General features: G+C 45.2%; 2 protein-coding genes across 2 annotated transcripts; one reads left to right on the top strand and one right to left on the bottom strand.

Moving 5' to 3' along the window:
• Positions 1-51,635: 51,635 nt before the first annotated feature.
• On the top strand, positions 51,636-124,086 carry LOC8032064 (potassium voltage-gated channel subfamily KQT member 1). The gene is made up of 17 exons (XM_040206722.1): positions 51,636-51,805; positions 69,034-69,159; positions 72,378-72,468; positions 73,376-73,502; positions 78,622-78,700; positions 85,176-85,272; positions 91,516-91,656; positions 107,637-107,747; positions 110,548-110,643; positions 111,916-112,029; positions 116,995-117,124; positions 117,535-117,597; positions 118,690-118,762; positions 119,843-119,918; positions 120,293-120,387; positions 121,029-121,125; positions 123,988-124,086. The coding sequence occupies exons 1-17, from the start codon at positions 51,636-51,638 to the stop codon at positions 124,084-124,086; spliced, it is 1,785 nt and encodes a 594-aa protein (XP_040062656.1).
• Positions 124,087-130,805: 6,719 nt separating this feature from the next.
• On the bottom strand, positions 130,806-136,289 carry LOC121046010. The gene is made up of 5 exons (XM_042293746.1): positions 136,233-136,289; positions 136,042-136,116; positions 134,472-134,576; positions 133,272-133,339; positions 130,806-130,929 (listed from the first exon to the last, which is right to left on the bottom strand). Exons 1-5 carry the CDS (start codon positions 136,287-136,289, stop codon positions 130,806-130,808), a joined length of 429 nt encoding a protein of 142 aa, XP_042149680.1.
• Positions 136,290-144,179: the final 7,890 nt, after the last annotated feature.

Here is a 144,179-nt window from a genome sequence, read left to right as displayed (position 1 = left end):
GGTAACGTGTTCTTTGGTCGCGGTTTGGCAGTGTGAAACACAGGGTGGCGGGTTTGCGAAGAAGGACATAATGCTCACATGATAGATCTAAAAGCAAACACACGAAATGTGCAGAAAGGGAGAGATAATTATTGGGGTGTTCTTAAAAAAAATCCGATACACGATGCCTTACCGCAAAAGCCAATATATGGTGATGTTCTGATATTTCTAATTACCCATAAACAGCGAGAAGGACAGACGAAGATTTGCAAATTCCTAATATAAATCAGATTTGAGCATACACTTGCATGAACTAGAAACTTCGCGAAATACTGCCTCGGCATGCTATTGTTATATCCGGTTTTGCGTACACTTGTTTCGGACGCTCATTTTGCAACTCTGTGCTTTGCCAGTCATGCGCTCTAACATTGATTAGGCTGCCGTATATCCTCGCGAGACTGTTATATATAGTGCACAACTTAAACACTTGGACGCCTACATTTGCAAGTGTTGCAAACATCGCATTTTATCGCCTCAGTGCCTCCGAGGCAGAGCGCCGGCCTACGGATCCCCAGGTAACGGGTTCGAATCACGGGCAAAATGCCCGCAATCTGACGGAGGCTTGTTGCGGAAAAGGCGCCGTGTACCAGCTTTCGGTTGCACGTCAAAAGATCCCCAGGTGGTCCAAATTAATCCCCCGTTTTCTGCTGGGGTGTGCCAGATGCCTGTTGTTGTTTTGGCACGTAAAACCGCCAAATTTGACTTTGATCGCATTTTATCAGAACACTGAAGTGTTTAACCTGGTTTTCATGTGACGTCATCACACTGTAGGCTGGTGGTCATTGCGATTTCTTCTTTTCGAGAAAATCAAATCTGGTGGCACAAAATACACGCAGCAGAATGTTCGCGATCATTGCAAGTCGTCTATTTCAGATTCACAAATTATTTTGCTTGGTGCAGCGTCGAGAGCAACGGCGCGAGCGTCTGGCACCACCGAAACGCGTTTCCTAACAAGACTAATTTTGAAAAAAAAAAAAAAAATCAAGTGGTTTCTAGGTTTAAGTTTTTTGGCCGGTTCCAGAGATGTGGAACAAAAAAACCTTTACAAATGAAAAAGAAAAATCGAGAGAGAGTTTTCTGGGTGTGACGTCGTTAAATGGTGGACCACTGACCGAGCGATAGGTCCACGCTCTGGTAGAGAGTCTGATCAAGGAAGAGAGACGGAGACGTATCTCGGGAACACAAAGAAACTTTAATTTAGTGGTAGGCAGAAAGCTAATTACGATACGAACGCTCTGCACGAATAGCTTCTGTAATATTGGGTAGAACGCTTACGACAATAGGGTTCACAAATCATGGTTTACGAAGGCTTATACAGTCACTAATGAAGATGTTACTATTAACCCAATCAAAAGATGCTAATTAAAGGAGTAACAGCGAGTGCGGAAAGTCTCATCTGACGAGTCGATGGTTCACGTCTCCCTGCGCGGTCCGTCCAAGCTGGAGCTGTTCCGGGGGTCGGCTGGCTCACTACGGGCGGGGCCCCCTGGCCTCGCAGCCACTTCTTCAGCTGACACGCTCACACACAGCGGCCCTCCGTCCTGTACTTGGCGAGAGGTCGTCGACAGTGGTCTCGGTGCTCCGCTCGACGACGCCATGCGTCCGTTCGCCTCAGAGTCTGTTCTCGCACTGCCCTTTGATCCCCGCACTCAAACCGAGGTTCGCGCACCAAGCGTGGAAACTCCCCTCTTCCAGGCGGTCACTGCCCTGCGGATCTGACCTTTGGCCCTGAAAGCAGCGTTCCCTCTAAACCCAAGCATTCACTGCCGTTTAAAGTGACACAACTCCGCTAAGTTCAAAGACCACATGTTATATTTTTGTGCTTGGTTTGTTTTGGGGCAGAGTTACGAGACAGCGTGTTTCGCAATATTTATGGTTGTGGCCACCACAGACGCGGCCGTCTGCGGCTCATGGCTTCGGGAGTAACCCGAGCCTCCCGCAAGGCAGTCAAGGACCGGGGGCTACAGGCGTTTTCCCACTGAGCCCGGCAGGGGAAGGTGAGGGGAAGGGAACCACCGAGCTCCCGAGGTGCCGATAAACACTTCCCGCACACGTCGGAGTATTCGAAGATGGGGTAAGACTCCGGGAAGCTAGGCGACCGCTCACATCGACAGAGTCTCCCTCTCCGACCTCCGTATACTATCCTTGCCGTTTTATGTTACAACAACACAAAACCACTCCACTTCTTTTGATGCTTGTCCTTTAGATATATTTTTTTCCCTGAAGAACTTCCTCCTTCGTTAGGAGTGTTAATTAGACAATTATATTTGTGTCACTTGTTAGGAGTGATCCTCCATTTGCTTTTAGTTTGTGCACAAAAAAAAGTTAAGTTTGTGCGCAAAATACGGAGGTGGTCAAAGCTTTGGGGAGAACTTGAGAACGATACTCCTGTGAGACAGAGCGGCTATTCACGTTCGGCTGTCCCTCTGAGGCTACTAGGATCCTTTTTTTCAGATGTCCCGTCCGTACACACCTGTAGTTCTATGTAACGCCGGATTCATGAGACACATCTAGTCCGTTCAATGTTTCTATTCTCCGGGACAACAGTTCAGCAACAATAAAAACAGGTTTGAATGCGTCAATTATGAGTACAGTTAAAATGAGTCATTCAAAAACTTTTGTACGTTCAGTAAATACCATTTAGAAGTAATCCCTGAGGTTTATACCTTGCAAAACACCTATTAGATTTCCTCTCCACTCAATGGCAGACGCAGCAAAAATAAAAGATATAAACAACTTTCCCTTCATCAATTCGCAATTAAAACAAGCAGCCACCTGATCTGACGCTAATTCTATACTGTTAGTGTTCATCGTAGTCATGCTCTGGGAGTAGCAAAGTATAGAGCGCGGGCTGAGCTTCAGACATTGTTAGAGTTCGGCTATTCTCATCTTTAAGTGAACACGAGCCATTACCCGAATGTTTGGCCATGCTGATTGTCATGAACCCCAGCACTTCACTTGGTCTCACGACAAGTGAGTACGTCACAGCGTCACGTGATACGCGGTGCGAAGTCGTGCTGTCATGTGACGTTACACTGTCAACAACGCTAATAAATCTAAGGATGTCTTCAATTTTAATTTACTTGATGCAGTCAGTCACGTTACGACGTCATGTGATGTCACTGGGCCACGTGACGTGACATTACTTGATAGCATCTCTTGACACCATGACGTCATGTGAGCACGGGACACATGATTAATTTTAGGGCCAATACAAAAGTTCCACGAAAACCCACATTTTCTCGCGCATTGCGATTCTGTACATGATGATTGGATCAATACATACAAACACGGCCGCAATTTGTTATTCTCGATAATTTTTTTTTTTTTGAGATACAAAAAGAAAATTATTGTGAACCGTTTTGAGCTTGTTACCGTTATATATTTTTCCGGTTCAGTTCCAATTCAGTTCCAAGATGGCGTTGAAGATTTTGGCTGTGTTCAGTTCAGGTTCTGCTAAAAATAACGGTTTGGCTCCGGCTTTCGGTTCGGTTCGGTTCCGGTTCGACACTCTGGTTTGGGGACACATTAAATTGTAAGCTGAAAAGAAGATGGATTGAAATCTTCCGTAAAGACGAATTCAATCTCCTCGAAAAAGCTCGCGCCAGTGCGGTTTGAAATCTTTTTTAAATCTGGACCACTCCATCATGCGCCTGGCACGAAAGGGTCTCACGCGTTGCTCAAATGTGGGCGGAAAAGAAGGCTCGAAGTAGGAAGTGCTTGCGGTCGGAAGAGATTTCAATAGACCATCATTCAGGAAGTTCTGGAGCAACAACCGACTGCACAAGTTCTGGAGAACGGAAAGTATAGTACTCGAGTTGTCCGCGTGTCAGCCACGAAAGCAAATTTTTTGGGTTGTGTGAGTGATGCCCTTTCTTTTATTTTCCTCGTTTTGCTTGGTGTTGAGCGCCTTCATTTATTTTTTTCTTACAGAAAGTTGTTTCGCTTCTCGGAAAGCCGAACGTTCTGTCTGTTTTCTGGACGACCATTGGGGGGGGGGGGGGGGGGGGGGGGGAGTGATTTCATTGGCCCCTTTCAATCACGATAGTTTCATTACTCTTATGTTTTACTCGGTATTAGAGGGATATACGATAGAGTTTAGTTCTCATAACCCAATATGTAAACTTGTAAATTAAATTCTGTGATGCACGAAAGTAATGTCATCTTTGATGTTTATAGTTCCAAAACATAAGACCCCTTAGAACACTCGAAAGCTAAAAATAGAATGCAAATTTATTTCAAGCGGCTAAGATATAAGTATTACTAACTGCACTCTCACCTACATAAGACTTAGGCCTTCAGCGGGAACTCTGCCTTCGATAACACTTCGGCACACGCAAAGCAAAAATCCCTGAAGGAAACGAGCGCGTGTTGAAGGCTAAGCATCTACTGCTGATCTTTCGCTACGACAGACCACCGTTTTCAACGTATATCCTTAAGTGCTTCGTTTGCACGCTCTCTTTAAGATTTCCTCGAAACTAGCACCAATACTGATTAAAACTGCTCGTAGAGAAACCTCCAAAAAATAAAAGTCGTTTACAACTCCCTGTAACGCCGAATTAGAGCGCAGCTCAGGAGGAGGAGGGGAAGGGTACCGAGGGGAAGGTATATCCTTCCTCCCTCCTCCTCACCTCCTCAACCTGCCTGCTACTTCTCCCTCCGAGCGGCGTCGCCATCGGCGTAGCCGTGAGGTCAAGTGACTCTCGTGATGTCACGTGAAACTCGTGACCTCACGGGGGTCACGTGACCTCACGGTTACGCCGACGGTAACGGCGACGGCAACGCCGCTCAAGCCGGAAACGGGCGCCTAAGAGCTGGGCTCTAAAACATTGTGGAAGACTGGTCACCTGACCCGTCTGGAGCCGACTAGAACAAATGTTTGTGGTGCTGGTTTAAGTTGGGAAGACGTGTTACTTTCCGGGACGTACGATAAGAGTGCCACCCTTTAGCGACGAGTTAAGACATGAAAGTTGCCTTATATGGCTACTGCAAGAGTCACTGAATGTTCCCAAAGTGACGAAACTTCAGGCTCGAGGTGCCAAGATGGCGGCTCAATCTTTTTTTCTTTACTGTAGTCACCTTGAGCTTTTAGAAGCATGCTTTTTGCGTAAAAACAAACGAAAAAAAACTATTTTTATACGCACTTTTATTGTAGTCTAGCACAAAATGACAGGCGCGTGATGTTTTCTAAAATCTTTAGTTTGCAAGGTTTTGCGGCAAAATTAATATTGTTTTGTACAACCATGTCTCACCGGTGATTTCAGGTAGAGCGTTTTGACCTGGGTGTGTCCCACAGATCCCTACGACAATTGCTGAGTCGCGCTTCCCGCTCCCGTGAGTGAAGCCACCGGACGGCCATCTTGCTTGTTGAGGATTTGCGGTTTTGCTAGCGTTACAGAGGCTGGTGGAAGCGTACTGAAGACACGTTTTTGCTCGTTCGTTGTCATTCTTCGAAGAAGACTTTTAAGACCCTGTGTAGGGCGCTGAGACTTGCTCTTGAGAATACGTGGAAAGTTTTACGAAAGCGCAGTGCAACAGGAAAAAACTACAACTCGTCGAAAACAAGTTTCGCCGGCCTCGCGGCATGATCAAAGCTTCCTTGGCACGCCGAAATGCTGCGTCTCTTTGCCTTTTGGACTACTTCATGATTTGATTGCTATAAGCGTGTAGTAAACAAAACATAACAAAAAAAAAACGCGCTGCCTAGCGCCGCCCCCTTCCCCCCTCTCTCCCCCCCTTCCCCCCCCCCTTCCCCCCCCCCCCCCTCTCTTCCGTCGCCATTGGACGCTAGGTCAAGCTCGTTTCTGGACCGCGAGTGCCGCAAGTTACAAATACAGTAGGCAGAGTAAAAGTAAAACGCTGCCCAGAGGTACATACGGCGTCTCCCCCCCCTTCTTGGATACGTGCCTGCTTTTGGCCCATGAGCTACAAGAAGCGCCAGCGCGACGATTCCATTGCGGCATCGGTTCAAGGAGGTGTGTGTCTGGCAACAACTGCAAGGACAACAGCAAGGATAGGGGAAACAACAGCAGACAGTGACCGTCTGCAAAGGTGGAGGCTGTTACAGCAGGCCTACCAAATTAGGGTGGAATACGAATATGGACGCTTGGATTTGTATGCGAATGCCATGTGTCGGATTTAAGGCAAAGATGTTGGTGCTTTTACACACCGGAAAGAAAGGGTTGCGGAGAGTATTTTTGTTAAATATGAACTATTTAGTGTGTGGAGTGCTCCTCCGCGTGTGTTTCCTGTCTTCGTGGTCCTAATATTGCATTTCATGAAAGGAGTTCGTAGGGTATAACAAAAACCACAAGTGTTTTGTGAGAAGCGAAAAGCCAACCTCATCCGTTATTGTTGTGATTGTGTCAATTTTGGCGGGTAGTCCTTTTTGTCAGCATTGCATCGATGTGTGATGACGGGTTCTACCATCTAGAAGCGTCGGGTTAATATTTAAAGTCCGAGATTGAGATTTAAGTTAAAGTAATAGTGTGAAACTAAAAAAAGAAACAAAAAGAAACCCCAGTAGTTATCAGCGTATAACGACAACAAACAGAGTTTGGCGGACGGAGGCCCGTTAACCTCTTTGGCAGCACTGTTTCCGTTTTGATTGGCTGGGGCGTGTCATAAAACAGTGGGAATGGAACTGCACATAACGGCCGAGCGGGGTACCGAGACGAGTTCGGGAGTATTCAAGTCACAGTCGTCACGTTAACGACCAAGAAGAGGACACCCAAACATGAGAACAGCAATGCCAGCAGCGTGCCAAGAAATAACGTGGAACTCTTAGGAGCCCAAAACTCTTTTCGGCTCGCGGCTTAGAGTATAACGCCTAACAGAAAAAAAAAAGAAGAAACGGCGCGCACATGCACTGGTGTCATTGACGTTGAGAATAAAAAAAATGCCTAAATAAGAAAAAAAGAGAAATAAAACGCTAGGAATTGTTGCCAAGTACAGGACGAAGCACGACTGCGTGCTTTCAATAGAGAGTTTTAGCCTCCCTTCCCAGATCGTTTTTTCACCCCAATAACGACACCCGATAACAATAGGATGCATGCCGCAGGCCGCCGGAGCGGAGAGGAGGTATCGTTATCGGGGCGAGAAAACGATCTGCTAAAACTAGCGAGTTTTAGTAGACCGTGTTTCTCGCTCCGCTAAGCCCCTCCGCTACCCGGAACTCTACAGCCAAGGCCATCGGCGCGCAGGCGCAGTGGCGGTTTCTTCGTAGCGGAGGGCTAGCGGAGCGGGAAACACGGTCTACTAAAACTCCCTACTCTCTAATAATGTGCGATCGCTTCCAAGGCATGTGATTGCAGTACGCGTAATAAGACGCCTCGGATGTCGGTTGTCTTTGCATATCGTACAGACATAAATGTACAGTCTTAATTATTTAGGATTCTTTTCAAAATTTCGGTGCTTCTGTGTCCGAAAAACTGCGCGTGAATGTTTCGGCTGCTTATTAGGGAACAGCGAAAAACCAGCAGTGATTTTATTAAAAGATTTCTTTTTGATTAAAGGATATATATATATAAAGAGAGAGAGAGAGAGAGATATTCAAATATATAGATACATTAGAGAGTTTTAGTAGATCGTTCCCATGACTCCGATAACGATACCCGATACTCCGCCACAACCTCCCTTGTGCATGCATAGTATCGTTATCGGGGCTATCGGAGGTATCGGAACGATCTACTAAAACTCTCTATTGGCATGATTCCAACGTGCTCCACCCGTATCCCCCGATAGTTCGGTCATAAATATCTGCGGTAAAGTCCGCGGGTCTTTTTGTACACGATGTATATAGGGAGTGCGACCCCGGCTTTTAGGAACCACAAAGAAAAATTGGATATGAGCTCTGGTATCGCGACTGCCGGCCTATACGTGCATACTTACCGAGGTCTTTTAGACTCGGAGAAACTCGCTCGGTGATTTTGTTCTTTTTTGTTTTTGTCCTTTTATAGAGAGCGCCTCATTTTACAGAACTAAACGATCGATCCGGTACATCTTGGTTCCCATATCGTTCTCTTTGGTAATCAGTGTTGACCGGGTTGTATAGGTCACGTTGAATTGCGAAGAGAAGAATTGAGAGCGTATGGAAAAACCACCGAGCATAATGAAGCGTATCTTAGCTTTCCGGGTTCGTCTAGGCCCTCCGCTATCTTCAGTGAAATGATTGCAATGCTTCAGGATTTAGCGAAGTACGCTTTTTGAATCTGTAAATAAAATAAAAGGGAAAAAAGAGGGCTAAGACGTTTCATTATTTGAGCGATATTTTTTTTTTATATTATACGGATAATGAGAAATGGGATCGGAAAAAGGAAGGAAGTATGTGGCGGACTCAATACCATAATTTAGCGGCACGACGAACTGTGTGTTGTACTTAAAGGGGATATGCCTTCGGGCAAAAAGCTTAGCGATAGTACCCTCTTTTTTTGTGGAGCACGCAAGGCCCTAAAGACCAGTTCGCATACTTGCGACTGCTTGCGACCAAGGTGGCTAAAGACCGGTTTCGAAGTCTCTTGCACTGGTCGTAAATAGTCACAAGAGACTTCGAAACCGGTGTTTAGCCACTCAGGCCGTCAGCAGTCGTAAGTGTGTGAACCGGCCTTGAGAACGCGAATAATAACTTCTACTTCCTCGAATCAAAACGAAATATCATACGATTTGTGTGTTTTTCGTGTCCAAAGTTTAGTTTGCGTAAGTTTATTTTATTTTTGTAGTTTATAAGGAGATATACTAAGCGGGAGGGAGATGAAAGCGCAGCAGGAAGTCAGAGTGCCGAGCTCTGATTGGAAGGCTAGTGGCTAGAAGCAAAGGCTACCTGCCTTTATATTTAGCCTGCTCCTTCCAATCAGAGCCCGGCGCTCTGACCATGACAGAACTCTCTAATCTCTCTCTCTTTCTCAATCTATTTACGTTCCAGCGCGCTGATTCAAACCAAAGTATTAAATCGTTAAAACAAACACCTCGGTTTTTACTTTTTTGTTTGTATTGATCGTGTTTTTTTTATTTTTTTCCATGTAATCTTTGTTTGCATGTAGACCTCTTGGAAACCACTATCAGTTTGCATGTAATCCCCTTGCATATAGTCTTCTTGGATAGCCCACAAAAATAAAGATTCGTATTATTATTACTTTTCCTAATATTATTAATATTGTAACTTCGACACCTTCTCTCCTTTCCCTCTTATTCAGGTAAGTTCCTGAAATAAGCTAAAAGCAAACATCAAAAGTGAAACGAAAATCCTGGTATATCGAACGCGTCCCATTAATTAGAGCAACATATACGCGAGAAATAATTTGTTGGCCGAAGAGACCCTTTAATTAAAACACGGCTGGTTTTTCGCTCTTCCTTAATGAGCAGCCGAAACATGTACGCGTAGTTTCTCGAACACGGAAGGCCCCGAAGTTCTCGAAAGAATCCTCAATAATTAAGACTGTACATTTATGTATAGGCGATATGAAACGACTACCGCCGTCGCTGATTATGGACATTGCAATCACACGCCTCGGAAGCGGTCGTACATTATTTAAAGCAGGTAGTCGTGCTTCGAAGTTGATCTGGCCTCGGCTCCCAGCGTTTTATGTTTTAAGTTTTTTTTAGGCCGTTTTTTTTTATTTTCAACGTTGAAGACACTAGGGCCGTGTGTGCGTCGTTTCTTCCCTTTTTTAAAGAATGTTATTCGTTATATTTTACGTCGCGCGCCGAAAAGCGTTTCGGGTTCTTAAGTCTAATACGCCATTTCTTGGCACGCTGCTGCTATTGCTATTTTCATGTTTGGGCGTCCTTTTCTTGGTCGTTAACGTGACAACTGCGATGCTTGGGAGAAAAATGAAAGACGTTTACAAATCCCTGTAACGCCGAGTTAGAGCGCAGCTCTTGAGGAGGAGGAGAGGAAGGTACGGAGGAGAGGCTATGCCCCTCCTCCTCTCCTGCTCGCCTCCCATTTAGGGGAAAATTTCCCCGCTAAATTTAGCGGAAAAAATGTTCCGCTAAATTTAGGGGGGAAATTTCTGCTAAATTTAGCGGAAACATTTCCTCGCCAAATCCAGCGGAAAATTTTCCCCGCTACATTTAGCGGGGAAATTTACCCACAATGCACCGCGCAGTTACGCCGACGTCGACGGCGACGGCGACACCGACGCCGCTCAAGACGAAAACGGGCGCCTAAGAGCTGCGCTCTAAAAAACTCAGTCGATTACCGCCTCCTCAGTCGGAGAGTGTCGTTCGCTTGTCACTCTCTTCTGCTCTGATGAATGTGGCTCAGACCACCGCCGTGCAATCAGCCCTGTTGAACTTCTCTTGACAACACATGCTCACATCTCTGGCCAATCATCCCGCTCTCGCGCAGAACTCGCACGCCTCGTCTTCTTCATTAATCCCGAACGCCCCTCGGCTTCCCGCTCGGCCGCTATGTTCAGTCCCATGCTCACTATTCTATGACAATCACCCCTAAAAAAAAAAAAAAAATTTGCATTTACGTTTTTTTTTTATAGATAACACCATCTGGTTATATTGCTTTGCTTTACAAACATCCACGATGCACGCGGGAGAATGATCAAAACCAAAGTATAAATCCGAATTTGTGAGGTAAATTACTTTTATATCGTACCACGTGATTTTGGCGAAATGCTTTAACTGGGTTCGATTCATTAGATTAACGCTGAACGACGTCGTGAGAAAAATGTAGGTTTTTTACACTAAATTTCCTGCACATATAAAAAAAACAAAAAAAACTCCTTTATCGACGTTGAGCGTTAACCGGACAGCGCTGCTACACTCCAATCATGCTCTTTTTTTTTCTTTTTTGTGATCTTTACCATTACACGGCGTCACCAGTTTTATGATGCTTTTAGAGTGCCTAGATTTAAGAGTGGTTCCAACCTCTTGATCCGTGTTACATAATTTTATGAATACGACCTAGCAGACAAGGCCTGCTCATAACCTAATCGCTAGCGGATCTTCGATCCGCCTCAAGAGGCAAACACGGCGAAGCTCGACGCGTACCGTCTTGGCAACGCCGTGCCCTAGCGCACGTGCTTGTTGTGAGATGCTGCAAGACACGCTGGCGGTGACGCTGACGCAATCTAGGTGGCACTGCGTGGATGCACTAGTGATGACGCGGGCTTTGTCTTCTTCTGGTATGATGCCTGAATCGTGTCTCCGACTGGTGTGTTTACCGCGTCCCAAAACATGGTCCCTCGATTTCCGCCTGGTGACGTCATACAGGTGTCATCCTGTCGCCGGTCGCGATCCTGGCGGTGTCTCACCAGCGGTGGTTTAAGTGGCACACGCCTGTTCCGCTGCAGATTGCTCTCCAATTTGACAGTCCACGGAAGGGCAGCCAGAAGTTGGGACGCCGCGACGACAGCGACACTGGCGTTCACTCGTGCTTTTCGCCAGCCTTTCTACGACTAACTGCGAGGACTGCGACATGCAACAGCGTGACACTTCGGTTTTCGTGACGTCAGTTGTCGTCACTTCGGGACAGCTTTTGATGATGGCAGCATGGGACGCTAAACAGACGAGTCGGAGACGCGATCGAGGCACCATACTATGGGTGCAGACGCGGAAGCATCCTAGGAGATGTTGTCTGCCATTAGATTGCTCTCCTCCACGGTTCGAGTTGTCAGTCGCCTCTCTGAAGTCTATTCGGAGAGAAAATCGTCTGCTTCTTGCGCAGGAGTTGTGATGACGTCAGAACGACGCCGAGCTCTGATTGCCTTTGACTGAATTGAAACGGGCAGCGGGAATCGAAGTCAGGAGGTTCCGAGCACAAGCTTTCGCTCCACGTTCCGAGCTGAGACGCGTGTTAAGTGTGTGGAAACGGAATGGGAGGGGGCCCCTTGTTCGGGAATGCCATTTCATCTGCCGGCATCTTATTTATTTCTGCACTCAAACTTTTGGGATGAGCAAAGTTAGCACTAGATTTCTAAATTAGTTAGTAGTTGGAGTAGGAGTTACTTAAAAAACGTAGTTAAATTAAACTACTAATTACGCAAATAAAGTTGTAGTTGAAAGTTACCAAGTTACTCGGAAAATTAGTTAAACTACAGTACAAACTTGTTGCAAAAGCCAGGGGTAGTCATAATGAAATAAGTTTACACTGGTTTACAACAACATAATGAAATAAGTTTACACTAGTTTTTACAACAAGAAAAAAACTATAACAACAACACAGACGTTTCGCCCCTATCCGGGTGGCATCATCACTATGAACTGGCCCAGTGCTGGGGAGAGTCAAACCAGTCGACTCTAATCTAACAAGTCCCCGTAAACGTCCGGTAGGGGGCCCCGGTTTGTGTTGCACGCCTTGGGGTCACGGCGGATAAACCACGATTTCACGAACTTCCTCGGGCCCTTACGCAGCTCACGAGCCAAGGTTGCCGCATTGTCCGAGTCAAACGTATGCCCAGTCGTCCAGCTGCGGTCGACGAGCTCAGACTTACTTCTCGTGGCATGCGTGGCCTTCACCACATCCCTTTTGTGCTCCTTAAAGGGGCACTGCAACGATTTTAATGTTGAAAGAATTGTCAGTTTGCATTTTTTATATTGTTTATGCAAGCCCAAGTGACGAAAAACGCGCCACCTTTCCCGGAAAAACTTTTATTCTGCTGCGTAATCGCAAAGCAAAGAACGAATTATTTGCCAATCTGCAGCCTCCTGTGTCCGTTACGGGAATCAAAAAGACAGCGTCTCTTGGGGATACGCGGAAGTCCACAAAACCTGTGGACTTCCGCTGCTACACTCGCCGTCAGTCCCGTGGCGTACCGTTTTTTGTGTCGATCGCTCGCCGCGACCTTCGACGAGGCTAATTACAATCGCGGAGGAAGCGGCAGGGCTCTCTGAAGAGAGGACCCAAGGGAAAACCACGTGAACCCCCAGAGTACGTCACTCGAACGTCGGCGTGGAGAGTTGAGAGGCACTTCGATTTGTTTCATTATTTTTTTTTTAATAAGAACTAGCGCTCGCAAGAAACTACGGTTTTCTGTTTTTCGTTCCATAAGTGACGGAGATTAATTTCCGCAGTTAATTGGGCAAAGTCTGAAAATCGTTGCACCGCTCCTTCAAGCCGAGTGCTCCTCCGTGTGTCGGTTTCTCCAATGTACGTGGCGTCGCAGTCGACACAGTTCACCTTGTACACCACACGTGTCTGGGCGTTGGCGGGGGTAATGTCTTTCGACTTAGAAAACGCGTTCGCCAAAGTGTACGCAGGCTTGAACACAGTCCGGATGTCCAAAGGGTTCAAAGCTCCTCTAATCAAGTCCGAGGTTTCCCGGACATAGGGAATACACTATTGGCTCCCTTTTGTCTCCAGTGTCTACTCTGCACTGTTGCATGCGCTTACGCGCGTCACTTATAAAGCATCCTGGATAATTGCGCTTGCCCAAGGAAGTGAAGATCCTTGTCAGTTTTTGGGACCGGAAATCACCGTTCCAAGACAACACATCGCAACGCGACAAAAGTGTCCGTACCACGGCGTGCTTGTGTTCCGCCGGGTGATGGAAATCAAAACACAAAACATTTCCGCTGTCACACGGTTTACGGTACACTTCAGTCTCTGTGGCACCGCCACCCACCCGGCGCACCAATACGTCCAAAAACGGCAGCACACCGTCCATGTCAGTTCCACACGTGAATTGGATAGCCGTATGAATACTATTCAGCGCCAAGTGAAAAGCATGCAAGTTCACCTTTTTCAGGATTGCGAAAGTGTCATTAACATACCGGCAGTACATTTTCAAGAAGAAAGACAATGAGTTCATGACCAACTTTTCCACATACTCCATTACCAAATCGGCCACCGTAACGGACATCGGGCTTCCCATCGGACAACCTTCAATCTGATGGTACACCAGGTTGTCAAAAGTAAAGTAAGTCTGGCTTAAACAAAACCGAAACAAAATCACAACATCCTCTACCAGTAAGGGCGTGCGAGATCTCAACGTGCAATCATCTAGCAAACGTTTTTCCACGACATCAACAACCAACCCAATTGGCACATTCCTGAACAGGGAGACGACGTCAAAGGAAGCCATCACGTCGTCATCCTCAAGCTCTTGCTTACGGACAGCTGTTACAAAAGCCCGACAGTTCGCAACAGACAGCGTGTTTTCCTCAGTCAACGGCCTCAGCAACTGCACCAGAAATTTCGAGAGGTCGTAGGTAGGCGATTTAATGAACGAAACAATCGGACGTAGGGGACAGCCATCCTTGTGCACCTTTGGTAGCCCGTAGATCTTGGGGGTGGACCCATCGGACGAAAAAAGGCGGCGATAAAGAACCTCATCGATCCTTCCGTTCATCTTCAATGTTCAATTTTACAAAGTGCAAAGGGTCAATTAGAATCTTATACATTTTCTCTTTATAATCGCTTCGGTCTAACAGAACAGTGCCCTTTCCCTTGTCTGCCTCAAGGATTACGACGGAAGCATCTGACTTTAATTCAGCCAAAGCCGCGCGTTCCCCTCCACTCAGGTTAGCGCGGACGTTCTTAGCGTCTGACCAAGTGCTTACGATCCGGCTCCGGGCCAAGTTGACGCCGGATACGTCACGAATATGCCGCAATCGTTCTTCGACATCAATAATATGCCGTTTTGAAAACCTTCGTGGCTCCACAGCGAAATTCAGACCTTTTGAAAAAAGACTCACGTGGTCTTCAGAAATCATTTAGAGTACAGATTATGCACGTTCCGGAAGCAAACGGGACAGTTTTTGACGGTGGACCTCAGTCCACATTTTCCATTCCAAGTCCTCCGCTTGAATCCGTGCCCTGATGACGTCATGAAAGGCGTTGGGCTGGTGCTTCGTACGGAGGCACGCCTCCGCGGCTCATACCCGGCGTCTTGCCTGATGGATATGTTGCTTGTTGTCCAGAATCCGTGCTTTCAAGCAGTTGCGGCTGGAATCACGTGCGAGTTTACGGCCATCAGGGGTGTGGACGAGCGCCCTACAGTTAGATTAGAGTTGACTGGTTTGACTCTCTTCACCACAGGGCCAATTCATACTGATGATGCCACCCGGAGAGGTGGCAAAACGTCTGTGTTGTTATATATTTTTTTGTAGTTGTGTTAAGCCAGCGTAAACATATTTTAATAAACTAGAGTAGTTTGAGGAGAGTAGTTGAACTACGTCCAAGCCCACACCAACAGCAAGATGGCGGCGCCCAGAGGCAGTACTTGCGAACATCTATAGGCTATATACAGTCACTGCCAGCTTAAGCGCAGGGTTTTGCTCAATATGCCAATTGAAGCTTCTCGCTCTGTGATTGGCTGTTCGCGGCACTCTTACCGGCCGAGGCCGTAATCTAATTGGCTGAAGAGTGATAATGATATGTGCGGTATTCGCCACGTCCTGCGTTCCTTGAAGCCGTCATTTAGCAGAATAGCCTTTCACACAAGGTAATTAATGTGATTTCCGGCGAACGAGAATCGCCGCGAATGTGATTTGTTCGCTGCCACACGGAAACATTTTGATGACCTTCAACGAAAATTACATTCGATGCTAAATGAGTCCAGGACGAATTCATTCGCAGTTGCTGTCAGGACTGATTGAGTATGAAGGCACAAGCACTGAAGAACACCGACAATAAATTATAATATCATCAAAAAGGTAACTACGAAATGTTCTTATTTTATGTTCTATGCATTCGTAGGTAGTTCATAATAAAATATCAGAGAGTTACTTCTTCGCCTTAAAACAATGACAAGAAAGAGACATTCTGGTTCATATCAGGTTACCAACCAAATTCGGTGTTTGATGCCCGACGTTCTGACGAGAACCCTTATGCCACCATTTCGCATCGAATTTTATTCCAATCGTACGAGGAAAGCGCTAATAAAAGCAATTAATACTACCCACAAAAAGAACCCTTCACTATATTACATTTGAATATATAATATCGATGTCATACCAATTAACCTTTTAAAAAACTTTTTTTCTTTTTTATCCTTTCAGCCAAATAGATTACTATGGTTAATTAGCCTATTTATCATTATGTCTTTTAATAATGTTTAAAGACCGCCTACGGCATGGTCTGAGAATAATCTCATTCGTAATAGCAACGACATTAGCTAGAAATGAGATCCATCTTCCTGCGTGGCAGAAGTATTGTCACTAATGAAAGTGCGAGAGGATTAATAGTGAACTGAAAATAAAGGTTTAATTGGCGAACTTTGCCAAACAAAATAAAGAACGAGCATCGAGGCAGCAGAAAAGCGGGTAGCGATTTGGCGGCGTAACCGCAGGCGAGAGCAAGACTGACTCGACAAAGTCGCGGGTGGCTCCTTATCTTGAGTACGTCACTACTTTGAAGACTCGGGAAAGAAGGCTCGAGCGACGCGCGCTCGGAACGAGAGTGAACAGGCACTTTCGAGAACCAAAAAGCAGGAACAAATGATAGAAGTTAAACCCGGAGCAAGAATGAACGCGAACCTTCAAGAAGTCCGTGACCAAGCGTTGCTTTCTCGGCCCTGCGCGCGGCAATATACAGGGAGTTTCTGAGAATACAAAACCGTGTTATTGGGCCAGCTAAATAAGCTGTGCATCGCTGAAAGCTCGAACTTCGTAAGAATGTGACACTAGCGGTCGGGATAGCACGCGAAACTTTAAAAACATAACTCTACATGGATCAAAAGATAAATGAGAAAAAGCAAAAGTTCTTTATAAGCCGACGTCCACTTAAACTTAATGTCGCAAAATATAATAGTAAAAAGCCTTGTGGGCGTTTGTAGCATCTATTTCAATGAAACAAACTTATCAGCAAGAAAGAATACAAAATTCCCTTTCTTGCTGACGGGTACTTTTTGCCGATACAAATCCCACGAGCGTTCACAATATCATTTCTTGTTTTGACGACGTTAGGCTTAGGTGCACGTCGGCTCATAGAGACGTTTCGTTTTTCGCAATAACAATTTAACCGAGGCAACGTCATTTTCTCAAACTTTCGCGTTTCGTACAAACCGCTAGCTTGACATTCTCAAGGAGTTAGAGCTTTCTGCGATGCATAGTTTATTTCTACGGGTCGAAAAACACGGTTCGCTTTTCCCAGGAACTCCCTGTACATATCCACTTACAAACTCATTTTGGATATGGATGCATACACGTAAAAACAAGCAACTCCCTAAGCATTACCCGCATTGAAGATCGCTCAATGCATCGCCAAGTACCGTCTCAATGTTCCCCGGCCGAAGATGTTATATGACTCTACCAAATTCCATTCCGGAGTAATGGACCGGATAGACAAATATTTGAGGAGCGGCGCTCGAGTGGCAGGTTCGATATCGTCCTCGTCAGCGGCAGGCACGGGGAGACGTTGTTTGCTAGATGCAGTGCCACTGCCGCAACATCAGTTATAGTGTGCCTATATAGGTCTGGGAGTGTCTCCAACTGCCCGATAGAGGTCACGTGGTACGGGGGGCCGGATTTTGCGATACAATCTGCGAAGAGGAGCGGAAAGTGTCGATCGTTATTCAAGCGTCTCTAGACTTGGCTCAGCGTCTCTATGCGTAGAGCAAGTCGTCTGCTTCGCGCGCAGGAGTTCCGGTGACGTCACTACGACGCCGAGCTCTGATTGGCTCTGACTGAAGGATATATCCTTCAATCAGAACCAATCGCAGCTCGGCGTTCCGACGTCATCACAACACCCTGTACAAGAAGCAGACGAACTTGCGTTCCGCATAGTCTTTGCTCACTCCCCCCCAACCCGCGGCAATTCGCGCATGCGCGTGAGCCCTGAAGCTACGTAGGAGGTGTGCGCCATTAAACTACAAACACTCTCTGTGGTTTGAGTTGTTCCTTCTTTTAAAAAAAATGTCGGGATCCTTTTAATGCACTAAAATTTCAGAGTGTATGTTTGATGTATGAACAGCGCAACCTTGACTTCATGGTCCGCTGTTGCCATAGAAACCGTCCTCTTCTCCAGGCGGCCACTAACGCGTGCGCACGAGCAGCAACCGATCTGAGCGGGAGGAATTTGTCCGCCATTAGGTGGCAAACACTCTTCGTGGTTCGAGTTGTTCGCGTCTCTGAAATCAAGGCTCTCCGTATCGCTTGGGGATTCGACGCGCCCGTATACGTTGAGTGGGACGCACGATGATGGATGGCCCGTCGTTCCAGGCCTTTCGCGTAGATTGGGTTGACAGATCGAAAACATGGGTCCTCCGGAAGTTCGTTGCGTTTCGTACACGGGTATGTTGTTTTCTTCGGGGAGAAATGAGGATTGTCGAAGTTAAACTACTGCTGTGTGCCGCTTGAAGGTTTTACCGTAAACACCGCAGAGAGAAATATGCGTTACATGCTTTAAAATATCTAGAACGCGTGAAACGCTCAGGAGCGAGATAACTTATGTTTATATTATGTTAGAAAGGGCACAATGACACAGAAAGATGGAATCGACGGCCGCAAGTAAGCGAGCCTTAAAACACAGAAATAGATATAAAAAAATATAACACCTGGGGGGAATTAGTTACACTGTTAAAGGAACACTGCCATGAAAAAAAAAAAGTTTTTTTGGTAAAGAGCTAGGATAGGACGCTTTTTTTTTCGCAATTTTTCCGCGTCAAGGAAAACATTTTCGCGCAATATTTACGCCGCTAGAGGCAATTTAAATGGAGGTCATGGCCCGCTCGAAAGGCCGAACCAGATAAGGCGTATTTTCGGCGAATTTACGCGCGTTTCAGTGGGCGTAATGACGGCTTTTGGCGGGCGCTTTTTTCACAGAAGGGAAGAGGGGAGGGTCGCCAAACTACACTAAGCACTTTTCGACGACGTCTCCTCGGCGTTTGGTGCAGAAAAGGCGGGACTAGGGCCGACTCGCGCTTTTCGTGAAACGAGCCAAAATCCGAATCGGCTGCTATATTATCGCCTTCCGCGAGGGGACAGGAATAACCGAATGTTATTCAGCAACGAAAGCCTAATTTGCTAGCGCTCGTCTAAAGAAAAAAATTATCCGGGCTTCCGGATCACACCAGTGACGTCATTGGACTATATTTCAGACACTCTTATGTAAATTTACCAAACGAACTGGCTACAGGTATATTTATAGTAGCTACGGTCAATTACGTTCCTCCAAACCTCTGTAAGCCTTCCGTTTTTAGCATCCGGAAAACTATTCCTACCTCCGAGGCCCACACACACGGGAGGCATGGGCGCAATTTCTTTCAATCTCACGCGTATTCTAAACGATCTCATACGTAACAACCAATGTAATATCGAGGCGGAAATAAGAACTTCCTTCGCTCCTAAGCTTAGGGTGCAGTGGAAGCTAAAGCGCTCGCACAACCAATCAGCCGCCTTCCTTTCATCAGGTGACCCTACCCTCTGCGCGTAAGTATACATTGCGTAGGGGTTCTTGCGACTACGGCCGAAATAATATGCGGCGAAGGAATATTTAAGGCTTGCGTAACTCGCTAAGGCACGCGTGAGGTGGTCGATGAAAGAGTCGGCGTATTTTCTTCCATAAAGCGTTGGCAAGCTGTCAGAGGATGTATGTGTACCCTTTCGATTACTTTGCAAGGAAGGTGTGGGAACTCTGTTACAAAAGCATTGGTGGTTACAAAACATGCTTGCGTAAATATATTTACACTTGCCTTTTTTGCAGCGGATGTAGCCTGGAAGCTATTTGTTGCCGAAAGCCGCTTCATGACGTCACCAGCCTTGTTTGTGAGAATCCTGACGTATCTCCTGCGAAGAAAGGTGGCGGTTAACGAATGACGTCACGAAAATAGAATAATATGAGGTCATATGGAAATTGGAATTTCTGACAGAGCTGTAAAATTTACTCATGGAAACCAATGAAGTTACTGTTGGAGTTAGCCGACTTGAAATGCGATTCATGAAGTTACGAATACAGTTGTCCCTTTTTTTCTCAATCCTATTAAGTTACAATAACTCCCAAAAGTGTAACCAGGTTTCTTTGGTGTTATATTGAGGTCACGGTGCCGACCATGCTATGGCGATCCGCTGGGATTTCGATCCACGAGGTCAGCAGAGATTGACTCCGCTTTCCCTCTGCGGGGATTTTTGTTTTGTTACTTTGTGATCTACTTAATTATCTACGCAGCGCGAGCAAATAGAGTGACTCGGTGTGCCTGACCCAGCCTTGGCGCTGGGCTGCCAGCATCGTGAAACAAATATATAAAAGCAACGTTGCTTTTTTAGCTACACTTCCCACCGCACAAACCTTCGCGGTCGATAGAAAGAAAACGGGACAACGAGGGACTTGGGGTAGGAGTTTATTAGGAGAAAGCCTGATATGCAGCAGCTAGATCCGAGCATTGTTCGAGCGCAAAAAAATATATTCGCATAAATAGCAATTACACGGAGTGCATTCAAACTTTTCAGGAGGGTGTTTTTTGGAGGTTCATTCATCATGCTCCGATTTTATGAGTGTAGCCTTGAAGAAACAAAATTTTAAGCCTACTTTGTTTTTTCATGCACAGGAAGGAAAACGGTAAAAAATGTTTTGGTTGAGGCTGAAACTCAAATATCGTACTACAAACGCTCGGCTCCGCCGGATCCAAATGTTTTCGGGTTGTCATCTCAAAGAAGCTTTCAAGTATTTTGGCTTTACGTTGCGCTATCTGTGAGTGGCAATGTCAACCAGACGATTTTTACCGTTTTCCTCCCTTGTGCATAGGAAAAACCAGGCATTTTTAGCCTAAAATGTTGTTTTTTTCCTTAAACCTGCACTCATGTAATTTCAATATGATAATTGCACCACCTAAAGGCGCCGTTCCGAAAAGTGTCAATGCACTTTGTTAATTGGTTTATTATTGCGAAATTTGTTCACGTCCGAAGAGCGCTTGGAAGCACCGTGTATATAAACCTTTTCCGCAAGGGCGCCGCCATCTTGAATTTTCGTCACTTCCAGTATGGGCGAAAACATTGTTTTGCCGTCGCCTCGCCAGTAGAAGGCATTTAGAATATAAACGTAACCGTCACATATTGACGTTTTGACCCCCCCCCCCCCCCCTCTATTTTTTTTTTTTTTTGTTGCTATTTTCAGGTTGAAACGTTCTGATATTTTTTCGTCGCCCATACCAGATACGCCTTCTTGGCAGTAGGGGGCGAGAGTAAGCGGAAAAGGTCTATAGAGCCCTTAACGCTTCAGAGTAGCGACACTCCCGCCATCCTGTTGCTCGAAATCATCGTTGCCCGTTTTCTGAAGCCTTATCTGAAATTGCAGAAAACGCCTGTCCGTCTTCCAGAAAACGTTAAAACAGTCCGGGACAGAGCCAAACGATGTCACCTAAGTTTTTCTTGATGCCCTAAAAAAATCACGAAGTCGCATTCCCGAATCGATTAACTATCGCCAATTCCGCAATGGCCTCGCACTGAGCGCCAAAATGGCGGTGCCCACAATGTATTCATTGAATGGGGGGCCGAAGCAGCTCTAGAGTAGTGCTCCATCTCGATCCTCGCGAATGACTTGATGTAAAATTTGCAGAAGTAAGAGAGGTACATACCAAAAACTTTTCCCAATTTATTACAAACAACAATAAAAAAAAAAAAAAAACTAAAAACATGGTGTGTCTGGAGAAGAGAACAAATTACTGCGACCTATGTCTCTAATCTGCTATTGTGCATGAAATGCAGTATTTAAGGAGCGATCGTTTAAATTCGTTTCGAAGTCATTAAAGAATCACTTTTGGGAAATGAAGAAGAAGTTACACGTTTTTGAATCAATTTCCTCGCTAAATTTAGCGGAGAAACTAAATCCAGCAGAGACAGTGGTCACGCGACGTGAAGTTTTCCGCTAATTTTAGCGGGACAAGAAGTTGGTGCATAGGTCCGTGCCGTCGGGTCACGCGACATCGATTTTCCAGCTAAATTTAGAGGAGAAACCGAAATGATGTCTAGGTCTGGCGACGTCAGGTAACGTGATATCTATTTCCCCGCCAACGTTAGCGGGGAAACTGGATTGGTATATAGCACACGTGACGTCAATTTCTCGCTAAATTTAGCGGGGAAACTGAATTGGTCTGTAGGTCTGGCGACGTCACATATCGTCACATCAATTTTCCGGCTAAATTTAGCGGGTGAAATTGAATGAGTGTCAAGGCAACGTGACGTTCATTGCCCCGCTAAATTCAGCAGGAAATGCACAGACGGACGGACGGACGGACAACATTTTGGGATTGTGGGGGGGGGGGGGGGGATTTATATTGAAAAGCCTCTTATGATTTAAGAGGCACCTACATATCTTAGTTTTAACTTTAGCCACATATAACGGGTTTCTGTACCATCAGTATTCTGTGAAAGCGTGCGTCATCTATTCTGTGTCAAATTTTGTTTTCCGCGTGCACGTGAAACCCTCCTAAGGTATACCAGATGTTCGGGGGCACAATGAACACGCGATTGATTGATTTCTTGATTGACGCAGAAAGGTCCTCCCCGGGCCACAAACTGTGCTTCGGAGTGATTATCAACCACACGATTCAGTCTGGCTCACGCACGTTCGCGGACCGCGACTTCCATTTTATTCACCAATATACGGAGGACAACTTGCGCCAAGGACGTGTAACTGAAACTTCTACTCTGAAAGAAAAAAAAAAACAAAAAAAAAACTACTTTTAGTACAACATGCATGCCAAGTCCGAAATATTCATTTATAAAATCGAAATGAAATGGGCACTGCGTGCTGTGAAAAGAGATGCTCTTACGACATATAAATCCAGCGTTATGCACTAACGTAGGACCGCTTCTGTTAGAGTGACTCTAATTTTTAACTTGCTTGTTTTGGCTTTTTTACCTGGATTTTGGGTCTATGACAACCGCAGTAAGTCATAATAAAGTCAGTTTACAGACACTGCCTGAGGCGTGCTTCCGCCTCTTACGACATCTCAGTCGGCTTGGTCACGCAAGAACTGTCTTATGACATGCTAGGGACATACATGTGTACGGAGCATGCTAGGGACATATATGTGTGCGGACCACACATGCTTCAAACCGGAGGCATGCGGTTTAGAGAAGCTCGTTTTAGCGAACGCCCTTTTACGGACCCTTGCTTATCAAATCCCTTTTGTAGAGAAACCCAGTTTAGAGGAAAAGGCGTAAGCCTCTCTCGAGCGATTTCGGCAGCCGCGAAGCCTCGTGTACGGGTGGGCCAGGTGGGTTAACAGTTTTGGAATGAGCCGCCGCAGACTGTCGCCGCGAAGCGGCGTGACGAAGGAGATTTCAGGAAGCGAATGGCGGCGCAAAACAGACACCTTCGCGGACGGTGGCATCCATTGTATTCAACTGAATGGCGCCATTTTGTCCTCACGGAATGTGCTTCGTCATTCGTATAAATTGTCTTTACTTTTAAAAAGAAGCGTCAAAAGGATGGTTAACAAGGCACCCGATACACGTGATACACGCTCTAAGTAGGGAGCCTTCTCTCAAACAGCGTTTCTCTCCACATCGAGGCTTTGCTTTCTCTAAACCAAGGTATGATATAAAACGTGCCCGTTCCCTAAAACGCGTTTCGGTGAAATGGCGTTCGATCAACCGTAGTAGACCCGCTTCAAACTCTCTTGAGCCGTGACCTCAGACAATTTCGTCATATCTGCAGGGAACAGAATCTTTTTTTTTTTTTTTTGTATGGCGTATAGCAGTGCGACAGTTTCTTAATAGCCTTTAGTGATCTGTCATTATGTTTCACACACGAGTTTTTTTTTTGTATTATTAATACTAGGTATTGTACCTGCTATAATGCGTCGGTGCTGCAGGTTATATTTTTTGTAAATAATTCATAATACACAGTGAGACTAAAAAAAAATAGCGCGCTACCATACAATTCGCGGTTTATTTGTCACTTAAACAACAACTGTGTTACCTGTACTTCTTAGGACTAAAGCTAAATCAGGAAGTGAACAAACATCTGCAACAATGCATCGAATCAGTTCTTTGTAAAAAAGAGCAGTTTCGCTTTAACTACACCTCAAAATGCGAGGGTTTTTTCTTTTTTCTTTTTTGCTGTGTTGCGATTTTTTTTTTTTTATAAAGGGACTGCAATGGCTATGGAGAAACATATTGTAATATATAGGAATTACCACAATTCGGCAGCCCAGAATCATAACTGGAGCAAAATTCGGTTGTTTGCGCTCAGGACGACGAGGGAGCTGGGGTCGCTAGAATTCTGATTTTGGTAGAAACTTTTGAACAACACGTAACTTCTATCAGATCGCCGTTTGCTGCCACGTTTGGCAAAAATAGGGCTTTGTGTATTTGCGGCGTCATAAAAAAGAGAAAATGTCTTATCAGATATAACACTAATTAAAAAAAATATCATTATTTTTTTGTTGTTGTTGTTGTCACATATCAAAAGTTGCGAAATTAGAACTGGTAAGTATTCAAGTTTTTCCCTTTTTTTATCACTGGAATGAGGCTAAGTTACAATACCAGTCCGAACGCTTTTCGTTCGCTTGAAAAGTCGCAGAGTGCAAAAGTGAAATCAAGACGACGAATTTATGGCGCTAGAGGCGTAATATATATAAAAACAAAAAGGTGAAAGGAAGAAAAAAAAAAGGGGGGGGGGGGGTGCAGCGTGACAGCGCTGTCTGGCGTTCTGCCCTTTGATTTTTATTTTTGCTTTGTTGTTCTTTGGCTTTATTTTTTTTTTTTTTCATCTTTACTCGTCAGCTTAGTACCTCTCAAGAAAGGAAAAGGGGGTCTGCTCCCAGAATACTTTTAAAATAAAATCTCATTCGATGGCATTTGTTTTTGTATATACGTCTGATTAGTGGCGCTTTCGACGGAACCTTTTATTCTTATTTATTGGCCCGGGTCAGACGGCCTTCCATAGGGCGGTCCAAAATGCTTCTGCTGCCGGTCGAACGCTATTTCGAGAATCTAAAATCTGAAAGGTTCTTTTTTGGTTTCTTGTTTTTACATTTTATTTTTAAAAATTAGATATATAGGAAGACATTTCTTTTTTTTTTTTTTTGTCTTCCATCTTTTCATTTCATTCTTTCACGAAGCGTGTGTGTATCTATTTTTATATTTCTCAACTCAATTTCACGTTTCGCTAGACCACCAGGAATGCTCCGGATTGCTTTAATCAATTCAACTTCGAAATTCGCGTGCCGAATATTGGAAGGTTGGAGCCACTGCACAATGGCGGAACAACGGACATCGTGGAACGTGCAAGTCATTCCATAAGATGGCGAACGTCGCAGCGCGGCCAACGCTAGAAGCCGATGAGCCAATCAAACAGTGTTGAAAGTGCAACGTCACTGTCATCACCTTTTTCTATGGGTGTTATTTTTTCTCTTCTGCTCCATAAAGTGTGCTGTGGCTTTGCCGTTTTAGACCGCCGTTGCGCAGGGATTCGACAGCTGCCAACAGAGGGCAGTATTTCGAAAGGGGTCTATAGAGCAACTCAACTCTTCGAGGTCACGCCACTGCGGTGGCGCTGCTGTCGGCACTGCGCATGCGCAGATGCTTTGCCTGACGCGAATAAGGTTTCGGCGCACGCTCAATGCCCACATCTGGAGTGGGCAAACTCGAGCTTGTTTCTAAACGCCGTGTTGGTCTATAGGCCAGCGAGCTGTTTCCAAACAAGCCGGCATTTGCCCACACCACGGTGGCCGGAACACGACTCCGACCGGTGTGCTTAGCGTCTATCCCCAGACAGTGTTGGAAAGAGTGCTCGAGAAAAGTACTTAAGTTACTAAATACCTGCTTCATAAAATATTTCAAATACTACTTTCACTGTAAAGTATCTTGATTAGAATACAAATACTTAGAAAATTAATTCAATTACTTTTGAAGATACTTACCCATTGCGTAATTTGTATCGACGTCAGTGGCAAACGCTATTATACAGTTGCGCAAATCTGGATTACTAAAATGGTTTATTAGTACGGAACAGCACAAAACGGGAAATAAACAAACAAGCCAAATAAAAACGTCGTACGGCTACTTTATGCAGTCCAACAATAAGAAGAAGAATATCACTAATACATGTTACAAAAACCTTTTTAGACAAAAAAAAAGTGGTAGCTTTAGCTATTTGCAACTTCAACGACCTATAGGGGGCGCACTGGTGCCTATCAAAATGGCTGTCATCTGGATGATCGTCGTAGAACAGCAGTAAGAGGCGGGTTCTGCAACGCATAATTAATTCTAGTTTTCCTTTATACGAGCAGTATCAGAGCCTTCTTTTGTTTTTACCCGTCAGGAAGGTGCAGGCAAGCGCCTTTCTCGTAAAGCGGATCATCCAGGAGCTAGGAAACGCGATCCTCACACCGCGGTACCGCCATCGCTGAAATTTGCGAATAGTGACATCGTTGAATATTGTCACACATGAAGAGGTAATGAAACAAAGAATAACGGAGGAAACTAAACGTTTGATGGGGCAAACTTGTGCCCCCCCCCCTCCCCACCCCCCCCCCCCCCCCCAAAAAAAAAAAAAAGAAAAGGAAAAAGAAAACAACAGAGCGTCGCGGGCGTCGAAGGCGGCGGAACAGCTGGATCGAAGCTGATGCGAAACTGACTTCGGCTCGCCACGTGAAGCCCTTGTACATGCGTGGGCTTCTGGAATGATCGGCGTAGAAGGTTCGACGTGTAGAACATTCGGACCTCGAACGAGCAACAGGATTCTCGAATTTACCAGAACAATGAATTGCAGGAATAAACAAAAGATGCGTCGCTCTCAGAAATCGAGCCCTGGCTTTTCGCGTGGGAGGCAGGCGCAATAACCATTAAGCCGCGCTGGGAACTGTCGACTTGGCCAGCTGCGCGCGCGGCAATATCAAGTCCTGCGGCGCACCCTAGGCGCATCGTTTAAATGCAACCTATATTCCCCACATGGGGAGTTCCCTATAAACGAACTTGGGATATGAAAATGAGTGAATGGATGACAAAGAGAAACCCAGAGAATAGCAACGGCACTGGTCGCACCTTCTTCAAGTAGGTGTGGGCAATCTTTACATTCGTAAAACCACCCCTTTAAGTTTGAGGACTTTTGGGGGGAAACTTTAGGAAACAAAAGGCGCCTTTGGGAAGGCGAGGAGAAAACCTTCATTGTACCAACTTTAGGGTGAAATATGAGTCACAATCGGCAAAGCATAAGATGTTTTTAGTGCTACTTATCAATCCCAACATTTTGTTCGTCCGTCTGTTCATGCATTTTCTGCTTAATTTATCGGGGAAATTGGTATCACGAGACCTATAGACGAATTCAGTGTCTTAGCTAAAGTTAGCAGGAAAATTGGCGCTCTAATTTTCCTGCAGACGTCACCGGACATACACACCAATTCAGTTCCACAGCTAAATTTGGCGGGAAAGTGGCGTCACGTGACCTATACGTCAACTCTGTTTCCCCGCTAAATTGAACAGGAAAATACACGTCTTGTGGCCAAAACATCAGTTTCCTCGCTAAATTTAGCGGGAAAAGTCACGTCTTGTCACGTCGACAGTGACACGAATCCAGTTTCCCTGCTCAATTTAGCGGGAAAAATCGACCTCACGTTACCCCAGGTCACGTGATCTATGGAATAAATTAGTTTTCCCGCTAAATTTAGCGGGAAAATATACGTCATATGACGCACCAACTCCCTCAACAATTCCTTATAATGCATTTTATGCATTACAGAACTTTGAAGGTGAACGTCGCTGCCAATTTTTTCGTTACTCTATTTCGGTAAGGTACACGTGTCTAAAACCGACCTCTTACTACAAACATTTAACGCTCCTTAATTTCTCCACACGAGGGTTTCTCTTCGCCAAATATAGCTTCGCAACAAAACGTCCCTTCGCTTTAAGCACCAGTTAATTGGGATGGTGACAGTAGGGCCGTGTTCCAAAATTTACTCGATCCTACTCCAGGGTAAGGGTTTTGTACCTTGGCGTCCAAAAACCTAACCGCGTTCAGAGTTTTTCAGTTTGTGTTGTCACGTGACATAACCCGCCGTAGTAACTCGGCTCCATTTGGGTAAGATTTGAAACACAGCCTAGGATACAGGCGGACCGACGCAAAGTCGCTGCGTCGCATGCAAGCGTTAGATCAGGCCGCCATTAGCGAGTTTGCTCGCTTGGCTCGAAACGATTCTGCCGAAACTACTGGAAGGCCCTTTGGTCGACGAGGGATTAGAACTTAGGCAACCTTCGAGTTTTGCGACCAGCCAAATGTCACAGAGTCGTAAAACAATCCCTTTCAAGAAATTAGTCTGGCCACCTCAATAACTATCGTCAGCTATGTTTATTTCATCTCTCCATGCTATACTGTCGAGGCCTGTTATAACGAAGTCGGTTATAACGAAATAGCGGCTACAGCGAAGCGATCACCATTTCCTCTTTCTTTTTGCACTTCGTTATAACCGAAGTCTATAGCGACGAAATAGCGGATATAGCGAAGTGATTTGCGATTTTCGTTGACTTCGTTATAAGCGGTCTCGACAGTGGCCCGTTCACCCCTCAGCTGGGAGTGCAGTGGAAGCTACGTCCTCGCTGGACTCGTCATACGCCTCTCTTTCTTGACGTCATCACGCCCCCGCCCATTCCCAGGCGCAGAGAGCCGGGTCAGGTGCTAAGAAGGAGGCAGCTTATCGGTCCGGCGGGCACGTTGCTCCCAGAGCAGTCTCAGCTTAGGGGTGAACGGACTAGAATGGCTGCTCTTTGAAGGCTAACGAAGGAAGAGTTTGAAAGTTTGCACTGACGCAGAGTCAAAGCATTCCAGACCTTAGTCCGCTCTATGCACATGAGGATGTCATGTGAATAATTCGAACGCTTGGCTTTGGCCGTTTGGGCCCGCCACAGACTGCTCATGACAAAAAAAAAAAAAAAAAAAAAAAGAAGATATATATCCTGCATATTATCGACAGATTTACATAACTAAGCGCCTCGTACAGAGAGGTAGCTCCTTGACACCAATAAAATTCGAACGAAGAAATTACTGCACAGCGAAGAGCATCGTAACTTTAGTGCGCCGTTGACGAATACATACTATGGATTTGAACCACCCTTACCAAAGAAGAACTTAGAGTGATATTTGAGTCACTAGGTGGCACCGAATTTATCCAAAAGTAGTAGACCCTCTCAGAAATCCATTTTCATCTGGTAACTTTAATAGCAGTTTAAACTAATGCAAGCTAATGTCGGTAAAAAAAATCTGGTATCTTTTCGGGCGCAGACACTTCGTACGTCAACGTTAGACATATCAAAGTGACGGTGTTCTTCGCCGTGCCGTTTATTTATTCCTTTAATATCAGACGGTGACAAAAAACAAATTGGTGCCTGGAACGCGTGTCTGACCCTCTGTAACGGGCGGTAGCTTGCGCCACCTAGCCAAAGTCTAAGTATATTCTTAGACCTCTAGGCTGATATAGTTATCGAAGTGGCCAGACTGAACTTCGGAAAGGGGTCTATGTTGTAAACGTGCCTGGAAGAACACCGAAGGAGATTTGTCCGCATATGTATACCGCGCCCTAAAAGGTGGTTTCTCGATTTCCGTCTTGTGACGTCATAGAAGTGTCACGCTGTTGCCTGTCACGATCCTGGCGGAGTTACAGCAGCGTGGATAGATGTAGCAGACAGCTGTACAGTCGCAGGTCGCTCTCTAGATTGGATAGCCCACGGAAGCTTTTGTAGCAAGGAGTTGGGACGCCGCGACGACTCAAACCATACGAGAACGTTTGCAATTTTTGTGGCGAACGCCTCTTGGGCAGATTATAGTCGCAAGTGCGCATGCGCTGCCTCGTAACGTAAAGAGGAGAAAAGCAGGTGGAGAGACGGAGAAACGATCGCAGGCGATGAACGCTTTCGTTGGCTTTTGTCACCTCCTCGCCGCTCGGAAGGCAAACGCTGTCCATACACCATGGGACCCCGATGGAACAATTTTTTAACACTCTGTAATCTGCATGCTATATATATTTCGTGTCAGCTTAAGTTCAGACGCAACCGACGCTACGAGGTTATAATCCCTGGAGAAGGGGAACGGGAGGAAATAGGATCAATCAAGCAGTGTGAAAAGCGCAAGTCGCTAGGCCTTTTTTTCTGTTTACGATCGGTTCAGCGATGATAGAACAGGTACAGACACACCAGGAACACCACGATTGTGCGCTGTCGCCCCTGTCTGACCGGGCCCATGAGCTCGTCGGTTAGCAGCGTCTGGATTTAAGGTACCCTTATTTGTTGCTACTTCGGAACCACTTTCCATGCAATGGCGGGGTGGGATTGCAAACGCGTTGCAGGCACTCCAGTCGCCAAGATGGGGATCGCCAAGAACAGACGGATAACGCCGATGTCGACGCTGGGGTTTCCATTCCGAGGCCGGCAATTAGCGTGCAGTCCCCCTCCCGAAGCCCTGTCTCGACGACGTATCTTTAAGCTCCTTCTCCGAAGCCTCTTATCTTCGCAGTCTCAAGCTCGGGGAACGAAAATTACTTGCATAGGAGTTTAGGGGTTCAGCATTGAACGATGGACGGCGCGGATCCGTTCGCTGCGACGAAGCCGAGCCTGAAGTTCACCGTGTAATCAGGGCAAGCTCTTCTTAAGTCTTTTTTTTCCTCCGAGGGATTACGAGAGTTTTTAACGGAGTCGTGTTCTGCGTGAAAGACTGCGCCAAGAAGAAAAAAAAAAAGCACCGTAAAACGTTCCCGCTGTCTCGTGACTTCACGTGACGTGACAATTTTCCCGGTATATTTAGCGGAGAGAGATGCTGCTAGCTAAATTTAGTGGGGGAACACTACGTGACGTCAAAGTATCGGGTGACGTCACAATTTTTCTGCCAAATTTAAAGGGTACATTTTCTTTCTAACTTTAACGAAGAAAAAACGGGAAAACGTTTTTTTTCTGCTAGATTTCGGAAAGAAACGCATCGCCTAACGTCCCAGTGTCACGTTACACCGCTATTTTCCGCTAAATTTATCGGGAAACCTTTTCCGCTATTTCCGCCGGGCAATAAAGTCTGGTTTGGCAGGTGGCGCCATCTTATAAATCGTTTTCGCAACATTGAAACGACCCCTTGGCCGCAATCATTGGCCCCGATCTCTAGTTCGAATCTCCGAGCGCCCTGCCGAACTCCGACGTAGCGATCGTGTCCAATCGCTTGGTGGTTAGGCCGTCCCAAAGTTTCCCATTTTGGCCACCCGTCGCGCTGACTAGCAGCTGCCCGAGACGCCGCCTCTTGGCTGACCCGCGGCGGTAGACAGAGTGTTTCACCCTACACCGTACACACACCGAACCCGCCCTAAAACATTGCAAAAAAAAAAAAAAATGGCTGTCAACCTAAAAAAAAAAAAAAGAAAGAAAGAAGACACGTGTGGTGAATTTTTTTTTTGTAAGAAATAATACAACATAACTAATTTAAAACTGCGCTTTTATAAAAAAGAAAAGAGAAGGAGAGAGAGAGAGAGAGAGAAAAAGAACAAATGATGGTTTCGGAGAACAAAAATGTATTGCAGATGGCTTGGCAATTCTGTTGCATACGTGAAACGTTCTAGCATCACGTGACATCAGGCGAAGTGACGTCGATTTGCCGCGCTAAATTTAGCGGGGAAACTAAACTGTTGTGTGGTTAACGTGACGTTACCTTTCCCGCTAAATTCAGAGGAGAACCTAAATTGCCGTATTTGTCACGTGACGTCAGGTCACGTGGCGTCAATTTCCCCGCTAAATATTGTGGGGAAACTGAATCGGTGTGTAGTTAATGGGACGTTACTTTTCCCGCTAAATTTAGCGGGAAATTTGGCGTCACGCATTTTGTTGTCACGTGACCTATACGCCGATTCAACTTCGCCGCTAAATGTGGCGGAGAAACTGAATTGGCGCGTAGGCCTGCGACGTCCCATAATGCAACAGTGCACGCGTTGCATTATGGGACACCACAAGCCGCGGCTTCGCGAAATCCGGCTTCCCAGAATCCGGAGCAGCTCGCCAAAGAACGTTTCACGTTAAAAGCCGGTTCTCAGATTCAGCGAAGCGCTGATGTTGCGCTGCTCACGTGTCGTCAGCTGCTTATCGTCTGCCATGAGCAACAGTTTTCACGGTGCGATACAAAACTGGTGAACGTTCCCGTCAGCACGCGCTTAGCACGAGGTAAGCGCTATGCCTGTAGCGCTCCGCTGCATATGTGAACAGGCCTTAAAGGTCACACCAAAGAGCTGTTCACACCTGCGTCTCAGCGCTGAGTTAACGCCTCATTGTGTGCGTAAGCGAGAAAAGGTTGGGCCACACGCAGCGGGACGCTGGTACAGCGCACACGAAGGAGCCAAGTCACGCTTCTTGTCCATTGGCGACGTGAGCGATCAAAAGCGTCGTTGTAATCGAACTTTCAGGATTGGCCGAACACTGCTTGTGAAATCTTGAGTACTATTACTTCTACCTTCATTAACGAAGGTAAGAGGAATCTCAGACTGCAAACTTTGAGGGTGTTAGTCCATCACCGTGCTTGTTACGCGCAACGTCGACATCGTCGCTGGCAATCGATAATCCAGGTCGTGACGTCACGGGTAGGGGTCATAATGCCTCGTGCACACTGGCGGTTGAACCGCACTCGGGTAGCGGTTGCAAACGTGGTTGCTTCAAGATCCAGTGCAGTTGCATGTGCATTTGATAATGAAAACGAGCGAATCCGCTTCACCTTTGCAATATAAACGCCAGTGTGATGGCGCATTAAAAAGTGAGCCACCGAAACATCTCGTCTCCAATACGTGTTTCTGTGTGTCCCTCCTCTTTTTTTGCGTTCGCATACCAAGATGTTTAACCAATACGTTCTCCTTATTCTATCTGTGTTAAAGATTTTGCTTTAAGACAAATGAATTACTCGATAAAGTTAAATTATTTGCGACACGCGGCGACCTTTGATTCGCAATATCATGTTCATTCCACGCGTGGCGTCAGGTTTCAAGTGAGCGTTGTGGGTTGTTTGAAACTCCCGCGCGATGCCATGTGCTGTGACGTCATGACCCTCTCCACCAATCAGAAGTTCCCGTCGCATCGACGCCTCGCCGGCTCTTCTGCGACACAAGGTCCTTAACGCGGTGGCATTAAAAGAAGACAGATCCTCGGCAAGAAAAGATCACTGTATCAATCCAGATAAGAATTGAAACCGAAGTGTCGGTAACACAGTCATTTCCCTTCTTCCTTACAAAAAAACGCTTCCATGAGCTCTCTTGCTGTAGAATCTTTACTCCTGCCCTTACAGTGATGCAGTGACTTTGCTACAGCTATTTTGGCACGCCGGGGATCTCCCTTGTTTTGCACGTTATCTTTTTTCCTTCCCTAGTAGCATGCTGCGCATATGCTTCCTATGAACCTTTCGTAGTCTCCTGGCCGCGAATGAAACTAGTTGAAAGTTGCGCTTGTCCAGTACCACTCCTTCGTGTTTGTCCTCTGTGTTTGCGCATCCAAGTTTACTCCGTACTATGAGCCAAGTAGCTCAACAACAAGTCTCGTCAAAATGTTTTAGCCGTTTCCTCCGTTGAGTGCCCTTCCTCAAAAACACCGGTGTGAGGCGGGGAAGCGACATTCGCAGAGCGAGCGTTTCACGTGAAGAGCTTTAATGCGGAGAGGACCCGCCGTTGGCGATGGGGATATGAGAGGGAGCGGCGATGCCAGGGCGCCGAGCTGTTATTGGAAGGGCGGTGGATGGGCGCAGAGGCTGCCTGCCTTCCTCTCTAAGCACCGTCTCCCCCCAATCAGAGCGAACAATAGCGTCGCCTGCACCTCGGGCAGTGCCTCTACGTACGGACTTGTGCGGTCTGTGCACCCCCGGAATGCTCCGAACAAGGGGAGGGCTTCCCCTTCTCTGTCTCTTTGTCCCTCTCTCTCGGCGCAGCCGCGTGTGCGGTCAAAGCGATTCGATAGGAGTGGACTTCTGGGCGCGTCTGAGATTTAATCCCTTAATCGTTTTTGGACAAACCATCGCTCGTAGCTTGACTGGTTTGGACGACCCGGGCACGTTCAGAGATTAGTTTGCGGCGCTGCCAAAACAATACGTACACTGGAATGTTCTTTTTTTCTGGAGACGCTTTTAAAAATGGCGACCGGTAGTGAATACGATACACATGTAATGAAAGAAAAAAAAAAAGGGGGGGGGGGGGTTGAGGCCAAGAACTGTGCAAAAAACAACAACAAAACCGCTAAGGGTTTAAGAAAATGAAAAATGCTTGAGCTGCCGTCAAAGCGTCGTGAAATGAAAATCGTGCAGATCAACACCTATTTTGAAAGTGCTAATTACTTTGGAAACTAGTGTTTGTTTAGGCGTACACTTACCGGCGTTAAGCTTTTTTTGTTTAGAAAGATGTCTGCAAAGCGAACTTGAGTATGACGTGTACGAGTGAAACATGCTCTCCAGGTCGCACTGTAGACTTTTTCTTTTCTTTTTTGCCACGAATGTGCGAACACTGGTTCAAATCAAATAGTGCCATGTTCTTCATAACCTTCACAGGACATGCGTAAACCACGACTTGTCAGCTTCATTCGAAGTGTTTAAACTAGGGGATAACACTGCGCTATCGAATAGGTGGGCTTATTCGCGCATCCTTACTTGTACTGATAAAATATTTGGCCCTACAAGGCTTCCTCAGTGATATGCGAGAGTGTAGACGTGCAGTTAAGTTTTTTTTTGTTTTTCTTTTACAGTGATGCGGAGACTGGATGTACGCACTTAATGAAAGTGTAGAACGCAACGAATTCAGACATATCTTTTAATTTTTTCAAAATATGTTTATATGTGTACGACAGTAGACGCGAGTCAATGTGTATTGGGACACTCCAGACACTTTCCAGCCAACCTAAGTCGTATCTGAAAGAAAGAGAGAAAGAATGATGGAGAGAAAGAGAAGGCGGTCCAATAAACTGTATTCGCGCAGGCCGGTCGCTGTCTGGGCAATAGGCGGGATGAGTGGATTTCTCTGCATTCGATAGCGGCGAGGATTTACGAGCTCGTAAAAGGTCTTTACGAGTCGCATTAGCCCGCATAGGCTTTCCTATGCGGACGCCGCCTGAGCCGGGCCTCGTTGCGTTAGTGATCAAGTCGGACGACCTCGGCCAGAGATTCGACTTTTAAGCTAAGGTCGTTAGAACTGTCTGACAAACATACGATGACCTGGGCACTCTACAGGATCTGGAGCGTCAACGTTCCAACAAGGAACTTTGGGAGATTGCTGTAGTCTACTATGCGAACATGGCGAATGGCGAGGTTAAAAATATGGTTAGACCCAATAACTAGCAGTCTGCGCTGGGACAGTCAGCATAACGTTTCACAATGCTCAGTGTCACAGCGCAAACTATTTTTTTAACTGTTTTTTTAAGCTGCAGCAACTGGGTTTTCCAAAGTGCATTGTTTGAAAAGTCTATCTTCCAGACGGCGTCGAGTGTACAAAATTTTTTAGTTTACCCCGTCGGCTCCGGCTTTGTAGACGTATAGTCTGAGTCGAGATCGATTGCGTTAGTGATACAGTTGAATGTCCTCGGCCAGAGATTTAACTCTTATGCCTGCGTCACACTGCTCATACACAGACATGTGCGTTACGCGTTGCCAGTAACGAGTTACTTCTACCTACTTACTTTTTTTGGTAACGAGTAACGTATTTATTTATTTTTTTTTTTAGAAAAGGGAAGAGTAACGTATTTAGTTACTTTTAAGGCCAAGTAACGAGCAACGGTATCTCTTACTTTTGCGGAGTTTATTGGGACAAAGGCAGACGGGCAACCCCAAACACAACTAAACCGCAAGGCAGCATAGCAACGTTCATCGCTGAACATGTCAGTCGAACTTTTACAGCTGGGAATGTCCTTCACCTACCGGACACAATACGCCTCGCACGTGTGCTCATTTTTGTCTTCTGAGCATGAGAGAGAAAGTAGCGGTGACGTCAGAACGCCGAGCCCTGATTGGCTGATCGCGACCCCCTATCTCAGCGTCGTCTGCTCCTTTGCAACGTCGTCTGCGTCTGTCTTGCCTTTCCTGTGACTTTCGGAAGTCGAGCGTCTTCGCCTTTCAGAGAGGGAAGACGAAGTAATTCGAGCGGTACGTTGTTTTTGTCGAGCAACTAGCAGACGCGCATCAAGGAGGGAAGTCGAAGGACTCACTGGCGAGGTGTCCCGAGGCGCCAAGGTTTGTTTGCTAAGAACCGAGAGTGAGCGTGTTAGTGTCCGCAAGTTCCCTCCCAAATACTTTTTCCCTCCTTTCGTGTGCGGCGAGACCCCTCAAGCGCGAGACACATGCGCGAGCGACAGTTTGAGACACACGCTTCCGACCTTGCATGCGACACGACGATCCGTTCGGCTCCGCCCAGGACCCAGGAGATCCAAGCGTTTCAGCGATCTCCGGAGGTCATCTCTGGTCCCAGCTTGACGGTTCAACTCGCACGAACGAAATTACGAGCTCGTTCTCAATAGCGCGTGCATTCTTTGCTGGGGCCATCTTTCTCGAATGGGTCAGCGGGATTCACGCGTCCGGCTTCCCCTCGCCTGCCCCGTTATCGCGTTCGCTTCGTCCCGCCAGACTCAGTGCGTCATCATGACGTTCGCGCTATATAGCTGTGCTGTCATTGGCTGGACGCATCCGACAATCCGTCCGCCGTGCGAAACTATCTGGCGCGTTGGACGCACGTCGGATCGCCGATCCGACGCCTGAAGCGACCAAATTTTTCGGATCAGGCAGTCGCACTGCCGGATCGGACGTCGGATCGGATGGATTTTTCGCGCATGTGTCTCGCGCTTCACTCTTTAACGGCGTCGGCGGGTTGGCGCAGCTAACATAGTCTGCTAACGTCAGCTAGTCAAAGCGATGGCTACTTTACCGTACCTGCGTCTGTCGGAGATTCACCGCTTTTTCACCGGCGAGTGTCACCGTTGCCTCGGGAAACAAGGAGATGGCAAGAGGAAGAGATTGACCTCTTAATCAAAAATTGAGCTCAGCGATCAAAGTATAAGACGGGAAGCGTTCACAAGGGTCGCGCGGACATATTCCATTCAGCACGCCAGCCGGTCGTGGGCATACGGTCGCCGCGTCGGAGTGGCTGCTAGGCCTATCTGCCGTGCTCGCTTGGTCGTTGTCGGTGGAATCGTGGCCGTTGGAGCTTTTCCCGGGTGTTTGTGGATCCAGCGTTCTTGTTCGTCGTGGTCTGTCTCAAGTACTTTTTACTTTTTTCTAAATAAACGTCCGTTAGTCGTCGCGACCACGACGCTGTCGGCCATGCTGATTTGATCGTAAGAAGTGCGTAAGACAGCTTCGGAGCTGTCGTAGGATTTCGTCGTAACCTACGCAAAGCTTAACGAAAATATCGTTTCGTGAATACGAATTTGTTCTCAATTTTTGTCTTAGCATATGTGTTGCGCAAGATCGTTTCGTGAATCTGGCCTCTGCACTTCCGAAAGCCGCAGGAAAGGTAAGACAGACGCAGACGACGTTGCGAGCAGACGGCGTTGCAAAGGAGCAGACGACGCTCAGATAGGGGGTCGCTATCAGCCAATCAGGGCTCGGCGTTCTGACATCACCGCTACCCCTTGCGTAAGGGGCAGACGAACTTGCTCTCCGCAAAATGGCGAATTCGCGTGGTTACTTTATGCACTCTTGAGCGCTCTTTCCAGAGCGCTCGAGATCGGGTGATGGAAAAGGAGTGCCGTGACCTGATCGGCTGGTTCTTTCCGAGCGCGCCCCTCCCTCTCAGAGCGCTCCCTAGCACTCCGCCTCTAGCCGTCGGAGCGCGGAGCGGCGCAGGCGTCAAGTGGTACTTGGACGGGGATCACGTGGCTTTGTTGACGATGGCCGGCAGTGGTCTGCGGTGGTGTGCGGGGTACGGCATGACTGCGATGGACATTTGGTTCTACAAACTGCTTGTGTGTTCGACGATGCGAGGATTACAACGGACGGGACGACATTCGCTTTTACCTTGACAGGGAAACTCGACCTTGGAAGTATCCCAGTGTTTTACGAGATCGTTCATTTCGCGGTGGTAAACCCGCTCAGCCTAACCGATGAGAAACGACTCGTAGAGCTCGCCGCTCTTTTACCGGGTTTCGTGCACACTTCAAGAAATTTTCAGGTTTGGTAAAACGCGTTCAAAGATTTGTGCTGTGAAATAAAGGGCAGACCTACATTAATGTAGTGTGATTTGTGTCACAAGGCGACACGTGCTACGTCCTGTGGCCGATTCTTGCACTATATTCCGCTGTGAGAAAAATGCGGTTTATTAGCCATTTGATATTTACCTGTTCTGCTGTAGGCATGACCGCTGTCGCGGCGCGTTCGCTGTCGAAAACGCGATGAGTTTGCAGCTATTTGCAAACGTTGTCGTTTGTTCTGTTCTGCTAAGATTGATGCGCACGCTTCTGACGTTCTTTTTAACTATTTTATTGCGTTTCCAGCACGAATTTTACTCAATCGTTCATCGTAGGCTGTGTTATCTTTTTTATCCATTACCAATGTCAAGAAATTTTACTTCCGTGACTGGTCCGAGAATGTCAGAGCGCTCTTAGCCCAGCAGTTCTGATCGGCTGAAAAGGATCCAGAGTAGCCCTGGCGGCGAGGAGAGGGCGATCTGTTGAATCGAGGTTAAAGAAGAGAAGTGACCTCCCGAATTCACTATTAGGTTCATTGGTTGAACCTTCTAGAATTGTGTACAGACCGAACGTCAACCCAGATGTTGCCAACACGAGAAAGCACAGCACGCATTGACAACTTCAAACTCTAGAAGCAGAGAGAACAAAAAAAGGAAAAGGTAACCTATATCCACCAGCTTTTCCTGAAGGACGACACTGCCATTCCTTCGAGCGCCGTCATTAGAAATACTCTTCAGCGGAGTCGGAGATGTTTTTTCAAGAAAGCGGGGTGACATAACTGATAAAAACTTCGAGAGGCAGCTAGTGCTTAAGTGCAACGACTGCTGAAATGAATACAATAAAGCTTGAAACAAAAGCAGTTGTACACTTGGTTGTCAAAGTAACGAGAAAAATAACTCGCTACTTTTGAGGTACCGCACCGTGTTCCTTTTGAAAATCAATAACGAGTAACGTATTTGGTTACTTTGTTATGTAACGTGTATATGTTTGCTTGTACATCCTACAAAAAATAGTCTGAATACAGAATCGAACGCGGGTCCCAGCGAGATCCGGGCTTCGAATGCCGCGTGGCAATGAGTTCAAGGAGGAAACTTGGGCAGGCGGCATTCGAACCACGGATATTCCGGTGACTGGTGCTTGCAGACTTGCAAGATGTAGGAGCGGTGTGGCACGGCTTTAAAGGGATACTGAATCGAAAATTTAAATATACCTTTCATGTCAAGAAATGAGTTATACGTGATCAGCGAAATCTGCTAATGACGATCGCATGTTTGTATTTTGAACGGATGGCTATGCTTTTGTTCCAAACGGCCGATTCCAGCGAGAGCTCGAAGGGCAGCCATGGAGAGAGCCATGTGTCGCGGGAGATCCGGCGCTCCCCCCCCCCCCCCCCCCCCTTCCCCCCAGCGCGTTTGTGACGTCAGGTGTTCCTTCACGGAGTAAGCTACAGGAAAGCTGGCGAGGTTGTGAGCTTCTCCATTTGGTGGCGTCAACGCGTTACAACCTGGGCCCTCACGAGTTGAAGAGACGAAGGAAAAAAGGGGAAATCTGGTTCGGCCCAGTTAGGACGGGGCTCGTGCGCGTGCAGCTTGCAGCCGTATACTTGTGCGGAGCGGCGCTGTTTTAAGGGTAAAGACATTCTGTTTATTTGTTTTAATTTACGTTTTGTTGTCCTTCAGAGCAAAACAAAAAGTGGTGTTTCTGCTATGTGTCCACAACGTGGCTGACATTAAAACAATAAAAATAGGCGCTGGAATTTCATTGCATACCGCTTAAAGCTGGCATTGTCAACTGTCTTGACAAATATGGAATGATCGTTACGTATAATCAGTGACATCCTAAAAAGGTATTATTATGGCCTCGAAGCCAATAATATTGCAGCAGTGGCAGTTGAGAAAAGGCCGAAGAGCGAATCACGAAGCAAGAAGCGTGAATGAACCATGCCCGTGTTGCTTAAAGTGTCGCTGACTATAAATGCGCGTGATATTTCTGAACGTTAAAAAGAATTTGTTTCCGAGCATTATTTGAAAAATAAAGATGACAAAAAAAGAAGAAAAACGTAGTCCGCATTTTCAGAAAAGACACTCCTTGTCCTATTTACGACACCCCTTGTCCTATTTTAGGACACCCCAAAACCAAATTTACGACACCCCAAAACCAAATTTACGACACCCCAAAACCAAATTTACGACACCCCAAAACTCCAGTCCGACGTACAGTGCGATGACATCGAACAAACGGCCTCAACTTTCGCGAGGTGCTTGAGAACGGTGAGATATACCATATTAAACAACTAAAGTACGTATCAAAGACTACAGAAAAAAAAAACACTGAGGTTTTGCAGTAATGCCAAGAAATCCCCTATTACTTTTTTCTTGTAGCCAATACCATGTACTACAATAGCTATATTATTAAGTTGTACCACTGGGCTGTCAAGCTGCCTGTGAAAGTTGGGAACGTCGTTTCGTCCTTTCTGAATTGAACGTTGAATTGTTGTTTTGGGGTGTTACATTTGGGACTATAAACACCATATTTCTTAGAGTGTATGAGTTGAAATAATTCATCGTGTAAAAAGCAAAAAAAATAAAAGCGAGCTAGCGCGCAAGGAACGAAGACATAATAAGAAAACAATAGAAATAGGACGAGCCCAGAGAGAAAAATATGTGGTAACGCACCGCAGCTGAAAGCAGGTCGGACGGAAGCTAGCGCTGCCCACAACCCAAGGATTGCCGGGCTTCATTCACACTTGTTCTCGTTTCGACCTGGGTAAGCATCGTACCGGCACGCAGTACCACGTGATGGAGGTTCAAAACCCCAGGCTATAGAGCTGCGGTACCGCGCTGGCTAAATGTCCCTTGTACTGCGTCAACCAGTGTCGCAGTGCCTCAGCGAACAGACCGAGCTTACGCCGTCTAAACAGGACCGCCATATAACATGCTGAGGATTTTATGCCAGTTAGAACGATCAAACCTGTCATAGTCAATCACCGTATGTTATATATATATATATATATATATATATATATATATATATATATATATATATATATTGTAACAGCGCAACTTCATCACCATCCACAACAGCGTACCGCTTGCGGTGCGTGGCTCATGCTAGAGCTCGCGGGGCAGAATTGCTCCAGGGTTCGACCAGTAAAGCCGGTGCTTTTTTATATCTCTCCTTTGTCTTTCTTACAAATATATATATATATATATATATATATATATATATATATATATATATATATATATATATATATATATATATATATATATATATATGGGTGATTTCATTTCAAATTGTGCAGGCAAAAAGGGTCGAATTTTTGTTTTCGCTGAAAAAAATATATGCAATTATGGCGTCGTCTCTAAAAACGCAGTCGCCACAAGCTGCAACTTCGTCGGATTTTTTGTTCTCGACTTACAAATTTTAGAAGAGGCCGGGGCGGAAAGCAGTGTTTTTCACATCCGTCGTGAGTCGGATGTTTCACCCAATCTCCCGTCGTAGATTTTCAATTCGCATTATAGTAACCTTTTTTCAAGCACTCTATGAGCACAGTTTAAAGGCTCTGATGCCATGAAATATTTTTAGGCACTTTGAACTTTTTCTGTAAAAATGTCAAAAACGCCCCCTCGGTTAATTGTTGATGAACTTTGACAATTAAATACAAGCGATCTACTTGGGTTACATTGATACTTTTATGTCTATGGCGAGCCCAAAACACGCTCTGTATATATATTATAAAATAATTGAAGTGCATAAAATGTGTTTTGCGGCACGTTTACGTTAATGTTATGCTAAAACCAAAAAGTATCAATTTTGAGATCGATTTTCTCAAAAAACCCATTTTTTTAATTTTTTGTTAAAATGTAGATATGATAGTTGTCTACTCGAAAAGCAAGCCGGGAAAGTGTGTATTTTGTTTGTATGTTTTATATTTAAGCCTCAATATCGGAAAAAAGACGTCTTCGTTTTGCAAGACGAAAGTCAGACATAGCGACCTGTGCGTTTCTACGAATTGTGAAAAAGTTTTCCTGCAATTTTCTCTGCGTTTTGTAATCAATTATAAACGCAATTTGTGGTATTGAATAGTTATTTATGTTTTGATAAGCGTGGAGAACCACGAGCAACATATCTAACCAAATCAGCAGGCCTAGTAGACTTTCAATATCGAAGAGGCACAGACGCTGTATTGTTTCGATTAGTAAAACTTTCATTGTAAACTAGCATGACTATGTATTCTGCCATAATACTAAGACATAGAAAGTCACCACATAATTGATATATTATGTACAATTCTTTCCGAAACCAAACGCTAGGGTTTGTTCACCATCGCACAGATCACCAGGGAATGGCCCTTTCACTTCCGCAATACACAAAAGTGGTGACACAGAAACGGTCCGAAACACACAGAGAGGTTGTCACGGAGAAGGATAGGGAATAAAAATCAATGAATAAGAATAAAATTATCCAACTCCCATCTTAACGAAAATTGCGTTAAAAGAATAAAATATTTAGGTTCGCCCGGTGGCAAGGCAGTAGGTCCACGCCTGGTGGAGAGTCAAAAAGGACGACAACACTTGAAGACTGAAAAAAAAAAAAAAAAAAAAAAATTAATCAAGACGGAAAATTTCAGCCGCACACGGCGAGAACAAAAACGAACTCCTCCGGGCATTCCCTAAACGGGACGCAACCAAATGCGCGCGAGCACGCTCTCAACAGCACCGTCAGGCCGCTACGCCATGATCAAATAAACCCAACAAGTAAACAATGCTAGCAAGCAGTTCGTAAGAAAACATTCCAAAAAAACCTTCAGCGGAAGCTCATCCGATAAATAAAGTTCAGCGGGGCGGATAAACGCACCAAAAATAAAAACAACCGCATCTCCACGTGGTGAATGATGTTGACTGGGGCGAAGCTCTGGTGGCGCTTGTCTGCGTAGACGCTGAGCCGCAGCACGCCGAGCCTTTCGTTCGTTTTTATCCATGTCACGCTGCGGTCAAATGCTCAAATGCGTATATAACCACGTTCCATACCACACATTCTCTTTCTGACATGGATGAAAACGAACGAAAAGCTCGGCATGCTGCGGCTCACCGTCTACGCAGACAAGCACTATGGTGCTTGTCTGCGTAGACGGATTGGGATTTGGGGCGGAGCTCGGGTATACCAGAGCTTCGCCCCAAATCCCAATCAACACCATTCATAACGTGGAGATGCGTTTTTTTTTTCCTACACGAGCACGGGAGCACGTGCTCACGTGCTCGTCAGCACGTGAGCGCGTGAGCTCACGAGCACGAGAACGAGCACCCGACGCCGGACATCGAACGGACATACGGACAAGGCTAGCCCCTAAGGAGCTTTGCCCTTAAAAAGAAAGTCTTAACTGACTGACGCCGAGTCCAGTCCCACGACACTGAAGCCTGGCTGGTTACGGTGTCCAGATGATGCTCGAATCTAATCTTCACTCTGTTCCGTACAGCCACGACGGCTGTGCGGAACGAAGTGAAGAATAGAATCGAGCAGCGATGCGCGACAAGGTAACCGAGACGTAACATTCCTCAAGATCCATATCGGGAGAGGAGCTTTCGAGGTAGTTACTGTCGTAACTCAAACTTCCTCTTTGCCCTCGCCTTTCCCAGAAGGACACGTAAGCCGGCGCTAAATTTTCATCTCAGGAGAAGACAACTGACTTTGACCCAAGTAGTCTCCGGACTTCGCTGTTTCCAAAAGAGATGACCCTTCGGTGCTATCGGATCGCCGCGGAGATAGATAGAGCACGACCGTTTCAAGGGACAGGGCGCTCGAAGCTTGGCCAAATACGCGGAATCGTTTCATGCGTGCACGGATGGCTGGTTTCAAGATTTGCCCACATCTCTATAAATATATGGAACCGGCGCATCTTTGTGTCTGCGTCTGCGGGATTATCGTTCCGCGCCGCCGGCTTAAGCGCGCACACGGCGTTGTTTTAGCCGGCAGAACTGTTGTTGACCGCCGATATTGTGAGGCCGTGGTGTCCTCATTTTCCCAGGCAACGATTCCTTTGCTTTCCCTTCTGCAATACTCTGACTGACTGACTCCTCCTGGGTGGCCGTCACTGTTCGCCTCGTCAACACTACATTCGTACTATTTCACTCCTCGTGACACGGGGTTCGATGTTCATTTTACTGCCACGGGCCGTCCTATCTAACACAACGAGCGCGAAAGATCGTGGTCATCTGCTGGTTCCGGAAGGGCGGGACGTTCGTATAGGCCAATCAGGGCCCCGAATCAATACGACATCTGATGATTTCTACATATTAAAAATTTACGACGCCTGCTGGTTTGTTAAGAAGTGTTGCTTTCTATATTGAACTCCTCCCAATGTAGCTTGCCGCCTATAATAAAATTTGAATGAGCAATAAATAGAACAGGGTAGAGCTACTTAATTTTATGTGAGAACGTTGAAAAAAGGCAAAAATATTGCCAAGTTTGTGAAGACGCGCAATTCGCAAGCCCATTTCGTGCCTGAAAAACACGTTTTTTTACGATATTGATGGTTAAATATAAAACATGCAAACAAAATACAAACTTTCTCGATTTGCTTTTCGAGTAAACAGCTATCATATCTACATTGTAACAAAACAAAATGGATTTTTAGAGAAAATCGATCTGAAAATTGATACTTTTTTCTTTCTTTTTGCATAACATAAACGTAAACGTACCGCAAAGAACATTTTATAGAGCTCAGTGATTTTATAATATATATGCAAGACCGTGTTTTTGACTCTCCATAGACATAAAAATATCGACGAACCCCAAGTAGATCGCCAGTATTTAATTGTCAAAGTTCATCAACAATTAACCGAGTTTTTGACATTTTTACAGAAAAAAAGCAAAGCACCTAAAAATATTTCATAGCATTCGAGACTTTTAAATGTGCTCACAGAGTGCCTGAAAGAAATTACTATAATGTGAACTGAAAATCCACGACGGGAGATTAAGCGAAACATCCGAACCACAACGGATGTGAAAAACACTGCTTTCCGCCTCGGCCTCTTTTAAAATTCGTAAGTCGAGAACAAAAAATCCGACGAACTTGCGGTTTGTGGCGACAGCGTTTTTAAAGACGGCGCCATGACATATATTTTTTTTTCAGCGAAATTAAAAATTCGACACTTTTTGCCTACACGATTGGAGATGAAATCACCCATATATATATAATGGGAATGATTGAAGATTGAGGAATGCAGATGAGTAATATTGTGAACGAAGAGAGGAGAAGGTGATTATTGAATTTATATCATTAAAGTTAGGGAAAGGGAAAGAGAGCTGGCGAAAAATTGGGCCAGGAGCGGGGATTGAACCCGCAACCTTCGCGAAGGTTGCGGATTCAATCCCCGCTCCTGGCCCAATTTTTCGCCAGCTCTCTTTCCCTTTCCCTAACTTTAATGCAGTAAATTCAATAATCACCTTCTCCCCTCTTCGTTCACAATATATATATATATATATATATATATCTTTGCCCTGCAGAGCGACCGAAAGGTCAGCCAACATCCGTTTATCCAGAAACAAATTATCATGTTGATTGCTCTTCCTCGCCGAAGAATTCAATATCCGCGCACGCCATCGACGTCAGAACGCGAACGTCGAACGCCTCAAAGTCCTTGCGATAACATGCGTCGACTCTCTCAACTAATAGAAAAATATTCATCCACCGGACGTAAAAAAAAAGTAAAAAAGAAAATCAATGTTTAGGCAAGTCTAAAAAAAAAAAAAAAGCTTGCTCTTGCGAAAAAAAAAGTTTACAATATTTGTTTTGTTTTTGTGTGTATATGGTACATCAGGCATAAACACCTGTCAATCACGTAGTCACAATGTCAGCGGAGCGATAAATGCTTTTCTTTTCTGTTATAATGTGTCTTTTGACGATGGCTTCAGGAAGAATTCAGGCTGAGGCGCCCTTTTACATTCTCGCTATATGTTCCATCTTTCCCTCGAAATGAAATAGACGGCTCCCTTCTCGGAAATGTTTGCGGAAAGTCGTTAACGGACCAAGTGTATTGCTTCCGGTCCTCCGTCTGTGACTACTTTATTTATTCATTTATTTATTTATTTACTGTGTATTAATTTGTACACTTACATCGCCCAGAGAACATTATTCGTAGAAGATGCAAAAAAAAATCTTATTTCGTGATGCGCATAAAAAAAGAAAAAAAAAAACTTGGTGACACGAATTGTACACAAAGGTAAAATGCTGTCACAAATAGAAACGTAGAAGTATAAAACTGAAAGCCCAAAAGTGTGAAAAATGTTGGTTGGTGCATAGCTATACTATGCTTAATAAATTTCCATAGAACTGAAATTTAGCGAAGAAACTAAATTGTGTTTATTTTACGTGACAACAGTTTCCTCGCCAAATTTAGTGGGGAAAGTGAATTGGTGTATATATCACGTGACGTCACGTTACGTGACATCAATTGACGTCACGTGACCTAACGTCACCTAAATAATACAAGAGATAAGATAAACGTCACTTCCGGGACCACGTTTTCGTGATATCGACTCAAAACTTTGCAACCCGCCCTTCCAAGCGCGGAGAAACACGTTGTTCTACGTAAAAAAAATAAATGAATAAGAAACGTGATTTTTAAAAATAAACGTTTAATGAGGCGCACGTGTGCCGAAAACTAGGAACAAAAACGGTACCAAGCACTAATATTTCGCAGTAAGGTGGTCATTTGGGTGGGTCGGTAGCACTTAAATATAGTTCAAGTTGCCCACAAAAAGACAAGAGCAGAGGAGAGAAACACGTAGACGACAAACAAGCGTCCACTCACATAGATTGTGAAACTAAACTAGAAAAATATAACAACAAAACAAAAAAAAATTGAAAAAGTGAAGACAGAGAAATGTGCAAACTAGAGATACATGTTTCATGAGGCAAAATGATGCCTGAAACTACAAGCACGAAGGGTACACCGTGCATCCCGCGTCGTTGGCGGCGGTCTGTTTTGGAGCAGCACGCTAATATCTTTTAAGCACGCGCTACGTTCCTTAATGATTCAACCCAGAACACGCGAAAATTGCCGAAGATAAAACTGTAACTTTCCAAGAGAGCAACGTTTGGTGAAACAAAGAACCTGCACCGTGGGCGTTCAAAACTCCCGACGGTACTTCGTCATTCGCTTGGATGCCTCTATACTGTTCGCCGTAATTATAATAGTCTCGCGTTCTGCGGGAAAGTTAATACAACATTTTTATTACATGTGTACAACAGCCTAAAAAAACTTCAGCGTCTACTTTCTCGGGAGGCGCTTGAGCGAGCCATTCACCGATGTTTACGGGGGAAACTCAGATAATGATGAAAATAAAGATGTTTACCCTAAAAAAAGAAAACAAAAACAGTCCGCTTTGTACAGCAGCGTAGGCTGCTTTTTTTAGGCCTAAACATAATTGCAGCCACGTGACTCGCCGTAGACTGCATGTATACTGGCCCTCCAATAGTGCTTTTGAGGAAAGTATGCGCTCCAGACTTTTTAGAGTCAAGCGTACGGAAGACGAATGGCATCCTCTCGTGGTCGCCCGTCGATAGGAACGAGTCATCCCAAAAGCAGCAGAGAAATAGAGACAATGAGGAAAGGGACGCTCGGTTGTTGTTTACACACGCAGACGGTCTCTCATGCTCGGAAGAGTTTCGCAATCAAGGAGTGAAGCCTGATGTGTGATGTCGATCTGAATTAAGGGTCGACAGAAAACCCTGTGAGAATTAATTAAAGTCGTCGGTGAAAGGAATGGAGAGAGTGAGGGGTAAGGGAGGGGGGGGGGGGGAGGGGGCGGCAGCCAATAGGAGCTCGCGTCATTATATTTTGCTCCGGCGGATACGGCCAAGACGCCACGGGTTGTTGATTTGCGAGGCAGACTTGGGGGGGGGGGGGGGGGGGGGGGAACCAAGTGTCGTTCCCTGAATTGTATAGTAACCTAAAGTCCGTCACCGACTGCTGCAAAAACGCAGGACGTGATTCAATTTGTTTACGCTTATTTAGTCACGACTGGAATTCGAATTCCAAAAGCAGTACAGAGCTGAAATCGGGCACGCAAAAGTCGTTTCGCAAAAAGAAGTTTTATGTCTGTCTTTTTTTAATAGGCTCAACTTAGAGGCGATAAAATAGGGCAAAATCGGCGGCTGCAGGGCACGTTCTGTGTCATGTAACGGGTTGTTTGCTGTCTGCACTCTGCTGTGCCAGCAGACTTCGAGGTGACGCGAAAAAGGCAAAAACACTAAGAACGCCGCCGGAGATATAAGACCGTAGATGCTGTTTTAAATTTGCATTTAGAAACAAGTCGACTTCTCCTGGGGGCGAGGACACAAAGCAATGCGCAGACGAGAAATGAGTCGGTAGAGGATATAGGAAATGCACGACTGCCATTGTTGCTTTATTTTTAAGATTCCGCCACTTCTGAGCTGAGTTTAAAAAAAACACACACACACACACACACATAAAAGGTTTTACGAAACAACGTCCCACTGTTGAAATTTTAGATATCGGTCTTCGCAAGACGTATCATGTGTGCTGGTTTTTTAGGGTCGCACCCGAGCACCTCGCGAAATGGCAACCACCAAAACGAGGTGCTGTCCTCGGTGAAAAGAAATACCTACAATTACCGCACTCTAAAAATTGCATACAACACCACAAAGCGTGCTGCGGTTGACGACGGCAGCCGTTAGTTGTTCAAACCTGGGCTGGAGGAGTTTCGGTTTGGCCGATGTGCTGTACGATATTCACGCGACACGTGCTTTGTCTCGTCAGGGGAAGAAGAGGGGTGGTCTAGAATTCTATGAAGCCGAAAATTGAAGTCGTCGATTAACTCGATGCTGACTGAGATAAGTGAAGACGTCACGCCCCCTAGCTCGATGCTGACTGACTGGATCAGGTTCTAAAAGAGCGCCTGACTTTTCAAACCCGGGTTGTCGTCAGTATCTCCATTCGAGCATCGAGTGTGCTACATTCCACACGCTAAGCCATTCCCTAAACTAACTGATAAACAGCGCTGAGTGCGTCTAAACGTGAATCCCACAGAAATCGAACTGAATCCACACATTCCACGTGCGACGCAATTGCCCGGCAATTTGCTACATTCGCTTTAGCAGCTTTTCTTTAGTAGAAGATATTTGTAAAAGCTGAAACTCCATGGAGCGGTACAAAGAATAGACGAACTTGGCCCAACGGTGTGGTCGCTTTGCGCGGCGCAACAGCCACTCGCCTGACGACGCGCCCAGAGGGAACTCCGCCGGAAGAAGCATCGTCGCTTTTTTCGCTCCGAGGAGTCCTGGCTTCGGAGACGTGCCTTAATAAATATGTGAAAGGCGGTTGCGCGCTGCCTCTCGTGCGTAATGGTCGGGGTCTTGCGTCCTTTGCTGTTCTTGAGACGCCGTAGCCCTGCGTCTACTCGGCTCAGCGAGGCCCCATTCCCGCTTCTCGGGTGGAAAGCGAACAGGGGGAGAAATGGAAAGAGAGGACGAGACGAGATCGGGCGGACAAGTCAAAACAGCGAGCTCGGGCTGCAATGGTTGCTGGGTAGATACGAAGCTAGCTGTCTTTGGCTCTACTTAATCTTTAAACGCTTTCGAACGCCGAACGCCGGCGTCCTGCGATCGCCGTTCGCGTTCGTGCTCGGTCGAAGGGTGAGTAGAGGCATAGCCTCCTCTATACTCACAAAGCCTGGCACTTCGACGGAGCCATAGAGTGCCCGGTAGCAGATTTAGAGCGCAAGGACCTGGTAGCACAGAACAATCAAAGAGCTATTTTTCGGGGAACCTGGACGCCAGCGCACAGCTTTTGCAGCGGCGAGGACCCGAAACACACTTGTTCGCTCGGAAGAAGTGTGTTTCGGCGTCTCGCCGCACCGGGGTGCCAGTCACGTGGCTTTCCCCTCATCCCTTGTCCGTCGCTCCACCTTTTCCATTCCGACGGCCGCTTCTCGTGGTGATCTGCCAGGCGTTGTCAGTGTAAGGAGGCTGTGGCAGTGGAGGCAAAGGCAGGTATAGCTTTAGGTCTGTAGCCATATAATATATTCGAACCGGAGGTCAGCGTTCTCGTCTCTGAGCGCTCTTCTCCCCTGTCCCTCAATTTCTCGCCGTACTGTACACGCGCCGGACAATTTCTCAGAATTCCCAGGGGTGAGTGAGCAGGAGGGGGAGGGGAAGGGGGCGACGGAAAGAGAAATCGGTTGCGGGTGTCGCGATAAATGACATGATTGTGAGATAGTTGACGGGGATAGGGAGATAATGATAGCGTGGTAGAGCTATCTCTGTCCCCGCAATTCCGTGGGTTTTTGCGTATGAACGCCGCCGGACTTGGGCAGAAAGGAACAATAACAGCTACCGCTGGTAAAAAAAAAAAAGAAGAAAGGCTAGATGTTTATATTCCTGCACATTACGGCTCAAAATAAAAGGATTTAAAAAAAAATGACTAACCTTAATTTAATTATACGAATAGACCGGAAAGATGCAACCTGAGCAGAAACAGTGCCCGAGTGAAGCGTCGTGCACGTAGAATTTGTTGCTCTAACGTAGGAGTCTCAAACACGCGTTCCGCGGGCCGCATGCGGGCCGCGACTTTCTGAGCGCTGTACGTGCGGCATAAATAATGACCTCTTGCCGTCCATCCAGTTTTCACTGGAAACGTAGCTTTGCGCTTACGACGTTTGCAGATATTTGGCTCTAATCTGTTTTCTTTCAGAACCAGGATTGTTTTGTCTTACATACTGTGAAGACAGGAGTATTTTCTGGTATTTCTGCTATAACAATCGTCAGGAAAGCAAGAAAAAAAATCTACATTGCGAAAATATTTTTTTTTACGAGACGTAATGGACTCTAATAATTCCCGGATGAATTGAGCGACAGCGTAACAATTCCGTGCTTGGTCTCTAGTTCTATTGAAAAATTCCAGCGCTGAAAGACTCCGCTACATTTGCATCGCGGATCACCGTCGCTGTTTTCGCTGTTTTTTTTTTCTTTTTTCTAAAATATATTACTTTCTTCCCCCTTCCCCGACTCTATGTTGGCCCTCGACATTTCGGATATGGGTTATCTGGCCCCCCACAGTCAAATGAGTTTGCGACACCTGCTCAAATGGTACTTGGCGACCTTCATCATCCTCAGTCATCCTGGTATTGTTTTGCGTGAATTGTTGTCTCGCGTTATGGTCGAAAGCAAACTCGAATACTTTTCCTGCGTGTGATATATAGTCAAACACACCTTAAGAAATGCAGGGCGTGGTTGACTGTGTTCCGGCCTATTGCCTCGTGATTCGTTGTTCCGCTTTTTTAAATTTTTATCTGCTATTGCCACAACTTCACTGGCCACGTCCTGCGTTTCTTAAGTTATCAGCGGCTAACCGCTCTAAAAATAAATAAAAGAAGAAAAGATCCCCCTTGTCCTCGATGCAGACAAAGAAGTCTTCGAAGCCGATCCAGCGTCTTGGACTTCCCTGACGGCTTCGGAGCCAGCAGGACAATGGTCCCAAGGAGGCGTTCCTTCTGGCTGACCCCAGGACAGGCGGTCACCTAAGGGACACCACGGTCCTTCGGGGAACCTGATCCTCCTTCGCCGGGACCAGCGGGGAATGGACTGCACCCCCGACAAGCTAAGCTCGAACGCGCTTCTTCCGGCGGTCGTGGACACGGGTCTCCGTCCGGGCTCCCAGCACCAGGTCGAGATGGAGGGCAAGACGTCGCTGCTGGGCTACTCCCCCTTCGCCAGTCCCATGGTCGACGAGAAGAACGCCTTCGCCAGGTATGCAGACCCGAACATTTCTTTCCGTTCATTTATGTTACAACTCTTTACTCGTTCGTTTCTATAGACCTTTGCAGAAATACCGTCCTGCGCGCTGCCATCTTTGTCTGCTGGGCTGTGGAACGCCTTTCAAGCATGCGCTGTTGATCTGCTATGCGGTATATCGGACGATGCGCATGCGTCCACAGCTCAGTGACTCAGCATTTTTTGCCCGCTCGCTTCGTTCGAGACTGCCGCTGGAAAGGTCTATATGCAGGACGGGACGCGTCTGTTAAGACGTCAAACAAAAGACAGTCCGCAGACAGTAGGGAGTTTGAGGGAACCGTTTTTGCCCATCCCATACGGTACGACGGGTCCTCCGGTACGATCTGCGCATGCGCTACCGCAGAAGACTCGCACACGAGCAGTTCGTACCGTAGGGGATGTGCGAAAACGGTTCCCTAAAACTCCCTAGTGTCTGAATAGCGTTTCTTTCCTGTACGATGGTCAGCTCTCAGATTGGTAGTGCAAAAACTGCTTGCAGACGTGTGTGAAGCGTGCGTATGCATTACTCAAGCATGCTTCGAACATACACCTCTGCAGAGAACTCTGTGTTTTTGGTTTGGCGTATTAGCGGTGTGGCTGGGGCTGTAGTGTATTTGTTACTTTTTTCGTTCTTAATCGCATCTATGTATTCTGTTTCTTTGTTTCTTTTTTTTTTTCTACCGCAATTGTTTAGCAGCTCTTTTCTCGTGTAATGCCCTATGGTAGGCCTTTGAGGCATTAATTACTAAATGAATAAATTAATACTTCAAGCGCACGTACACCGCTAACGAAGGCAAGGGAAGCACTGTTTCACTAATAGTATAATCTCTGTGACACACTGGTAGCGTGAACAAGCAATCCCCGGTGTGTGTGTGTGTGTGTGTGTGTTTGTGTTGTTTTTTGTGTTAAAGGACTGTTTTTTAAACTACTATAGTGATGGAAAGTGACCAGGCGGGGTATAACCCTAGCGGGAAATTCGGATGAAGTAAAAGGCGAAAATGCACCGAAGTCGTGTTTCCGTTAACATTGTCGAGTAGTGTACAGGTACGCGAGACAGTGGTGAATTTGTAACTAAATAACAACAATCAATAGCGATCGAACTACCAAAATGCAACGGGTTCATCTATCTAAATCCTTTTACTGAATGAAATACAACGGGCAAAAAATAACACGGTATGCGATTGGTTTACGCCGATATAAAAGCAAAGTAAACAAACAACAGTAGAGTAGCAAGGGACTACGTAAACGATACTGTATAGAGGTTTTCTTGCGCGACACAGGGGACAATTACAAGCGAGTAGACACGGACAAGCGCTTGCGCTTGTCCGTGTCTACTCGCTTGTAATTGTCCCCTGTGTCGCGCAAGAAAACCTCTATACTGCATCATGAACCAACTAGGCCAACAACAAGTTTTAATTTAGTAAACGATACTCTTCCCTCTAAGAAACTTGGAACGTCGGTGGAACGCCATGCTCCAAACGAAGACTGCTGCTGCTGTGAAACTGCTAAGCGTGCAAAGCGGGCGAACGAGACAAAGGAGCGGGAACAGTACGTTGCCCGGCTAGCCGAAATGCGGAGCAAGCGGCATGCCGACGCGGGTCTTCGTACGCTAACCCGCTTCGCCGGGAAAAAATTAGAGGAAGATCTCTCGGTGGATCTTTAGGGAATGTGTTAGCATGACCCTTCGAAAAACGCCACACACGTCCCCTTTTTGGGAAACGCTAACAATGACCCCGTAACGATGCCAAAAAGAGGCAGCAAAAAATAGGGGAAGCAAAACAGAAAGCCAAAACAGGAAAGTGAAGGGGTCAGCGTTAGTGTTTCTGAAAGGGTTGCGTGTGTGGCGTTTCCCGAAAGTCATGCTAACGCATTCCCTAAGGATGCACCGAGGGATCGTCCTGTAATTGTTTTTTATGATCGTATAGCTTAGACTGCAGCAAATGCCAGAAGCACGACGAGAGCTCGAAGTCGCTGCTTCCAAGTGTTCTTCCGGAGAACGAGCGTTCGCGCTAGAAAGGCAGGTCTCAAAGCAAGAAGCGGTGGACTATAGCTCGCCCTTGTATAGCTTCGGCTGTAGTCTCTGTATAAGTGTGACCGAAGTATAGACGAGCCTCTTACTGGAAACTTTTTGACCCGTGTCCTCTGCACAAATTTATGGCATTAAAGTTCAAAGCTCATAATTAAGTACATCTATAGTCACTTTAAGAAACTCAGAGTCAGACTTATCCTGTTCACGCGTCCACCTTGGTCCTTCGGTCTTCGGCAGCATTATCACCTAATGCCAACGTTACTTTAACCAATGCAGCGATGCAGGCGAGTTGATTCATGATTACAAGCTGGTAGCAGCGCGCAAAAAATACACAGACAAAAGGAGGAATGGACAGGATGAGGGCGAACTTCAACTGAACGTTTAACGAAAACACCGAGGCAAAGAACCACACCGTCATCGCGTCAAAACGTGCTCAAATAAGTTATCAGTTTCTTGTTTAAATAAACCTATGTTTGGCAGACACAATTATTACCCTCCTTTCCTCTTTTGTAGAATTCCAGCAAGTCTATCACAGTTCTGTCAGCCCCTCCGCCCAAAATCGGGATACTGTCCAATTTCGGCCGATACATGCACCTGACACAGTGCAAAGGAAGGTGCCCCAGGGTGGTAGACTGTAGCGAAAGTGCATAGTCGCGTGCTCGATCATCGACACATCGGCCAGTCTGGCCGATGTAACTGTGCCACAGCTCAGTGGAATACGATAGACTACTCGGACTACGCACTCAACGTACTTATTCCTGATTTACCGCCACATTGGTTAGCTCTCCCACTTTTGTCAGAAACTCTGTGGCCTAGTTGCGACATCTCACACGGGCGCCGAAAAGACAACCGCTGAAGTTCGGCGCTCGCCGTGCCCATTCCTTCTTTTGTCGTGTGTATTTTTCGTGCTCCGCTACCAGTTTGTTACTACAACACTCAGTTGGGAAACTCACCCTCGAAACCCGGACCGCTTGCGTCCACCGAGACCGAACTAGAAACTATTACAGCGCCACCCTTTAGCGGCGACTCAAGACATAAAAGTTGCTTTATATAGCTACTGCGGGACGGCGGCACATAGTTTTTCGCTTACTCTCATTCCCAGCCACCTGGTGAGCATATCCGGCATGGGCGACGAAAAAAATAATAAAACATTTTAAGTTGAAATTAATAAAAGAATAGAGGGGAGACAAAACCAGAATCGGTCATGTTTACGCTTATATCCTAAGGGCATTATTTTGGCGTGGCGACGGCAAAGCAATGTTTTCGCCCATACTGGAAGTGACGATATTTTAAGATGGTGGCGCCCTTGGGAAAAAGCCAGATTTGCGCGTTCAGCCATCACGAAATGCTAATTATGCGGGAAAGCCCCCCTCATGCGTGCAGGAGCCGTGCTGCGTCGATTGCGGCCGGTCAGGTGACTAAACTCAACGAGTAGCGGCGCCGCGCGCGCCGTCGCGCATGGAAAACGGGACAGGAGGAGAAGCTGTCAAAAAAGGGGGAGCATACTCCGGGGCGCGTGCAACGTCTACTTTCCTGCGTGACGCAGGATTCTTCGCTCCTCATGTGATCGATATCGCCGAATAGCGGCGCGGCGGCACATGGAAAACAGTCGCGTTACTCTGGCTCCCGTAGGGAGCCTACACAGGAACTATTAGCGATGTGCGCGGCCAAAAGCGTCGCTCTGGTCAGCTTTCCACGATTGGCCAAACCATGGGCATATGAGCAGTGTCAGATTGTCAACTTTGTTGGTTTCGGATTGCGATGGCTCCTAGCTTCTACTGTGCTTTTTAAACACACCATCAAACTCGTCGTCGCACCCGATAATAAGTAGCCGGAATAACAAGTGGTGACGTCACGGCGAGGCAAATCATAGTCTTGACGTCACTGTGGGAAACCATAAGAGGGCGCCACCGAAGCATCTCGGCGCTAATACAGGAACGTGCAACCGTGCAGTTCGCGGAGTGACCGCTGCGGGAGAAATGGCGTCGCTGCGATCGCATCCAGTTCGGTTCTCCAGTATGGATCGGAGCCACTTCTTCAAAGCAGGCTCCCATGGCAGTTTCCCAACTGAGTTGGGTCTACTAACGTTGCCTAACGCCTTAATCTCAGTTGCTCCGAAGCAATAATGGGAGCCCCGGGGCTCACCACGCCGTGCGTTTCTTAACGTGTCCTAGTCTATACGAATACATAACTGAATTTTTCATACAAACCAGCACTAACGTCTCCAGCTATTTGCCATTACGGTAGTGGTGTATATAAAAAATAGCGTTGCTAAAATACTAAACAGCGTAGAAAAACTCCGTTCCCTAGAACGCAATAGAGTAAAGTAGTAAGCAGCAAGCACCCGTCAATTGATACAAAGCAATCTAATGTTCGATGACCAATGTTCAATTTCGGAGAAGCACTATGACTTTAGCCTGCGTTGCAAGGGTATGTATGTATGTATGTATGTATGTATATATATATATATATATATATATAAAGACATTTGTATGTCTTTTAAGTCTTAAAAAGACAAAGACAGCTGTATTAATAAGGTCACGTGAACTAGATTCTTTCGCGAAATATGCCGTGAAACTGAATTGGTTATGGGTCCCGTGATGTCAGGTCAGGGGATCCGCCTATGCTTTATCGCTAAATTGAGTGGGAAAACTGAATGGGTGTGTTATAGGCCTCGTGGCTTCAAATCATGCGACGTAAATTTTCCCCCTAAATTAGACGGGAAACCTGGGTTGCTGTACAGGACACGTGACGTGAGGTTTCCCCGCTAAATTTAGCGTGGAGACTGAATTGATACATATCTAAGTCACGTGACGTAACGTCACGTAAAGTCAATTTACCCCTCTAAATTTAGCGAGAAATGCACGGACAAAATTTCGGTGAAAGAAAAAAAAGGGGGGGGGGGGAGGTGTCCCGTTAAAAAGCATTTTATGCTTTAATATAGTCGTCCGTGTCGTGTACAGTCAACTCGTTGCCTTCTCGGGTCACTACGAGAGTCTTTGCCAGTGCCATCCGTTCCGTAACATTACAACCGAATGTCCCGTAGCGGCACACGGTACCACGGAGAGTATACAGCTATCACGGCTTGGGCGGAGTCATTACGGAAAGATTTTTCGGTCGACGACGAAAGGGCCCACCGGGCCAAACGACATTGGTTTATCGCGCGGAACTCTTCCAAAACATCACTCGGGGTACGGGTATATACTTAAGCGCTGGTTTCCCTTAGTTCCTTCGCTCTAATGCATTTCACTCCACCGTGGACCGCCGGGGAAGCTACCAGCCATCCCAGCCAATCCAAAGCCACCTGAGTGTCACGTGTGACCTTCGAAAGAGGGAAGAGCGACACGCGCGCGGGGCGCGGACGCTTGATATAGTCAAGAAGACCTTAAGAAACGTGGGGTGTGGTTTATTACGTTGACGCTTCTCGCTTTCCGATTGGTCCTTCGACGTCCCTATCGATTGACGTCGCAAATCGCATTTGTCCCGGAGTGATAATGAAACACCCCGGACTCGACACGCCCTGCGTTTCTTCGGCGGCTCTAGAAGGGAATATAAAGCTGCTATACTTTCTTGCAAAACCACTTGGGAGAACAAATCGCTGCAAACTGCGGAGGGAGCTCGGCGAATGACGAGGCTCAAACATATTTAGCCCTAAAACACATCTAGCCATACAAACACGGTTAGCCCTAGGGTACGTTTAGCCCTAATGCACGTTTAGCCATAAAGCACGTTTGGCCCTAACACACGCTTAGCCCTAAACATGTTTAGCCCTAATACACGTTAAGCCCTAAAACACGTTTAGCCCTAAAAAATTCAGCCAGTTTCGCCATGCTCAATGCCTCTGTGCAGAATGTTGTTCTAGGTCTAAACATATCAGCCTTGAGGTTCGCCGATCTTTGCACCTCCATAGTCTGCACCGACTAGCTTTCGTAAGTGCGTTGCGGGAAAGTAGACGCTCCAGACTTTTTAGAGTGTAGCCGCGCGATGCGTTCCCAGCGTTAGATTGGCTGACTAGAGAATGGAGCCTAGCGTCTGCTCCAGTCCGCCGTGAGGTGCATGGAAGACTGAAATTCTGGGGTCGGCGTCGCTGGAAGTCGAGTGGGTGCCCTTCACCGCACGCAATTTGGGCACCGACTACTCGGAAAACCAGAAAGCTGTTTGAGGCGAAAGCACTGGACGCCTTTGCGTGGGTCGCCGAGGTAAAGGTCGGAACGCTTTCTATACCAAACTCGTTAGCGGTGATCGCCTTCTCCGCGACAGCACGGCCGAGGAAATGCGTTCACGCAGGTTGCTGTCACCGCGGAACCAAAGCTGCCGCTTGAGTTTCGGAGCCTTCGGTAAGGGGTATGCCGCAGAATGTTGACAACTTCCTCGATGGTGCAGGATTCGCGTAAGGAGGAATTGGGGTGGACTTAAAACGGCGGTGCGACATTATGCGGCGAGGAATTGAGAGAGGAGGAAACGAGAGTTCGCGGGTGCACGCAAGAAAACCGAGCTCCGGTTGGAATGATTAGTGGGGAAACGCAAGGCTAGCCGCCTTTGTCTCCACTCATTCCTCGACCGCGTTGGAACGCCGAATACCGGCGTCCTGCGTTCGGCGTTCGCGTTTCAACGAGTTAGTAGAATGAGTACAGACAAAGGCAGCTAGCCTCGCGTTTCCCCACTAATCATTCCAACCAGAGCTCAATCTTCTGACGTCACCGCGAGCTCTCGTTTCCTCCTCTCTCTCAGTTTCTCGCCGTCTTCAGTTAGAATTTTTTTTTTTTCACTTTAAACGAGCTTACCGTTTTATTCAGACAAAGACTAAACAAACGCGATATATTTCCGCCACTTGCATAACGCCGGCACCACTGACAGCGGCACTAGAAAAATACACCTACACGCACATGCACAAACATACAAAACAAACGCCTCACTTTGTTCTAGCGTTTTACGGCGGGCCCCAATTCTTTTTAAAGGAGGTTCTTTATGGGGCTGTAAAGCGAGACATAGCATCCATAATAAAAGAACACACACAGATACACACACAATAAGTAAAGTATATATAGCGAAAGCATATACAACGAAAGCCAATATAACGAAAGCCTATATAACGAAAGAGCAGTAAATAAACAAACGCCATGACACCTTGCTCTTTGCTCAAGCTTGGGGCCGGGGAGAACTTATGGTCTTCGCCATGCTGCAACTTTTGTGTCTTTGCTGCACGCACGATACCTTGTGAAACCCAATTCGTTTCTCAAGGAGAGGGCTCAACGCTAAGACGGCCAGAGCTTACACGAAAAGGCCTTTGTTTAGTCGGTGTGTAATTAGACTAGCTCACCGAAATTGGTTGGCGAGCTAGAAAGGGTAAGGAAAAGGGCAGTTTAACGAACGTCTGATGAGCCCGATTTTCTTTTTTGGTATAAGACGCTTAATTGATTAAACCTGAAAAACGGGAGAACCCCTTTTTTTTTTTTTACTTTCGCGACTAGTTTGGTTTGTCCTTAGAGGTTCCTTCTTTAAGATAGTTGTTCGCCCTCTAACGACGTGCGCCTAGGGTCGCCGAATGACGCTGCATTAACAAACTAAAAACACAGACACAGATACACACACAAATTACTGAGCCACTATTTGTTCAGATGAGCGGAATTCAGTTATCTGGCAAATTACGTTTGTTTCGCTAACGTTTGCTTCGAGATATGGTAAAGGGATCTTGTATAAAACGTTCATCTAGTTAACCCCCCCCCCCCCCCCCCCCCCCCCCCCCCCCCCCCCCAATACGCTCTCGTTATTTTCTTTAACTCGGGACACGGATGGTCTCTTAACGCCGGTATAATTTATCCTGGGTTACTTTCACTTTTCACTTTCTCTTTTTTTTTTATCTGTGTGTATGTTCCCCGTCTGCAAAACATTCGCTTACCTTCTCATTTGGTAAGTAATCTTATTCAGGTAGCCGAGCTCTGATTGGAACGATTAGGGGGTACACGCAAAGCTATCCGCCTCTGTCTCGACACACTGTTCAAAGGCGTTCGAGCGCGAACGCCAAAAGCCGGACGCCGTCGTTTGAACATAAGTCCCTAGCGGGTTGTGTTCCTAGCGTGGGCGAATCCCTAGTGAGTACCTAGCGGGGTGGAGTCTCTAGCGTGGATGAGTTCCTTCCTAGTGAGTCCTTAGCGGGGTGAAAAAAAAAAACATTTTTTTTTAACAAATCAAGTTTATCACATTTATTTCATTTAAATCAGATTTATTTTATTTAAATCAGATTTAATTTATTTAACTCGGATCTACACGATCTAAATCAAATTATTTTGATATAAATTAGTGTAACAAAACATTATTTTTTTATCACCATATATACTTTTAAATACCGTATTTACTCGAGTAATAGCCGCACTGTTTGTGAAGAAAACCTGAAGGTTCGCTTTCCCGTGGAGCACGCAGATTGGCAATCACCGCGATCGATAGCATGGTTCCAGCTGTTTACAGGACACAGATAACTTCTTCGGTGCAAAGATACCAGCTGTGAAGATTGCATTGGTATGGAAACTCGTGTTCTCGATCTGGTTATTCGCTGTGTTATTTATGCGCGACGCAATGATTGGCTGGTTATGTGTTCTGTGGGAAAGTAGACGCAAGGGGCTTGTTCATAAATAGTGCGGCTATTACTCGAGTAAATACGCTATACACTCACTCTAAAAAATGCCTGCGCCTCTACTTACCCGCAAAACACTCAAAGAGCCAATCACTGCGATCTATGAAATCAGCTCAGCGAATGATGAGGCGCAACATCCTTTTAGAGCTAAAAATGAAGTCTGCGCTGTGGCATTACGCAATGCAAAGCGTCATTCTTGCATTGCGCCATGCCACAGCGCAGACTTCATTTAAAGTTTTAAACATACGTTCCGCCTCATCATTCGCTGAGCTGATTTCCTAGATCGCAATGATTGACTCTTTGAATGTTCTGCGGGTAAGTAGACTTGCAGGAATTTTTACAGTGCTCTAAGAAAAAGCCCGTGCGTCTACTTTCTCGCACAACACTCGGAGATCCAATCACCACAACTTGCAAAGTCAGCTTAGCGAATGACAATGCCGAAACATCTGTTTAGACCAAAAAACGCAGTCTGAGTTGTGACATTAAGCAATGCAAAACGTCATGCTTGCATTGCCTAATGTAACAACTCAACCTGCGTTTTTTGGTCTAAACATATGTTTCGGCATTGTCATTCGCTGAGCTGACTTTGCAAGTTGTGGTGATTAGCTCTCCGAGTGTTGTGCGGGAAAGTAGACGCACGGGCCTTTTTTACAGTGATAGCAGATTAGTTTATCAATCGGTCAGATCACTGAAAATAATACGAAAGGACTACTGTACGTACATTAAAAACATTGTTTTAAGTACAGTTTAAATTACAGTCATTTTTATAGATATAAACCTGCCCGACTAGAACAAAAGCAGATAATTTTTTTAGTTAGCCAAAAATTATTAATTTAATTTACCTTTCACGTTCTGATTTGCTTGCGACAGAACATTATTACTTTTTTTTTCGCATTTTGACTCGATTGTAGTGGGGCATTAGGTAACTGACAACAAAGTAGAACGTAGAAAAGAAGCTCAATGCTTTGATTTGCTCAGAAGAGCAATTGTTCGTGTTCAACCTGGTGTTCATCTTTTTTTCTTCTTTTACTTTTTTGCCTGATTTTGCACACAGACGCGCGCACAGAAGGCATCAAATGATATACAGACAATCGGTAAAGCGTTTTTTGGGAGTTATTTCTGGAGAAAAAGGCTCGATTTAAATCATCATAGTAAAACCAGTGTGATTTAAATCACGATTTAAATTATCTGAATTTATCTTCTTTATTCTCGTCCCTAGCATGCCATTGCCGCTTCGCAGTCAACCAGTTTGCGGCATCAATTGGTAAGAACTATAGAAGGCCGAAGAGCAGATTACGAACGAACACGTGTAATCATAATAATAGGCTCTGCCTAGCTGAGCTTCCTAAGCTGTGTCCCTAAGTTCTAGATATCTATACACCCAACGATACTGGATATTGTAAATCTAAGCAAAACACCAAGGCGTTTGGTAAATTGGTAGGAAGACCTCGGAAAGAACATTTCCCGTAGTCTCAGAGGCTCGGTCGGATTTTCCCTGAGATGCCACACGCCTCCGAGGAACCGACGTGTTCTCACAATCCCCGACAGTTGGGGAAACGCGGGGAATTCTCGAAGACAATGCCTCGGGCGTTGTCTCTGACGTGCAGGTATTGTCGAGGACGAAGACAATGCAAACGCATTGTCTTGGTTAGAGTGTATTATAAGGTAGGAATGGGACGAGCTATAGGCTCCGCTCATGCTTTCAGTTGCACCTCAAAATGTGGAAAGCGCCGAGCCACTTTGATCGCAGTGCCACCTTCGCTGCGGTCAAGCAAGGACACAGGTCAAGGTCATATGGGCAATATAGCCTGTTAGGGGCTATATTGTAGTTTTTATGATTTTGTCGTCAGAGGTAACGTCAAAGCACCACGAAACAACGACGCCACGACGTCATCGTCGACGACGTTACGCAACGCCAAGATGCTGTCGTAAGGCCGTCGTGACATCGCGTCGCGTTAAGGACGGCGCCGTTCGGCGACATCAAGTCGCCGTTGTAACGCGGTCGTGACGTCGCGTTGAGGACGACGCCGTTACGCGACATCAAGTCGCCGTTGTAACGCGGTCATGACGTCGCGCGCCACATCGAGAACGACGTGGACGTGGTCGTCGATGCCGACGTTGACGTCGACGCCCCACGCAACGTCAAACATAGCTATGACGTCACGTTAACGTCGTCCTGACGTCATCGTGAACGTCAACGTCACGACAAAGCCTTGACGGCGTGTAACGTCGTCGACGATGACGTCGACGTCTTGAAGCTGTCGGGGACGTCTTTGTGATGTCGAGTTGCGTCATATCGACAACGACGTCAACGAACTGACACCAAGCGTCCTTATGACGTTCCATTCGCAAGGAATTCGTCATCTTGACGTCCCGTGACGTTCTCGTCGTCGTCATCAACTTCACCGTCGACATCGTCGTCGTTGTCAACGCAATATGACGTCAGAACGCAGTCTTGATGTCGTGTAACGCACGTTGTCAACGTCGATGGCGACATGGACGTCAAGGCGTCGTCCTGATGTCCCATGGCGCCTTGACAACAAGTCAGATCGCGGTCACTTTATGTACGTGACGCCTGACGTCTGGGCTGTATAAAAAAATATAGTCCGGCATTCTATCGTTTCTATGACCTTGACCAGCGTGCCGGTCAAGCTTGGCGTTGGAACGAAACGCGTTTTTCATATAAAGAGGCCGCTACTAGCGAAGTGGCTTCGATTAGCCGTTTTTTTCGCATATGGAGGTACCAAAATAGCGCCCCGGTGGCCCCACTCGTCCTTTCTAGTACACTCTACCTTGGTGTACCTTGCTTCGGGATTTGTTCTTCCTCGTTCTCACCAGCCAATTGGCACTGACCGGTGTAAGAACAACGACTTTCATCGGTCCTAAGCGGCGAATCTGATTGGCGATAATAAGATGCTCGAGACACGCCACGCACAGCGTTTCTGAAGAGGTCTGTGACTTTAGCGAAATATGGATCGCCAATAGACCATTTCCGAAATTAGATGCCATCTAATGGCTAAAATGACAATTTAAGCTTTTTTTTTTTTTTTGCCGTATTAATAACGGCAATGAACCTGTAGTCTGCACTGTTTTTTTCCCTGCATCACACCGTCACTTTCGCAAGTCGACGACAAAACGAGAATGTGCTCTTCAGTGTGAACAGTTCTTTCTCGATCTCTTTCAGTGTGGATGGCCACGAGGATGCGACCAGTCAGAACGAAGCGCCAAGCCAGATAGACGCCTTGACGAGGTTTTATGCACTGAGTGGGCTTTTTGAAGCCGATTGTGTGCCGCTAACAGATTGACTGGGGCCCGAGCAAGAAATGAACGCTTACGCAGCTCTTACATTCGATTTGTGCTTCGCTTCGTGCTAACAACGTCTCCAATGTATATATACGCCTCGGATCATCAGCTCAGGAAACTCTTCAGCTTCTTCCTTTATTAGTAAACGGAAGGCCGCCGCTAGAGCCGCTAAATGAGCTACACATAAAGTGTCGGCACCCCTAGAGCCACTAAATGAGCAGCGCTTAGAGTATCGGCACTCTTTTACCTGACATTGCAGTGGGCGTCGCCATTATGGTTCGTATGCAGAGCAGACGCAACTTCCGGTCGTCATGATTCAAAAGTGCGACTTCCTTAGTATTAGATTCGGTGTTAGGGAGCTCACGTAACATTGCTTTGCTCTGTCGCGAACTGTTTAAACATTTGTAGAGGGCGGAAAGCGTTTTCTGGGATTTCAGGTAAAGCTTCAGACAACTGGCAGCCATGATTTTAAGCCACAAAATGGCCAAGTGTCGTTACTCTGAAGCGTAGCTTATTTAGTGGCACTAGGCACCCCGTTCCCCGATCTGCTAGTGGGTGCCGCTATCTTGGTGCTTAGTGCATAGCAGACGCAACTGTCGATCATCAGATCAGAACTGATCTCCCCAGCCAGTTTGGGTACGCCACCGCTGCCGCAATGCATGGAGGGAACTTTATCCTTTTTTGCACGCGCAATAACCCCACTCCAGCTCCCGGCGTGCCGAGGACAACACGTCTCGCGTACTGCCACCTGCCTCCTGTGAACTAAAGTTACGGCGGCTTCAGGCATGGGCCGAACGCTTCGTGAGATCGGTCTATTAAAATAATACGACTTGTTCAGCACACACATACATGCACCCACACGTGCGCGCACATGCACACACACACATGTACACACACCGACAAACTTGCTGTCGTAATGCTGCCCTTCACGCACAGTTGGATGTCCGGAAGCTCTGGTGATATTGTTTTGCTTTGGCGCGAGCTGTTTTAACATTTCTTGAGGACGGAAAAGCTTTTTTTTCGATTTCAGATAAAGCTTCAGATAACAATCAACCATGAGTTTAAGCACCAAGATGGGTGTCGTTGCTCTAAAGCCTATAGCTTATTTATTGGCTCTAGCGACCGCTAGAACGACACATATGCCATTTTTTTAGGCGATGATAGTGATTAAAGTTGCCAGTCTGAATTTTGATAAGGCCTAGGGTCTATTTGAGGCTCGATGGAATGTTAGTAGATAAAGGTATTTAAAGCGCTTTAAATGTGTTTTTTCACGATGTATATTTAGAGAGCTAAATTAGGTGTCCTGCTTCATGAATTCTAAAAACGCAAGTCAACAACATATGCACTTTGCTTGCTGCACTAAAGCGCTATAAATTATTCTACATCTTCCCCCCTTAGGCTTCTAAAATAACTCAGATGTGGGGCGGAAAAAAAAGCAGAACACAGCAGTAATACGAGGCTCTACCGCTTGGGTCTGTTATGTGCATGTTCGTGATCTGCTCAGCTTCCTTAAAGCATGGGTCAACCACTCGTGATGATAACACTAATTATTATTTTCCCGACTCTTCCGCTCTTCCACCCTGCACCTTGAAATTAATCTTTAATCATGTTTATCTTTGTTGTTTGTTTGAGAAAGAACATTGTGAGAGCACTCTAAAAAAAAAAAGCTTGTGCGTGTGCTTTCCCGCACAACACTTGGAGAGCCAATCAGCGCAACTTACGGAGACAGCTCAGCGAATGACGATGCCGAAACATAAGTTGAGACCAAAAAAAATGCAGACTGAGTTGTGACATTAAGCAATGCAAAACGTCACGCTTGCATTGCCTAATGTCACAACTGAGACTGCGTTTTTTTGGTCTAAACATATATTTCGGCATTGTCATTTGCTGAGCTGCCTCCGTAAGTTGCGCTGATTGGCTCTCCAAGTGTTTTGCAAGAAAGCAGACTCGCAGGCTTTTCTTAGAGTCTGAACTAAGGAAGGACAAACTCGCAAATATGTTTGCGTCTTTAAACGACAGGTAAAATTAAAGTAAAGCAAAATGTTCCTAAGCTGCTTAGATTTCGTTGTTTTCGAATTACCGTAAGATATTTTAGGATATTGAGATCATTATTCTTTCAAAATGTATCGCACGAGAGCTTTGCTGGGCAGAACAAATCTAATTTTAAAATCCAAGTTAATAATACTTATCGACGTCTTTCAATGTAAATATCTCCCCAAAGATATGTATTTATATCGCTAAGCACTTTATCCCGAACAAACAGACGAGCACACGTACATGCACGCACGTACGCACACACAAACACACACACACAAACACACACACACACACACACACACACACACACACACACACACACACACACACACACACACACACACACACACACACACGCCGACAAACTTGCTGTCGTAATGTACCCTCCACGTCAAGTTCATGTGACTCCGGCCGTTCAACCATTTGTTAACAGAAACGGAATTTACATCGCAAAAAAAAAAAAAAGAAAACAAGAAATTAAGAAAGTATTAATTTATTGAGAAGTCCTGAATAATCTTCGTTTTCTCTGAGACACGCATCGATAGAATAATAATACTTCATTCATGCAAATTGAGTTCTAAATCAGATTATGGACACCGGCACACCTGCGCGAAATTTTATGGTCGGAAAGAGTTTTAAGACGTCGGTTTACAATTGTCTGCACGGTATTAAAAGACAAAATTAAAAGGAGAAAGCTCGTTATGATTTTCAAGGTAACACCGAGGAAAAAATCTTAATTGGAAATTCAGAATGGCCTTGTACAAATTTATTCCATGTAGCATGCATGCGGTTTCTACTTCCAACGTTTCCTTCTTCTTTTTTTGTAACTATCGTACCTCTGAAAGTGGTGAAAATGTTTCAATAACCGCGAACGGTGTAAAATTAATTTATTTCATATTGTTTATGAATATATGAATGAAAGAGGCACCGTAATATTTGCTGGGAGCATAACTTTATACATATATATACAGGGTGTTTCACGAAAGGTGGACAAATTTGGTATTGCGAAAACTACGCGTCGCAACCAAAAAAGGCTTGTGTCGTTCTGGTCCTGGGCCAGGGTCCTATTTAGGAAAAGTATTAAAGTCCGGGATAATTAGATTGTTAATTATTTTGCGTAATTAAGTTTTTTAATATTGAGTTTAAGGGTTTGGTTTCCATTGGAATCTTGCTGAGCATCATCAAATAAAACTAAATCAACGAATTGCAGAACGATAAGAGGCACGCGCGGTATTTTACGGCTTTCTGAAAAACCGCACAACTTTGACGGGTTTTTAAGCTTCGGTTTGCAATCGGAGCGTTTCTCGGCATTGACGGCACCGCGCCCCGTGGAGAAATAGTGCAACCAGCCTCTGCTGCGTTGTGCGAGGACAGCGCAGCAGAAGTTGGTTGCACTATTTCTCCTCGAGGTGTGGTGCCGTCGGTGCCTAGAAGAGCTCCGATTGCAAACCGAAACTTAAAAACCCCTCGAAATTGCGCGGTCTTTCAGAAAGTCTTTAAATACTGCGCGTGCACGTGTCTTCTATCGTTCTGAAATTTGTTGATTTAGTGTTTTGTGATGATGCTGAGCAATTTTCTAATTGAAAGCATGCCCTTAAAGACAATATTAAAAAAGTTAATTACGCAAAAAAATTAACAACTTAATTATCCCGAGCTTTAATCATTTTCCTAAATAGGACCCTGACCCAGGACCAAAACGACACTAGCCTTTTTTCGTTGGGACAAGTAGTTTTTGCAATAGAGAATTTGTCCGCTTTTCATAAAACACGCTGTATATTCGCCCGCCGATTTAAAAACGAGGGGCGTGGAAAGTCCAGTGCATCTTGTATTGCTCCTCAGCCAATGAGATCGCATCGTTAGGGGATCACAGCGCCAAGGAACCAATCACAAAGCGCGAATGTATAGAGCCAGGCCTCTGAGGTCCTTATATCAATGTCTAGCAAAAAAAAAAGTAAAATTAATCAGCTGTTTAACAGCAGGAGGTTAGTCTGCCAGATCATTGCAACATTGTTATACCCACTGTAGATAAGCAATTTAACCAGTGCAGTACGACTGCTAGCCTGGGGTCTTTAACGTGCACCACGCTATAGTGTCTTGCAAGTAGTAGTGTCTACCAAGTCGAGCAAAGATATCCACGTAGAGAAGGTAGAGGATCTAGGTATTCATTTCAGATGCTGTACATCTAACGATTAAATGTGTGTTGATCCATGCCTTCTTTGTAGAACCCGGACTCCTACTAACGTAATTTTAAATAATCGTTGCCACTCGCGTTTTTTTTTTTTTCGGCTTGAGATTTTAAGTTGGTTGACTCTAAAGAAGATTTTCCCCTATTATTCAAATCTGACATAGAGGGGGCTTGGTGACTCTGGTGGAATTAGAAAAGAAGGACAGAGGGAGAATGTGGGAATTATAAAAGGAAGAAGAGAAGGACCTGGTTTAGTTACAGATTAATGCATTGAAGTGTGTTCGCTAATGAGAACGTGCACGTTTGAAGTGTACATAATGGTATTTCGAGAATAGTTTAAAGTGCACTTAAAGAACACTCAAAACAGCGTGAATCCACCGTGTGGTACCACAAACTGCCGGTAAGTTTGTTTGTTATTGTTGGTTTCCTCGCCTCACGTGGCAAAGTGAGGTTTTTAAAGGCAGGGTCAAACGCTGTTCAACTAAATATCGGCACAAACAATTTTTTTTAATGGGTAAATTTGTGCGCTTATGAGTAGTGGACTCGCCGTTATCTTTTTGATCCTGTTCTTACACCTCTCCAAAATAAATCTTAATAAACATACATTTTGCTTGTATGTAATTTTGCGCGCCGTCCTTGTGTCTATTGCAAGAATAGACCCAGCTATTAACTGGCTCGACAACGCATCGTTGTGCGAGTGCCTCTGCCTATTCTTTCGGTAACATATTTGAACCAACGTGGTCACCTTTCAAATTTAATATATTTCACTTTCTTTTGAGTGCTGTAATTGTAGATATTTATCTTAATCAACGCACGATAGCACATATATTGGCTTTTAGCTCCTACATACATTTCGTTCTTTTTGATTGCATTGTTTTCTCAAGTTCCATGAAGAATCTTACGTGCACACACACGACGATATCCGCTGGGCAGTGTGTGACAGCACAACTAAACGAGTCAAAATGCGAGCAAAATGCGAGGGTGACGCTTGTTTTGTGCGCCGTTTCTTTCCATTGCAGGACTAACTTGGGAATCTTCCCATACCGTGATGGATGCAAGAAGGGAAAGATGACCTTCCAGGGAAATGTTTATAACTTCTTGGAGCGCCCCACCGGATGGAAATGCTTCCTGTATCATTTCTCAGTGTAAGCGCCGTCCACGTTATTCTTTCTGAAGTGCTTTCATACTGCCTTAAGCCTGGTTCACACATTCGCGCTTGAGTGTAGCCGAATGCGCCACCTACGACCTTTACATTCTTTAACCTGTGTACCTTGGCCCTTATTCGCCAAACAAGTGCAAGAGTTACACTGCACTTCTTGTTGATCGGTTGCTATACGTGGCATCTTTGGCACAAATGTGTCTCTTTGGCACTTATGTGGGAATCCAGAAAAAAAGCCATAGAAAATCCAAGGAAAAAAAAAAACGCTGCCACCAACTAACACCCTCGAGCAACACCCTTTTAGGCCGCCCAAGTTAGGTCCCTAGGACTGCCAAGCTTGCACCAAGTTGGGCGTGTCTCTGGGATGCTACCTGGGCTAAGACTTCCGACCTACCTATGACAAGACTGGAGGTCTCGTAGTTTTACGATATTAAACCCACGCATTGTTTATAAGAAATGTCTGCTTATAACATTGCCCGAATTATTTCGAGCTTACGACGAACGCATGACGCGTAAAAAATTAGAAAATAATATACACAGATCCAAGGTATTTTCTGTCTACCCGATGTAGACGGCGCCGGTGTCTTCTCTTGTCCAGAGCCGTGTATAGGGAGAGTTTGGTCAGTCTATGATCTCGCCGCCAAACCCCCCCCCCCCCCCCCGCCCCCCTCTCCCGAGTGAGCCAATCAGCCCGCGGCGCGGAGAGAGAGGCGTGAGCGCATGCGCGTGAACTCCTGGCCGTTCCCAGCCTGAGAGGGCCGCCGCCATTTTCATTCATTCGCCCGGTGGAATGCATGGGATCCGCATCTAAATTTCGGTTATTTCCTTTTTTATTGCATGCTCTGGCAAGAAAATGATTAACTGTTATTCCTCGGTGGCTTAAAAAGCTAACGAATGAAGCTTTTCCACATTTGAATGGAAACTTTCATTCGGACGAAAAAGAAATAGGCCCATAGCGGACGACGCGTAGCCTCAACAGTGCTCGGCGCCGACAGCGTTGCGTCAAAATGGCGGTCGTCTCCTCTATGCTCCCTTCTTTCTCTCTCGCTCCTTCGGCGCTCTCGTCCCTTTCCTTCCCTTTTCTCCTCTCCGGCGCCTTCGTCGCTACACCCACTGGCCAAACTATCCCAGTATAGGGCTCTGCTCTCGTCGAAAGACCGCACTCCCGCTGACGCTCACACGCAAATGTGTGGACCATACCTCTGAAGATTCGGTTATTCTAGGCGTCAATTAAATATATATATATATATATATATATATATATAACTGAGAAGAAAAAACCTTTGGTGAAAACAGCAACAACGGACGATTTATTCTTCGACTCCGGCCGAAACGTCGAAGAATAAATCGTCCGTTGTTGCTGTTTTCACCGAGGGTTCTTTCATCTCAGTTATATACCCACGCCTTCGGCCTCCCGCACCCATGCCCGTTATATATATATATATATATATATATATATATATATATATATATATATTTAATATACACTTCAGGTTTCACAATTTCTAAGGCTCGATTAATCACGACAGTGTTCTTTTTTTTTAATTTTTCACCACTTTCGCTTTCTGACCAAGCAACCATGCGAGAGATGACGTAACTGGCTAGCACTGCACGCACCGCGCGCTCGCTGCAACCCATCTCCCGCAAAAACAAAAAGTTTGTTTGTGTAACATGACGTTAGTCTACAATAAAAAAATGACAAAATATATAATCAGATTCAACAGAATGCAGCAGCGCAGCTATGTCAGATTTGTTTTCGTGGTAATGCTTTATCATATATGCGTAGTATGCAAGTGTGTCTTCTTTCACGTGATTTATGTTGGTGTTTTTACCCGGTATCATTTTGCTACATCTAAATTGTATATTTAATGTTATCGCTCCGCTTACTCATATACTTTCAATATTCGAAATGTTTGTTGGCTCATGATAGGTGGGTTCGAGCTATTGTCGCGCAAGCCAGCGGAACTGTTGGTTTGGGCAGTAAAGATGACAGGAATGCTTGTGCTAGAGTCAGGATTAAGCGAGGCAATCACTGAAGTCAGTAACAGCTGATTTGGAACTTATTGCGGAACAAGGCGCACCGCCAAATTTCAGTAGATTTTAGCTAAAGTTGGTTTCAACCCATTTTAAAATTTTTTGAACATTGGGCCCTTCATTTGATCATTAAAATCGGTATCATTTACACAGGAATATACCATGTGTCTATAGAATGCATTGTTGCAAAAAAAAAAAAAAAAAAAAATCAGGTCACAAAATTTTATATTTTAAAGAAATCAGGTCGCAAAACCTACCTGCTTCCTCGATCCATCCGCTAATGCAATGGAGGCTTTCCATTGCATTAGCGGATTGCGGGTTTCTTTAAACATAACGATTTGAGCTTTATGTTCCATCTTCATGTTAAACCTCGAACTTCGTAAAACAAAACAAATCTATGCACACAGATTACAAAGTTTTCAGGGTTAATTTTGTAGACTTCGGAGGTAAGTTCTGGTCCTTTGAACTTCTCTGCGGGGAAAATCCCGAACAACTAAAAAAGGAATATGCAAATGAACTTGGTCCGGCGCGGTAAAACATGCGGTCTCCTTTGTTGGCCAGAAAATTAACGCTCTGAGCGGATTTCGAAATTCGTGGGAGCACTTTTTCCGGTAGATATTGCACTCCAGGCATTATACGAAACAAACTTGGCGTGCCAGTTGTTGCATACCTTTACTTTATTCACTATAATAAGGGCAGCCTTACGAAACTTCTATACTCTTGAGTATTACGCGTTAATCTCATCCTGTGAAAGAGCCTGCATGACTGTATCCACGTGAATATAAAGCCCTCCACCAGTCTTAGTGAAGATCTGTTCAAATTCGCATGATTGCCTTTGAGCTCTATTAATCTCCATTAATAGAAGTCAAATAAATCAGGATCTATTAATAGAGCCCGAAAAAAATATCAGGAGAAATAAATTTAAATGTTTTCTAGTAGCTACATTTACCCGGATTACTGCATTAGGAAACTTTGGAAATATAACAATAACGAACAAGGTAGTGAAAGAAACTACTAATCATGTGTGAGCCTGAGATGCCATGAATTTCATTTCACAACGCAAGATTTCTGTGCTTTTTGCAGCATAAATACGCTGCGATACTCACTGCATTTCAGGGTTTGCTTAAACTCCCTGGATGGATTTTGGTAATGCAATCTTTTCTTTTTCAGGTTTTTAGTCGTCCTCATCTGCTTAATCTTCAGCGTTCTCTCAACCATAGATCAATATAGTGATTTCGCCATATCATCATTATACTACATGGTAAGAATTTTCGTTATGCTAAACAGCTACGATCTCGTAGCCTATTATTGATTAGCAGCCAATGACATTTGCGGTTATAACCAATAAGAGCGGCTAAGAACCAATTACGAAGAGCGGACAGGTTAAGCCACACCCCTTGTTTCTTAACCTGCCACCAAATATGAAATTATTTCTTGGTCAAAATGTGATGGAGTGTTGAATTTCACAAGAATAAATTGAATTTCCCTCGAGCATACCTTGCATATATATATTCTCCATTTTGGCCGGGGAGCTCGCCTAATTCATTAGCATATATCTAACCTGCGAAGTTTTAATTTTCAACGTAAATATCGGAAAGTGTAGTAGTGTCTTAGGGTTTTCAATTTCATTTTCGGATATTGAAACGTATCTATAGCGTTTCTGCTATTCTTGTTACCAGAGTTGCAGAACGATGAATGTGTTAGCTGAGAGAAAACAACCAGCTTTAGATTGCATTTTAACTCTAGAAAACTTCATGTCAACGCTAGCTCAAAATCATAAAATAGATTCTTTGCCACTTCAGCTATCTTATATATACTGATAAAAATTGCTAAAATTAATTCTGAAGAAAATTTGGTCTCGTGATTTTGAGCATAACTAATTCTAAAACTAACGGGCTGTTAAAAGAGAAAAATAAGTGCGCGACCCCATTCAATTATATCATCGCGTAAACGTACATGTTATTTCGTGATGCTCTAAAGAACTTATATATGAAAGCAAATAATATTTCAAATACTGTACAAATGCGAGTATAAAGCGCCATTAAACTACACTACTTTTCTACCTTTTGGACTCCACAAGTGCACATTAAACAAACTAAATGGTTGCAAGAAATCAGGTAATTCAAGGAGATTCACGTTTAAACAAATACTTCCTTTATATTTTTCAGGAAATCTTCTTGGTAGTATTTTTCGGCATTGAGTACTGCGTTCGGCTATGGGCGGCCGGTTGTCGGAGCAAATATCTCGGCTTCTGGGGACGCCTTCGGTTTGCACGAAAACCCATCTCCGTCATCGGTGAGTACTCGAGTACTATTGGCACGGAAGTACTAGACTTTGTTTCACTCTAAAGGCTCGTTCACACACTCGCGACCGCTTACGACCGGAGTGTCGTAAAACTTATTTTCGATCTTTGCGACGAGAGAGAACAAACAGACTGGCGCCATCTGTTGGGTAGCGATGGAACACTCGGATATCCCCTTATTCCTTAAGCTCTTCGCGCGCGTCATTCTTATATATATATATGTATATTTCTTTGACAAAAGACACGTAACGATGGTAAGTTCCCTTTGATCCCGTAAATACGCAAATACTGGGAAACCAGCTGGCTCTACTGAAGCTCAGTTCCAGGTCCACCTCATAGATGGCGCCAGCATAACAGTGTGCTCTTTCGTCGTAGAAGAGCACAAGAACCAAGTCGCAAGCTAACGCAAGTGCCCGAACGGGCCTCAGTAGAGAGTTTTGAGAAACCGTTTCGGCACATCCGATACGGTACGATGGGCCCTCCGGTACAAACTGCGCATGCGCACCGCAGGAGACTCGCACATGCTCAGTTCGTACCGGAGGGCCCATCGCTGTATCGAATGTTCAAGAACGGTTCCCTAAAACTCCCTATTAAGTCTGACCGAAGCCGACGCTACGATTTGGTCGAGCGAATTAAGCAGCGTGCATCTCCACGGCGCCCATCGCCTTTCTGCGCTTGGTAACACCGTATAAACCAATTACGCTCAGGGAATGCACCGAGATCCTTGGGTTTTTCTTTTTCATTGTGTTTTGTGCACGATTGGTTCAGCCGACGATAGCAATTCCACGATAAAAACGAGCGCCGTGACAATGCACTTTTGCCGCCGCTTGATTGGCTGCATGAGATCGGCTAAATGGAGTAGTACTGAGCTGTTGAACATTCCCACGGGGCATACTCGAATGACCATGATGGCAAAACAGGCAAAAAGCCAGTGGCAACGGTCAACAGCTTTCTCTCACTATTTCAGTGTTCCACAACCTGGATTAGATAAATTGTTGTAAGCGGTAACTCTAAAAAAAAAAAAAAGTTTTAAGGCGGCATTGTTAGCGGCTGCATGTAAGTTCGGGTCAATCAAAATATATATAAAAAAAGTCGTATGGCAAGTTGTTGGATAAGTGTGTTGCATACGTAAAACTTTCTTGCATCAGGTGGCATCAAGTCACGCGACGTCAGTTTCTTCGCTTAATTTAGCGGGGAAACTGAATTCGGGCGTAGGTCACGTTATGTTATTTTTTTCCCGCTAAATTTAGAGGACAAACTAAATTGCATGAGGTAAATTTCGCCGCTAAATTTAGCGGGCTAATGAATTGGCGTGTAGGTCACGGGACGTTAATTTTATCGCTAAATTGAACGGGGGAAATTGACGTCGCGTGACCCCTGATGCCATAGGACCTATATATTGAAAAATTCAACTTCCCCGCTGAATTTAGCGAAGACGCTTAATTCGTGTGTAGGCCGGTGACGTCCTCCCATAATGCAGCACTGCGCACGTTGCATTATGGGTTTTCACAGGACACGGCTTCTCAAAATACGTCTTCACTAAATCCGGACCAACTAACCACCATTTCACGCTAAAACAAAAACAAAAAAAAAAAAACAATACAATTTAGCAACAGTTTAGCAACGAAAAATATGTTCTTAGCGTTTATCACAGCGAAGAAGTATCCGTAGTCACTGACAACTTAAGAAACGCAGTGTGTGATCTATCGTGTTCAAGCTTGTTGCTTCATGATTGGTTCTTCAACGTTCTTGTCGGCTAATGGCGCAACGTCGTTGGCTACGGAGCGATAATAATTTAGATGTTAGGGATTTTCCGCACTCTTCGGTTTCTCAAGCTGTCAGTGACTCTATAGTAGAGGACAGATATTGTGCATTTTCAAGAAGCGAAATTTCTGCCTCATTCCCAAAAGAAAAGTTACTTTGACAATATTTTAGCGTGTCTAATATGTGATCCAGATGCATACCAAAAGGGATGAGGGAATTTAATTGTTTTCATTAGGAAAAAAAATACTCTCATTAAGTAATTATCGTAGAGTGTCGGGTGCCGAAAGCGCTCTCCCTATTTAATAACCCAATGACTAACGCAGACAGAGAGGATAGGAGAAAAATTAGGGAAATCACTGCAAGCGACCATTGAAAGGCTGTCAACAAACTAATTTCTACTTAAACACTTTTTTTTGGTTGCTTACTGCTTACCTTTTCTTTTGTAACGAAATAAAAAAAAGAACCATAATTTACATGTTTTTAAATTGATGAAATGTCCACGAAACAAATAACATAACAACAAAATGAACATTAAAAGACCTCATAACACAAGAAATGCAATATTAGTTCAGGGAACGTATATTTTCTATTGAAGGCCTGCAGAAAAACACCACCGAAAACGTTAAAAAAAAACACACACAAAAAAACATTTGGTCAAAGATGCGTTTTGTCCTTCCAACAACACCACAGCCCATGAGTCGGTGACGTCGCACAGTACTTGACATCATTGCCAGAGGGCGCTAGCGTCATCCTCAATCTTACGCAAACATAATTCCTGACGCAGCTCACGGGAAGCACCGATTTCCGTTCCCTGCTGCTTGGGCCCCGTCCCGCTCAAATATTTACTCTTCCGAGATTGGCCGTCCCTTCACGCGTAAAACACACGTAAATAAATAATACAAAAAAATATAACGGTATAGCTTCCGTGTTTGCTCGTAATTAAATGCACGAAGGTGAGTCGCTTTTGTACGCGCACTGTGCCGTGTTATTGGTTCGGATAATGAACTTGGGGGGGGGGGGGGGGGAGGGGGGGGGGGGGGAGGAGGAGGAGGGATCATGCTAGTCACCGTGTTCCCGAACTCTATCTCTTTTGTATTCAAAACGCTCCTGCTAAATATTTTTATGGATAAATGGGGAAAGGTGTGTGCTTACCTTATACCAATTAAGGCTTGTTTATACATACAGAACAGCGCTGACTAAGCTCTGTAGACACAACGCTGACGCTTGCCCTATATCGCCGCGTGCTTGGAGGCATTGGCAACGCACCTCGCTGCCACGCCGAGGAGCGGGGTTCGCATCCTTCACGGCCCGGATCTTTCCTTTAAAAATGTCTACTCCTCTAGAACGCTCCAGCCCTATGTCGGCTGTCATCCATGTGTTCTGGTTCGGTAAATTCCTGAACGTTTACTGTGGGTTATAAGAGCCACCGCGGTAACACAATGCTTCGGGTCAGTCGCCGAGGCAAGATGCATGGTACCTTTCTCTTTAAGCTTGTAGGTGCAACTTTGCCTTATGAAATGTTTATTTTCAGTTTTACATGTGTCTGGAATGTTTCATCCGGGACAATATCAGTGATGTGCGCTACGCTGCGTGTGAAAAGGTGTTCTCTAAACATTACGCATACACAATGCAACGGTAACCCAGCGCTGCGCTGCACGTGTGAATCGCCCTTTTGCAATAAAGAAACCCCGAAATCAATTTCTTTACTTTGTCTAAACAATAAGTAATAAATAAATTTAGTTAAGGATGAGCACATTGGTTGCAATTAGACGTTACTGAAAGTATGGACATGAGGACGACAAAAAAAGACTCATCTTTCATGTCTTTTATGAAAGAGGTGCCGCTTTGTTCGTCCTTCTGTTTATACCAACGTTATAAGACCGACTCAGTTACTGAAATGTCCATAAACGGTGCATACACGAGCAGCAGCCCCCCTCTCCTTCTTTCTCTCTCCAATGTCTTCCCCCAGTCTTTTGATGCGCCACCGTTTTGGAGGTGGCTGCTATCAGTGCTATGGTAACTGCAGTGGATTTTATGGAATGCATATACTTTGAAGCTCAGGGTCAAGGTGGCACTTTATCGTACTCTATGGAATAGACAGTTTCTAAACGAAACACCAGCCGCCCCTTAAAATGACGTGAGGCGGCCTCAACGGGGAGAGGGAGGGGGCGGGGGTACCCCTCACAACTGAGCTAATCTGGTAACGTTGGTTTACACTGAATAAACTGAATTGCTGAAGTTTGTAGCACACTTTTATACTTTTAAAGGGGGAGGTATTCTCTATCTTACAGTTGTCTACGGTGCAGACAATGGCACAGTCGCGTAAGCCTAGCTCAGCAGAGTGCTTTGCTTGCACAAGAACTCATGCATTAAAGGCACTTTCCAAAGTCACGCGCTCGCACCTTCACCTTTGTCAGCACAGCAGATATTTGTGAGATGTACCATAGTTTCATTCTCCGCTCGCTAAGTTTAAGACGAAATACCGGAGAACTTCGAGAAGCGTTCTTCTAAACTAGTGGAATAATGAACAACAGGCCAACACCTTTTTTGATAACAAGGCCTCGATGGACTACGAGGCCGTACAGCATGGTTAACCTACGTCATCAACCGGAGGCTAGCACGGGGCACAGGGCAGACCCGAGTCCCGGCCGAACCAATAGCTTAAATACTGCCGCATCCAATCTTAGGGACCCAGCTCACGAATTGGATACAAGACGCATGCTTGTATATAGACTGTATGCTAGATTCGGCTCACGCGATTTTGACACCTTCGGCAGCGCAGATGCATCAAAGTCACAGAGCCGAGAGCCCCAATGGAAAATAAATTCAAATAGTCAGCAGGTAGTTATTGTTTCTTTAAATTTAGCAGCGGGAGTCAGTTATCACCGGGACCAGCGGGAGCCTTGTAATCATCGCCTACTAAAGTGCGTGTATCGCACCACACAATATGCTGTTCGTACAGTTAAACTAAAACGAGCAATTCATTGAAGTTCATATCCCATGGACAAAGGGGAAGCTTTAATGGTACAGACGGCCGGTAAACCTTTTTTCTTATATCGTTCAATTAAAAAAAAGCAATCTTAGAAATAAAAGAAAGATACATACGCGCATGGCTTAAATATTTTTTTTTTTTTATATTTGGCTCGCACAAGGGTGTAGTAGATAATATTCTCTCAAAGGTATCAGTTAATATTCCCTGTGCGTATATCCGCACCCGACGGATATACGTAGATATCTCCACTCAACCGGTGTGTATTTTTATGCCGTTGTTATCAGAAGTAGACCTCTTTTTTCACTGCCCAATCTTATATGTTTTTTTTTGTTTTTGTTTTTTGTCCGATGCTTTAGATCTCATCGTGGTTGTGGCGTCCGTAGTTGTTCTGGTGGCCGGCTCAAACGGACAAGTCTTCGCGACGTCGGCAATCAGGTAACAGATAACCTCACAAAATCGTTCTTGGCTTGTGGCTTCTAAACCAGGCTTTGCGAAGTTATCTAATCACAAACTAATCGGAAATTCTAAGTTTACGCAGTGACACGTGTGCGCGCATGTGTATATGCTTTGTTATCAAGGTTCGTGCACTTGTACTTGAGAGTGCATGTAAATACAGGGTTGCATTTGACTGCGATTGGCTGAGCGACGACCACAAGTGACTGCTTATGGTGAGAGAACAAACACACTGGCAGACCGGCGCCATCTATCGAGTGACCATAAAACCATTTAGATTTATGTATAACTACACCGAAGGTGCAACCCCTCCATGCATGCCGTTTCGCTTCTTTTTTGACGGCTTATAACTTTATTTTTATGCATTCTGCATTCATATGGTTATTATCAATTTAAAGAACTGTTATTTTACTGCACTTTAATGTCGCAATATTACGTTTATTCGTCGTTGTTACTCTAATATTTACCTTTTTATTTGCCACAGTGTTTGATATTGAACATTATATTATTCGATAGTTACAACTTATAACGTCCAGACGTCCATGATAATTTACGGAAACGGTCTGTTGGAAATAATGAATTAAAAAACCGAGCAATGAACATTACAAAGAATGTATATTTTAAAATGAAAAATTAAGCTTGAAGTTATAAATTATTTTTTCGTGCTATAAAAGCTGAATCACGTCAGCTAATGAAAATTCCGAGTCATTGGAGTACGAAGCATCGTTCTATATATTACAGTTTCCGAAAACTGCATATCGATAGGTTACACGTGAAGTAGTATTGAATCTCAAACTTTTCCCATTCAGTTATGACAAGCCCGCAGTTTTTTTAATTATCAAATACGGATGGCGACACGTGCTCAAGAATAGCTTGATTTGCATTTGTCGTCCTGTGCCGCTAATTGGAACACCACGCGAGAGTCAGAAACGGCGCCAGATGTTTGGGTGTCAGGCGCTTGAATGCCCGCTGTGAGTGAGCCAGAGACGTTAGTACAACAAGCACGAGGCAGCGTGTGGACCGCAGCTGCTTTTGCGTGCGTTCCACTCTGCATCGGTATGCATGCCCGGAGCATTCGAAATGGAAATGAACGCCGCGAAAAGGACGGTTCCGATTTCGCCATGTTTGCCAATTCAATTTTTTTTTTATTAACTGCAGAGATCGTTTTTGCAATCATACTATGGCTTGTCGGAATGATGCGACTACATTTTGTTTCATTTAACCATCTCGGTGGCTTTTAACCGACAGTAATATATATAAAAAAAGAATATCCGTGGCTCTAAGGCAAGGCTGTGGTCTACAGATCCCCATTTGGCGGGTTCGAATACCTACTGAGGCTCTATACCGAGGTGCCCGCAGGCGCTATCTGATGAAGGCCTATTTGTGAGAAGGCGCCGTGTAACCGAGACTTCTGTTACACGGCAAAAAGATAATAATAATAAATATGAATAAAAATTGTTTATTCTCGGTCAAGTGCATAACGGAGGGAGACCGAGAAACAAAGTTGCAGAGACGCAGATTTCTAGTTAATCGAGAAATTAACACGCTGTTCTTTTCTTTTGCCGGGGCGTGCCCGATGCCCTTCAGCGGTTTGGCCCTAAGATCCGAATTTTTACTTTCCTTTACCTTAGATCAAAGCGCCGCCAAGGCTACGGGCCGATGAAGCCAATCAAGCAACCCCAAGAGCGCACGGTCATACAGTTCGTTCTTGTTTTGTGTGTTCGCGCTCATCGACTAAACCAAGTGCAGTGAATACGCCGTGACATTGCGTCTGTAGTGCACGTGTTCGCGTTCTTTTTCTTTTATTAACTGCGATAGCCTTTTTTTTTTCGGCAGCCGCTAGTAAGTGTAACTCTTTAGGTGTGACGGAAGAACGTTACACAAGGGCCAAGACAACGTAAAGAATGCGTAGCCCGTAGCGGGTAATTCATTAGCATCCGAAACATACAGAATGGTAGACTTTGTCATAATAATTTGTACATAATCGTAACTAGTAAGAGGTAATCGCAGTCCACGAGCTTTACCGCGACGTTCAGCGGGAATCGAGCCCCGGACTATGCGATCCAAAGTCCAACGTCTCTGCTGGGCGCCATAAGGAGGAGTTGAAAGAAAGCGCGAGCAGCTAGGAGACCAAGTACTTGCCGCCGACGGTCGCCCGAGTTAGCACGGGACTGTCCATGGCGAGTGAGTCCAGCAAACTTAGACGACCGTCGGCGCACGCACGCACCCGGTCCCCGAACGACGAAGCGTAGCTCGCCCCGTGGACTCACAATTTTACGGGGTGCTTCACAATGTACCAAGGGAGAGCGCAGCGGGCGTATGAACTCACAACATCAGGCAGCAGTCAGTAGATGGCGTAAAGAACGTGATAAACCTCCTCCCTTCGCGGTTACTTGATTTGCTACAAGTGGGTCCTCGCGATCCGAGGAAACGAATCATTCGAAGGCCTACACGGACCCACAAACGAAGTTGAACCTTTGGAAAACTTCTCATGAAAAGGGTGAGGACACGAAAATTAAGCGGGTAGATTATTCTTGATATAGAATGGGCATGGGCTACTCAGTGTATACACCAAGTTTCGCAATATTTATAGGTCTAGTAAGTGCAACATTACATTTACGAATGTTGATCATTTTCGTCTGGCCACCAGGCAACACTGCTAAAGTATAGACAGTTTTACTGAAAGAGGATGACAGAGAAAAGTAGAAAGGGCTATGGGCGCTTTCCCCCTTACAGGTTCTGTAGAAAGAGTGAAAGTCCCCGATGAGAGGCTTGGCCGGTGTTCGGTGTCTGCAGTGTCCGAACTTCGTTCGGCCATTATTTTCTGTTTTAAACCCGCGAACTTAATAAATGCGCAAAAAATCAGACAGCCGATAGATGGCGCCAGTGTGTTATATCGTCGTAAGAAGTCACGAGCGGTTGATACGCAATTGACCATGTCCAAACGATAATGTGTGAACCAGCCCAAAGTTTGTCAAAACGGATAGAGGAACGGCCTACTAACAAAAACATCTACATAGTTCTTTTTTTTTTTTTTTTTTTTTTGCTGTGGCGCGGGTTTGTTTATGTTTACCTATTTCTGTGGTTTGTATGCATCAAATGTACGCAATACATCCAGAAGAAGAGGTCGGCCATTTTTTTTTCTTCGTGCATTTGTGCCACGTTGAAACCGGTGAGCATAGGGACAGACACCCGCGGTTTCGGGGGAACCGGGTGACTCGCGTCGATTTAATATACGAAAAAAAAATATATAGCAAAATATATCTTGCAAGTTCGGTACCCATAGACCTTTCTAGCTTTACTTTACTAAGAAGCACCGGCTTCGCGCGTTGCATGAAAAGGAATAAAGATGATGTACGTGCGAACAACTTCGTCGCGGGAGCAAAAGGAGTGAGTGAAGAGGCGTCTATTGACACTGGAGATTGAAGGACTCAACTTATTGGCAAGTTTAGAGATAGTTGAAACACGCCTAAACTTTCGTGTGCTTTTTTCTTTTCTTTTTTTTTTTCTGCTTCCTCGTTGCTCTCTTTCTCGTTCTTGCTCTGGGGACCACCGAGATGTCATCGCTTACGATTCGCCATGTTCCACTCTTGCCTCACTCCCTTATGTCCCCGAGTTAAGTTGTCTGGTCGGATCTCGCGTTCTCAGGGTGCTCGTTTGTTTTGTCTGTCTTCCATAAACAACAAATAAAGATCATATCCCCTGTTGTTTTTTTTTTTAATGTCTAAAGCCGGCGGTAGAATTCAACATCCTCAAAAAGTGATGGAGGACGACGAAACTAAAAAAAAAAAAAAAAAAAACGTATTGACCATAAAAAAAAAAGAAGGCATTCTGAGTTAAGACATCGGCTCTCCCCAGTGCTTCGCGAGCGTGGCCTTGCGTATTTCAAACTGTCACTAACTATAACTCAACTCTCTGAAGTCACGCCACCGCGGTGGCGCTGCCGTAGGCACTGCGCATGCGCAGAAGCTAAGCCTAACGCGAATCTCCGCGGCGGGACCAGGCGGGGCAAAGGGACCGAAACACCGCCACCGGATGGGATTGGTCAGAGGCGCGGTGCTGGCCAATGGCAGCGGGCGCGGTATTCCAATTCCTCGGTTCCGATTGGTCCCGCCGTGTAGATTCGGGCCCCAGATTTCTCAGAGCGTACGTGGATCACGTTGTTTTTAAATCATGATTATTTTGAAGGAGTCATGAAATGATATCGGGTTGGATTGTTCACGAATTCGCAGAGGCGTACTGGTCCTAGTCTGGCCCAATTGTACGCTCGCACACCACTGATCCAGAAGCTTCTTTGTCGCGGTGAAATTGCCAAATTTTATTATATTTTTTTTTAATTTTACAAAGTTTGGTGACGTAATGGCGGGATCGAAACTACCCGCCTGGCGATGGTCGAGCGCGGCTCATGAAATAGTGACGAGAACTGCTTGAGCACTCGACTTCGGACACTCGGGTAGTGGCTGGTGTTCAACCAATGAAGTGATGAGAATAGCCGAACACTAAGAATACTTGGTGCTCAGCACCCGTTTTCTACTTTGCCGATCCCAGCGTGGCTATGATTAGCGTTGGCGGAACAAAAGGCCACGTGGCCTCTTGTTCTGTCTCTGAATTGAGGGGATGAAGTACGCTTATATTTTTCGAATTTTTTCGGAGACTGCCCGATTTTTAGAAATAAAAACTAAGGCACGTTTACTAAATTATTAACGTTAGGGAGTGAGGTAGTATTTAGCGAAAGGATGAAAATCGTTTCATGGCTCCTTTGACAGAATCTCAAGTTTTTGTCCGTCCGTACGTCTGTCCGTCCGTGCATTTGCCGCTAAATATAGCGGGAAAATAGGCGCTTCGTGACTTAAACGCGAGTTCGTTTTCCCCGTTGGATTTGGCAGCAAAATTGATGACGCCTCTCCTGACGTCATGCGACCTAAAGAGCAATTTGATTTCCCCGTTAAATTTTACGACAAATTGACGGCACGTGACCTATGAACCGATTCATTTCCCACGCTAAATTTTGCGGCGAAATTGATGTCACGTGACCTGACGTCATGAAACTTGGGCGCAAATTTAGTTTCTTCGCTCAATTCAGCGGGGAAAATGACGTCACGTGATCTGACGACACGTGACATATACACCAATCTATAGGGTGTCCTAAGTCAGCAGGTTCGATTTAAAATGGACCGTGAAAATCGACGCCTGTACGTAGCAATCTAAACTTTTTGTCAAATATGTATTTCACACCTCAGTTTCTTCCTGTAAAATTACAAAGCGTAGCTCTCTTTCAGTAAAATATAGGGCCAAGAAAATTGCCAGAGTCAATGGCGGGTGGCGACGCAGGCAACCAAGTCGAGTAGCGAAGCGGGTTTGGCGGTGGTATTGGTTTGGCGCTCGTATTGATAGATGGCGCTACCTCCTTAACAAGACTACTCGCGACTACCATGGTTTATTCAAACGAACATAAAGGCCCGTTCACACTCTTGCGACCGAGTACGACTGAGAGAGACGAGATTTCTTACAACTTCTTAAATGTTTCTAGAATGAGGGAACACACTGACATTGTGGCGCCATCTATGCGGTGACCCTAGAACTGCATTTCACAAGAGCGAAGGTTTGGCGGGATTTCCGAGGTCAATAGTGCGTAATACCCATAGAAAGGCTCGTTTATAACATTGACAAAAGTTTTTCGAGCCAAAAAAGAAAGGATATTGCTCGAGAAATAAAAAAAAATATGCCGGACCGCCGAGTTTACACTGCTTCCCAATAGATGGCGCCAGTGTGTTCTCTGGTTTAAGAAGTTTTAAGGAACCCAGGTTTAAGAGGTCGCAAGCAGTCGCAAGAGTGTGAACGGGCTTTTACATTTGTCTAATGTACTTTTGGCTAAAAAATAAATGCCGGCAATAAAAGCAAAACTTAAAGGGAAAAAAAAAACGCCTTTGCATAACGACGGCGTTCTTGCTGCCGACGGATTTCGTCTGCGTGTCGTCTGCTTTCTCTCGCTGGTCGTTCACATCTTCAGACGCTGCTCCAGACGCCATCTATCGATACGCGCGCTAAACGCACTCCGCCACTCGACTTGGTCGTCTGCGTCGCCACCCGCCGTTAAGCCTGGCAAGTTTATTGGCCCTGTGTTTTTACACAAAAAGAAATTCCCTTTGTAATTTTAAAAGAAAAAACCGACCTGTGAAATACACCTTTGGCGAAAAAATTCGACTGCTACGTGCAGGCGTCGATTTTTACGGTCCCTTTTAGATCGAGCTTGGTGACTTGGTTTTCCCACTGAATATGACGGGAAAATTGGCGCCACCTGATTTTTGTACCAAGCCAGTTTCCCGCTAAATTTAGCGGGAAAATTAATAAAAATTTGTTTTCTCATTGACTCCCAGGAAACGACTGTCTGGTAGTGCATTTTGTGCATCATAGAACTTTAAAATAAAAGTCACTGTTCTTCATTTTTTTCTTTCAGGGGTATAAGATTTTTGCAGATCCTGCGGATGCTACACGTGGACAGGCAGGGGGGAACGTGGAGGTTGCTGGGATCCGTCGTTTTTGTACATAGGCAGGTCTGTGTCCAACTGTACTTACAAGTGCAATTTGTGTCGAGGGAACATAGAAGCGGGCAGCGTGCATGAAGCATGCTTTGACCATGCGTGAGACGTGTGCCCAGATAATTTCGTTATCACGTCTGCATCGAACATAGTGTGTTTTGTCTGGTGTAGGAGCAGCGATACTTTATTGCTTCAGATGCCATAGAATGAAGGAATAGCCGATAACTACACCGAAGAACCAAAATCACGAAGCAAGAAGAGTGGACATAATGTGAATTTCTTTAGTTGTCACTGACCATTAGCGTCGAGGTGATGCTAATGGTCAGTGGTTTACTTTCCTGACGTCACGACCAGTGTTTGCTTCGCCGTGACGTCACGACACGTCATCCCGATTATCATCAGTTGCAAACTATACAAGTACGACGGTGTGCGTAAAAAGCACGAGGGAAGCTTGGAGTCATCACGTTCCCGAACCGACACCGTCAAAGTTGACAGTCTGACGTTGTTCCTATTTTCGCCGTAGAAAGAAAAATTAAGCCAGAACACATTAGTAGGCACTGGTGTTGCATACGTTAAACGTTCAAGCAACACAAACGTCTAGCGATAATCTGACTCCCATGACGCCAGACGCCTACGTTCACGGCGCTCTTCATCAGAAAGTTTAACGCGTACCAGGTCTACACTCGATACTTGTTCCTGGAATGAAGCGATACTACCGCTAATCGGGCTGATAAACCCGGCGACCTTCCAGGGCCTCCCATACACCGAGCTCCCCTCCCTCTGTGCGTACAGGAGATCGAGCTCTTCCTCGCCTACACCCTTGGTCACATAACCAATGAGCGCCGAGCACCTTACTCCTCCTTTCCCACGCGCCAACCAATCGGTGTCGAGCTTCGCGGCCACGCTTTTATCTGGGCTTCACGAAATGCTGAACACCTAGCCAAGGAACGTTTCACGTTAATAAAGGCGTCAAGGTGAGCGTTTGGCCCATCGCAAATGCCGACCATAAAGACGTTTCTTTGTCGCGCAGGTCCACAATACTCTATTTTACCCTTAAACCTTACGATGGACTGCTGTGAACACTTCGAGCCATCAGTCGCTACAATAGACGTTTATACACTCACTCGAGCCATCAGAGTCGATCCAGTGCAGTGTGAGCGCCAGGTGACTTTAGCGAGGAGAACAGCGACCCGCGAGGCATCGAGTCACGTGTTGCGTCCATAGCCTTGCATTGGCTAGGACAGCCCATTGCGTCCGCCGCGGCACATTGTGAGGTAAAACGGAGCGTGCCTAGTCTCCGACAAGAGGACGTTGTGAGTACGGAGTGCCTTAGCGTCCCTCCACCCAGGGCCCGCTTTACACCATCAAGCGCCCTGGGCAGACTCCGGCCGTGGCGCCCCCCACCCCCACTTCCCGTCTTTTTATACGCCCTATCTGCTAGGTACGGCATCACGTTGTTTGTAAACATATGGGTAGTGACCAGACTTGGACGTAGTTCAACTACTCTACTCAAACTACTGTAGTTTAACTACTTTTTCGAGTAACTTGGTAACTTTCAATTACAACTTTATTTGGGTAATTAGTAGTTTAATTTAACTACTTTTTTCAGGTAACTTCTACTCAAATTACTAACTACTTTCGAAATTATATAGTGATAATTTTGCCCATCACGGAAGTTTGAGCGCAGAAATGAATAAGACGCCGGCAGATAAAGTGGCATTCCCGAACAAGGGGCCCCCTTGTTCGGGAAGGCGTCCTTGGGCCAAGGTGGCGACGAGCAGCCAAAAAAATAACACCGGCACGCACGAACGCAGGAAGAGCCTTGGTCGGGTATTGACCTAATCCGGTAATGCACGCAGGCGCCGCGTTTCCAGCTGCAACCGTGAAAGACGGGGACACTTCGAGAGTTGTTGTTTTCGTGTTGTCTGTCTTTAGTGAGTTCTGACTCAAGCGGTACGTTTCACGGGAGGCGCCACTGAAATGACCTCGCAGCTGGGCGCCTGTTCTCATGGTCGCCTTTTCGTCAGCGCATACGCCTTTGCAATGCCGGACTCCCCCGCGCACAAACCCAGGCACGGATAATCCGTTCATGGGAGCACGTTCCCGCTTCCAGCTGCAACTGTATGCGAGCGACGATGCTTGTTCACGTAATCCTTCGCATCCTTCCGACCATCCATGCCTGGGAGACCTCCTCTTTGTTAAAAACGATTTACTTGTCAGGCGTGTCAGGCGCATCAGAATATTGTAGTCGCCGGCGAGGATTGCGAGTTACCCTTGGGAGATCATTTTGTTGGACCCGGCGTCAGCGGCGAAGTATACTTCGGTTTATCTTCTGCTAAACCAAAACAATTTTTTTTTTCAGTAGCGTAGCACTAGCACTACAACGGGACGCGCAGTCGTCCGGATGATCTCATCGTCGTGGCGCGAGACTTAAACCCTTGACTGTCTGGTGCACTCGCTCAGCGTACTCTCAGAACGACGTCGTAATAAAGAGGGGCCAGTCATAACAATGGCTACGTTTACATGGATGCGACAGCAGCGCATCGGATCCAGTTAGCGAATCGTGTCCACCTCAACCACTAAGTTTACATGGGTTCGGATCGACAAGCAGCGGCACCTCGTGTCGAAGGATCAGAACGCAAACCTCGTGACCTTCAGATTGTTTTCGAGGTGTCCGGTTTGCCTAGCGGCAGGCGAAGCAAAGCTCCCGTAATCCCTCGCTCGAGCACTCGATTCGATCCGCTAGCGTATACATGGAGAGTCTCGATTCGGAATGACCATCTCAAACCACCCCGTCCCAGCGGATCGGATCGGATCGGATCCGATCCGATCCGAGTTGTTTACATGGACCGATTCGATTCGTTAACTGGATCCGATGCGCTGCAGTCGCATCCATGTAAACGTAGCCAATCTCAACTTGACGAAGAAAAAAGAAAAAAGGAGGAAAGTTTGTTATAAAAGACCCTCCACCCGAGGCAAACCTCACATGTTTCGTCATGGACACCTAGGATGCCGACACTCGCTTACCCGACCCTGCACAGCCTGTTTCTCAAATTCAACGCTGCCGTTCCATCCAGCCCGTCGGTGGAACGTCTATTTAGCTTGGCTGGGGACGTCCTTTTAGAAGGAAAAAGGGAAAACTCTCCTATCAAGAACTTTGAAAGTCAATTGCTTCTGCGAGCAAATAAACTATTTTGGCGAAAACGCAAGCGATAAATAGACTGCATTTATTTTAGGCTCGCAGGGTTTTTCATTGATCAAATCTGCTGTTCATTTTGCTACCACAAAAATATAAAAAAGTAACTTCGAAAGTAACTTCAAAGTAACTCGCTACTTCTTACAGTAGTTAGTAGTTTACTCAATTACTATTACAAAGGCGTAATTTCTACTCTACTCCAATTACTTTTGGCGTCGATACTCAGTAACTTAACTTAACTACCTTTTTTGAGTAATTTGTACATGTCTGGTAGTGACCCAACACGAGCGCTTTGTCAGACGAGAACCGAATCCCAAAAATAAACGGCGGTCGAGCATATATAGCATCGTGTCGGGTGGGGTATCCAAATATACATCCCCCCCCCCCCAGAATAAAAAAAAACAAAAGGGGGGAGCGGCGCCCCCCCCTTTCAAACGTTCAGAGTTCCTGTATAGGCTCTCTACGGGAGCCAGAGTTGCGCGGTCATCCCCGTACCGCCGTCTTTCCTGCACGGCGTTGGAAGCCTGCTCCTCACGTGACTGAACTCGGCGAGTAACGGCGCCGCGCGTTCGAAGCCTTGGACAACAGATCTGCTGAATCATTACCGGCGATGTCGAATGCAAAAGCTAGGGAGCACAAAGCAAAATGCTCTGCGGCCGTGATCGCGTGCTATAACCAACAGAATATTTCAAAACACATTGGAAGTGGTCACTCGTTCTAGAAACATCTACTATGTCCAGTACAACTTGAGACGTGTGGAATCTGATAGAGGCCAAGTACGTACTAACTATGGGGAACAAACATTCAAACAGCAATTAACACGAATTTTAAATATGCATCCACAAATTCTCGATACAGCAACTAAATCCCGATCTGTAGATACATTAAAAAAAATAACGAGGAATTATATTTTCGAGCATGTATAAAATATTGTGTAGAAATGCTTCCAGACATATCATTGCGTCAGAAATGTACATATTTCTCGTTATTTTTGTTATGTTTTTTTGTGTTTCATTTGTATATATACTGTGTGTTCCTTGCAAGACCTGCACCGCTCTGAAACCTGTATGGGGTACGGGACCTGGGTCAGGTGTTTTAATGCACATTTTGTCCCTGCCACCCCAAAATAAAAGGGCAAATAAATACAAATACAAATACAAATACAAATGTCTCCTTGAAAAAGCGGAAAATAGCGGAGTTGTTTAAGTACTATTATGATTCCGGGATCAATGACAAGAGTACAAGGATTAAACAAAGAGCTGCCAAACCAACATACAGGGTGTCACAAGAAAAAATTTACGCGGTCTTTTTTACCGCAAAAATAAACTAGGCATCGCCGAACGCTCATTCTCTGCCCAAAGGTAGAGCTAGAGGTCACAACCAGATGCCAAAGTTTCAGCCCGATCCGATAACTTAATCAAAAGTTATAAGCGATTTTTTTAAAAGTTCAATGGGAAAATGGAGCCCATTTCCGCCTGTTTTCGGTTTCTGGTGCCATAGAGCCCCATGTGTTTGAAAACTCCGTCGGCCGCCATTTTCCCTGTGAAATTTTCAGAAAATCACTTATAACTTTTGATTAATTTATCGGATCGGGCTGAAACTTTGGCATCTGGTTGTGACCTCTAGCGCTACCTTTGGGCAGAGATTGAGCGTTCGGCGATGCCTAGTTTATTTTTGCGGTAAAAAAGACCACGTAAATTTTTTCTTGTGACACCCTGTATGTTGGTTTGGCAGCTCTTTGTTTAATCCTTGTACTCTTGTCATTGATCCCGGAATCATAATAGTACTTAAACAACTCCGCTATTTTCCGCTTTTTCAAGGAGACATTTGTATTTGTATTTGTATTTGTATTTATTTGCCCTTTTATTTTGGGGTGGCAGGGACAAAATGTGCATTAAAACACCTGACCCAGGTCCCGTACCCCATACAGGTTTCAGAGCGGTGCAGGTCTTGCAAGGAACACACAGTATATATACAAATGAAACACAAAAAAACATAACAAAAATAACGAGAAATATGTACATTTCTGACGCAATGATATGTCTGGAAGCATGAGCGTTCGGCGATGCCTAGTTTATTTTTGCGGTGCAAAAAACCGTGTAAATTTTCTTTTGTGACACCCTGTACTTTCGAGGAGCTCCGTACCTTGAACTTCTTTCTCCGAAATTGCGGGATGCGCCGTTGCTCGTCGGTTGGGAAAGAGAACTACGTGGACCTTCGGTTCTCCGGTATAACCTCCCCGACACCGGGGCACACGAGACTTATATGGCATCGATCCTCACATTCGCACGCACGGAACACACTATAGATTTTGTTGGCCAACAGATGCAGTAAATAAGCAGGCGTCTTCGCATTCCGAACGACGTTGCTCAATAGTGCACCTTGTAGATACTTTTATTAGAGCTAGAGCATCGCATTTCTAGCGGAAGCTCGTGCCGTCACTTCGAAGCATATGGATTAAGCACGTTCCCGCTGGGTCCGCTTTCCCGCGGTGTACGATCTTCTAAAACTCTCGCCTGCGCGGATTCGCCTGCAAATCCGCAAGTGTAAACGCGCCGTGATGTCTGACGTTGCATCGCATGCGAGCCGCCTGCAGTCTGATAAAGTTGCGACGTCACGTCGAGTAATTTTTTTTTTTAAATTAGATTTAGTTGGTACAACCAATGACGCTCAGACCGTATCAAACATGACGGCGCATAAAAAAAAAATTAAAAAAGCATTTCCCCGGGTTATCTGGAGTGCTTCGTCAGCGTCATTGCAAATGCTCTGTTGGCTCTCCTCGCTTGGTCTGGGAGCAGTGACAAAGCTGACACAACAAAACGGAGCGTGCAGGCTCAAGTTTCTAGACGGTGTTGTTCCGGCTCACAGCAGCTAAAACCAAAACTAATAACGCAATACTACTTTTTATTTTATAGGGTTTGAACGTATCACACGCTGTGTACCAAAGTCCATAATTTCATACGCGCTTTTTTGAGTAAAAACGAAAAGAATGAAAAACTAACTACGAAGTGAATATTAGAGGTAAGCGAACAACTAACTTCTCTATTTTCTTCTCGTTGCAGGAGCTCATCACAACACTGTACATAGGCTTTTTGGGTCTCATTTTTTCCTCGTACTTTATGTACTTGGCGGAAAAAGACGCCATGGGAATCGAAGGGAAGTCCGACTTCACCAGCTACGCCGATGCCCTCTGGTGGGGAGTGGTGAGTGAACACAGAAGGCGAATCCGCCATTTTCGATCTCATAATGGGGGAAACAGCGAAGCTGATTGAATTTCCTTCAATACAAATCCATGTGGATGTTTGTTTTCTTATGCAATCACGATGCCGCGGACACGCCGCTCGTACATCCATACAAAAGACATGGTGTTCACTGTAGACACGAGGACAGAATTATCAACGGTGCACTCTTCAACCATTTTCAAGCATGTTAACCTAATACATATCTAGGCATCGAACATCCTTGCAGACAGTTTTTGTATGATGTGTTGAAAGTGCCACGGCGCCTTATAAACGGTCGTTTATGACTCCATAATAAAAAAATAATAATAATAATAAGCGGCTAAGCGAGAACGGTCGAGGCTAGCTTGGTTCGTTTAAAGCTACGACGCCATTTTCGAGTTTCCGAAACTATACTGGTTTTCACCTCAAGAAAGAAGGACGTTCTGCGCATTGTTCGTTCGCCTCGCGAAAGAGTTCTGAGAAGATTTGGTTGTAGGAGGAAGAAGCGATGCTTTTGGCGTTTAAAACGTGTACGTTTTGATAAGATCACATTTGTCTAATCTTACATTTACCTACATATATGTCTTAACGCTCTACATAAATGGGGAAATTAGTAATTCTCGGCGAAGTGCCGCACATTTTCTACTACGGTTCTTAGGGTGAAACCGAGTATAGAACAAAACTCGGAGACGAACGAATACGTAGAAAGAGAACCACGGTTCCGCCCGCTCCATTAATTTACGTCCCCCGAGGCCCTCTCTTTGCGCTTTCGAAGGCTATCCTCCGTACACTCTAGTCCCCTCTGAGCGCAGTGCTCAAAGCTGCGAGCCCGTCCCCGCCAATCGCCTGCCTCTAGGACTCGTCCCGTGAGGCAGTCCTCGCGAAGCTCCGCAGTTGATCAGGACCCAAGTCACGTGACGCTGTGGGAGCTGGGACTGGGGCGCGGGGGTGGCTCGTACGCAGCTTGGGCTTCGTGGCCGAAAAGGGGACAATGGACAGTGTAGCGTCATCCATCATCCGAAAGCTCCTCGTCGGCCCTCCGTGTCGGACTCCGAAAACGAACCGCAAGTTTTCTTCTTTTCTTTTCTAAAGCGTAGAAAGTTTTGACATAAAACAAAGCAGGAATATAAATATAAAAGATTGAATGTTTCTTCTATGCGCAATATGAGCGAGCTTTCTCTTGTGTGTGTATGTGTGCGCAGCTTTTAGGCGCCCGTTTCCGGGTTAAGCGGCGTCGCCATCATCGTAACCGCGCGCGTTGCATTATGGGAAATTTTCCAGCTAAATTTAGCGAAGAAACGTAACCCGCTAAGTTTAGCGGCAAAATTGACGTCACGTGACCTGAACACCAATAGACCTATTGCTATATTACCCTAGGGAGCCTTCATGTGCGCTTTGTCCAAGCATCAAGGAGAACGCAGGGATTGGTGTTCCAAGCGCCGCACGTGCTGGCGTCAGCAGATGTAACTTTTCTAAAGCAAATACCTAGAACAAATGGCATCTTGCACGCGCGTTCGTCAACGGGGAAGGCGTGCCCGTGTGGCGCGTGAAACACCAATCTCTGCATTCGCTTTGATGCTTGGGTAATACAGCAAATGGTCTATTCAGTTTTCCCGCTGAATTTTCCAGGAAACTTTTTCTGCTAAATTTAGCGGGGAAAGCGGCGTCACGTGACCTCAACACCAATTAAGTTTCCCCGATAAATTTAGCGGGATATTCTCGCTAAAGTTTTTGCTAAATTTAGCGGGAATATTTCCCCGCTAAATTTAGCGAAAATTTCTTGTTAATGGGGAAAAGGAGGGGATGGGGAGGAGGTGCATGTCTTTCCCTCCGTTCCCTCCCCCTTCCTCCTCCTCCTCAAGTGCTGCGCTCTAATTCGGCATTACAGAGAATTGTAAACGTTTTTAAATTTTCGCTTTGTGCAAAACGGCGGACTTGTTAGTTTCTAAGAAACCACGCGTTAATATACGTACATAACCAAACGCGCTAGATCTTTTCGGTTTGACCGAACAACGAGGAGCTTGCAACGGCACATTTCTTTGCCGACTCGCAAGTTATTTGGGTCACCAACAACTTATAAAAACGAAGCGTGTGGTGAGTCCCGAGCATGCTATCATTGCTCCTCAGCCAATCAGGTTGCAGCAAAGCCGATCAAAATACTGAAAGACCAATCACGAACCAGAAAGCATGTGTCTCGTGAGCCACGCCCTTCGTTTGTTATTAGGCTGGGAGTAGCTACAGATGAATGGATACATTTCACTGTACGCGGGTCGCGACCATCTGGGGCTCTAAACTCGTCAAACACAAAGTTGGGGCCGAAAGTTTTTAGAGCCCATTGATACCACGACGGTGACTTCCCGCTTTTGTCGCCGCCGTTCAATACACTCTAAAAAACGTCTGTGCGTGTGCTTTCCCGCACAACACTCGGAGAACCAATCAGCGCAACTTTCGGAGGCAGCTCAGCGAATGACGATGCCGAAACATCTGTTTGGACCAAAAAACGCAGACTGAGTTGTGACATTAAGCAATGCAAAACGTCACGCTTGCATTGGTTAATGTCACAACTCAGACTGCGTTTTTCAGTCTAAACATATGTTTCGGCATTGTCATTCGCTGAGCTGCCTCCGTAAGTTGCGGTGACTGGCTCTCTGAGTGTTGTGCGTGAAAGTAGACGCACAAACATTTTTTAGAGTGTAGGCGCGCTCCGCAAACTCTTGGCTCCAACTTTCTGTTTCACGGGTTTAAAGCCCCTGGTCTACAACGGTGTTTAAAACGGCAATTCATTTCCATCGCGCGCTGGTGAAATATAGCGTACAGGAGGTCACGTACGTGCGCGTGTGAAAACAAAATTAAATTGAGTATGGAGCACCTAATATATGCCAGGAAAGATATTCTGATAACAAGATAATCCACTCAGTTCCACAACCGCCGCCCTGCTTCTACAGCCGTCATCTGTGCGTGCGTGTGTCTGCTTGCGTGTGTGTGTTCGTGTGTGTGTGTTGTGTGTGTGCGCGCGTGTGTTCCTCTGTGTGTTTGCATTTCTTTTTTTTTACGGTAGCACGTTTGCTACTCCGCAATGAGAGTTGATTAGCAACGCCATCTTTTTAGTCGGGAGTGATTTGCAAATGTGGTGAATACACTCTCGCGGAAATCGGTGACGACAGACAACACACACGTCGAAATTCCCTTTGAGTTTTGAAAGAAAAATAATCATAAAAGCATAGCTAAATAAATTTGCCACCTTTTTCCTGCTTCGAAAAAGCGGAGGCTCCGAGTTAAAAAGCTGAAACCCGAGAACGCCAGGTAATGAAAAATGCGGTCTCATTTCACGGGCACAAAACAATAATAAAAAATTTAAAAAATGTATTTTGGTTGTTTCACGTCGCTCCCGAGTGTCTCGCTGCCGATTGCTGATAATGCGGAAAGTATTTTCGTTTCAATCTCTTTCCGTTGGGTTGTTACAATCAAGAACTAAAAAAAAGGCTCTCTTTGGCCTTTCCCAAAATCCGTCAGCATGTCACGTCACAATCTGACGTCACGTGACGTCACCGTGCCGCGTGACGTGACGAAAAGTGACTCATGAAGTCACGTGATGTCATAGTTTCACGTGACGTCAAGATATCACTTAACACTGTGACATCATCGAGGCTACATGCCTTAAACACAAAATCCCTGACCGTGTAAATGCGATGCATTTGAAATGTTTCTCAACTATCACGCAATGCACCATTTTAATTTCTTTCGTTTGGCGGGTCTGCAAGATTAGCCTTCTTTTTTTTTCGTTGTTACTTTCTTCTACGCTTTGACTGGAAATTATTATAATGCAATTTACTTATAACTATAATGAGAAAAACTCGAAAAATTCAATCGTTATAACCGATTATCCTTGTATCTGAACTAGAAACTGATCGTTTCTAGTCTAGACAGTGATCGTTATAAGCGGTGCGTCGTTATATGCGGTGTCGCTATAAGTGTGTTGCACAGAACGTCGATCACAGCCATGCGACGTGCCAGTATGCGGTCCCATCAAAACGAAGTGAGAAAGTTCGGCACACTTCCTACGCGCGGGCGGTGATTGGCCGGTCGCAGTACGCGTATAAGAAGCGCAGGCTTCAATCAGCCAATCGCCATCAAACGTATGGTTTGCATGTGACGTCAAATATTGCACCATGCTGGGGGTCGTGTCTACTCGTTCTTACCGAAGAGAACAAATTTGGTTGCGCAAAAGGAATGCCGTGGAAAGGTACTCGCGCGCAGCGGCAAGGACCACCACAATTGCGCCTGATCGGGTGTCAATGCAAGGCATGTAAGTGTGCCGTACAATCAGACACGTGTCATCGACCGTACCTTCTCGCGCGAAAAATACGCCACGATCAGAGCATTTATTTTTCAATTATTGAGACACCAACCTTTTACAGCGGAGCTGTTGAGTGCTAGTTTCTTCAGGATCGTGTCCGTCCACACAGAAATGTCGACACAAAACTCTGGTTGCCGCCGTCGCTCATAGATGGCGGTAGCTGTCCAGAGTGCAGTGTTTGCCAGTTCTCTGCTTGCCGGCAACCTTTCCAGCATTTCCACTCTGGCTTGCCGACTTGCGGACGGCCATTAATTCATTCCCACCATGGTTCAGCTTCGCTGGTCTTCCTTCTTCACCAGAGGGACAAGGCTGAAGGTTTTTTTTTTTTCTTTCACACTTCGGACACCCTCAGAAAAAATACCGAAACCCTCCCCCATAAAAAAAAATACTTTTGTTAGAGATGGGATATTACATTAAAAATCTTAAACTAGAAAACAAAATAAAAAACAGTAAATGATCAGACGAGAAAAGACTAATCATGTCCAAAAGAAATCGATCCTGATTTGTTTTTTTCCAATAAACGTGTAGTCACCTGGACACAGGTTATGAATCTGCGCAGATGTTGAAGTTTGGCGGGTTTCCTTTTCGATTTCTTTTTACGTTCAACGCAAAACACGTTTGTCAAGATCTATATGTAGCTACCAAAGAGCTACCAATAAGTACAAATTATTTGCGTTCGTTTTTTTTTTTTTTTGCTTTTTATTTTAGTTGCTCGATATGAGACGCTCCTAACGTTTTAATAAAATCAAATATATAAGTCAAGGGTTCGGAGTTTTCGGTTTTAACCGATAAATACCGATAAGAGTACGCCGAATTAATTTTCGAAAATTCGGTTTTAACCGAAAAATGTCAGTTTTTAGGTTCGGCATTTTGGATTTAAACCAATAAAAACCGATAAAAGTACGTATAATCCATTTTCGAAATTTCTGTTTTAACAGGAAGATGTCACTTTAACGTTCCAGTCGTAACGCAGAGCCGTGGTGAAAAAGTGGATCGACAGTGTCTATTGAAACGTGTCCGAATGTATGAAATACATGGATGCCATCACGACGTTTTGGTTTAATCTGCGCATCATCGATCGGTACGTGAAGTCCGAAATGCCCCATGACTTCGCCACAGGCACGTAACCAGGATTTTGTTTCGGGGGCGGGGGGGCGTCCATGACAAAATGCTGTATGACGGGGCGGGGGAGAGGATGTCTCAGCAAAATGGAAGATTTCGGGGGGGGGGGGGGGGGGGGGGCCGGGCCCCATGCTACCCCCCCCCCCTCTCCCCTGGCTAAGTGCCTGCTTCGCCATGTACGAGCGTGTTTTCAAACTCGTTGTAAGGAAGACTGACTTGATGCAAGCTCTGCATGTTGTGTTGTGCTTCAAAACGTCGCACCGTGTCTCTTTTGGCGGTCACAATTGGTTGATAGGCCGATTTTGGCTCAGGCAGTGCTTCATGTCCTCAACCTGCCAGTGTCCAGTGTTAGCGTTGAGTGGAAATTCTCGAAGCTCAGGGTCATATTAACAGGAAAGAAAGAGGGCGCATCAACGAGGAGAACTTGGGAAAGTACATGTGTGTGTGCTATAATAAGATCACGTAACCCTGACATACAGACGGTGAAGTTCCATGTTTTTGGGGCATAGGCTTCATATCTGACTTGTTTGTACTTCTATATTTTTTTCTTGGTTCTTTTACAGTTGCACACATTTGGCAAATAAAGTGTCCATTTCTTTTTTTATGTAGATGTGCCGTTATTCTTTGAGGAAAATCAGATTTGGTGTCCGTTGGTGTTTGTTTTATATTCACCGAAAAAAGCCGATAAAATTTTGTGGGCATAAATATACGCCGAAAGAAACGAAAATTGAATTTTTAAATAAACACAAAAAAGTACGTCAAATTTTGAAAAAATAGAAACCGAAAACGCGGAACCCGATATATAACACATACATTCGAGTGCGTCAAAAATTTCCATTCGCGTTTTTTTTAAATTTTTTTTAAGGTTGTTTGTTTTAAAGGAGCTCCCGGGGAAGCTGGCAGGCCGTGGTGCTCAACGAACGGCTTTTATCCATAAAATAATCCCAGACCACTTTTTTTTTTTGTCAACCAGTTTTTTGAAAATTGATTTGAGGGGCGCCCTTCGGGGGTTTAGGAGCGAGTTATTTCACGGTCGAAGGGTATTCGTTTGTCGTATATATTCAAGACGGTCGGAACTATTTATCTTTTTGTGATGTACCCAGGTTTCGAAATAGTCTTCTACCCTAGTTACGCTCGCGCTCTTAACCGTAATTAAGCCAACGACAGCTGACTTAACCGCGATCGGCTCGAGTTCCACGGGGGAGGTAACTGTCATTGAGCCGCTAGCAATCATTAAGTTCAACTGAGCTGGCCTACCTGAGTTATACTCTATTTCACCTTATGATGTACCGCAGGAAAGGCTACAAGCGGGAGCTCCTAGGGTGCCTCAATGCCCCTTTGTTTAGAAGGCACCCTAAGAGACTCTGGGGCACATCTCGGCGGCACAAGCTCTCGTGCAGTAATTAAGGGCAGCTGCCAAGGCTATGAGCTCGCGCTTCAAGCCTTCACTGCGGTACAACAATGTGAATAGTGAAAAAAAAAAAAAGCTAGTGGGGGATTGTTTCAATATTGCTAAAGATGGCGGCGTGCCCCGCGTCGCCACCCTTGGCCAGCGCCAGCGAAACACTTACTATTGCGGAACATTGGGGGAAGCATCCAGAAAGTATCGTAGCCGCAAATATTGCCGGAAGAGGTATGATTCAGGGACAGAGGTGCCGCTATACTCCATTTCACTTTAAGGCTCTTTCACACAGACCCGTTTTCTTACGTTACGTTAAGAAAAGTCACCGGGAAACCTGTAGCGTGGCTACCAATTCAAGGAGATAGCCTGGCACGCGACGTTCGAGACACCCCCAGGTCACGACGGTCCTTGAAACTAGCATCTACAGAGACTATAGACCTTTTCCACAGGGGCGCCGCCATCTTGAATTGTCGTCACTTCCAGTATGGGCGAAAACGTAAATTTGCCGTTGCCACGCCAATAGAAGACATTTAGGATATAAGCCTAACCGTCACACATTCTCGTTTTGGCTCCACTCTATTTTTTTACTAGTTACAGGTTGAAACGTTTTACTATTTTGTCGTCGCCCATACTGGAAGTGACGACAATTCAAGATGGCGGCGCCCTTGTGGAAAAGGTCTATAGACTGCTCGCTTACAAAATGCTGGTTCTTCACCTGCTTGAATACGCGTCGGAAGTATGGACCCGGACATGAAAAGCCTAATCCTTGACCTAGAAAGCGACTGGCCCTGCGTTTCATTTATTCGAGATATCGCAGATGAGATTCGCCGACAGATGCGCTGTGTAATCTTCCGTTGCTTTAGTCTAGACAGGCAAATAAACGCTCGAAGCTTTTTTTCATGATAATTTCTGGTTCATTGCTCATTAACCAATCACGTCACCTAACCTTTCATCAATCCTGTATCACTCGTAACAAACATTCGCGTCACTTACAAAAGTTTTCGTTCAATAAAGATTGCTTTAAGTATTCCTTTTTTCCTCGTACGGTTCGGAACTGGAATTTGTTGCCAGAACATGTCGTTTCTTCTACCGATCTTGAATTATTCCCTTTCCAGCTGGACGCAACCTAACTATTGTTTTTTTCTTGATTTGCATTGTTTTTTTATGTTCCTTGCATTGTGCTTCGTTGTCGTGTTGCTTTACCTATTGCTTACAAGTGCAACTCGTTGACACTCTGTCAAAGTCCTAATCAGGACTGACAAAATGTCAAATAAAAAAAAAGAAACATAAAGTTTGAAGGTTCGTCGAACCAGTCAACCCCGAAAGTCGAACTAAAAATCCGGTTCGACAAAAGTTCGCGACATCAATACACATCACGCCGCTCAGGCCAAAGTTCACTGTAGCTAAAGCTCGGCAGGGTAGCCATTGTAATGTCGGTGCCGATAAGACTTTCATTGTGCCACTTTTGTTTGAATTCGTGTAAAACGTTCTGATCGTAATTTCTTTACTCTTAAACGAAAACAAACAAACAAAAAGAAGTTAATTTTATTTTGTTTTACGCGTTTATAATGAATGAAAATATTGCATATAGTTTATGTGTGTCGCTATTAAAAAAAGATAATGTGACATCCGTTTTGGTTTCGCTTTGGTTTCAACTGTGTGCCTTGACGCGCTGCTCAACTGGGGATGTTAGGTCAATGTGCCCTGTAACACCAGACAACTTAGTTCAGCTCAGTGACAGTTGGGGAATGTCAACGATCATTAGAATAACGACAGTTGAAAGCGCTAGTGTAAATAGGGTATTCAATAAGGTGTATTATACAATACGCGTATCTCAATTAAATCATATTTGTCAAACGACCCCCCCCCCCCCCTCCAAATTTTTTTTTTTAAAAGTAACATTTAGGAGTTGCCTGTACTGCCATAAGTCGTGAACAACTGCGAGGTAATTAGTCTCGCAGCACGCAAGTTGTGTGGCTAGCTTAAAAAAAAAGAAAAAAAAAAGAGAGACTAAACACTGACTTTAAAGTTACACACAGCGGCCTCTGACTACGTTTGGCCACATCGAAAATGTCCCAAAATCGTTTTCACACCTTCCGACAGGTAGCTCTGAACCTGGCATCGGATCAGAACCGCTAGCGGAACATTTTCCCGTTTCGATCTGGATGAGCATCGTACCGGCGTGCGGTCGTGTATCACTACTGCGTGGTGCACGTTAAAGACCCCAGGCCAGCGGTTATACTGCAGTGGCTAAATTTCTCATCTACAGCTGAGAGACAAGCTTTCCTTTGGGGCTGACTAACTTCCGGCTGTAGAAACATACACACAACAATTTTCGGATACTGGGCATTCGAAATAACAGAAAACATGCTAGCAAGCTGGTGAACTTTCAGTCTCGAAAACTCTAGATAGAGACTCAGGTTTTGGCCTCTGGTTTTCAAGATAGTAAATTAATTTTCGGTGATGCGTAAATTATTTTTGCTATAAAAAGGGGGAAAGAAACTTAACACATCCTAGCGACCAATTAAATTTTAACGTTCTATAACGCTCGAGATAGGTTGTTTAAACAGCAATGGTTTTCATTTGTATAGAAGATATCAAACAGCCGTTTTGGGGAGTGAACGGCCTATTTTTGTTCATTTTAGTGGTCAAACTAAATTGGTGCGTAAGTCACCTGAAATCGATTTTCCCGCAAAATTTAGAGGAGAAAGTGAATTGGTGCATAAGTGACGTGACATCAATTTACCTGCCCAACTTAGCGGAGAAATTGCTCTGGCTTATGCACCAATACAGTTTCCTCGCTAAATTTGGCGGGGAAATTGATGTCACGAGAAAAGCGGGTCACGTGACATCAACTTCCCCGTAAATTTATCGGGGAAACTGAATTAGTGTAAAGGTTACGTGGCGTCGATTTTCCAGCTAGATTTAGTGGGGATTACTGAATTGGATCTTTGAATTGGTAGGGTTTACATTTTAAAACATTAAATGCTGCCAATAAAGGGTTTTTGCTTTTCTTAAAGGGGGGGGGGGGGGGGGGCATTTGTACATTCTGGTGCTTCGCTAAAGCGTGACCGCGAGTGCGTCTCAGCTCGGAGCGTAGTGCAAAAGCTTGCGCTGCAGAACTGTCTGGGTTCAATTCCCACTCCCTGCCCGTTTCGATCTGGATCAATTTCGTACCGGCATGTGTTCGTGCGATGCACTACCACGCGTTGCACGTTATAAGTACCCTAGGTTTCCGGTTGTACTGCACTGGCCAAATTTCTCATCTACAGCTGAGAGATAGGTCACCGTTGAGGCGTACCATATACTCCTATATACTGACAAAGCCTGGCAGATCGCCACGAGAAGCGGCCGCCGAAACGGAAAAGGTGGAGCTGCACACAACGGATGAGAGGAGAGCCACGTGACTAGCGCCCCACTACGGCGAGGCGCCGAAACACACTTCTCCCGAGCGAACAAGCGTGCTTCGGGTCCTCGCCGCTGCAAAAGCTGTGCGCTGACGTCCAGGTTGGCCGAGAAATGCCTCTTAGTTGCTCTCTGCTACCAGATCCTCGCGCTCCAAATCTGCGGCCGGGCACTCTGTGGCTCTGTCATCGAACTGCCAAGTTTTGTGAGTATAGAGGCGGCTATGGGTGTACCAACTCCAAGGCTCTTTTCACGAGCACGCAAACTTTGTTTGCGCGTCAGCAAAAAACGTTTTCGCGTCACAAACATACTACAAGCAAAGCAATTTTTTTCTTCGGTACTTCGCGACAGAGACACGCTAACAAGCTGAGGGCTCGCTGCTATACGCAGCTTAGCTCACGCAGATCCAGCGGCTCCTCCGCAAGGCTCCGCTGACGCGCAAACTTTGTTTTTCACGCTCGTTAGCAGCTAATTGGGACAATCCAACCGTATGCGAAAACGAGAGTCGCTCCGCTTGTATCTAGAACTGTACTCGACGAGGACATGTTTTCCTGTTCGTCGTTCCACCGCTTCCGTGTCGTTCCGGTTTTACTTTGGTGGAACTTGCACCTTTTTTTTTTCTTTCCGTGCATTTGCCGGCTTCTCTTTGGCGTGCAGAAAGCTTGTCCGTCTTGCCAGTTTGTCTAACTACTCGAGACGTTTTATTTACTTTTTATACGTTTTATTTGATGTGTTGAGTATTTTTTTCTGCACTGAGAAGCGGCTCCTTTTCGAAAGAATAAAGAGATGTTTTTTTTTTTCTTTTTTGGTATATTTTCTTTCCGCTCATCACATCATCACGAGTATAAAACAGAAAAGAAGAAAACGTGCGTATAACACGTTTTGAAAAGCATTCGGAGCTTTCTAATTTCTAAAACTCGATCGGAATGTGCCAGATAAAAATTTCATTCAACAGCGGCTAAGACTAAGAAAAATTCGATTACACGGCCCTCACTTGCAGCTAACATCCGGCACAAATGAGAATATTTGACACTCCGAGCGATTCAACTTAATTAATTTCGATAAAAGCACGTGCGCCGATGGTATTTCTTTCTTTTTTTACATTCGTGCCGAGTCCATGGCATTTTCTTGTCGCTTCACATCCAGTGTGAATCATGGAGCAAGAAGCACTAATATAATGAGCAAAAGCCAGCCAGAACGAAATAATACAACACAACTATAGTGACCGTTTTCTTGATCCCCTTTGACTTTCAAACATCTGGCACAAATGGGGACGTGAGGAGCGCCCAATCGTTAATTTAATTACCTTCAAAAATGACACGCACGCAGGTGAATGAACGTTCGTTTCTCTACATCGTAAATAATGCACGCACAATTTTGCGGCAGGATACGCAAGATTAGAGCGCAGCTCTCGAGGTATTCTGATTTTGCGACATACCGTGCTTTCTGCACCCTCCTCGTCCTTCTTCCCTCCTTCTCTTCCGTACCCTCCCCTGCTCCTCCTGCGTAACCTCCCCTTCTCTTCCGTACCCTCCCCTGCTCCTCCTGCGTAACCTCCCCTTCTCTTCCGTACCCTCCCTTGCTCCTCCTGCGTAACCTCCCCTTCTCCTGCGTACCCTCCCGTCCACCCCCGGCTACGCCGACGCCGCAAAACACGGGAACGAGCGCCTAGGAGCTGCGCTCTAAAAAGAAAAGGCATTTACTTTTTCGTAGGTCGACGCACCACTTTTGAAGCCCTCGACCAAGCGCAGTCTCATTAATGAAATGTTGGCAACCGCTCTAAAACTCTTCAATTTTTTTTCCGCGTTCTGTGCACTAGACATTAAAAAGAAAATCTAGAGTTTTTAAATTTCCTGGAAGCACTTAGGTAAGCCAATCGCTGCCACAGACTGCAGCGACTGGCTCTGCAGACTGCTTTACGGGAAAGTAGACGCTCTAGAATTTCTTAGAGTATAATACAGGGGCAGAGAGATCAATTTAGAACGTGTATATACAATCCGTTTCACATTAGGTTTGTCCGCCAGCCATCGCCCTACACGATTCAATAGAACCAACAAAGCAGCGCGAAAAAGTGCATCGTCACTGCGCTCGTAGTCTTTGTACGTCTGCTGTCACCAGCTAAACCAATCACGCACAAGAACAAAAAAAAAAAAATTCAGGAGGACATTTAACACTGCTTACGTGTAGGAATGCGAAAGCATTCGTATACTTAGCGTATTCCTACAAGCTGCGCGCTCCGCCATCGTCTGCAGAGGCCAGCCGGGCAATCTCTGCGGATCTGGAGAGCGGCGGGTGTGCGCGGCTGCGGCGGCGAAAGGGAGCAGCGCCGCTCTCTGGGGTGGCGTTCCTTGCAACTATACGGCGTGCCTGCCGCGTCGCAGCCATTTTAAAGGACACATGCAAAGGAAAAAAAACATTTTTTTTAAACAGCTTAGATGGGAAAAGGATGTCATAAAACTATTTTACAACGAAAAAAAAAAACATTTTAGAGCTATATTTACGGTGCTATACGATTTTGTAGTTGGCGCCCGCGGGCGCCGCCGCTGGTCACGTGGTAGGCCCGGGCGTCGCCGCGCTGCGTCGCCGCCGCCGCAAATCACGCTGCCGCCGCACGCTGAGCGTTGTGCGAACGCCGCTTCAACGCGTTTCTCCACCCTGCCGTCGCCTCCACCGCACAAGTTCATCTGCTTCGGTGCGCCGCCGCCGTCGTCTGACCAACGCACAGGTCTATCACGTCTGCTTGCGCTTTTTCAGGAGTTTCCTTTGGGCTCTAAAAGTTACCTATTAATCTTAGTTTTTTGTTATACTTCAAACAAAAATGAATTAGTTACTTTTAGACGCCATACGAAGCTTCCGAAAGAGCGCAAGCACCACGTGATAAATGAGGGCCAGTCACGTGATAAATAAGGGCCACTTGTCCGCGGCGCCGGCGGGCGCCAACTACAAATTCGTATAGCGCCGTAAATATAGCTCTAAACATTTTTTTCTTCGTTGTAATATTGTTTTATTACATCTTTTTTCCATCTAAGTTGTTTAAAAAATGTTTTTTTCCTTTGCATGTGTCCTTTAAGAGCCGTTTCGCGGGGGGAAGTTCTCTTCCGGTCTTCGCCTCCACGAACAACGCCTTCCCGGCTCCTTAGGGCCAGTTAATGCTTTCGCATTAAAAACAAGCGGAGAATCACGGCGCATTTAGAGTGCGCGATTGGTTTATAGCCGTCGATAGCAGACGCACAAAGACGACCGTCGTGGCGATGCAAATTTTGCCGCTGCTCGATTGGCTCATTCGGATCTCATATATATGGTGTTTGTTCGCTGTGGTCGGACTTGAAGACGCAATCGCACGGCTCATAACATCGTACAAAGGACGCCTTGTGTTCACCGCACACATTAGAGAGTATTAGGGAGTTTTAGAATAGCGCACGCTAAAGCTTTGCGTGCGCAAAGAATAGCGTCGTCGCCACTGCGCATGCTCCGAACGCAAACCAGGTTTTGCGCTTTGCGTGCGCAATTTTAGCGTGCGCTATTTCTCGGAAATAGCGTGCGTACGCAAAGAGTCTTTGCGCTTCTCCTAGGAGGATTCGTGATGAGAAGTTGGCTAAATCCAAGACGAGCACAGTTAAAAAAACATGGCGGCTTCCAGGATTATGTCGGCGGCTGCTTTGGCGGCGTCGTGAGTGCGACGTCGGCGGCATCCTCGCGACTGCGATTTTCAATACGGGACGACATTGTACTCGGTTCGACAACGATCACCGGCAACTTGATGCTTGCGACGCGCGAACATTTCACGGCGAAGGTATGATGTGCGAAGGTCAGTACACGAGACCTCTCTTGCCGAGGCGACGCAAGCCGACACGACCGCTCAACCGCTCGCGTCGCGTTCTGATGTTTAAGCAAATTAAAATGCTACTCTGGACCAAAAAACTCGTTTTTTTTTTCTATAGTTACAGCATTTCGTGTGTAAAATAAAAATTTTTACTGTATCTTGGTGGCGTCGCAAGCGCGAGATGCTTGGGCTTTTGCGTCGCGGCGGAGAAACGCTATTCTAAAACTCTCTTGCGTCGCGTGCGCTAATACAAGCGCTAAATTTAGCGCTAGCGTGCGCTAAAATTGCGTACGTTATTCTAAAACTCCCTATTAGCTTACCGCCTACCGGGCGACCGGGGGGTTACCGCGACCGTCACTGCAGAACTGCGCATGCGCCAATTATGCCACGCTACTCGGTTTACCGCGTTTACCGTCAATGGCGACTGCCGGGCATCGGCTCCGACGGCCGGCGTAGACTAATCACTTACTGTTTTGGAATGGCGGGGGAGGCGTCTAGAAACAATCGTCGCACCACATAACATGGGAAAGGGCAAGTGAAGCGGCTCTGGTTGGCCTATAAAAGCTTTCGCCTACCCGAGGTCCATAGCAAAAATCCGGGCTTCCATGGCCGCCGGACAGGCCGGTTGAATAGATGGATGGTAACTGCTATGCCCCTTGTTTCGGGCGGCAACCTGAGCCACTTAGCCGACATTAGAGACTGGTGCTGATGGCAATGGAGCTGCGAATGCAAACAAGCAGCGTACAGGATGATGCTGTCTGCTTGCATTCGTGGGAGAACGGTGGCCGAGTGGGCTAACGCACCACAGCTCGGACCACGTGTAGCGAAAGCTCGCGCTGCAGAACTCAGAGCACTGGGTTCAAATCCCCGTCCCTGCCCGGTTCGATCTGGACGAGCATCGTACCGGCTGCGTTCGTATAACCATGACTGGTGGTGCACGTTAAAGACTCCAGGTTTTCGGTCGTACCGCACTGGCCACACTGCCCATCTACAGCGAAGAAACAGTATCGCCAAATTCAGGCAGACTAACCTCGCGCTGTGTAAATATTCACACAACGACCAATTTCACTTTTTCTTTTGGCTTGACCACTATAACTACTCGTAATGCGGAAAATATTTTTTAAAAGTGGCTTTTTATGCGGCATTTGTCCAAATAAATGTACCGCTTTAAAAACGAACCACGCCGGTATTCACTATCATCATCATGACTTTTTCCAGCCGTTGGAGAAAGAAGAAACTTTCATAGGCGCGGTCAGGCGCGGTTACGGTATGCTAAAACGTTCTTTACCCACTACGCTCTCGGTCCGGTACCGGCTCGATGGTCGCGGTCGCGGTAACCCCGGCGGTCGCCCGGTACGCGGTAAGCTAAAACTCTCTATTAACGACGGAAGTGTGCTTAAACGCGCCTCGAGCGAGTTCGCATAATGATTTGTTTCATGTATGTTTCGAACATGTGGTCTGCAGTCAGTTTTTTGTGTGACCAATGTCTCCGTCGTACAAGGAAGAAACGCGCCCAGCTGGGAGTTTTAGGGGGAACCGTTTTTGGGGCCCATCCGATACGGCACGGTGTGCCCTCCGGTACGCAGTGCGCATGCGCTACTGCAGAAGATAGGCGCAGTCCGTACCGAAGGGACCATCATACCGCATCGGATGGGCAAAAACGGTTCCCTAAAACTCTCTACTGTCGGCACACCGTCATTTGTATAGCGAGCGCGGCTTTTTATGTGAACCGCAATATACACATATGGCCACGATGCTCGCCTTTTGCAATGCCGGAGTGGGAAGGAGACATCAAAGGCTTAAGCAACGCATCCACTGGTTTTTAACATTTTCTTTTACTTTTTCAATTTTAGATTACAGTGACGACAATAGGGTACGGTGACACAGTTCCGAGGACCTGGATGGGAAAGATCGTGGCCTCCTGTTTTTCCGTCTTCGCCATCTCGTTCTTCGCTCTACCCGCGGTGAGTCCTCCGTCGTCACGTGGTGCGTCCTCTAGCCTAGTATATAGGTTCACGCTTCTTACTTTGCGGATTCGTTCGTCGGCGTTCCTGTCGGCTAAAGACAGTGTTGGGAAGTACTTTAAGTACATTGTACTTGCAGTACTACTTCAAGTAGGTTTATGAAACTTGTACTTTACTTGAAGTAGATTCTCTGAGTATGTGCTTGTACTTTACTTAAAGTTTTTGTTGTTTTTTTTTCTGGCGCTTTTCGAGGAAAGTACAATTTCCGACTTCAGAGTAGGTTCCTCAAATTTGGTTTCGTTAAATTTGTATCACGAAATGATGCGACGTCAACTTCGAAGAAATACTGGGAGAGATATTTTACTCTCACCAGAAACGTGAGCAGACGATGCATCGCTCCGTTTGTTCTGGGGGCGGCTTTGCAGTAGCTTTTTGAACTCTCGCTATTTCTCGGTAGGTCAGCGCAAACGAGGAGACTTACAATATTAGGAGGGCAGATTCAATTATAATGTAGCACCTGAGACTGTGGTGGGGAAAAATTAAACTTTTCAAGTCGAAGATAAAGACAACAGAGAACGCCACAATGTTTTGAGACATTCTGTTTTTTTTTTTGTTTTTTTTTCTATTCATTCGAATTGAAAGTTCCTTAATTTTTTTGCACCCCAATCTCAGATATCACATTATAATTAATTACCACCAGCTCGCTTGCACACTCACTGTTTTGGTTTGTTTGTTCTTTTTTCTTTTTTTAATAAAAGAGAGGACACTATTCTATGAGAGGATTGCTTGCGGAACCTACGGGGCTGATGTCAAGTCCTCTGCTAGTACATTTAGCCCCTTTCGGTCAACAAACCAGTGCAAGCGCCACCAAATTCAGAAGCGGGACTCGTGAATTTGGCTCTGTTCCTGAGAATGACTACTCTTGGCCATTTGGTTTTATCAAATATTCGCCGCAGTTTTTGAAAATAGGTCATGCACCCCGATTACCCCCTGCGCAATGCATACCAGTTAAAAAATCACTGTATAGGGGAATGAAAGGGCATATTAAAGTTTGTTTAAAAGTACTTGTACTTTAATTAGAAGTACATTGTATTTATAGTACTTTACGTTAAGTATACATTGCTTCCAGTGTAAATACTACTTTTACTTGAAGTATACATAATTTCTCATTTCTTTTGTACTTTACTTCAAGTACTTTTTAGTTGCACTTTACCCAACATTGGCTAAAGACGCAATGTGATTGGCATACGGAGCGATAATGAGATTTGAGAGCCACGTCACGCCCTTCGTTTCTTAAACTCTCGGCGAGTGTACGTGGCAAACGGAAGACGATCGTAGGAAATGGAAGGTTCTTAGAACGCCTTCGCGTGAACGTGCTAATAAACCTAACAAAAAAGAACTAAATGCGGTCAATTCCGGCAGACAGTGCAGCATTTTGTTCTTGAGTTTGAGTATATCAATCCGATACCTCCGATAATGATACGCAATACTTTGTCCGCACCCTCGATATACGTATTGTATCGTTATCGGGCACCGTTATCGGAGTATTCGGAGTGATTCACTCGAACCCTCCTATTAGAGAGTTTTAGTAGTTCTTGTTACCGACCTCACAACGCACAGAGAGCAGACACACTCTTAGTATCCAAGACAAAACACAACATACACACCGCGCTGATGACTGATGATGACAGAGCGGTATGTATGTTGTGTTTTGTCTTGAATACTAGTGTGTGTCTGCTATGTGTACGTTATGAAATCGCTGCTATGTTCGACCAACTCGACCGAGCTCCAGTTTTGACAAGATTAGTAGATTGTTCCGATACCTCCGATAACTATACCCGATAACAATACGATGCATGCTCAAGGGCGGCGGCGGAGTATAAGATTTCATTAGCGGAATCGTCGGAACGATCTACTAAAGCTTCCTATTAACAAAACCCTTATGTCTACTTTCTTATTGCACGCGGAAGATATTACTATAGAGACTGATAAATAGAAAAAACAAGACATATGCCTTGTTACCTTCACCCTTTTTGCTTTGTGATTAGATATAACGAGCCTTTCTGAAGCTGGAAGTATTTCTCGTCAATAGAGAGCTTTAGTAGATCGTTCACGGGACTCTTATACCGACACCCGACGCTCCGCCGCCTCCTTTGTGCCATCCATCGTATCGTTATAGGGTATCGTTATCGAGGGTGTCGGAGGTATTAGAGAGTTTTAGTAGATCGTTCCGATACCTCCGATAGCCCCGATAACGATACTATGCATGCGCAAGGGAGGCGGTGGCGGAGTATCGGGTATCGTTATCGGAGTCATGGGAACGATCTACTAAAACTCTCTATTGAAACCATCGACTCAAACTCTCTACTATTAACACCTCAGTTCCCCAAGACATCGTTCAGAATGGGAGTTGCCCATATACGACCGAGACAAGAATGTATGTACATATTCAGTTTGTCCACGAACATATGTTTTATTTAGCGAGTTCTCCCTATTAACGGAACCTCGTATTAACGAGACGCGAATGCAGTGTCTCGATCCATCGTTTCTTTGAAGCTTCGTCAACATTCGCTACACTCGTATTGAAAAGTTCTCAACCGAAATTATATTTCTGCCCGGAAACGCTTTCATGAGCAGCTCAAAAACCCGAATAAGTGAAAGAAGAAAACAAAAATGGTTATGCGGGCTCGATATAGAGTATAGGTTCGCGCTGCGGGCGCAGCAGGGTAAATAATGAAGTGGCGGTACTCCAAAGGAGACCGTTCGTCTTGTTTTTTCTTCTTTTCTTTCTTGCTTCCAGGGTATTCTCGGTTCCGGTTTCGCATTGAAGGTGCAGCAAAAGCAGAGGCAGAAGCACTTCAACCGGCAGATCCCGGCTGCCGCTACTCTCATTCAGGTAGCCGAGCGAGCAAACACGGTGCCCTGCTGCTTGAGTGGAATTTTTACCCCAAATCGGTCTTATGCACGCTCGACAACGACGAAGCGGAGTCTCTGACGACAGCAGACGATCAAAGTGTACGCGGACTTGCGTGTGCTTCAACGGCTCTCAAATTGTGGTTTCAAAAAGAAAAGAATTATTATTTTTTTTTTTTTTTGCGGGGACAATTTTTGCGAGTGTATTGCGTAGCAAATACAGCCTGGTAATACAAAAACTTGTCTGGGAACACAGTCTGAGGCGTGTGTTTTTTTTTTCATTCGTCATGTCACCTTGGTAATACAAAAAAGCTTTCTCCAGACATGTTTGAAGCGTACATATGCATAGAGCAAACGTCCTTCAAATCTGCTTGAGGCGTATCCGCTGGCAACCATGTTATCACGTCTGCAACAAACACCGAGTCTTAAATAAGCTACGCTTCAGAGTAACGACGCTTGGCGCCATATTGGGGCTTAAAATCATGGTTGCCAATTACCTGAAGCTTTTTCTGAAACCACAGGAAACGTTTTTCCGCCCTCAACAAATGTTTCAACAGTTCGCGATAAAGAAAAGCAATATTACATGAGCTTCCTAAAGGGAATTCAATGCTGAAGAAGTCGCACTTCGGAATCATGACGATCGGCGGTTGCGTCTGCTCTGCACAAGAATAAAAATGGCGGCGCCCACAACAATGTCGAGGAACAGAGTGCCGTTACTCTAGGCGCAGCTCATTTAGTAGCTCTAGCATGCACGCATTGTCAGCAGTGTCACTGCGGCTTAAATTAGTGCTTGATTTTTCGAAGGAAGCAAAGGAAAAATGATCATTTTGGGAGGCGGTTATTAGTTAACAATTAATCGTGATTCGTCGGGATTCTCAGTGTAGTATCAAAGATTCGAAATCAGACGATCCAAAATATTGCTTCAAGTTGCACTGTTCACACCCCCATTTGTTTTTATATATTTTTTTTTTAATTATTGGCGGGTTTCCAATTAGGTCCCTTAGGTTAGTTACTCCAACAATAACTTGGCGAAACAGTTGTAGTTTATTTAATGACATCATTCAATTGTAAGGGGGGAAAATATCCCCTGTGATTTCTTGTTTGCGCTAACAGTGTGAACATTTGTACATACCTCTAAAGTAACCATATGTTCCGGATTTTTTAAGCTGCATATTCAAAATTACTGACTTGTTGTGAAAAATAAGGTTCTTGAACACTACGCAGATTCGTGACTGACTATTTTTTCCCCCCTAAGTGTCTCTGGAGGTGCTACGCTGCGGAGAAGACGTCTCATTGCGAGGCGACGTGGAGGATCCACATCAAGGAGTCGAGCCACGGTGGTTTTAACTCGGGAACGCCTCTAAGTCGGGTGAGCAGCGACACCTTGCGTCACCCGTCGAAGACCGTGACACCATGTAGTCCTCGTTTTATTTTTATTTTTTCTCGCGCCACAGTGTGTGGGTCGATGTGTTGATAACAAATCGGTACATCTCGATAACACCACGGAAACATAGTAACGCGGTAGGTTATAATCAGCCAATTATTGCTTTGATGTCGAGATTTAGACACCTAAAGTTTAACCTACCTTTACATTGTATAGTCTCGCCTTTCTGTCTGTTGTATAGATTTTGAGCGCGAACGGTGCACACAGCTCCTGTGGTCCCACATCTGTTCATCACGGTCCTCAATCCACAAGGTGGGAACAAGGAACCGGAACATCGCAGCCTGCTCTGATTAGACTGCGGTGAACACTGACCAATAGCAGCAGGAGGTGACGTTGCGGTCCTTTGGTCCCGCCATGTAGATTAGAAACCCTCGGGTGCGCATGCAGCAATATGCTATGTCTAGCATTTTCAAAGCAAGATATAGATGAAGCGATTATGCTGCTCCAGCAAAATCGGGCGCCATCTAGCGGGGGAACCACTGAACTGGCCGGAACAGGTCCTTTCGCGATTTCGGATCGTCTCTTGCCGCTTCCGTGATTCCATGTTGTCAGCGGTTGGCGCGAGGGAGTAGATGTCCCGGCGACTCCGCCTTCAGCGTGCTGCCCAGGTCGCTCTGTACGCAACCTACGGAAACGCGTGAGCCAGACATTTGCGTTTATCAACGTTCGTCAGCATCGTGGAAGGACAATAGGCAGTCCTTTCGTTGCTTCACCGAAAATGGTCAAGCCTCTGAAAGCGCGCTTACGCCAACCCATTCAGGCTTTGCCTTCAATGAGGGCAGTTGCCTGCTCTCAAGCTCCCTCACTAGCACATACTCTGAGTCGAGCCGAACGGATGGGTGTGTGCGCTAAGTTGTGGGCAACCTGGCGATTCCAAGCGGTTGGCCCAGGCTGCCCCTCCGACAATCATGAGTGGTCATCTTGACCACGAGGGGGCCAAGGGCAACTGGCCACGCGAGCGGCGCTCCGCCGCTGATAAAGGGCCGTCGCAGCGGATGCGCGGGGGCTGTTGGGATCGCGGCGCAGGCGATAGCGCTCGTTAAATGTGTACGTGTTGTTGAACCGGTGTGCTGTGTCATTCTCCGAGACGGGTAGCAGCAAGGGAAATCCCACAAAGTGCATCCTGCCCATCTCGTCCAGACTAAAATCACTGGATCCTGGGAAAGTATCACCAAGCTCCCCGTATGGTCACCATTTTCGTCCGTGAAATGAGCAATTTCTCCTTGACCTCTCCGTCCTTGGTGAGCCGATCTAAGTTGGCTGGTGAAGGGTAGCTTTATGAAGGCGTTTCTTGTATACCGAGATTTTGCTATCCTCACACCGGCGAAACAAGCGTACATCTTCGTACCACCACCACATGCTGTGTCGGTGCTTGGAGGTACTAAAAAATAAGTTTGCTGTTTTGAAATACGCATGAAGGACAATATAATTGTAAGAGATCTGTCGAGATGGGCATGATTGATAAGTTGATTGCATACACAGTGCCAAGGACCCTTATATTGGCGAGGAACGCTTCCAGTACGATGATGCTTCATGATGATCTTGGCGCGACTGGTGTGGAACGACCCTTTGGAGGCTTCGAAGATTTAAATGGACCGAAATGGCGATTTTCATTGCAACGTACACAGGCCATCGCCTTGCGAGGTTTGGGTCGTCTGTATGATAGTATCTGTTTGTGTCCGCCAAGCAGGTAGGGAAGGCAAAGGCGCTACGTTCCCAGGATCTAGTGACTTTAATCCAGACAAGCTTCCATCGCGTGCTGCGGTGAGTGCTTCAACATTCGTTCTGAAGATTACGACGTCGTTTTTTGTGATGGTGTCAGCATTTATAAACATACTGACTGTACTAGGTGTCCACGCTCTGAAAGAAGCCTAGTCAACGAAAGAGTGCTACCGTCCTGCTCGACTACGCCCACTACATGGATCCAGATGAATAGCCTACCAATCTGGCTGCTACTCTGACCGCGCTGCTTTCGAAACTTGACCGGCTGATAGCTGCAGTGACGTCTCTGGAGCTCGAAAACGCTGCAATGAGCCTGAAACTAGAAATTAATAATTCGTTGGTCATAAAGCGCTTGGACCTCGTGAACATAAACCTTGCGAAAGCACTCGACACTTTGTTGACCATTCAACCAACAGGGCCAGGCCGTTCCAGTGTGACGAATAATACAACGAAGAAAGCGAGTGATGAAGCGCCATCTGTTTGTCGCAAGGATGCCGACAAGCCAACGATAAGCAACGAGGACCACAGACCTCCCGGACAGTTCACTTCTGCTACCCCTACGCCTCCAACGAACTCGGATAACGTCAGTCCCTGCTTTGTTGAACACAATTAGCCCGAAGGCGACTGGAATGGAGTTCGACGCCGGCGGGAGGAAGAAATACGTGGTGGTGTCAGCAAGTCAACGACCCTGAGCACCGTTTCCCGGGGTCCAGCCCGGAAAGCATTGTTCGTAACAAGGACGAACCCAGATACAACCGCAGAAGACATCTAGCAGTTTGTGGCTGACGTGGTGAAGGGCGATACGTTCGTCAAAGAATGACAAGCAAGTTTTCTTCATAGTCGTCTGGTCACGTCTCACTAAGTGCCGAAAAGTTTGATAGTATCAACGTCCCCCTAGCGTGGCCTGAGGGGTGTCTTTTTCTTCAGTTTTGAGGTATACTAAAAACCGACGAACTTGCAAATGTAGACACGGGAGAAGCTCAAAACTTTATCGATCCACTACCAAAACGTAAGGGGCGATACGTTCTCTGAAAGGACTGTGCTTTCAGTCTACGATGTCTATTGTATTACAGGAACCTAGCTACTAAGTCATATCTCATCTTTTGAATATTAGGGCGAAAGCCTTATATGTCCCATTACAGGAAAAAGCGGCGTCGGTGTTGTGCCCGAGAGATGGCCATAAATATATACAATATCAAGCACGCGCCGCTCAAGCTTAAAGCGGACGCGCCCCGGAAATAAAACACAAAGATAAGCACAGCAACGCAGATGCATCGTCAGAGAAGCCGTGGAGCCGGCGGGGGCGCTGCGCATGCGCAGTGGGGGAGCGTGACGTCACCGCCAGAGCGCCGTGTGCAAAAGGAAGACATGGCGCGCTGTCTCCGGCGCGTCAGTTGCGCTTCGGACTTTATCTGTGCTCGATGTGTGCTTCGTGCGATGGACTGTGAGGCGACCGCGTCTACATCTACGGCGGCTTCCGCAGGCAAACGTAACCACTCACGCAAATACGCCACAGCCGAGGAAGCAAGGGACGAGCGGATCAATGCAGCAAGGCGAGCGAAGAGGCAAGCAGCGAAAGCAACCAATGTCCTGTCTCCGAAGTCACGCCGTGCTCGTCATGCAAGTTTGCAACGTGCAGGACGAGAGGCCGAGGCTATGCGTAGGAAGCGTCGAAAAGATCGAGAATTTAGAAAACGAGAGGCCGAGGATAAAGGTCAGTTTGAACCACTAGGTCTACGTCATGCTACCCACCACACGCAACCTCGGTCAACCTGATCGCTGTGCAGCATGAGGGGCCAAACGTTTGCGGTCTGGTGCCAACGAATACGCTAACACACACACTAAATACAATACCGACAGAAACAACTATAATACGTGCAGAAAGATTATTTAAAAACATTTCACCCACGGGACTATGATGTTCATTCCTACACGTAACAGTCTTAAGTGTCCTTTACAATTTTTTTTCTGACAACTACTCCATATTTCGCCGTGACCGCAACTACGGAGCTACCGGACAGAAATAAGGTGGCGGTGTACTTAGATAGCCCTAGGCAAAAACATGGCACTTCGCCGCTTGGATATCAAAAGTTATGAAGAATGTGTTTGTTTGGCTTGAAGTGAAAACGGGCGGACCCAGAAAATGTTCCTATAGGAAATTATAACTTCCCATCCCTTGATTTCAATGAATTGGGCAGGTTTCGACAAGTTTATTGAAAAAACTTGACTCCGTCAACTTTAATGTGATCATTGTCGGCGACTTTAATGTATCAGTACCTGGTAGTCTAGCGAAGCCTCAGCGTCCAGCTGTCGAAAAGGCTCTCAGTTCTTAATAGAGGAGGCAATGGCTTAACATTCCGACTCCTAATACGTCATTTGTTGCCATTTCGGGACCAATGACGATGCATGGGAGGAATATATAGCTCGCAAGACTTGACATTGCTGGGTACAGACGGGTATTTCTACTACATACAAACTTGAAAGAATAAAACAGAGAGGACGAGGACGGGAACAGGACATCTTTCATTTAGCAACAACATAGAATGGCACAACGATAAAACCGCCCCCCAAGGGTCTCAACGTTGGGGGTCGGTTTTATCGTTGTGCCATTCTATGTTGTTGCTAAATGAAAGATGTCCTGTTCCCGTCCTCGTCCTCTCTGTTTTATTCTTTCAAGTTTGTATCTATTAACCAACACGCTCGTTTTCAACTGCAAGTATTTCTACTCTTTGAGACGCGCATTCCTAGCGCGCATACTCGTTCTGCGGAAGAACGCTTTAGAACAGCGATCTCGAACTCTCGTGCTTGTGGCATTGGCTGCAGTCTCAGCTTCAAGTCGGGGTCACACAGCTTATACATCATACAAAATACAGTATGCATGCAGATTCGAACGGGAGTCACAGCGAGGTCCGGGCTTCGAATGCCGCTTGGCAACGAGTACAAAGAGAATACTTGACACGTGGCATTCCAGCCACGAATATTGCAGTGACTCATGTTTGCAGACTGTCTTTTGCATGCTGTATGAGCATTGTGACCCCGGCTTCAGGATGCATGGAGTGTAGAGCGTTCGTATAAACGGCGTCCAAATTGTGCGGCTCTGCGTAGAGAAGCCTTGGCGATATATTACAGGATTGTAGTTCTGAGATATTTTTCTGGTTTCTCTCGCAGGTAGCGAAAAGAGCGAGCGTGCTGCGAAGACGCAAGTCCAAGCAAAAGATCGACGTGCCCAACTGCACGGCCACGATGACGGCCAACGAAACGGAAGGGGACTCCCAGGCTGAAGACAGCGGGAAGCTGGGTGAGGCGTTGTGCGCTGGATTCGGACTGTGCCTATACCCGCTAGCAGACAAACAAGGTCTGCGCGACTCCCCCAAGCGTCGGCACTAGCGCCACCTGTTTTGCGACAGCATGCCGCTAGAGCGTCTTGTAGAGTCTCACAACAAACGCAAAGGCAGCACGTGGAGACGCTAAGACAAACGGATCTGCTGTTTTGCGGCCACTCCGGTCGAGCTCTAGCGTGTTTCCCGCTTTTGGGTGGGTCGGGGATCGAGACACGATGAGGTCGTCATGCGCACGGCTTGTCTTCTATATGCTACTGACTGTTCGGTCACTAGGAGACCTTCGCAAAACATGAGCTGCACACTCGACGCAACGCTCACTCGACGTGTAAATTGGATCGACCTGCCTTCGCTAAAATAACACTCGAAGGCCTAAAAACAGATAGTGAAGCAAAAATCGCGAACTTCATGTGTCCAGCCCTGCGTTTCCTTTCTTTTTTTTGCTGTCAATAAATATAGGCACATACTTGAGGACTATACTAAAACTATGCGGAGCGAAAGTTCGCTTGCTTCTTGAACAGGAATTATAATGATGTCAGAACTCCTAACTCATATTAACTCATTGTACAAAAACAAAATAGGTGGTATACTTTGAGGCATCTTGCACTGAGGCCTAACCACTATCCTTCCAATCAATATCAATCAGAGCTCGGCGCCAATCTGACGTCAGCGTAACTCCTGCGCAAGGAGCGGACAGCTTACTCTCCGTATACCGCAAATAGAGAGTTTTAGTAGATCGTTCCGATACCTCCGATAGCCCCGATAACGATACTATGCATGCGCAAGAGAGGCGGTGGCGGAGTATCGGGTATCGTTCCGATACCTCCGATAGCCCCGATAACGATACTATGCATGCGCAAGAGAGGCGGTGGCGGAGTATCGGGTATCGTTATCGGAGTCATGGGAACGATCTACTAAAACTCTCTAATAGAGAGTTTTAGTAGATCGTTCCGATACCTCCGATAACGATACTATGCATGCGCAAGAGAGGCGGTGGCGGAGTATCGGGTATCGTTATCGGAGTCATGGGAACGATCTACTAAAACTCTCTAATAGAGAGTTTTAGTAGATCGTTCCGATACCTCCGATAGCCCCGATAACGATACTATGCATGCGCAAGAGAGGCGGTGGCGGAGTATCGGGTATCGTTATCGGAGTCATGGGAACGATCTACTAAAACTCTCTAATATCTCCGAGATGCCCGATTGAAAGTTTACTGGGAGAACACAGGTTCGGCTCACATCAGGTATATGCTGTCTGGTTGACGATCGTGTGATACAAAAACACGACGCTACTTTGTGAGAAAACAATTTCAGCCATGTGGATGCTTGAATATCCCTCTTATTAGAGAGTTTTAGTAGATCGTTCCCATGATTCCGATAACGATACCCGATACTCCGCCACCGCCTCCCTTGCGCATGCATAGTATCGTTATCGGGGCTATCGGAGGTATCGGAACGATCTACTAAAACTCTCTATTGGTTTACTGAATACGCAGGACAAAGACGCAAAACGTTCATGGCTCCGAACTCGAACTGCAACGATCCAAAAGACGACTACGTCGAGATAGACGTTGACGAGTCGCCTCAAGTAACCAGGTGAGAGCTTTTTTGTTTTCCTTGTTTGAGCACAAAAATAGTTGCGGGACAGAAATTCTATTATGTATTTATGTTATGGACATGCCAGTTTTTTTCTTTAATATTTCGTCTTTGTTTTTTGTGTTTTTTTTAAAATTAGACTGAACCTTTTGTGCGAAAATTATACGAATAAGTTTTTTTTAATGTTTTATGGTCATAAAACGGATCGTCGGTTTGTCTTGAAACTAAATCTTGTGTCTCCGCTGTAAAATGACTTACTTAATAGTCAGTATGACTGCTGCTAACCTGGATACTTTTACCCGCATCACTCAGTAGTGACTGAATGAACGAACGCCTCATGAGAGTCCAAATCTTAACAGGCTAAAGTAAACATTTGTGCACAATATGCCGAAGTCTGACCCCATCGTGGGCTAAAGCTAGACCGAGATCGTCAGGTATTACCAGTTCGTAAGCAGACAAACTATATGAAAGTATAATTGAACGCTAAACTCGTTTAGTAGACGTTATGGAGTTTATGCACTCGTTAATCATTTGAATCGCCTCCAGACGCGCAGTCGAATACGTGAGTTTAGGTTGGATGCTTTCTTTTTTTATTCCCAGGTCGAAGTTTTTTTCTGGTAAGACTGGCTCCTTCTTAATTCAAAGCAAACGATGTGTTTGTAGTGTGCGTAATACGCATAATCATACTATGGATTACGCTAAAAAGAAACGAGGACAAAACATGAGTGGCACGCAAGGCAGGGCGTAACTTTCCACTCAAATTTATTATCCAAGTTTAACAGAAATTTATTATCTAAGTATACCCTCTTCGCGCATGTACAGCTTTTTTTTTTACTTTTTTTAAATGCCTATTCTAATAAATTTTAGTTGAAAGTTGCGCCCTGTCCTGTGTGCCTCTCATGTTTTTATGCTCGTTTTCCTTAGGCCTAATCCCCAGTATGGATTATCACCAAGTAGCCCAACTCGCAGTATTAATACGTATAATCACATTAAAATGTTAAGTAAAATTATAATAATTGTAACTCTGAAAAAAAAAGAAAATAACGGCTCTATGCTTTCTTCTCATTTCTTCGTGCGCAGTTTGACTGAGGCCCACAAAAATGCAATACGTGGGATACGAAAAATCAAATATTTCGTGGCCCGGCGGAAGTTTCAGGCAAGTAGACAAATCACCGGGAGCCCATTTTTGGCAGGGCATAATTTCCCTCGGGGATGAGGCATATCTGAAAATGCTGTTTTATTACTCTTAGTACAAATTATAGCGGCTAGACCATTAAGAGAAAATACCTTTAAACGAAGACGACAGCACGCAATGCTTGAAGGTTATGGTTACATGCAATGTACATCAATCATGGGTATGCTACACGCAAGTGCTTTTTTGCTGCACTTGTTCTTTAGCTGAACAGACTAATATACTGGTTCATCGATGTAATGCTTACAAAATCCAAACTCAATTCGATTAAACTGACCCAAATATAGACACACTATATGCGGACAGTCTTATTGTCATTACATCTCTCTCCCCGACAGCAAGCTCGAAAGCCTTACGACGTCCGTGACGTCATCGAGCAGTATTCTCAGGGCCATGTCAACATGATGGTGCGCATCAAGGAGCTCCAAAGAAGGCGAGTAGCTGGATAAACATCCCAACAACAACCTCATGGCTACTTTAAAAACACCATCTGCATGACAACACTTTGCTACACAACATCTCGAGGGCCAATTACAGCGATTTAGGGCTGGTCATCGCATGAAATTTAAGGACAATCACAGCAGTTTTAGGCTCTTTTTTTATTTCTGGGAGGGGGGGGGGGGGTACGATTGAGTACGTTAAGAGAGCTCTTGATTGCTTGCGGCCAGATGGTCGGATAACACTTGGGGTGCCCCGTGAGCTTCGAGCATGCACGCGCAGCCAAAGCGCTACTGAAGGCGACGAGCGCGTGCTGGCTGAGCGTTCGAAAGAGACGCGGCCTGCTCCTCGCGTCTTTCTAGTCACTATGTGGTTCGCTATGGCGACCCAGGCCAAAAGCACTAACGCTCGCTCGCACTTGTTTCTCCTTTTTGCCAGAATTTCTAGGAATAATTTTAAGAATGGCGACGATTGAGAGCACGCCACGCCGGTTCCCGTGACGTCAGCTGCTTCTAATTTCGGGATCACTTCTGATGCATGGACTACTGTATAGAACGCGAAAGGCACACCAGTCAAAGACGCGTTCCAGGCACTCTACAGTGCTATTCCACATATGAAAGCCCTACATTTCCGCAGGCTGGACCAGACCCTTGGCAAGCCGGGATCCTACCTGAACGAAAAGGGCGTTAAGCCAATGACCGTCGGCGCGAGACTACACAGGATGGAGGTCCAGGTATTTCAAATTTCACTGACTGTACACGCACACACACAAAAGAGTGTGTTAGTTCCCTTTCCAGAAGAACACAGATGCAGTGAATCACGGCGAACAATAGGAAGTCCTGAGCAAATTGCAGAGCTGATAATACAATAGACACTTTTGAGGAGCGCGCGCCATCTAGCAGTTGCTAGGCCAATTACCATAGATCGCCATTGTTTGGTCACGTACTCTAAGCATGTATTGGACAGGAGGTCGGCGTCGGCGTTCGGTGAGGACTCGGATCTGATCATACACTTCGACGAGAAATGACGACTGCCATTGTTGCTCGGTAGACTTTAAAAAAAAAAACCTATTCAAATTGAAAATATATATATATATATATATATATGAACAAATATGTGCAGATGAATGAACCGTACTTAATCCGATGAATCAAAGAATCAAAGTTTCCAGGAACCCGCCGAAAGCCAAAAATTGGCGGAGCCAGGATATGAACTCTGGGCCTCCCAATGTCCGGTCGGGTGTGCTAACCACTACACCATATACAGGGTGTCACGAAAGAAAATTTACACGGTGTTTTTTACCGCAAAAATAAACTAGGCATCGCCGAACGCTCATTCTCCGCCCAAAGGTAGAGCTAGAGGTCACAACCAGATGCCAAAGTTTCAGCCCGATCCGATAACTTAATCAAAAGTTATAAGTCATTATCTGAAAATTTCAATGGGAAAATGGAGCCCATTTTTGCCCCTTTTCGGTTTCTGGTGCCATAGAGCCCCATGTGTTTGAAAACTCCGTCGACCGCCATTTTCCCATCGAAATTTTCAGAAAATAACTTATAACTTTTGATTAAGTCATCAGATCGGGCTGAAACTTTGGCATCTGGTTGTGACCTCTAGCTCTACCTTTGGGCGGAGAATGAGCGTTCGGCGATGCGTAGTCTTATTTTTGCGGTAAAAAACACCGTGTAAATTTTCTTTTCTGACACCCTGTGTGTGTATATATATATATATATATATATATATATATATATATATATATATATATATAGTCTCAAGGTTCTTTTCTGTCTTCGCCCTCTTGTGATATCTTTTTTTCAGTCTTGTGGTTTAACGAGGGCACTGCGCTTAGGGTGGTTCAAGTCACCATGCTCGATCTAAAATGGACCGCAAAAATCGACGCCTGCACGCAACCATCTAGACTTTTCGTCAAACGCGTATTTCACAGGTCGGTTTTTTCTTGTAAAATTACAAAGCGTAGTTCTCTTTTAGTAAAAATTCGAGCCAAGCAACTTGCCAGGGTCTACGGCGGGCAGCGACGCAGCCGACCAAGTCCAGTAGCGGGGTGTGTTTGGCGTTTGTATTGATAGATGGCGTCAGGAGCAGCGTCTGAAGGTGCAGCCCACTAGCGAAAGATAGCAGACCTCAAGCAGACGAAATCCGTTGGCAGCAAAAGCGCCGCCGTTATGCAGACGCGTTTTTTTTTTTTTTTACATTAAGTTTGGCTTTTATTGTTCGGATTTATTTTTTAACCGAAGGTACATTTCAAAAAAGATTATATTCATTTTATTAAACCACGGTGGTCGCGAGCCGTCGCGATAAGGAGGTAGCGCCATCTATCAATACGAACGCCAAACACACCCCACTACTGGACCCCTGTCGTCTGCGTTGCTGCCCGCCGTAGACCCCTGGCAAGTTCCTTGGCCTTATTTTTTACAAAAAGAGAGCTACGCTTTGTAATTTTACAAGAAAAAACCGACCTGTGATTTACACCTTTGACGAAAAGTTTAGATTGCTACGTGCAGGCGTCGATTTTCATGGTCCATTTTAGATCGAGCCTTGTGACTTGAACCACCCTATATTTATGCGATGTGCACAGGAATAATTAGCAAGTGAAACGCCATGCTCAAATTGTTCCTACGCTTATTTAACTTTTGTGTGTGACTGTGTATGTGTGTGCATGTCTGTGTGCTTTTGTGTGTGCGTGCGCGCGCGCGTTCTGTGTGTGTAATCGTATTCTGAACTTCGCCATTCGCTAGGATATGCTGCCACTGTTTGCCGGGATGCGTTCTCTTGTGTTTTGCAGAAAAGTTAACTCGCAGGCCTTTTTTCTTTTTTTTTCTTTTTTATAGAGTGTAGACAGCTGTCATTTTTTGGCTCACATCAAACGTGATCGACGGTAAAATAATACAATTTTGTATATGGAACCCTAAAACAGATAAAGTTCTTGTAACTTTATAATTTAGAGGTTAGTTAAAAATCATCTTGACGTGATTCCTTCCTACACCTATTTAATACCTTTGTTGGGTATATTGGTGTTAGTTACCTTAATAAAATTTTGAACGTTTCATAAAGTACTTTTGATCGTATGAGTTGATTAAAAATACGCAGAGCTTACTTACCTTTGTTTTTTAACGTCCGAGCAGCACAAAAACACGGACAGAGTAAAAGGAAGCAGACAGAAAACAGCTCTGACTTACAACAAAACTTTAATAGTCCTGACATCCAATATAAATACTACACCTGTCACAACTCAGCGAGTCGGGGAAAGACTTTCGGTGTATTTGTCCTAACTCTTTTGCATGTTTTCTTTTCCTGATTTCTTTGGTTGTGACGTAGTATTTATGCTCTATGTCTGAACCAATTAATAAAACTTAGTTGAAGTCTGCGTGGTTGTCTTTCTGCCTTCTTTAACTCTGACCGTGTGATTGCTCTGTTTGTGCATTGTTTTTTAGGAAGGAACTACCAACTACCCAATCGTTCATATTATACACATTCGCTTTTCATTCTGGCACTGAAGGAGAGAATCTCACGCATGTTAGGAATGTTTATCGGTAGGATTAAGACACTTAATTTATTTTTTCTCGCTGTTTCCCTTAAGCTACTTACCCTGGATCGCAAAGTGGACAGGGTGCTCGCAATGCTTGAACTCATCACAAGCGACCACAAAGGAGAACACGGACCAGAGTACAATATTTGAGATACTCTTTCTTGAAGAGCAAAGACCGAGTCACCCGCCCTTCAAGGAATCACCCTTCCCTCCAAGACATCACCATTTCCTCGTTGGATCACCCCACTCATCCTTTCGTTACGCGGAAATCTTGAACTGCAACGTCACCTGTAGGGCGGTTCCACGTGAAGCACTTCAGGGTTTGAACTATGGTCGACCGCCATGTTGTTAACTTTCGCCCCATGTCTTCCTATGGGCGGAGGCAGTGTTTACCATCTCGCTCGACTTATTTCTCGTCGTGATCGACCGCGTTAGCCAGACTAGTCAGGCACATAAAAGAGCACAGGCTTGTACTCGATTTTTATTCATACCGATCTTCATTTGGACTTTCGAAGAGCCGGGGACCGAGAAGTCAACCCGTCGGCAGATAAAAAAGGCCCTAGTAGATAATGCCGGGGCGATTCGAGAGAAGAAAATGTGGCAGGAACCAACTATCTTGTTTTCCAATTAAGCGATTAGCTGCAGACATAATTGAAAGAACCGCGTGCGGTCACGTGTCGATTTTCCCGCTAGATTTAGCGGGTAAACGGAATTTGTGTATATTTGAGCATAGTTGTAAACCCGAGACTGGGGATACGGACAAGGGACAAACACAGAACGACATGGACGAAGGTCACAAAGCGTCACGAGCGAAACGGAAGCCACGTAGAGTCAACCATGTGAAGTCATTTTTCCGCTAAATTTAGCGGGAAAACTGGATTGGCGTTGAGGTCACGTGACGTCAATTATCCCGCTAAATATAGCTGGAAAAATGAATTTGTGTATATGTGACGTGGCATCAAACCATGTAACGTTATTTTCCCCGCTAAATTTAGTGGGGAAACTGAATTGCTGAAGGTCATGTGACATCAATTTTTCAGCTAGATCTAGCGGGGAAAATGAATTTGTACGTCGCACACGGGACAACGAGTGATGCCACGTCATTTTCCCTGCTGAAGGTAGCGGGAAACTAAACGGCAAGAAACATACCTCAAAGTGACCTGAACATACTGAAAAACTAATCCTTCAAAAAAAAAAGTAAGCTGGAGTTTCTAGGGCTCAAATACTTCCCCGGTCGTACTTACTCGTATATTTACTCAGTTCCAAAGAGAGCGCCCATAATGAATCACCTGCGTGCAAGCTAACAGGGAAAGCGATGGACGGCGTTCATCGACACGGCGGGACGCGACTTGCAAAAACTAAAGAAGGCGTTTCATGGAACCGCCCTATAGTATGTTAAGGCTAAGAAAGGCAGGAAAGGCTCCACCCACAAAGCCCACCAAGCTCCTCCCACAAAGCCCGTCGCTCTTTCGACTTTACCGGAGCGAACACTGGAGAGGTGGAGAGTGGAGAGAAAGAAGCCACCAATGTGCACGTTGATAAGAACTTTGTGGGCGGGGCTCGCGCCGCTCTTCTTAGCCTGTAACAAACTAGAGCAATGATGTCCATTGCCGCCACGTGCATGTTTACCTCCCACTCAACGAAGAATTTTGTGAGACTGTTGCTCTCTTTCGGTTTGTAAGCACTTTTGTTTTTTGTTGATGGAGTAACTGTTGTCAGTTAACCCTAAAGGGCAATTCACGCACGTGCGTTGAGTCCGACAGAGTGCTCGGGTTGCTATAACAACGTCCACTCCAACAAAACGCGGGAAAACACGGTCTTGTGGACGCAGCTGTTGCCATAGCAATCGTCGCAGTCGGTCGAACTCAACGCAAGTGTGCGAATCGCCCTTTAAGGCCCGTTCACACTCTTGCGACCGAGTAAGACCGAGAGAAACCAGACCGGTTTTTAAGCCTCCTGCGATCTCTTAGGACCAGCTCCTCTGCAGCGCATCTGGTCCTAAGAGATCGCAAGAGGCTTAAAAACCGGTCTGGTCACTCTCGGTCTTATTCGGTCGCAAGAGTGTGAGCGGGCCCCTACTCTTTTTCCTAACCGGCCCGCCGTACGTTCGAACGTTTTAGGAAACCGGTTTGGAGACACGTGATTGGACAGCTGTGAGTGTGACGACGCAGTTGTGCGTGGGCAGTTCTTTTTTTTTTTAATTTTTTTTTATGAAAGAGGTTTTAGTTACGATGTGCGGAAACAGATGAACAACGCAAATCTATTAGCGATTTTTTTTTTCATCGCATGTTTTTGAAGCGACACCTTCGCGGATTCGCGTTTAGACCTCCAGCCGCTGTTAAAATCTTACTTTTTTGTTAGAAAGCTTGCGCGCTGCAATCTGCCGTGAAAGCTGCAGGTTCGCGCGCGCGAGATTATATCAATCCGATGATCGATTTACTCTTGCGCAAAGCGAAATTAAATCGATCGTGTGAAAAAAAAAGTTTTCCTAAAATTTGCAAAAGTGATATTTTGTTCCCAATCTTTGACCACAAAATATATATTTTCTTTTTCTTCTTTGCAAAAAGTATTAGACTCGCATCATCTTGGTTTCATACTTATCTGCTACCTCAGCCGAAAGTTTCATTAACTGAAAAGAATACGTCCACATCGTTTTCTGGATCTTCAACATATACGGCGTGTAGCTAGTCTACGTAATTTTTTTTTTAATAACGTGACACATGAAAATAATAACAGCATTTGGGTTATTGTGTCCACCTATTATCTTCACCAATATAAATGTAAAACACAAATATTTACGCTGAGAACATTACATTCACTATATTAATGAACGAGTCTTCACAAAGAAAGTCGTAAATGTAGAAAAATGTTTGAACAGCATTAGAGGCCTTATTACACGACGTTTCTGGAAGAGGCTTCCCTTCTTCAAGTGTGGCACACTTGAAGAAAGGAAGTCTCTTCCCGAAACGTCATGTAATAAAGCCTCTGTTGCTGTTCAAACATTTTTCTACCATTACATTCGATAGGCTTCCAAACCATTGCGCCCGGGACCAAGTTGTATTGCTAAGACAAAGTTTACAAGGACTAGAACAGTAGACCTAGAATCAACCAAATGTCGACGACACACCTGGAAACGAGAACGTATTTGCATCAAAGGCTACACTTTCATAGAAAATGTTCAAGAAAACTTGTGTATTTGATTCGGAAATTGCATCAGGGGTGGGATTTGCAGTGCACGTTTAAGAAATGCTAGCTGACTCACATATTCTGTTTGCTTTCATCAACAAGAAAGTGCCATACTTCCCCTATATCACTAAGTTCTTTAACTTTACAAATATTTGGTTTTATATAGTTTTTTTTTTTTTTTTGGTTGAAATAACCGAACGATTCTTTTTGGGAAGGGCCTTTAAGCATCTTACCGGGGTCACTGAAATCTCAACAAGTAAAAAAACAAAAAAAAACTAGGCAAGTATTTGATTTTTGTAGATTATACGTTATAAAGTCAAATCTGTCTATACCTTGTAATAGCATAAATGTAAGACTATCATCATACACAAGGGGCCGGTTAACATTTCTGCCTTTTTACTGAAGTTATTTTCGCACTCGTGTATGAATGCGCCAGTTTTTTTCCCCACACCTGTGAAATACACAAGGACGAAAACAGTTTAGTGAAAACGTGAACTTTCATACGTGACACTCTGACTTGGAAAAGTTCAATAGCAGTTATGGTTACGAACTGACATGGTAAACCGAATTTCACTTTTTCAAAACACACCTGCAACTGTACGAAGCTAAAATGCTGCATTCTACACCAAAGGAATTTTTTTTAAGTTTCAAACTTCAACAACACCGAAATTCAAATAAAAAATCAAATCATGGCGCAACCAAAATCTAATTTTAAAATGAAGAATCCGATAAACTGCAACAGTCGGAAAAACTATCAAGCCTAAGTATTTTGTGCAACATTGTTTATCTGCCGAAGTTTTCAAGTCAGTTAAGTTGCGCTATGGTTTCATTCATACTTTCCCCGTTTACTTTGTAACAAATAAAAAACAAAACAAAAAACGTACCCTTTAACTTAACATGACAAAAATAATCCCTGGAGAAGGGGAACAAGAGGGACAAAGGAGAACCGCGAATCTCCAAACACTGCAGATTGTTTGGAAATCCGTGTTTGTCCTTTGTCCCTCTTGTTCCCCTTCTCCAGGGATTATCTTCGTCATTCTTGTCCAGCTCGCTTGCACCTTTGCATTTAATTGCACTATCAATCATAACTCAACATTATACTTAGTGTTCGAGAAAACATCTTTCCATCCAGTGCCTCATAAAACACTCATCTCCTAAAAAAAAAGAAAAAAAAAACGACAGGTAGGCTGGTGAATTTAATTCACTACAAAATAAAATAAAAAAGACCTCGATCCTGCGTTTTTGTAATGACTCACTCCTTCTTCACAATCTACGGCACTACAAACCGCTCGGGGTTCCCGTCATACAAAACTCTACACAATAAAAGATTAATGAACTTCAGAGTTCCTGACTGAAATGATAGGAAAAAAAAAAGAGGACGTTTCTTTTTATAGGTCTTCGCATGTAACCGAAATTAGTGTTTTTCACAATGCTAAATGTTATTTACTCTTTTTTGTTGTTGTTGTAACAAACAAACACCTATACCTTTTTCCGAACCAAGACTATCAATAGACTACCACTGTGATTTCACTCTTGACATAGCTGTGTGCTCGTGTTTAAAAAGACGCGATAAAAATATTTTTTCTTAAGAGTATACCCAATATAGTAAAGGAGATTACTGCACTCCATATCTCCTGACCGACGCAATTTTAGGCTACACCTATTTGCTGGCCTCAGATTATCTCGAGACACTCGGCACAAATTTGTAAGGTTGAAATCAGCTGCTTATCGACTGAAAATATCAGCGGGGGTATCAGGGACGAGCCTCAGCATTTGGTAATAATACCTATTGATATTACTAACACTAATCAGGTTCTTACAATGTTTTCAGAAACCTAGCACGCAGTCTGGCATCAATTTCTCTAGAACTGGGCCGTTGAAAACAAATATTTAAAAGGTGAAAGTCGTAAAGCAACTTGAAAATGTAACAAGATAAACAAGGCTCCGTAAAAAAAAATGAAGAAAACATGTCATGAATGGGAGCTTACAGTTGCTCTATAACTCAAGTCAGGCTTCAAGCGTTACCGGAGCGGCCAAATTCCTATCTTCCCATTTTTATGCCGGACTACTATACATTTGTAATGGAAACACCCCACACATAAGACGCCATACACGTGAGCCGTTTGTACGTTAATAATTGTATAACTAGGTTGATACGAGCTTCTCAAACGTGGCATACAAACAGTGACAAACTTGGCAACCGACTACTTTGGTACACGGACCAAATCACTGCGGACCACTCATGACCAAGAGGAACCCAACACGGTATATTTGTATACTTCGTTTCAGCTTAACTCGAGACGTAGCCGACTAGGAAAAAGTACCAATTAAGCGGCTTCAAACACGCAAGTCCCTAGGCATTTTCTGAGGATGATAGAACGCGTACAGGAACATGTCGAAAACCATGATGGTGAGCTTTATACGCTGTCCGATTGGTTCCATCATCTCGTGGCGTCGACTGCGTCTGGACCTAAGTGGAATCAAAGTATAGCTAGTCTATTTGGACAGCCACGGTATTCATATATCCAACTGCACTGGGACCCAACCGAAGAGCTATATCGTCAGCCAGTTTATAGATCTCGTACAGAGCGTGAAACTGTAAACGCAAACAAGAAATCGACGCGCGTATTTTTTTTTTTTTTAAGTAAGAAGCTTGTGATCACGACCTCTAGTGTGGTTGAAAGTGATCGGTTTGGACACCAACCTCAAGGCTGGCTCACACACTCGTGAGTGCTTAGGACCGTAGAGTCTTAAAACCAGGTTTTAAGCCTCTTGTGACTGCTTACAACCGCTGAGCAGACGGTCGTACGCAATCGCAAGATGCTATAAACTGGGTTTTATGCATCTCCAATCGCAAGCATTTCCGAACGTGTAAACCAGCTTTCGAAGGGTGCCCGCCCGGCGCCAAGGTCCTTTTGAGGCCAAATACGATTAAGCACCGATGTCGCGTTCGCGCTAACAGTGTCGAACAACGTACATGTGTGTGTTACGCGGGTTCAAAGTACGTTGCCATGAACGGTGCACGCTTTTGCAGAGAGAACATCTACGGAGAATAAACGGATTTTTCTAGAGCGGAGGGCCGCGGGGAGCCATGTTTTCATGCTCGCAGTGTTTCTCAAAGCGTTGTCTGTGAAACCTTGGGAAGGGTTTGTTTAGGAGTTTAGTACATACTCCGTTTGAAAATCGTTCTTCTTGGCGACTTCCTGTAAATAAATAACTTCTTTTTTTTCCACGGATGGTCTTTGTACTTTTATTTGTATAGTCGTTGACAACTTAAGGAACGTGGGGCGTGGCAACTCCCGAGAATCTCATTACAACTCCGCAGCCAGTCAAATTACAGGATTGGCCGGTATGTCGAACTGCCAATCACAAAGCAGGAAGAACGAGCATAATAAGACCCGTTCAGCGTTTCTTTCGTTGTCGGCGACAATAGGTTTCCACGATTGTTTTCTCAGCCTCCCGATTGGTCGAGCAACGATTGGCTCTCCTAGGTGCTTTGCAGGAAAGTAGACACTCCAGGCACACTGCTACACGGCGGGACCGGGTGAACGCCGTCTGCTGCGATTGGTCGGCGGCGAGGCGCTGACCAATCGCAGCAGACGACGTTGGTGTAGCGTAAGGCCCCAGATCTCTAGAATGCACGAGCACATTTGGACGTATGGAAGAATCAAAGATGTCGTCTGTCATTCAATGTCTCCTAGATTTATTTTCGAGGTACAAGACGCAGGGGTCTTAGCCATCGGGCTGCCGTTTCGACAGGAGAACAGGACCGAGAATGGTGGGTACTGAGAAATGGCGCCGTTTATCCTAGACAAACAGATAAGATGCGGAGAATCATTAGCCGAAATCACAAGGGACTACCCTAGTCTTGTGACTCGCATGATGAACTTAACCGCCCAGCGTGTACGGGGTACGTATTTCCTATTAATCTTAACAGATTTATTTAAAAAAAAAAAAGAAAGTGAAAGCTAGACTGTTGCAATTTTTGCAGGTGAGTATAACGGACAGCGTGACATAATATAGGGGCTAATCGTCACGATCGGTCGGCTAATTAACTAAAATGTGTTCATTAACGTTTAATTAAGGCATGTGGTTTTAATTAGAGACTTGCTCAGCGTCATCGAAAACAACTAAATCAGTAATTTTTAGTAAGGCTGAGCACGTGCCCTTGCTCTTTCCTCACGAGTAATAACTCTCCACCGTGCTTCCCAGGTGCTACAAGTCTTCATACTAATGACTGACATAGTGGTTTTCGATGACGCTCAGCAAATCTCGAATTAGAAAAATATATTTGCTTTCATAATAAAATTATTCACAAATAACATATTCAATTAACGTATTTTAGTTATTTATCCGACCCATCGTTACGATTAGAATCCCAATACTATATCCACAAGGTTAAATAACTCACCTGCTCAAACCGCATTAATGAAACTTTCACATTTTTTTGTGTCTTTTTTTTACAAATCTGTAATCTTAAAAAAGTTTCTACGTCACGTACCGGAGGCCATCGCGTGGCACTGATTGTACAGGAGTGCTGCGTCATCGTTCGGCCGGGACTCGGGTCCTTCCTGATTGGGCACGAGCTCCAGGCGAACGCTGACACGGCACTCGTATCCGAGCTGTGCGCCCCGCGCTGGCCTCCAGTACGTGACGTAGAAACTCCCAGGCTATGGCCTTGTTTTCTAAGAGCACTGAAAGCCTAAGACACGAGGGGCCTGTCTTTTCACCTTTATGTTCCTCTGTTGCTGCCCCTGTAATTCGAACTTCCTCTAATTCGAACGGCGTCCTCAACGGCTAATGGCGCAATCAAAAAACGGCAATCGCATTGATTGCGTTGTGATAAAATTTGCAGCGACCTTTGCCTTCAAGTTCCTATAATGCATGAACATTAGAGAGAATTGGTGATGAAATTTGTGTCACGTGACCTATATTTTCCCGCTAAATTTAGCGGGAAATTTAATGGATGTAAAGGTTACGTCAGGGCACGTGACGTCGATTTCCCCGACTAAATTTAGCGGGGAAACTGGATTGATGTCTAGGTGATAAGAATTGAATTTTCTTGGTAAATTTAGCAGGTAACTAATCTGTGTATTGGTCACGTGACGTCAATTTCACGCTAAATTTAGCGGGGAAACAAAATCGATGTTTTGACCACAAGACGTGAATTCACCCGCTAAATTTAGCGGGGACACTGAGTTGACGTATAGGTGACGTGACATCTATTTCCCGTCAGGTGTCGTCACGTGACGCCACTTTCCCGCCAAATTTAGCGGGGAAACACAATTGGTGTATAGGTCGCATGACGTCAATTTTTCCGCTGAATTTAGAGGGGAAACAGGGTTGGTCTGTATGTCCGTCAGGTCACGTGACGTCAAGGTTCCCGTTCAGCTGAGAAACTGAATTCGTGTATAGGTTTCCTGATACAAATTTTCCCGCTAAACTTAGCGGGGAATGCACGGACGGATGGATGGACAAAACTTTGGGATTCGGGGGGCAGTGCTCAAAAACATTTAATGCTTTAATAAGATGTTTGGGGCCTAGCACGCCCTCTGTGTGTTCAGCTGTCAGTGAATGCAGTATGATCTTCAGATTCTACAGCAGTCAAAGCTTTACGCATATTCAAAACAAGCAGTGTGGGGTAATTAGATTTGTCTTTTTCATAGCAAGACGTTTGCTCCATGTGCTCTTTGTATTGAGAACCAAAACCAACGTTTTCCCTTCTGTAGAGTGTCAAATGTTTTGCACTCTGCAGTGAAGCATGTTTTTTTATGACGCATATTTTCTTATATAGCCGGCGAAAACCTAAGAACCACCGGTCGTCGCCTATTATATTTACGCTGTAGTAACACGGGATCATAGCTATAAACGTAGCAGTGACACGTGAGTATAGCCATGAGCATAGCAGCGACACGGTGCAAGGGAAAGCAGGAAAAGGAATGAGGCAAAAACGAATGTAATGGTTCCAAGCCTGTTAATAACCCCAAAAGAGTTACGATTACTCTTTTAAATACTTCCCGAGAAAAGTGAAGGAAACATTTCAAAGGTATACTGTCAAAGTGGAATTTATAACGAGTTGTGTTGCATCCATTCGTAATGAGGACTATCCAAATCTGTCATCTAGAACGTCCATAAACTTTAAAAATTACCTGGTCATTGTCGACAGACCTTGGTCCTGGTGTGCCACAATGTGATCCTTGTAAGGTTCACACGATGTCTAAAAGACAAACGGGAACATTCTTAGGTATTCGCGATTCGCTCATGACTGGGTACTCTCGACGTTGAGAACAACAGAATACGCCTATATATCTTATCGGGTTTTGCGGCTTGTATAAAAACAAGGCGCACACTCGGGCTATATATGGTGTAATGGCACGACTGAGGGATGTTGCTAATACTTAAAGGTCCTAAAAAGGCGGAGACAAAATCCTGAATAAAATTTTTCAGGAACTTCCTCCGTGTAAACATTTTTAAAAACCAAGACGGAGGCTGCAAAGAGGGGACATGCAGAAGTTTCAATTCGATTGAGACGTCTTGGGTTTGTCTTCCTTGTGTAGCCTCCGTCTTGGGCTTTAGAAATGTTTAACTCTAACCAGCTCGTCTGCCTTATTACGTTACCTTCAATTCTTCCGTCCGTATTGATTATTTAGCTATGTCAACCGAGGCAAAGACGGTGCTCTCCTTAAACTAAAATGTTATTCTTGGCTCTCTAGATCGCCCCCCCCCCCCCCTCGCAAATTAAAAAAAAAAGTTTTTGATCAGCACGATACGTAAACCGAAACTCTAACTCCCATGTTTATTTTTTTTTTTTGTTTGTTTGTTTTGTTTTAGTTTTTCCTCTATTTTTCGCTAGCGACGAAACTTTACGTCACGGACGGGTTCTATTACCGGCTCGGCATCCGCGGCTGGTAATAAAGTGCGCGGGTTTGGAAAAAAAAACAAACAAACAAAGAAAACACTATTTTCGCACAGTATTTTGACTCGCAGTTTAGAAAAATATGGAATCGGTGTTCCATATTTCAGCCAAATTGGAAAATTATTACCGAAAAATGTGCGATTTCTTTTTAAAAATTACGTTCAGTACATCCCAATTAATATTAAACATAAATATAGGTTAACAATAAACCATCTTCGCCAGAAAAAAAAAATATATATATATTTGCGTTTCCTTGGGGATAAAAGCGATATTATAGTACAGTCAGTCCGTAGTGTCTAATCGGCACTCTAAACCCAATCGGACTGCGATGAGGGCAGTCTGGTTGGCGTTAGTGCGAATACGATGTGCCGGTCTCTGTGTTTCTTAATCTCTCGGGGACTGTGTTTGGAAACGGTGCGCTCTGTAGCCTTACCTCCACGAAGAAAAACATGGCCACGTGCTCGCTCAGGTAGGGACTGAAGCCACGAATCGTGAGTCGCTGGTCTCCCGTCAAACTCCGCGTAATGTTCAGAAAAAGCTAACAAAAAAGCCAGAAAGAAAAATTTTAAAAAAAAATGAATAACGCTACATTGCTGTGAGAAGCAACTGCCACCTTTCGGTGCTTACGGAAACAAACAAGAACGCGTAGAATTGAACCTTTTTTTTTTTTTTTTTTCAAAAGTTGATCGAGTAACATTTTTTTGGCTTTCCAGACTGGCTAGGTGGCGCAGGCTACCGCCCGTTACAAAGGGTATAGCCATTAACATTCATCCATCCATCCTTGGGCGTGAAGCGTGTGATTGGACCCGAGTCCTCGCCCTGCTCTGACGCAACCATCGTGTTCCAACGGACAAGTTCGGAGTCTACGTCAGCAAAAAATGGCGAACTCCGGTAGTTGGTGCAGCAGCTTGGCGCTCACTTTTGAAAAGGGGACAGCTGGGTGCGTTTGATCTGTCCCTAGCAGGGTGGAGAATCGAATTCGAGAAGATATAAATTGGGATTTAATAAATCAGACTGGTTTTGTTGTGATGACATACATCGAACCTTTTTCGCAAAAAAATTACCCCAAAACCTATTTTAGTGTGCGTTGCTATGCCGTCTGATGCTTTCCATTTCCATTTGTTGTGCATTTAAATGGACGAATCAGCGAGCAAAAAAAAAAAATTTATGTCAGGCTGAACATGAGCACAAGGCAGTGGTCCTGTGAGCAAATCGGAATGTTGAGTTTCTTAATTTCTATGCTCCACTTCGTTCGTTTGTTACGTAACGTCCTATTGGAAGCAAACAAAAACGCGAAAAAGAAAGAAAACTAATCCTAGAAAAGTAATACCTGCTGCAAGAGTATCAGAAGGCAAAAAGAAGCAGCAAATAAAGCCTTGTTACAAAAAAACAACAACAACAACAACAACAAAGTTTTCACTAACTAAAAAATTTAACTGCATTTCGATTTTACACTATAATACTTTCTTCCGCAAAATGTTTTCAGTTATTGGACGGATTTATCAATCAATATGTCACCTTTAAAACTGCATTTAACGATTAAGAAGCGCAATTTTATGTCTACGGGGGTTCTACTCAGATTAATTTGATTTAAACCAAATAACTGTTTCGAATCAAATAAATCTAACGTAAAGAAAATAAATTTTACTTACTTAATTACTTTTGACTGTAATTTGTTTTTTACTATGGTTCCGAGGATGGTATTTAGATATTTTTTTTTATTGTTCATGATGAGATATAGGCGCTCTATAAACACATATTTATAGTATAGCCACTGGCAGCTAAAGATAGGCGGGGCGGGGCTTCTTATGTTAATTCACCTTTCTCGCTTCCTGATTGGTTCTTCAGCGTTCTTATCGGCTCATATGCTACGATCCCATTGGCTGCTGAGCGATGAACTATAATGCGATGCTGGGGACTTTTCACGCCGCGCGTCCTTTAGTAGCTAGTGATTATGTATAATAACATATTTTCCGATAATTGAAGACACAGCTTTCTCCTACCTTCATATATGGGTCCAGCGCAAGATGATTCGCCACGATATCATTTAGGACAGAAAACTCGTCTCGTTGAATTTTCTGATAAAAGAAAAAAAAATGTTGAGGGAAAGTCAACATTGGAGTTTTTTTAAGAATCGAGCAAACCAGTCGTTTCACTATTATATGCTTCATTAGAGCCGCCATGGGTATCTTACCTGATTTAGAAAGGGTAAGGATTGTGTCTCGTAAGCAGATAATATACAGTTTAGCATTTGCTTGTATCGGTTGTGATTGTTGTTTTTGTCTGCACAAAGAAAGGAGAATCCGTGAATATTTACGGGAAAACATTTTAAAATAGCAAATGCCTAAAAAAGTATATATTATATTTGAGCCTATATTACACGCTAGACACTGCGTAAGCTCTCAATGTATCCTTTCGCCAGTGACAAAGTTGTCAAAAATTCGTGACACTCACTAATTAGCATCATATATAACCCTTAAAGTCATTGATGATAACATGCATGACCCTTTCTAGGTGTTAATTTAGCGCTTTTATCCACATTTTATTATTCTGAGAGCATGGATTAGCTAAATATAACGCAACATTCTTCATTAAGAAATTGTATGGCGAACTCTGCAAGATTCTCTCTGTATAAACTACGACTGACAAACACGGCGAAGCGTCAAAAACTGAAGCTTCAATCTTTTTACTGGTGCGTCAAATCTTTTTATACTTTCTGCAATTCCCCGATTTCCTCTACGTGTAAACCAGTAGCCCTGTATTTGCAGCATCTTATCTGAAGGTTTGACGCAACTTGCACTCTATCAACTGTCCTTCAATCAGAGCCAATCAGAGCTCGATTTTCTGACGGCCTCACAACCCCCTGCAAACGAAGCAGACGAACTTGCGATCTGCGTGCGCAGAAAATACAAATTAGAGGGATTTTCCCAAAGTTTCCTGCACTAACCAACATATGTTTTTATTTATTTATATATTTTAAATGGAAGCACATTATACGAAGGTGCGTAATCACACTTACTGCGTTTCCTTGCCAGAACCTTTGTCACTGCACGAACCAGATCTGGTAACAGTTTGACAACGTAGTATTTCCTATTGATGAAATAATAAAGGCCGCTTTAAACAAACTCAGTAAGATGAATGAAGTTCGTTACCTTTGAGCTTGACTTTGACAAGAAACTTGAAATGTTTTTTTTTTTTTTTTTATCTTATCCTGGACGTTTAAGAAAATTCCACTATAGTCAAAATCTTTTAACTGCGTACCACAGCGGCCCAAAATATTAGTCAATTACCTTTTTCTGCAGTGCGTATAAACACGAATAGGACCTACAAATACATTAGCAGGCGAGTAGGGCAAATTCACGTTGTCTTTGCAGAGCACTTAAGCAGGCTACTGAGAAATAAGCTCTAGTGCGCGAATATTCCACAAGCGAGGTAATAGAAGGTACAGAGGCAGAATATGGTACCTCAGCAACGGGATCGCCTGAAGGCTCAGACCAAAGTAGCTGGTTGGAACAACTGAAACAGAAGTTTGTGAATCCTAAACACTTGTACGAAAAAAAGAATAAAAATCGATGCTGTGTTACACAGCCCTTTCATGTTTCGAACCTTGCAAATTAAAGTCAGGGCAACGACACTATATATAAGTGACTCCATTCGTTCCGATTACTCACAAAAATGTGACAAATTTCGCACCCATATTATTCTTTGGTATTGCGTCCGAGTAAAAATCGTCAGGATTATTCATTTATTTATTATCGGCAAACTGTATGCATTCATAAACCAAAGAGGACCCCTGAAGTGGTGGAGATAAACCAGCCAAGTTATAAAATAATAATTAGAACTTCGCTCGGAGTTTCAGACCATTCAAGCATTGATGTTTCATTCAAAGAGAGGAATCAAAATAAAACGCTTCCATATATGCACAAGTCGTTAAGCAAAGACACCGAAAGAGTTTGATGTTGACAAAGTATAATCCATATGCGTTAAAGGATACGAAAAGAAAAAAAAATACGCGCTTGAAAATTGAAAATTAGTAGCTGCAAATACTCACAGACAGCATTGGCGTCGTTGTCATATACAATATTGCAGTCGAAGCTGCTGGAAGGCGGATATCTGCCAAATCACGTAATTGATTAAAGACATACTCGTTTGTGACATATACCAGTTAATGAAACAAATCCTCTGCGCAGCGCAAGTTCGTCTGCTTCTTTTTCCGGGGTTGTGGTGACGTCAGAACGCCGACTTCTGATTGGCTCTGATTGAAGGATAGTGGGTAGACCTCAAAGCCGCTTGCTTTGAGGTTTACTCATTATACTTAAATCTGAGACAATTAAAGCTCGAGATTTTCATGTCACCACAACCCCGGAAAAAGAAGCAGACGAACTTGAACGAACTTGCGCTCCGTATAGTCACCGATGCTTTAGAAACACAAGGTGTGGCAAGTTCCAAGCGTCTTATTTACGATCTGCAGTCGATGTGATTGCAGCATTAGCAATCAGGATGCAAGGACCGTGAGTACCTTAAGGCACGCCCTGTATTCCTTAAAGGCCTACCAACAGGCAGAAAGCAGGAAACTCTCCCTCCATTCCTCCTTTCCATTAGAGAAAGAGGAAGACTCTCCTCCTTTCTGTGGGGGGTAGCTCGGAGACCCGCTCCCGTGGGGAGAGGAGGAGTGAAGAGTGCGAAAGGGAGAGCAGGGAAGGAAACTGGGAGGTAGTTTTCTGCGCGGCAGAAGACGATTATGTAGGTCGGCCTTCAAGCTGTCGGAGCAATGCTTCTTTTCGTGAAAGGTGTGGGAAAGTATGTATCACGAAGATGTCATGTTTGGATAAAGTATATATTGTGGCAAGACGTGAGATCGTCAGTAGTTAGCGACAGCTAAAAAATATCTGGGCGTGACCTATTGCGATCTTGCTTCTTGATTTGTGATTTCGTTCTCCGGCGTTCTTGTCAGCTGATTCCGTAACGTTATTAGAGCATCTCCTATTAAAATATGTATGACATATATGTATGACAAAGGTCACGTGATCTTTGCCAAAATACACCCCCCTCCTTTCCACCAGAAAAAAAAAGAAAATTCTAAGATTTCCGAGGAAGAGTAACTCTCCTCAATAAAATATGCATCATTTTGCTGGAGTCACATGACGGGACACCATACAAACATCCACTCCTATAGAGTCGCCGAAGAGAAGAGGGCGGCAGGGCTTAACTTTCCGACGTCCGGACTCCAGCACGCGCTCCCTGCCTTCCGCCGTGCTTCGGCTGTACGTGCACGAGTTAGAGGTGCATGAGACGTCGAAACGTTGTCCAAAGTAGGATGCTCGCGCGGGAGGCGGCACGACGGAAGCTCCTCCCCGCCGTTCTCCCCTTCTCAGGGTTACTGCTTGCAGATTAAAATGAACGGTCAAATGAACTGTGTTTAGCACTTGCCAGTGAATTGCAGTTTGCTAGAGGGGAGCTACTGTCCCACCAATCCTTTTATGAGCGGGCTGAGTTTTGATTTCTGTGGGCAGAGCCTCTCTTGCATATATTGTGGTCCATCAACCTATACACTAAACCATCCTGCAGCAAAATGAACTGGTGGACTAGTTGGTGAAACACAAACAGCGGAAAGGACCAGGACTTATAGAACGGCTAGTAGCCCTCGTCCTTTGCGCTGTTTGTATCCATAGTAAACCACCCTGACCCGGCCCGAAGGAATGAATGACGGTTGTGGCAGATTTAATGGCACAGGAAGAGGGCTACTGCGAACCTGCAGCTTTTGGAGTAGCTTTTGTTTGAGCTACCTAGTCTTAAGGGTCCAGTGAGCGAAGGGAACGTGTACCTTTGGGGAGGAAGGTCCGATTTGAAGCTCTCTAGATACTCTCTTAACTTATGCTTGTATGCTTCGGTGTAATGTTGCAGTGGGTGCTTCATGTACAGATTGGACGGATACTGAAATGAGAAAAAAATTAATAAGCTTGATCGTGCTGAAAAAGAAAACCCGGGGAACTCATAATGTGTTTTGCCTGAGCAAGGCACACGCTATGTGCGTGGGACGTCTTGAGGTCACATGACTGTGACGTCACACGCCGTCATGGTATCACGTGGCGTCACGGTGTGACATGACGTCATGCTATAACGTGACGTCAAAACGTCACAAAGAACCGTCTAGAAGGACTGTGACGTCACGTGACAGCATAACTCCATCATTTCACCATGACTTCACGGTGATACCATGATGACATCATAATGACGTCATGGTGACGTCATAGTATCACTTGACGTCAGTCATTTTTGACGGTTCTTCCTGGCGGTTTTCTCGTAGAATCCGGCTGATAAAACACCTTTGGTGTTTAAAATATTAAGGTATAGAGACACCTCACGAAAGCTCTTAAAGGAACCATGAAACAGTATTGGGTTTAAGTTTTACTAACTCCACGTCGCTTTGTGGGCAAAAGAGGACGTTGAAGACGGGTGTTAGGGAGCCAGGAATCTAGAAAAATGGTACAATTCATGTCCATTTTTTTTAATTTTGAATGTTCATTGCACACTTTAATTGTTCACTAATAATTTCAGGCCTTGCACGTGATGTCATATGGCACCGTACTAGCCCCCGTTGCTCCGCACCAGGGATGGGCAAAATACATGCAAATATGTATCGAAATACAAATACAAAATACTTCGTCAAAAATCTATTTAATTACAAATCTAACTACATTTTCAAAAAACATTTAAGTACAAGATAAAAATACAACGAAATGTATTTGCTCTCCTCCATATACTTTTCCAAATACATTCCTCGAAATTTGCGTCAGCGACTTCAGGGCACCCGCAACGGGTTTCTGGTTATCTCATTTTAATTTTGCATCGCACACTCGGGGGTTAGTGTGCGAGGCTCTAGTAACGTAATAGAAATATAATAAAAAAATGTAATCAGCTTGGACGTAATAGGTGAAAAAGTACAGAGCTTCAAGCAGCTTTTTTTGTCGATTACATTTTGGTATAGACCAACAAAGAACCGAGACGACCAGAATGCGCAGCACCAGCTAGAGAATTTTTTATTGTTGCAACTGGCGCCAGTTACGAAAATCTGGACGACCCGCGAATTCAGAATGTTCCAGGCAAAAATATGGATGGAAATCAGGCTGGAAAGTATCACAAGTTGTCACAGGCACTAATTCAGCCAGTCTGCCTGTGAACGTCGATTTCGTCACCATTCCTACCCTGGACTAGCACCGTAATCACAAAGTCACTAAACGCTTGTGCTTGATTTAGAGACACTGCATTCGGTGCAGAACGTAGTTTTTTTTCCTGCTCTGGACAGTGACTTTAAAATAAAACCGGAGGAGAAAAAGAAAAAAAGCCCCATGGCCGAATGAAGGATGGAGACTCTATCTTACAACCACATGCATAAAAACAAGATGTATTTTCGCCCACAAAATTGTATTTCATTACAATTGTATTTGAAATACCCACGTTTTAGTATTTAAATACACACGTCAAATATATTACCCAATTTGTAATTAAATACAAATGCAAAATACAAAAAGTATTTGAAATACGTATTTCAAATACTTGTATTTGAAATACTGCCCATCCCTGCTCTGTACTATTCCTGTACCCGTACCTTCTGGAGCATACACTTGCAACCCTCAAATTTGTTCTTCTCGGCAAAGCGTGCCGAGAAGAAGAAATTCGGTGGGGCCAAATGTATGCTTCAGAAGGTACTGGCACCGAAGCATGGCCCGGAGCATAGCCTCCTCTATACTTAAAGCCTGACAGTTCGACGACGGAGCCATAAAGTGCCCGGTCGCAGATTTGATGCGCGAGGATCTTGTAGCACAGAGCATCGAAGAGCCATTTCTCGGGGAACCTGGACGTCAGCACGCAGCTTTTGCAGCAGCGAGGACCTAAAACACACCTGTTCGCTCGGGAGGAGTGTGTTTCGGCGTCTCGCCGCAGTGGGGCGCCAGCCACGTGGCTCTCCTCTCATCCGTTGTCTGCCGCTCCACCTTTTCTATTTCGGCGGCCGCTTCTCGTGGCGGTCTGCTAGACTTTGTCAGTATATGAGGCTATGTCCGGAGCAATGACGGGTGATATGACGTCAATGCGAGCCATGTATAGACGATTGCAAGTTGGCCGACTGGCCACTTCCATGTCTCTGCTCGTGCGGACAGGTCCGTGTTAATGCAAGCTTGCCAAAGTGTAACCGTACGCCGCACGTGCTTACACACGTGGGGTACCAGTCGCGGGGCCATGCTTGCAATTATCGATAATTACTCCTCCGTTGAACTTACGCCACAGTCAATCGTCTTCAGGTCCATGCTCGTGTTGTGCAACAAGTCCGAATATAGAATCTTGATTTTCATTTCTGCCACCTTAGAAAAAAAGAAATCGGAATGTTAGTGTAGACCACCGGTGGCGTAGACACACACAAAAAAAAAATCACGCTAAATTTCAAGAAAAAAAAAAGGCCAACATCGAGGGTAACCATTTTAGCATATGTCTTGACCGGAAGAAAATAAAAGTAACTGTCGGAGTATTATTTAAATACTTCTAGAAGTCATTCCCAGTCTTTTTTTTCTCCCTCTTTTTTTTCAGAAGTTCGCCCTATAAAAGAATCTATTGAAGGGATACTGCAATAAACTTCTAGTGCCTATTTTATTGTTTAAATGCCAACCACGTGCTGTCCACACCACGGAGACCCGAATTTTTTGCAAACATTATTTAAGAGCAATAAACCGAATGTCGTTACGTCACTCTGAACCAGTGTTGTACGAAACGGCGTTCCAAGGAACGGCGTTCCTGGAACGCGTTCTTTTTAGGAGAAACGAAGGAACGCCGCCGTTCTATTTGGCGTCGGTGAAACTGGAACGGGAACGCGTTACATTTTTACTGAAACGAAGAAAGGAACGACGTTCTTCTTTTTTCGTCCGGTGGGGTAATTTTTATTTTATTTCTATGAGGAGAATTTTAGAAGTAAAAAAAACGAAGAGCAGGATCTCGTTAACTTTTTGGTTACTTATCGTAGGGTTTATTTTGTGTGGTCCCCGCTTGGTAACTGCCGGGTGCAGGAGAGCTAGTGAACATCGATCGTTTTTTTCAGTGCCCGAGACTGCGCTACAAAAAGAAACTTTTACTCGAAGGAAAAGACAGAGAAAGAGGGAAGTTTTAAACTCCGCGACTTTCTTTGCTTCCACGAATCCACATACACCCAGAAATCTAAGGCCGACTACAGCCATCACTGAACTTCCATAGAACGGCCTACAGTTAGAACAAAAGAACAGGTTACCAGACATCGAACACACCTTCGTATCCCGAACATTGGTCACTTAAAAAATAAACAAAAAATAATCTTTATTCCTTCTCCCCATGTCCCCCCCCCCCCCCCCCCCCCCCCCCCTCAAACTGAACAACGAATCCAACCTTCGCGAAAAAGGACTTGTAGTTTTCAAGACTGACCTTCCAAAAGCCCCACCATCTTCTTGCTCATCTTGCGGACAGCAACATCAAGAAGCAACAGTTGTTGAGTTCGAACAAGGAACTTTGTTGGATTGAAACGGGCGAGGTTGCTGTAAAACCTTGCGCAATGTGGGGTAGCAGTACATTTGGATCGTCTGAATCGCCCATCACAAACATGAATATGGTTAAAAGATAAGATTTTTAAAGGTGAATATACCAACAAATGAAACCCTGCTTCCGCTTGTTTTCTCCTGGTGCCCTTCCATCATGGCATTCAAATTTGTATCTTTCCATTTGACGGGGTAAATTAAAAAAAAAAAAACTTTCCTCGATTTAACTAAATATGGTAATCAGCACACTACAAATGTAGCGTAAATGTAACGATACGTTCCATTTTTTAACTGTAACGGGAACGAGTTCCTTTTTCACGTATGGAACTTGTAAGGAGAACGCGTTCCAAAAATCAGAAGGAACGAGGAACGATCTTCCGTTCCTTTTCTCGAGGAACGTGTACAACACTGCTCTCAACTAAAAAGCGGCGCCGCTCTGCGGAAGTACTGCGGCAAGCTTCGTGTGCGCGAGCCCTGTCGAACTGCATTTTACTTTTCTCCCGGCCTATTCAACCTTTGCGGGGACCGGGTGGAACAGCTAAAAACGGCCAGGTGGCAGCGCGTTGACGACACCATGTGGCGGAGCT

Source organism: Ixodes scapularis, unplaced genomic scaffold (genome assembly GCF_016920785.2).
Source record: "Ixodes scapularis isolate PalLabHiFi unplaced genomic scaffold, ASM1692078v2 PGA_scaffold4__175_contigs__length_147842914, whole genome shotgun sequence".
NCBI lineage: Eukaryota > Metazoa > Arthropoda > Arachnida > Ixodida > Ixodidae > Ixodes > Ixodes scapularis.
This window is presented reverse-complemented; position numbering and strand designations above follow the sequence as displayed.

Excerpts from the sequence above, each read along its gene's own strand:
- LOC8032064 (XM_040206722.1), top strand. The coding sequence starts at position 51,636 with ATGGACTGCACCCCCGACAAGCTAAGCTCGAACGCGCTTCTTCCGGCG. Across the intron at positions 78,701-85,175 it reads TTCGCGACGTCGGCAATCAG|GGGTATAAGATTTTTGCAGA; the intron begins GTAACAGATAAC and ends TTTTTCTTTCAG. Across the intron at positions 117,125-117,534 it reads TGAAGACAGCGGGAAGCTGG|GCCTAAAAACAGATAGTGAA; the intron begins GTGAGGCGTTGT and ends TAACACTCGAAG.
- LOC121046010 (XM_042293746.1), bottom strand. The coding sequence starts at position 136,289 with ATGCTAAACTGTATATTATCTGCTTACGAGACACAATCCTTACCCTTT. Across the intron at positions 136,117-136,232 it reads CCTTACCCTTTCTAAATCAG|AAAATTCAACGAGACGAGTT; the intron begins GTAAGATACCCA and ends TTCTTTTATCAG. Across the intron at positions 133,340-134,471 it reads CCATGTTTTTCTTCGTGGAG|ACATCGTGTGAACCTTACAA; the intron begins GTAAGGCTACAG and ends TTTGTCTTTTAG.